The sequence below is a fragment of the Macaca mulatta genome, chromosome 9, assembly GCF_049350105.2.
Source record: "Macaca mulatta isolate MMU2019108-1 chromosome 9, T2T-MMU8v2.0, whole genome shotgun sequence".
Classification (NCBI taxonomy): domain Eukaryota; kingdom Metazoa; phylum Chordata; class Mammalia; order Primates; family Cercopithecidae; genus Macaca; species Macaca mulatta.
This window is the reverse complement of record NC_133414.1, coordinates 53,780,297-53,924,475: the sequence shown is the minus strand read 5'-3', so window position 1 is coordinate 53,924,475 and position 144,179 is coordinate 53,780,297. Positions and strand designations below refer to the sequence as shown.

At 41.5% G+C, this 144,179-nt stretch overlaps 3 protein-coding genes and 1 non-coding gene across 15 annotated transcripts; all 4 read left to right on the top strand.

Moving 5' to 3' along the window:
• The first annotated feature begins 45,849 nt into the window (after positions 1-45,849).
• On the top strand, positions 45,850-105,900 carry LOC106995911 (pleckstrin homology domain-containing family B member 2-like). 11 transcript variants are annotated; one of them, XM_077946284.1, is made up of 8 exons: positions 47,790-48,170; positions 50,530-50,595; positions 59,996-60,074; positions 76,572-76,722; positions 77,760-77,852; positions 86,850-86,958; positions 101,173-101,324; positions 102,173-105,900. In XM_077946284.1, the coding sequence occupies exons 5-8, from the start codon at positions 77,838-77,840 to the stop codon at positions 102,179-102,181; spliced, it is 285 nt and encodes a 94-aa protein (XP_077802410.1). In that variant the 5' UTR covers positions 47,790-48,170; positions 50,530-50,595; positions 59,996-60,074; positions 76,572-76,722; positions 77,760-77,837; the 3' UTR covers positions 102,182-105,900. The 11 variants fall into 11 exon arrangements, with proteins under 11 accessions (XP_077802411.1, XP_077802408.1, XP_077802416.1 ...); XM_077946285.1 differs by lacking the exons at positions 47,790-48,170; positions 76,572-76,722 and adding an exon at positions 45,850-45,944 and having other exon boundaries at positions 86,853-86,958; XM_077946282.1 differs by lacking the exons at positions 47,790-48,170; positions 76,572-76,722 and adding an exon at positions 45,850-45,944.
• Positions 105,901-108,533: 2,633 nt separating this feature from the next.
• On the top strand, positions 108,534-137,987 carry LOC700393 (POTE ankyrin domain family member G; the record flags this gene model as incomplete). Its single annotated transcript, XM_077947964.1, has 12 exons — positions 108,534-108,885; positions 108,949-109,117; positions 113,456-113,570; positions 113,730-113,903; positions 116,737-116,843; positions 118,176-118,313; positions 120,800-120,870; positions 125,603-125,673; positions 127,054-127,098; positions 128,137-128,303; positions 136,318-136,441; positions 137,790-137,987. Coding segments are annotated over exons 1-12 (1,731 nt in total), but the record flags the coding sequence as incomplete, so codon positions are not given.
• LOC144331455 (U6 spliceosomal RNA) lies at positions 119,580-119,686 on the top strand. The gene has a single exon (XR_013398519.1). It is a non-coding gene; the product is annotated as a U6 spliceosomal RNA (small nuclear RNA).
• A 3-nt stretch (positions 137,988-137,990) lies between the features above and the next one.
• Positions 137,991-139,165, top strand: LOC144331006 (actin, cytoplasmic 1-like). Of its 2 annotated transcripts, XM_077945543.1 has the most exons (2): positions 137,991-138,149; positions 138,207-139,165. In XM_077945543.1, exons 1-2 carry the CDS (start codon positions 137,991-137,993, stop codon positions 139,116-139,118), a joined length of 1,071 nt encoding a protein of 356 aa, XP_077801669.1. In that variant the 3' UTR covers positions 139,119-139,165. The 2 variants fall into 2 exon arrangements, with proteins under 2 accessions (XP_077801669.1, XP_077801668.1); XM_077945542.1 differs by having other exon boundaries at positions 137,991-139,165.
• Positions 139,166-144,179: the final 5,014 nt, after the last annotated feature.

The window sequence follows — 144,179 nt, the reverse complement described above, 5'->3', positions numbered from 1 at the left end:
GATGTGGAGAAATAGGAACACTTTTACACTGTTGGTGGGACTGTAAACTAGTTCAACCATTATGGAAAAAGGTATGGTGATCCCTCAACGATCTAGAACTAGAAGTACCATATGACCCAGCCATCCCATTACTGGGTATATACCCAAAGGATTACAAGTCATGCTGCTATTAAGACACATGCACACATATGTTTATTGTGGCACTATTCACAATAGCAAAGACTCGGAATCAACCCAAATGTCCATCAGTGACAGACTGAATTAAGAAAATGTGGCACATATACACCATGGAATACTATGCAGTCATAAAAAAGGATGAGTTTGTGTCCTTTGTAGGGACATGGATGCAGCTGGAAACCATTATTCTCAGCAAACTATCGCAAGAACAGAAAACCAAACACTGCATGTTCTCACTCATAGGTGGGAACTGAACAATGAAATCCCTTGGACTCAGGAAGGGGAACATCACACACCGGGGCCTATCATGGGGAGGGGGAGGGGGGAGGGATTGCATTGGAAGTTATACCTGATATAAATGATGAGTTGATGGGTGCTGATGAGTTGATGGGTGTAGGACACTAACATGGCACAGGTATACATATGTAACAAACCTGCACTTATGCACATGTACCCTAGAACTTAAAGTATAGTAATAATAATAAAAAAAAAAAAGAAAAAAGAAAAAAGAGAAGAAATGTGGATTACCTCAATCTAGGATTTGTTCTCTCTGGCATGACAAGAGCAATTTTGACGGAAGTACCTTGCATCATATTTCAGATGGTGGATACATGTGATACAATCCCACAGAATGCCACAAGCTTGGCAGAAGCTATTTTGAAATGTAAAGGGAAGAATGACCCAGAATTCTTTATCGTCAGGGGACAATATTCACTTCTGCAATCAGGCATATCTCCTTTGAAAGGATTTATGACAGCAAACCTCACAAAGGCAACTGGCACTCTGAGGTGTTCACTCTACACACCTCAGACACCTACAGCGTAGTAAAGGTGACAGCCAACATAGAAAGACACAAACTCACACTGCTTAGTGACCAATGTTTGGAAATTAAGACTGATTAAATATGCATTTACCCAAAAGATTATTTTTCTGTTACCACCGCTAGGTGTAATTTAGACAATACTTTGTATTGATCTATGACACAATTGGGAAACATAAGTTACTGGCATTAGACTTCAGCAGTACAGGAGCAGCTATGTGCACTGCCATTCAAGAGGTAAAGATGGGCCGGGTGCGGTGGCTGACGCCTGTAATCCCAGCACTTTGGAAGGCCGAGGCCGGCTGATCATGAGGTCAGGAGACCGAGACCATCCTGGCTAATACAGTGAAATCCCATCTCTACTAAAAATACAAAAAATGAGCTGGACATGGTGGCGGGCGCCTGTAGTCCCAACTACTCGGGAGACTGAGGCAGGAGAATGGCGGGAACCCGGGAGGCGGAGCTTGCAGGGAGCCGAGATTGCGCCACTGCTCCCCAGCCTGGGTGACAGAGCGAGACTCCGTCTCAAAAAAAAAAAAAAAAAAAGGGAGGTGAAGACTGGTGATCAGATTATCACATATTTTTCTGCATAGCATCATCAAAGATCTTCACTCTTGAGGTCATGTGCTTTCACAGCAAGATGTCTGTAGCATTTAGAAATGGCCCTTGTGCATCATATACTTCATAACAGCTTGGAAAACTCTCACCCAGGTATTACCAAATGCCAAATATCTCTCCATATTTGCCATGTTCTACCCACAGCGAAAATGTGTCCTAGGTGAGATGCTAGCCTTGGCTGCTAAGGAAGTGATCTGAGAATGCCAGGTGCCTTTTGTTCTCTGTCGGTCTATGACAAAAAGGTGGCACTGAAAGGCAATAAGTTTACTGCCACTTTTAGAAGAACTTGTCAAAGAAATGCTCCTTGACTCTCCTGAGTGTTATATGTGGCCAATACCAACTTGAGTTTTTATAGCAGTTATTATATAATGATCACAATCATATTCAAGTCCACATTCTAAATCTTATCCAGATTTTACAGGAACTCTGTTTGATAATGTCCTATAGGCCCTTCAGTGGCTACAATCAATGAATTTGAAAAATAATTTGAATTTGGTTTACTCACTTTTTCAACAGAATGCACTGGTGAATCCTGTTCTGTCATTATATCTCACGTGTGGCTATCCCTCTTGCTGTGTTGGAAGTCAATATTCCACAATGTCAGCTTCTACAAATACCTAGGTATAGAGTAAAGGGGAAACTCTTCAAAGCAAATAGAGGATATGCTATGTCGGGGGGCTCTCTAGCCTTGAATTTGAAACTATGATGTTTATTGTACAGAAAGAAGATGGTTCTTTTTTATATTTTATTTTTAATTTTTGTGGTTACATATTATTTATGGGTTACATGAGATGTTTTGATACAGGCACGCAATGTGAAATAAGCACATCACAGAGAATGAGATATCGATCCCCTCAATCCTTTTTTCTTTGAGTTACAAACAATCCAATTACACTATGTTATTTTCAAATATACGATTAAGTTATTATTGACACTAGTCACCCAGTTGTGCTATCAAATAGTAGGTTTTATTCATTTTTGCTATGTTCTGGTAGCCATTTTTCATTCCCACCTCACTCCACCCTCTCAACACACTTCCTAGACTCATAACCATCCTTCTACTCTCTATGTCCATGAGTTCAATTGTTTTGATTTTTAGATTCCAGAAATAAGTGAGAACATGTGATGTTTGACTCTCTGTGCCCGGCTTATTTCACTTACCATAATGATGTTCCTGTCCATCCATGTTGTTGCAAATTACAGGCTCTCATTTTTTAAGGCTGAAGAGTACTTCATTGTATATATGTACATTTTCTTAATCCATTCACCTGTTTATGGACACTTAGGTTGCTTCCAAATTTTAGCTGTTGTAAACAGTGCTGCAACACACATAAGAGTACAGATATCGCTTGGATAAACTGATTTCCTTTCTTTTGGATCCATGTTGGATCACATGGTTGATCAATGTTTAGTTTTTTGAAGAATCTTCAAACCTTTCAAGGAGAAGGATCTGTTGTGATTATCTCGTTGAGCTATCCGACCTATGAGCAATTGAAAGGAATACAAGTTGCTGGAAAATCATAATGAAGAATGCAAAATTATCAGTCTACATTGGAATGTCGTTTTTCATTCTAAGGTGAAAAAGGCAGTGCATTTAATAGAAAATACCTTTCCAGAGTAAAATCTTAGGTATATTTCTTTAGTGCCAGTGTCTTGGATGATGGGCCCCTGGAAGTTGTCAACATCTCTTCTTGATTGGAGAAAGTGTTAAGCCCCAAAGTAGCTGGAGCAGTATATTTTCACCTTTTGTCAAGAAGGCAGGAACTTGATTACTTTGAGTGCTATTCAACAGTTTCTGATTCAATTAAAAATGCAACACAAGCCAACTATATTGCTGCTAACTCCTCGCTAGATATCTTCTGCTACTGTCAAAGGAATTGTGGTCTCACTGGACAATCAATTAACTGGGGAGTCTTGAATCTTGGATGACAGCTGAAAAAACATTATCCACCAGAGGAATACCAATTCTTCAAATACCCCATATCCATCAGTACCTTGAATCATGCTTGATTCTGAAGAATTCTCAACAAGTCATGTCAATGGGGCTCTCTGGCCTTGGATTTGAAATGTTGATGTTCATTTTATAGAAAGGAGACTGTTCTGTTGTAATTATTTTATTGAGAAACACAACTTTTGAGCCGTTGGAAAAAAAATACAAGTTGCTGGAAAATCAGAATGAAGAATACAGAATTATCAGACTACAATGTAATATCAAATTTGATTTCAAGAAATTACAGAAAACCTTTCCTCAAGTTTAATCTCACAGAATTTATTTCTACAAAGAATTCCAAGATAAATTCAGTTTTCTGGAAGATTTTTACATGGCTTTTACTCATTCTTCATATCGACTATCAACAGATGAGTACATCAGTTATTTGGCTAGTGAATTCATGAGTGCAAAACTCAGAGACATTCCAATATTACACTGCTTACATCGTTAGGCATACGCTCAATGCCAGCTCTGGCAATTGAAAATAAGCTCTTTTGTGATCTAAAGGCTTAAATTCCTCCAACCAAACTGCTTGATTCAGATGCAGCTCTGCAAATTTTAAAATTGTTTCTGGAAGAACATGTAAATGAGACTTAAGAGAGAAAAGGGCTTGAAACTGGGAGGCAGAGGTTGCGGTGAGCCCAGATTGCACCATTGCACTATAGCCTGGGGGACAAAAGCGAAACTCTGTCTTAAAAAAAAAAAAAAAAAGAGAGAGAGAGAGAGAGACAGAGATAGAGGAAAGGAATGGTCACAAACCACCTGAAATTAAAAAAAAAAAAAATCAATTACGCAGCATGCCAAATTAGAATGAAAACAGAGGTACAAGATTATAAACAGAATGCAATCAAACTTGTCTTGAGCTCACCTAAAGTTTTCTTTCCTGATAATTTTAGGCAACTTTGATTAACATTAAATTAACATTCTAAACTACCAAGTCATTTGAGTTTATATATGTTAGTAAACACTCCCTATATTAATTTTATTGTCCAAGGCTAAATCTAAAGAGTTTAAGTATAATTTAAAAATTAGTTTTCATTGATCGAAAAATAAAGTTTGTTAATTTTAGTACTTTCCCAATTAAATTGATCATTGTTAGTTCTTTATTTGAGAAATCTGCAAAATTCCACTGAAAATAAATTAGTAGTAGAAATTATTCCTAAATATCAAAAAATGAATAGGTTAGTCAATTGGTTTCAAAAAGAAATAAAGGAAATTTGCTGAATTAGCAGAATATCATTCCTACTATTTTTATTGTACTTGGATTAGTGTTCTGAGACAGATACAGTGGCAAGTAATTACGTAATTAAAGTAAATATGTACATTTTTTAATTAAATGACAATAAAAATAGGTTATGCAATGCCCTTAAAAACATTGTGGCCTAATTATAATGTTATTTACTACTATGCTACACCACACCCAACATCACTTAAATGCTCAGTCTGGGATAGGTGCTACATTAAATTTTAGCAAACTTCACAAGACCCTTATGGGATGATATGCTTCAGTGTTGTAAGTTTGTGTGCCTGTACTAGCCTTGAATTTTCTGGGGGTATACTGACCCAGTATTACTCCAGACACCCAAGAATCTGTTTAGACTTCACAGTAGAACTGATATTAATCTTGACCATAGGTGACAGTGTTGTGGCATTTATTTGGAAATTATTTTTCTTTGATTTTTCTTTGCCTTTTAATTGTTTCATGCATTTTTTAATGTACAGAACATTTTAAAATTCTTATCTAGATAAACTGTTTAGTCTTCATTTTAAACTCCTGCCTCTGAGATGTTACTTAGGTTTCTCCTACCCATAATATCATACACATATTTGCAATATTTTTCTTGTACTGTTTTTTGACTCACTTTGTTTTTCAACTTTTTTAGAATAACAAAAGTGATATCAATTAATTGTGAAAATACTGAAGTGGCATATAAGCTTCTGAAGTGCATATACGTTTTTATTTATTTATTTTTTAACCGATAGATGGGGGAATGCTGTGTCCTATTTTAATGTACATTTTGGCCATTAACATCTCCTTTGTTAATACATGATGCATACTATTTTTACTGTGCATTTCCTCTTTACATTCTTTGCCTATTTTCCCACTGGGGTGTGCAAGTTCCTAGTTATTTGAATGACCTCTACATATTCTGAATATTCCCTTTTCATTATAAACACCTTGTAAATATTTTCTTCTAGTCTATTATTTGTCTTTTAACATTATTTATCAATAGTTTGCAAAAATGGATCTTTTTAGATAGTAAAATTTGGCTTTTACTTCATGATATTTGTACTTCATGTCATAAGTAAAATATATGACTATTTTAAAATTTTCATTTCTTGTAGTACTGATTTTTTTGTTGTTGTTGAGATGGAGTCTTGCTCTGTCGCCCAGGCTGGAGTGCAGTGGCGCCATCTCTGCTCACTGCAAGCTCCACATCCCAGGTTCAGGCCATTCTCTGTTCTCTGCCTCCTGAGTAGCTAGGACTACAGTCAACTGCCACCACACCCGGCTAATTTTTTTTTGTATTTTTAGTAGAGATGAGGTTTCACCATATTAGCCAGGAGGATCTCGATCTCCTGACCTCGTGATCCACCGACCTCGGCCTCCCAAAGTGCTGGGATTATAGGCGTGAGCCACCACGCCCGGCCCTGATTTTTTTTTTTTATCAGTCTTTATGTTATTTGAAATTCACTATTTTTTTTTTTCAAATTCCAAATATTAACCAACTTTCTCAAAGAAATTCTTTTCTTTACTGATTACAAATGCTACATTTGTCATCTCAGGAATTCTCGTATATTTCCTGCCTGGCTGTCACTCTCCTGCTGTGGATGTGTTTTGTACCAGCACAGTACTGTGGAGTTGCCATATGCTCTGACATCCGGTAAAAGCAGACCTCCGCTCACTGGTGCGTGCTCGCTCGCCTTCTTGCTTTCTTGCTGTCTTTCTTTCTTTCTTTCTTTCTTTCTTTCTTTCTTTCTTTCTTTCTTTCTTTCTTTCTTTCTTTCTTTCTTTCTTTCTTTCTTTCTTTTCTTTTCTTTCTTTCTTTCCTTCTTTCTTTCTTTCTTTCTTTCTTTCTTTCTTTCTCTTTCTTTCTTTCTTTCTTTTCTTTTCTTTCTTTTTCTCTCTCTCTTTCCTTCCTTCCTTCCTTCCTTCCTTCCTTCCTTCCTTCCTTCCTTCCTTCCTTCCTTCCTTCCTTCCTTCTTTCCTTCTTTCCCTCCTTCTTTCTTTCTCTCTCTCTCTCTTTGTTTCTTTCTTTCCTTCCTTCCTTCTTCCTTCTTTCTTTCTTGTTTCTCTTTCCTTTCTTTTTATATAGGTTCTCATTTTTGTACAAACTTTGGAGTAGTTCATCAAATCGCATACCAATTACCATCTGATTGAAATTTCAATGTTTTTAGATATAAACTTTGGGACTAAAGCCATCTCACTTTTTTGGCACTGCTGATTTTATTGACTTTCAGTTCAAAATGTATTCTACTTTGTATTTTGATTGTTGTTTGTTTATGAATTATTTAGAAGATTATTGTTTGATTTCCAAACCCTTTTGAGTTTACTAAGTATCTTCTTGATATTGCCTTCCTTTTTCTTTTTCAATTTATATTTTAGGTTCAGGGGTACATGTGCAGCTTTGTTATGTAGGTAAATTACATGTTGCTAGGGTTTGGTGACAAAATGATTTAGTTACTGAATTGGTGAGCATAGTGCCTGATGTACTAGGTATAGGTAGTTTTCCAATCTTCACCCCCTTTCCAGCCTCCCTCCTCAAATAGGACCCCCTGTGTGGCATCTATTGGTCCCCTTTTTTTGCTCATGTGTCATCAAAGTTTACTTCCCACTTATACATGACAATGAGGGTTTTTTTTGTTTGTTTCTGTTCCCATGTTAATTTCCTTTGTTGATTTGTTGGATGTAGCCTCCAGCTACATACATTTTGCTGCAAAAGACATAATTTCATTCTTTTTCTGTTGTTGTTGCTGCATAGTATTTCATGGAGTATGTACTACATTGTCTTTATCAGCCTCTAGGCTGAGTCCCTGTCTTTACTCTTGAGAAGAGTACTGTGATAAACATGTAAGTACATATATAAATTTAGTAGACTGATTCATGTTCCTTTGTGTATCTACCCTGTAATGAGATTGCTGGGTCGAATGGTAGTTTGTTTTTTTTTTTTTTTAAGTTATTTTAGAAATCTTCAAACTTCTTTCTACATAGCTGAATTAATTTACATTCCCACCAGCCATGTATAAATTTTCCCTTTTCTCTGCAACGTTGCCAACGTCTGTTATTTTCTGACTTTTTATTTATAGCCATTCTGATTGGTGTGAAATGGTGTCTCATTGAGGTTTTAATTTGCATTTCTGTAATAATTAGTGATTAAAGAGGTTGAGCATTTATTCATATGCCTGTTGACTGTATGTATGTCTTTGAGAAGTGCCTGTTCTGTCCTCTGCCCATTTTTGAAGGGGGTTCTTTGGTTTTTGCTTAAAAATTTGTTTAAGTTCTTTGTAGATTCTGGATATGAGACCTTTGTCAGATGCACAATTTGAAAATATTTTTTCTCATTTTGTAGGTTGTCTGTTTCTTCTGTTGATAGTTTCTTTTGCTGAGGATAGTCTCTTAGGTACCATGTGTCTATATATGTTTTTGTTGCAATTGCCTTTAGAGACTTGGTCTTGAAATTTTTGCTATGGCCTAGGTCTAGAATAGTATGTCTTATGTTTTTGTCTAGGGTTTGTGTAGTTTTAGGTCTTATATATAGGCCTTTAATCCATCTTAAATTGATTTTTGTATATGGTAAAAGGAGTGGTGCAGTTTTAATCTTCTGCGTATAGCTAGCCAGTTATCCTAGTACCGTTTAATGAATAGAAAGTCTGCTCCTCATTGCTTGTTGTTGTAGACATTGTCAAAGATCAGAGGGTTATAGGGATGCCTTTATTTCTAGATTCTCTAACCTGTTCCATTTGTCTATGTTTTTCTACCAGACCCATGAAGGTTTGGTTAATGAAGTCTTGGAATATAATTTGAAAAGTTAGGTTAATGTGATGCCTCCAACTGTGTTCTTTTAGCTTAGGATTTCTTTGGCTATTCCAACTCTTTCTTGATTTCATATAAATGTTAGGATAGTTATTTTTTTCTAATTTCTGTGCAAAATAACTTTAGTTGTTTGATCAGAATAGCATTGAACTATCAATTGCTTTGGGCAGTAATGCCATTGTAACAATATTGATTCTTCCTATTCATGAGCATAGAATGTTTTTCCACTGGTTTGTATCATGTCTAATTTCTTTTCAACAGTGTTCTATAATCTAATTGTAGAGCTCTTGCACATCCTTAGTTAGCTGTATTTCTAGGTACTTTATTTTTCTTATGGCTATTGTGAATGGGATTGCAGTCTTCATATGGCCCTCAGATTGGATGTTGTTGGTGTATAGAAATGTTATGCATTTTTTTGTCCATTGCTTTTGTATCCTAAGACTTGGTAAATAACTGAAGTTCTTTATCATTTCTAGGAGCCTTTGAGCAGGAACTAAATGGATTTCTGGGTATAGAATCATACTATTATAATGTTTGTGAAGAGAGTTATTTCAAATCCTCTCTCCTTCTCGGATGCCTTTTCTTTCTCTTGCTTGCTTGCTCTGGCCAGGACTTACAGCACTATGTTGAATAGGATGATGAGAGTGGACATTCTTATCTTGTTCTGGTTCTCAGGGGGAATGGTTTAAGTTTTGTCTATTCAGTACAATGGTAGTTATGGGTTTGTTACAGATGGATCTTATTTTGTGATATGTTCTTTCAATGCCTAGTATGTTGAGGATTTTTAACATGATAGATGTTGAATTAAATGAAAAGCATTTTGTGCATCTTTTGAGATAGCATGTGGTTTTTGTTTTTAGTTCTGTTTATGTGCTTAATCACATTTATTGATTTGCATATGCTAAACCAACCTTGAAGGAATAAAGCCTACTTGATCATGGTAGATGAACTTTTCCATGTGCTGCTGGATTTGGTTTGTTGGTATTTTGTTGAGATTTTTGCATCTATGTTCATCAGGATATTGGCCTGAAGTTTTCTTTCTTTGTTGAAACTATCAACAGAGCAAATAAACAACCTACAAAATGGGAGAAACATTTTGCAAAATATTTACCTGGCAAAAGTCTAATATCCTGTATCTATAAGGAACTTACACAAATTTATAAGAAAAAACAAACAAACAAACAATCCCATTAAGAAGTGGACAGAGAATATGAACAGACACTTTTTATTATTATTATACTTTAAGTTCTGGGATATATGTGCACAATGTGCAGGTTTGTTGCATAGGTATACATAGGTGGTTTGCTGCATCCATCAACCCGTCATCTACATTAGGTATTTCTCCTAATGCTATCCCTCCCCGTATCTGCGGCTACATGCTGGGAATACAGGTATGTGACAGCATTCCCATCCTGATCTACTGCAGATTCTCTTGATTTCTAGGTAAAGGGACTGACTGCACCATCCTATTCTGTGAAACCTCTCACACAAATACTTCTACTTTAAGAGTTCTTCCACTTGATCCAGAACCATAATCCATCAATTCCATTATTTTGTCTCTTAAGAGAATACACAAATGACAAGCTGACCCATCAAAACACACACCTCTTTGCCCCAGATAACAAACACTAAAAACCCCAGCTGGTCTTCTTTCACTTCATCCACTTGAGATAGTCACTTTCTCATGAGTGCCTTAAACTCCTTGATTTACTGCTCTCCCTTTCTCTGGCACAATCCTCCACCTGGATGAATCCTGTATTATCTTTGTTCAATGACATCACTCAGCTGAGCCAGAGAGAATGTAGAAAAGTGGCCAGGTGGTGTCAGCACAAATTCAAAACTACCCACACACCAAATTGGCCATAAACATTGTCCAGAAATCATTAAGTTTATGTTTCTCTGAGAAAATCCTTTCTTCAGAATCCCAACGTCTCTGATAATCTTCTCCACGTCCTTGTAACATTCACTCACCTGGCATCTTGCCCAGTAATTCATACAAAAATTAGATCCCATGAGGCAAGAACCATCTAATCTTCCCACCACTTCCCAAAGTAATATGCCCAAGTCTGTACCTTTCTTATCCTTCTTTATTTCATAATGTCAGTAAAAAGGCATACCATAGATAAGAGACTGAGATGACATCCAGTCTCATTTGTAAGGTAATCTTGTAAGGATACTGGTAGGCTGAAGTGGAGAATCCCTTGAGGCCAGGAGTTTAAGGCTTTAGTGTGCAGGGATTGTGCCTGTGAATAGCAGCTGCACTCCAACCTGGTCAACATGGTGAAAACCTGACTCTAGAAATATGCATACCTAGTAGCTCAGACTCAGGCCCCTAAAAACAGATGGAAAAAGGAAGTCCTCACAGCAATTGGTACCTTAGTGGTAACAGAATTTTCTTAGTATAGTGAGTCATCTGTCTTTAGCCCCAGTCAGTGACTATTGTTAGTGGCTATTGCCTGTCCTGGCATGGTCCCTGCCCCAGCCCAACCCTATACTCCCACCCAAATCTTTTCTGCCCTCAGCCAGAGTCACAGTGGAAAGGCCCATGAGGAGAGGTATATATTAGTGCAGTCCCAGAATAAGTCTTATCTCATCCTAAAATATATTGCTACTGTGTCCACTTTCCCCAAGACATCACTTCAGTGTTACTTATGCATGATTTCCTGGGGACAAGGGACCTAGCTCAGTTCTTAAGATGAAACCCCTTGCCTTTCTCCCCAAATCCACTGGCAAGCTTGATGCATTCAAATATACTTGATTCAACTGTTTATTCGAATGCAAAAGCTTTGGGGAAGTTGCAACTTTTGATATGGCCTTGAGGTTCTCTTCATTAGATGGTTTTCTTCAATGCCCCCACTCTTAGACTGTGGCTTCCAAACTGAAGAAGCTTGTCTTAAACACCTGCCCATCTGTAGCACAAATACTTCTCTATTTTTTTTAACCAAGAAAACCCCACTAAACCATCTGTCAGTCATCGGCTTGGAGGCTGATGTCTCATTTTATGTCTTCCGTAGGGATGACCGAGTGAAAGGGGGATGCTACACAGGTTATCTTGGTCTCTTTGAGCACATTTTTCAAAATATGGACTGGAGTAAGAGGATCAAGGTCTAGCAGTAGGTGGCTCTGACCCACCTAAGCCCATCCCATCATGCAGGTTTTTATCATTAATCTTTAAGGTCCATTTTCCACCTGTTTTCCAGGGGAAATCTTCAGTCTAATTCCACACATCCATGGCTGCAGCCTGTTGGAGTTGAAACCACCTTTGCAGAATTATAAAGAATGAGATCAATTTAACATAACAGACTCCATCTTACTTTTAATTTCACAAGTTACATTGGTTTTTGCTTAATCTGTCATGGAGGTCAAGGTAACTATGAAAGGAATTTGGTTTATTGTTAAACTTTGAGGCAGAGAAACCTGACCCCCCTCCTTGTTTGGAGATTGAAGCTGCATTCATAAGACAAGATGTGAATTATAGTAGTGGTGTAAACTTTGTTAAGGACAGGGATAGTTACACCATGCCTGCTATTGCTTGGCTTGAGTTCTGTTTTTTTATATATATACTTTATGTTCTAGGGTACATGTGAACAACATGCAGGTTTGTTACATATGTATACATGTGCCATGTTGGTGTGCTGCACCCATTAACTCATCATTTACATTAGGCATATCCCCTAATGCTATCCCTCCCCACTCCCCCAACCCCACCACAGGCCCCAGTGTGTGATGTTCCCCTTCCTGTGCCCAAGTGTTCTCATTGTTCAATTCCCACCTGTGAGTGAGAACATGCAGTGTTTGCTTTTCTATTCTTGTGATAGTTTGCTGAGAGTGATGGTTTCCAGCTGCATCCATGTCCCAACAAAGGACATGAACTCATCCTTTCTTATGGCTGCATGGTATTCCATGGTGTATATGTGCCACATTTACTTAATCCAATCTGTTATTGATGGACACTTGGGTTGGTTCCAAGTCTTTGCTATTGTGAATAGTGCCGCAATAAACGTACATTTGCATGTGTCTTTATAGCTGCATGATTTATAATCCTTTGGGTATATACCCAGTAATGGGATGGCTGGGTCAGATGGTATTTCTAGTTCTAGATCCTTGAGGAATCGCCATCTGTCTTCCACAATGGTTGAACTAGTTTACAGTCCCACCAACAGTGTAAAAGTGTTCCTATTTCTCCACATCCTCTCCAGCACCTGTTGTTTCCTGACTTTTTAATGATCACCATTCTAACTGGTGTGAGATGGTAACTTATTGTGGTTTTGATTTGCATTTCTTTGATGGCAAGTGATGATGAACATTTTTTCATGTGTCTGTTGGCTGCAAAAATGTCTTCTTTTGAGAAGTGTCTGTTCATATCTTTCACCCACTTTTTGATGGGGTTGTTTGTTTTTTTCTTGTAAATTGTTTGAGTTCTTTGTATAAATTTCTATCTAAGCATACCAGTTAACTCTATCCCCCTCAAAAAAGCTATTATTTTCTTTTATTCTGGAATGTATACGTACTTAAGCAAAAAATGTTGCTTTAAATTATGATGTAACTATTGGAAATGTAACTGTAGAAAAAATATTGCTATAGAGTACTAAAAGTCTCTACTGATAAAGTGCATATATTTTCAAAGTGTAATATAATAAGTATATAGAGAATAAAATATGTTATTCACTTATAAAATTAGTATATAAATAATATTTACAGAGAATTGTTTTGAGAAATGTGTTTTGATATTGTTTCAGTTAGAGGAAAAGATTAATCTCTCAAGTATATCAGTTCTTCTATTGTGAAAAAGAATACAAACTTTCTGTGAAGAGAAAGGAATGTAGCCAAGTCCAACCTCATCCTGCTCCCCACACACCAGTCAATATGTCAGGAGACAAGGATTTGGAGCAAGGAAAGGTGACTTTAGTTTGGAGAGCCAGGAAGCCAAGAAGATGGTGGACTAATGTCCCAAAGAAGTATGTGAATCAGTATAAATTTCATGCTCTTTTTATGGAAAGGGCAGAGGAAGGGGAGGTGGGTGGGTAGGATCCAGAGGTGACTGAGGAAGGCAGACACCTGGGAGCCAGTGAGAGTCTGAGGAGGATGGGAACTACTTTGTCATTGGTCAGGTCACAAAGCTCCTACAAATCTCTAACAAAGCATAGTTGTTTACATACTTTCCCTTTAATCTCAGAGTTAGTTTCAAAAACTATATGATTGCTGTTTTTCATTTTATCTCAGTGTTGTAAAATTATCCTAGCCTATGTGCAGGAATGGATGAAGGCCCCTTAAACAGAAGTGGAGTTACTTATGTTCGTTCTTTTGCTGTTTCACTGTTACATTCATTCCAATATTTCTTGGTGTGTTTCAGGATCTCCAATATTTTTTATATTTATAAGAATCAACCATGAAGGAGATGACTGCTGTGTTCAGCATGTGAAGGTGAAGGAATTCCAACCCAGAAAGTGACTCCCCTAGATCCACTGACCTCAGTTACTCTCAGATGCAGTTGAGGTTGGTGAACACAGCCTGGCAGATTAGGAGGCCTTCGTGGAGAGGAGGGAACAGTGCTGCCTTAAGGCCCAGGCCCAACTGCTGGTGAAGGAACCAACAGGGCTCAGCTCATGCTATTTCTCCACTGTGGTGTAAACACAGTGGCCAAAAACAGAGTAGTGCTTTGCCTTGCCTTTGTCAGTGACTTTTCTCATGGGCAGCCTCAGGCATACTCTTTACCTGCACAGTACGTTAAAAACGTCTCCCTTGGAACATCTTTCTATTTTGAAAACTGATCTATCAAAATTAAATTTGTTTTCCTGTTGATTTTATCATAAAGTTGGAATCTCAGAAAATATGCAAAAAGTGCATACATGAATGAGGAGAAGCCTCTGTAAATCCCCACAAACACAGGTCACCCTGTGGAAGTACTGGTGTCCAGCCCTTAGCCCTTGTCTTTTCACCTATACTTGTGGTCCTGGGGGAGAGTCTCAGGCCTGGCATTGCTATGTGCTGCTTTTCTGTATTTTAAATGTTAATATATACTGTCTGGTTGCCAACCCCTAAATGTGAAACACTTTATAATCCTGATATGCAATGTAGGAGAATTCTGTCCTTCATTCATCATCATGTGAAACATTTATTCACTTAAATTTTTATCAGTCTAAATAGTTTAAATGAGGTGTGTTTTCCCTGTTCACCATTGTTGAAATGTCTTCCCTTTTCATGCTATAAGAAAAGTTGATATTCCTCTATATCTATGCCTATATATCTATGTATGTCTATAGAGATATGTCTAACTGTTTAAACACTTCTCCGAGATTAATGTAATTGTGCTATACCTGTTTTTGAAAGGTTTTATTAAGATTTTAAAATAAATTTTTCAAAAGAATTCCCTTATAAAATATTTGACCCATATAACATACTAAGAAGTGAAAATTATGGGTCAATTTTTTTTTCTTATGAATCACCAGATATTGCTGCATTCTTTTCTTTTTTCTTTCTTTCTTTCTTTTTTTTTTTTTTTTTTAAGACAGGGTCTTGTTCTGCAGTGGCAAGATCAAAGCTCACTGCAGCCTTGACCTGCTAGGCTCAAGTGATCCTCCCACCTCAGCCTCTTGAGTAGCTGTGACCAAGCCTCTCTGAGCTTTTAGTTGATTTACCAATCAAGACCACAGGCAATGATGATCCCAAATACCTGCTTTTTCTGTGGCTCCATCTGACACAGCACATACTAGGACACTGACCCTTGAATAAAGTCACAGATATCCCAATGACTTTCAAACACCTCTGGCAATTCTAGAATATCTATTTAAAGAATAGTTATCCAAATGCATATGAGGACCGCTTCCTTATACAAAGATGAATTAGATAAATTGATGAATAGGTGTGTTTGTGTATATCTATTTGCATTTGTCTGATGTGTGTTTTAGTGTTTGGAGAGATGTTGGGTTTTATATACACTTAGATATGAGGATACTGTGTCTGTCTTCTCTGTGAGTGGAGGATTTGGAGTCACAAACTTTTGTACTTGTAGAGAGTACAGAAAAATTTATTTGAAGAATGGAGGTTTGGGATCCTCTGTAATTGATGGAGTATTTTATAAAGACTTGTACACTCTTCCAGAAGAAATTTATTCTTTTGTTTTTGGCTGCAGAATATTTATAACTTAAAGTTTCCCTGGATTGTAGCATCTATTAATGACAAGTAGTCACTATTTCTTTAAAAAAAAAAAAAAAAAAAAAAGTAGAGGTCTCTGCACAAAACAAACAGAAACTCATATAATTTCAAATGATATTACAAAAAGCAGAGTATAACCAATAAAAGGGAAACTAAATATGTGCAACAATTAACAATATGTTAAATACTGTGTTTTCTGGCCTTCATCCAATGGAATAAGAAGTTTCATGAATAATTGTTTTAAAAGTCAATTAACTACCTCATTTACACACCCATGTTTATAGCAGCATTTTTCACAATAGCTAAAATATGGAAACAATCCAAGCATCCATGAAGAGGGTAATGGATAATCCAAATGTGATCTATCCATGCGATGAAATAGTATTCAGCCTTCAAAGGAAGGAACACCGGCACATATTGCAGACCGGATGAGCCTTGAGGGCCGGATGCTCAGTGAAATCAGCCAGACACGAAAAGGTCATCATTGTATAATTCCACTTCTCTAATGTAGTTAGAGTAGTGACCCTTATAGAGAGAGGAAGCCTCTGTGATGGTTGTCAGGGACCGTGGGAGTTATTGTTTAGTGGGTTCAGAGATTCCGTTTTACAAGATGAAAAGAATTATGGAGATGCATGGTGGTGATGGTTTAACAACATTATGAATGCATTTCATACCACTGAATTGTACACTTGAAAATGTTCAAGATGGTCAATTTTATGTGTATTTTTCAACACTAAAAATAATAAATGAGAAAAAACAATTAACAAATAACGTTTTGTATATGAAAAGGTGTTGCTGTTGGAAGCTCAGAAACATTTAGATCTGAAAAATCACAATGTCATCACATTTCAAATTTTCTGTATTCTAACAAAAGAGTTTCCCAGAGAGACACTTATACAGTATATATATATATATATATATGCTAGGGAAAGGGGAATATTTGAAATAATCGTCCAGCCTTCAACTCAGAATTTCAAAAATATCAAACATAAATAACAAAAAAGCAAAAACTAAAACTACAGTAAAATTCATATATGTATATAAAACAAGAAAAAAAAAATAAGAAAGTGAATTTTTTAAATACTTATAACCTGAAACACATGGGCACATCCATGGAAAAGAGAAATGGAACAAATCACAGGATTAAAACGGGTCACTAAAGATGGACAAGAGACTGGATATAATATTTAGTCATATGACTAATTATAAGCTCAAAATAAAACACAACTCAGAGCCAGAGAGAGATTTCAGTGTGTGTGTGTTGGGGGCGGGAGGGGGGTGGCAGGGCGTTGCAGGGAGGATTTAATTTCAGTGAGAAGAGAATTTTTTATTTCAGAAATGAGGTTGGGGCCTGGCAGGTGCAGTGGCTCACGCCTGTAATTCCAGCACTTTGGGAGGCTGAGGAGGGTGGATCACCTGAGGTCAGGAGTTCAAGACCACCCTGGCCAACATGGTGAAACCCTGTCTCTACTAAAAATACAAAAATTAGCCGGGCGTGGTGGCACGCTCCTATAGTCCCAGCTACTTCGGAGGCTGAGGCCCGAGAATCGCTTGAACCTGGAAGGCGGAGGTTGCAGTGAGTTGAGATCGCCCAATGCACTCCAGCCTGGGCGACAAGGCGAGACTCCATCTCAAAAAAGAAAAAAAAAAGAAAAAAAAAAAAGGAAATGAGACTGGGCGCGGAGACTCACACCAGGAACCTCCGCACTTTGAAAGGCCAAGACGAGAGGATCGCTTAAGCTAAGAGTTTCAGACAAGCCTGGGTAACATTGGGAGACCCCGTCCCACAAAAAATAAAATTAAAAAAAATTAGCTGGGTGTGGTGGTGTGCACCTGTGCTCCCAGCTACTCAGGAGGCTGAGGTGGGAGGATCGCTTGAGCCTGGGAAGCTGAGGCTTCAGGAAGCCCAGATCGCCCACTGCACCCTAGCCTGGGTCACTCTAGCCTGGGTAACAGAGACAGACCCAGTCTCAAAACAAACGAATAATATAAAAAACAACCCACAGACTGGGGAAAGAGAAAGAAAGAAAGAAAGAAAGAAAGAAAAGAAAGAAAGAAAGAAAGAAAGAAAGAAAGAAAGAAAGAAAGAAAGAAAGAAAGAAAGAAAGAAAGAAAGAAAGAAAGAAAGAAAGAAAGAAAGAGAAAAAAAAAGCTTATAAGTTTAAAGCTGAAAGTGTGGAGTAAACAAAGTCGGGCAAGGGTGGACAGGCACAGCTGACAGGAAGGTCCCTCGCGGGCGGCATCTGGGGGCTGCCAGCCAGGTCTGGCCACGCCTGGTGACGCTGGGCCTGGGGAGGCGTGGGCGGACAAGCTGCTCCCAAGGCCGCTCTGGGTCCGAGTCCGCGCCCTGAGTGAAGCCGGGAGCCTCCAGCGTCCCAGCGCCTCCGCACTCAGTGGCGCCACCGGCGTCTGAGAACCCAGCAGAGGCTCGGGCGGAGGCCACACCCGGACTCGCTAGAAGGACTAAGCCTGGAGCCCGCCCACAGCCAGGACGCCGAAGGAACCGAGAAGAACGCCGGAGGAGCCAGGAAGAACCTTGCGGCCCCGGAGCTAGAGCGCCGAGGTTCCCGGAACAGCGGCCGCCTCGCCATCGGCCCCGGCGCCCAGGTCTCAGTGGCTCGCCAGCTGCAAGGGTCCCGGGACTGGGGTGGCCTCCAGGCAGCACGGATCTGCCCGCACTACCGCAGCGCCGCCTCCAGGACCAGGTCTCTCAGAACCGGACGCGGCCACCCTGCAGCCACCTGCAGGACAAGAGTGAAGGCCCGCCTGTCCTCAGCGCGGTCCTCAGCGTCGCGTCCGCCCCGCAGCGTCTCTGTCCTTTAAATCCTGTCGCGGCTGGGCCCCTGCCCTGCTCCCGCTGCTTCTGTCAACGGAACCTTTCCCTGCCGCCTCCGCGTTCCTTCCCCGGCAGGTTTCCCCTTGACTACGTCTGGGTTTCCTCTCCTGATGGAAGGGCCTGGGCGTCGGGCTGGAGTGGGAGACCTGCCTCTGGCTCGCTGACTCCGTCCTCCCTTCACAGCCTCCCGCCCAGCTCCTCACACACCCGCACATCATGGGGCTGGGGGAGCCTGAGACTCCAGGACCCTCAGGCAGGGGTTCCACCCAGTCCCCACAGTGGGAACCACTCCTTGTCCCTGGGTTGGGGACCTGGCTCCGCCATTGTAGGGACCGGTGCCAGAGGCTCTGTATCTCTTTCTCAGAGAGGAGGCTGCTGCCTGCCCCCGCCCTGCCCCCAGGGTTCTCCCTCCTCTAGGGCAACAACAGGAGCGTGATGTTCACGCTGCAGAGCCAACGCCTACCTCCTCTCCCCACGCGTTCCTGGCACACTGCGATTCTGCCTCCTGCCCAGCAGACCTGCAGTGGACAAAAGGAGCACCAAGAAGCACCTTTCTTAATTGTGGGACAGCCGCAGGAAGGAGGGGAACATGGAGTTCTCCCCTGCAGCCCCTTTTCCCAACGCCCACCTCCAGTCTCTAGGGACAAGTCCAGCCTAGGAGGAAGTCGTGGTCCGAGGGGAGGGCAAAGATGCCTCCCAGCCTGTGGATCTGCAGCTCCCCCAACTCCCAGGATCTGTGTCAGGTGGACCGCCCCTCTCTGCTCCTCCTGGGAAAATAACTCGGGCCGTCCATGGCCTCCCCTGCCCAACCCAATGCCAAGTGGACTTTGAGCTCCACAAAGCTGGCAGAGACCACTGTATCTCCAACAGGGGGTGTGCAGAGCAGGAGTATGTGTGTCTGCAGGTATCTAAGAGATGGGGCAGGGACAATCTTTGGGCCTGTGTGCAGTGAGGTTATGTGAGAGTGTGCAGAGTGGTCTTCCCCCCATAGTTTCCCCAAAACCCACAGCAAGAGTGGAGGGCCCCTGGGGGAGAGAAGGGCCTTGTCTCCTTCCCCTTCACAAGGAGCTATTCCTCCTCCTGAGGAAGAAGTTCTTCCTTCCCCCATCTCTAAGTGGAGGAAGCCCAGCTATCTGCCTTTGCAGTGTGCAGGGTAGAAGGTAAAGAGTTGGTGTGGGTAGGTCCGGGAGTCTTTGGGTCTACAGCTTGCTGGGATAAGGGCTGGGGGAAGGCTCTGTCCCTCCAGACATATTTTCTTCCCCCATCTCTGTCTGGGGCTGCAGAATGGGGTGCCAGAAAGACCCTGTGTCCCCCACACTGTGGGTGTCTTACTCTGGGGGCTCTTCCCCCTCATATAAAGCACCCTTGAAACAAGAAAGAGGGTCCCAGGGCTGCAAAACGTGGAAGCACAGCTTCTGCAATGTGTTGGGGAAAGATGGCACTGTATCTCTCTGCTGGTTGGTGGCTATGACAACCCTGGCCAACTTTATTTATCTCTGAGTTTTCTTGCCACCCCTCTGGGTGTCTCCCCAACCATCTTCACCCTGAATCCAACTGTTTCGGGGAGGGGAGGGTCCTTGCTCCCAGAACTCCCAAGATGGTGGTGGGCCACTTCCAAAATAGTGATAGGCCACTTCGAAGATGGTGGCAAGCCTGGTGTTCTCTGACCTCAGGTTCATGGCCTCATGGGTTCCAAGGAATGGAATCTTGGGCCATGCATGAGTGTTATAGCTCTATTAGAAGCCATGGGTCACGGATGAGAACCATAGAACCCAGTGACTAATGTTCAGCTCCCTTAGGACAAACCCAGGCACTTAGCTGTGCAGGAACAATGGCAAGCTTTTAGCCCCATGGGGAATAGCAATGGGCACCTGGCTGGATCAGGAGCACAGCGGATGGATCCAGAGGGATGCAAGTCAGCAGTGGGTCTGCAAAGGCGCAAACAGCAGTGGTGGACTGGAGCGAAAGCTCAGCTCAAGCCATAACAAATACGGACCAGAAGAGTGCAGTTGCAAGATTTAATAGAGTGAAATAGAGTGGAAACAGAGCTCCCAAACAAAGGGAGGGGACCCAAAGAGGGTAGCCATTGTCGGCTGGAATGCCTGGGTTTATATCCCTATTGTAATGTAATAGGGAGCCGAGTAAGAAGACACAAGGCAGATGAGAACTGAGGTAGCCTTTATTGGGCTCACGGGTGAGGTTCACCGGTCCCCTAGGAGGAGGGCTGAGGAAGTTGCACTCAGGGTGGGTATCCAGGGCCTTTTATAGGGTGAGGTAGGCGGGGTTTGTAGGTTTCAGTTTTCCTGAGTTAGGTTTCGATTTCTGAGGAATGACATGTCCAGGAGCTTGCGCAGAGCGGGGTTTTTGTGGTGGGTGCGGGCTTTTTTCGCACACTGAGAGTCTTAGCAGGAAGTGAAGGGTGGGAAGTCCTAACAAAGGGCCTGCGGGAAGACCTAACAAAGGGCCTGCCATGCCAGGTGATACTGCCATGTTGGGTCTAGATTCCTGCCTAACACCTATCATTGTCCCTTCTGCTGTGCTCTCAGGTAACAGATGATTGACTATTTCTTTACCTCCTGTATTTGCCTAATTAGCATTTTAGTGAGCTCTCCTTACTATCTGATTGGTTGGGTATGAGCTAAGTTGCAAGCCCCCTGTTTAAAGGTAGAAGCACTCACTTTCCTAGCTAGAGTTAGGGATTCTTAGTCGGCCTAGAACATCCAGCTAGTTCTGTCTCTCACAACCAAGCCCCACCATTGACCTCTTGTCCCTTTGCACACTTGTACTCCACAGGTGGGACAGGACCTGTTCAACCATCAGTTCATCATGGGTGTTTTTGTCAACTGCTTATTAATTGATTCAGGGATATTTGCCCCAAATCAGAGGTGAGGAAATGACTGTGGGTGAGGAGTCCTTACCTGACCAATCCCTTTTCCTTTTGAGCCCCAGCCTAGGTGGGGGTGGGTGGAATATCTTATATTGGACAATTTGGGGGCTAGAAAGGCAGAGAATCTCTTGGGGGCAGTGCTGGTGTATTCTGTTTCCTCTTGCACTCAAAGCCCAATGAGGATTTGAGGACCAAAAGTCATGGAATCATCCCCTTAGAGGACATGTGTTTGGGAAAGTAGTGAGTGGAGGGCGGGGAACAGCAGGAAGTGGCCTGTTATGACTCAGCTTAGTTTTCCTTCCCAGTCAAGGCAAGACAGCCATGGAATCTTGCCGCAGGCCCTCCCCCTACTCTTTCTGGCCTCAAAATTGGTGCCATTTTCTGACACACCCCCAGAGAGTATGGACCATCACTGGTGCTGGGGGCCCCAGGGCTGCTGGGCATCTGTTCTTACCAGAACTGTCCATCCCTAGAAGAGCACAGAGCCGTGAGTGCTGAGCTGAGGCCCTGGTCTTCTCTACAGTTCAGAGGTCTTTCAGCAAGTCTACTCCCAAGAAGGAAGATGTCAGAACTAAAATACAAAAGTAATTGTTGTGGACCAACAGTTAAATGCAAGAAGCCCGGGGGTGAGAAAAGTGAATTCTCCCAACACTGCTTCCTGTTTTCTCCCATTCATGTCCCTCCAGGGAAAACTACTTTGTTGCTTCATTTCTGCCTTTCCCCCCTGACATATGCACTTTGGGGCCTTTTCTTATAACTGGAAGAAAACAAAATCCCACCGCCACAAACCTGTATTTAAAAAGAAACAGGGCAGGGCATGGTGGCTCACGCCTATAATCTCAGCACTTTGGGAGGCTGAGTTGGATGGATAACCAGGTCAGGTGATCAAAACCTTCCTGGCCAAAACAATGAAAGCCCTTCTCTACTGAAACATAAATAAATAAATAAATAAATAAATAAATAAACAATTTAGTGGGTGTGGTGGCACACACCTGTAGTCAACTACTCCAGAGGCTGAGGCAGGATAATTGTTTGAACCCAGGAGGCAGAGGTTGCAGTGACTGCACTCCAGGCTGAGCGATAGAGTGAGACTCTTGTCTCAAAAATAAAGAGAGAAAGAAAAAAAGAGAGAGAGAGAGAAAGAAAGAAAGAAAGAGAGAGAGAGAGAGAGAAATGACCATGTGAAATTTGCCTCTGTCTAAATATTTCATCCTTGCACACATGCACGTGCCCCTGTGTGTGTGTGTGTGTGTGTGTGTTTGTAGCCACCCATTCATTTTTTATATGGAGTATTGTCTTATTTCTGTCTGTTTTGGTCCCCACCTCATGAGCTTGTGCTCAGGATCAATCTTTTATGTCCTGTTATGATTCTGAACATTTGATTTGACCCACAAGGGAATCTTTCTCCTGGTAACTCAAATAAAATTGTAATTTAAAAATAATAATAATAAATAGGCCGGGCATGGTGGCTCATGCCCGTAACCCCAGCCCTTTGAGAGGCTGAGGTGGGCAGATCACAAAGTCAAGAGATCAAGACCATCCTGACCAACATGGTGAAACCTAGTATCTACTAAAAATACAAAAATTAACTGGGCATGGTGGTGTGTGGCTGTAGTCCCAGGTACTCAGGAGACTGAGGCAGGAGAATGGCTTGAACCCGGGAGGTGGTGGTTGCACTGAGCCAATATCTTACCACTGCACTCCAGCCTGGCAACAAAGCAATACTCCCTCTCAAAATAAATAAATAAAGTTTAATACAATAAGTATATAGACAATAAAATAGAAATTGCTGATCACATTAATAGATAAATAATACGATGCATTGTCTTGAGAAATGTAGTTTAATAATCTTTCAATATTAATAAAAGATGAGATTGTGAAGTACAGCATCTCTGTCACTGGTAATAAAAGAAAATCCAAACTTTCTGTGAAGAGTAGTAAACCTCAAATTCTTGGCGTGTTCCAGGAAGCTAAGCGTTCTTTAGATTTGGAAAAATCCACCGTGAAAAAGCTGACTCTTTTTTGTTTGCAAAAACGTGACTCTTCACATATTTGCAGCATGTGAAGGTGGAGGAAGGGGCTTCCAACTTGGTCCAGTGACCTTCAGAGAAAGTCCATGTGGGTGAACAGAGGCTGGCAGCTCAGAAGGCCTGAGTGGAGGGGAGGGAACAGCACTGCTTTAAGACCCAGGCACATTTCTGGAGGAGGGCACAGTAGAGCTCAGCTCTTGGCCTCCAGGGCAGGTTTGGAACAGCTGCTTGTGAGGGGGTGAATCTCATGGCCTATTCCAGGGACTCAGCACTTTTAGCATCTCTGCAAAATTCACCTCTTGTTCTTTGGAGACTTTAAGTCTCTTGTCTTTCAGTGCTTGAACCAGGGCAGTTAATTCTCCCATAAGCATCAAAATTGTCTCTCTTCACATTTACATAAGCATTTATAACGCTGTGTGTAATCAATGACTCTCTCTAGCCTTGCATTCTCTAAAGGTGACTCAATCTCTTCCTGCTCATTTTTGGGAGTACTAAGCTAGTCAGTGAATGGGCATTCTTCTCCATTTGTGAATCGACTGTTTCCACAGTTTGTTTTTTATATCTTCCATAAAGTCAGCTCTTAACAGGTCTTTGCATTGTGGATGCCCTTCTTGGAATCCTGGCCCTAAACCCCAGATGGTGTTCTCCCTTCGCCCTTCAGGATTCTGCTTCAATGTTGCCTTGCCAAAGTCTTCTCACATTTCTTGTAGCAATTACCCAGTAGGAAAAGGGGTACCCTCTCCACCCCTCACCACCCAACCACCTTCCTGCCTCATCTCTCTTCCCAGCCTCCTCGCTCTCCATGCAAAGTACCATTGTTTGTGTATTGTCTCTCTTTTCTCATTGGATTTAAACTTCATTAAGGCAGAAATTTGTTCCAATTTTGTTCTTGCTGTATGTTTAATACCCATTATTGCCAGGTGCAGTGGCTCAGGCCTGTAATCCCAGCATTTTGGGAGGCCAAGGTGGGAGGACCACTTGAGTCTAGGAGTTTGACACCAGCCTGGGCAACATAGCAAAACTTCATCTCTACAAAAATACAAAAAACTAGCTGAGAGTGGTGATGCATGCCTGTGGTACCAGCTACTCGGGAGGCTGAGGTGGAAGGATTGCTTGAACCGAGGAGGCAGAGGCTGCAGTGACAGAGAGAGGCCCTGTCTCAAAACAAACAAAAAAGTACCTCATAATCACACACACAAAAATATGTGTTGAAAGAATTGCTGTTCCAAGGCTCCAAGGGGCTGCAGCGGGGAGCTGGAGTGGGGATGCCCAAGGGAGCACTGTGGCTCCGGAAAGTCAAGGGACTGAGGCAGCCTGGGTGCCCTTGGAGGCTGCAGTGCCCGCCCCCCCGCATCCTCTTGGCTGCCATGCTCTGGGAGTCCCAGACTTCGGTAGGGCGAGCCAATCCTCCACTGCCACCGCCCAGTTCGGCCGTGCCACCCGGCTGCCATCGCCAGCACCCTGTCCGTGGCTGCCTGCAGGACTTCGTGGCTGCCCAGGTTCTGGTTTCCATTTGGAGCCGCGCTGTGAGTCAGAACACCTGGGCGCCGAGAGTAGGCAACTACCTGAGGTGACCGACCGAGGAGGAGGGTAGTCTGGGACACCTGGAAGGGCCACAGCATGCCGATGACCCTCACCAGGACCTCATTTGACCCGAACAAGCACCGACCCATCGAGACCTCCTCGGTGCACAGCGACAGCCCGAAAGGTCCTGATGAGGCCATAGGACCAGCAGTCACTTACGTGGCCGCCCAACCTGGGTCGAGCCCTTCCTGCAGCCCCAAGCGAGGCAGGGTCCTCGCAGCACCCAGTCTGCTCTACCACCCCTCATAGTAATGAGGGGCAAGGATTTAAGATCAAATATGAGGCAAAGAGTTTAGGTAAGTATTTTCACTGAGAATTATATCTACTTTTCCTGCAATTGCTTGGTCATCTTTGATTAAATAGATTTGAGAAAAAACATATAAAGTTTTCTTTTCTGAACTAACAGTAATAGAATTAATAAGAATGCCTACTCTTAGGTACTTATTATGTTTGATACATTCAATATCTCATTGTGACTACTCTTCAAGTAAAGTATCATTATTTCCATTTTAAAGATAAGTAAAATGAGGCTTGGACTTTTTCAAGGCCACATATCTAATTAGTGACCAAAGTGAAATTTTCCATGAGTATAAGATAAACTATTCTTCGTGATCCCTGAAATTCCTTAGACCTTTCCATTATAAGATGTCTAATTGTAAGTTAAATCTAGTTATAGAAACATTATAAGAATTACATTTGCCTTATTTTGTAATAATGTGTATGTTGTTTTTAAAGGACTACATAATCTTTTGATTCTGTTATTACTGATTGAATTATATGTCATCTAAGATCTTTACTTAATTGATTGTACTTAATTACACTTGATTATAATTGCATTTAATTCTACTGTAATGATTTGATTTTGGTGACTTTACTTTTTAGTAATGTTTAATTGAATAAATAAATAAGTAAATAAAATATGATAAATTTTTGCTTTTGTCCCACCAGAAGTTAGATAATACAGATTTCAAAATGATCCTACTATTTGTATCCCAGGTTCCTAAAAATATATATATATCTCTCTCAATGAAATAATATGTTTTATTGCACATTGTATGAGATTTAAAGTCAATATCATTTCTTCATTTTGGTAAAATAAATGAGTAAGAGTGTTTACGAACTGACACACAGAAATAATCAAATAGCTGGAGTAAGGTCCAAAACACCAGGGAAGGGGCTTTGGTCACTTCCCAGTGCACAGAGCTCTGGCACAAGGAGGGAACTTTAATGCAACTCTCTAGGCACCTGCACTATGGGTTTCTAGGCTGGGACCTTCTCATCCCTCTCTCTCTCCATGCTGAGCTCTGCAGCTGAGTCACAAATGGGAAGGTTTTCACCTGGTACCAAAGCATTTTGAGAGTAGCAGTGTCTTGAGTCTAGTGAGTAGACATCAGACCGTCCTACAGAACTCTACTTTTCTATTTTTATTTATGATAGACTCAGTCTTTTTTTCTTTCTTGAGACAGGTCTTGCTCTGTCGCCCAGGCTAGAGTGCAGTGGTGGGATCTCAGCTCATTGCAACCTCCGCCTCCCAGGCTCAAGTGATTCTCCTTACTCAGCCTCCCTAGAAGCTGGGATTACAGGTATGTATCATCACACCCAGCTAATTTTTGTATTTTTGGTAGAGATGGGGTTTCACCATGTTGCCCGGGCTAGTCTTGAACTCCTGAGCTCAGGTGAGCCACCTGCCTCTGCCTCCCAAAGTGCTGGGATTACTGGAGTGAGCCACTGTGCCCAGCCAATAGACTCAGTCTTGATTTAAATTTTTTTTTTTTTTTTTTTGAGACGGAGTCTCGCTTTGTCGCCCAGGCTGGAGTGCAGTGGCCGGATCTCAGCTCACTGCAAGCTCCGCCTCCCGGGTTTACGCCATTCTCCTGCCTCAGCCTCCCGAGTACCTGGGACTACAGGCGCCCACCACCTCGCCCGGCTAGTTTTATGTATTTTTAGTAGAGACGGGGTTTCACCATATTAGCCAGGATGGTCTCGATCTCCTGACCTTGTGATCTGCCCGTCTCGGCCTCCCAAAGTGCTGGGATTACAGGCTTGAGCCACCGCGCCCGGCCCCGATTTAAATTTTTAAAGTCAACATTTAATGGTAATTCAGATACACTGAGAGATACACTAAGGGTATATTTGACATTGCACCTCTTCTATTTCTTTATGGACTCGCTGTTCATGCAAGTATGGTTATGGCCATTGCTTTCTCCCTGTCTTTCTTAAAGCTTATTATGACTGTAGTTGACATCAGACTTAAACAAAGTCTTTTGATTTCACAACCTATTGTTGGCAACCTGAAGCAATAGCATCACTCTTATTTCTCTCTACTTACCAACTCAACCATATTCCATAACTATAGCCAGCCTTCTACTTCCCACATCTATCTGGCTATCTTCCCACCATATCTACTCCCATGCCACTCCTATTTCTCAGCCTTTAACATAGGTCCTTTTGTGAACATCTTTCGATATTGAATCACCTAGTTTTGTACCATTTTTCTCCAGAGACACTCTTTTGCTGTGGTTGATTGAGATTTCTAGGATCCTGTGGTAGATGCCTTTTATTCTCACCTATTAATCTCGTCTATTAATTAATTAATCAAACATTTACAAAGTGTTTCACATCATGAAAACTACCAAGTTCTGGCAAGGAGTTCACAGCGTTGTGCAGGAGACAGACAAGCAAGAGTGCAATTAGAACAATGTAGGGCTGGGCACAGTGGTTCATGCCTATAATCCCAGCACTTTGGGAAGCCAAGGCAGGAGGATTACTTAAGCTTAGGAGTTTGAGACCAACCTGTGCAGCACAGAAAGACCTCCTCTCTACCAAAAAAATTTTAAAGTAGCTGGGCATGGTGGCACACTTCTGTGGTCCCAGCTACTCAGTAAGCTAAGTTGGGTAGGTTGGGAGGATCACTTGAGCCCAGGCAATTGAGGCGGCAGTGAGCCATGATCATACCATTGCACTCCAGCCTGGGTGACAGAGCAAGACCTTGTCTCAAAAAAAAAAAAAAAAAAAAAAAAAAAGAACATGGTATATGGTATAATCAGTGCTAGAAAGAGGAATGTATAGAACAGAAACACCTACTTCAGCCCAGGACATCAGAGAGGGCTCCAGAGGAAGTAGATGAAGAGATTTGCCAATCAGTGATAAAAAGATGTGAGTGCATAGAAAGTCTCAATGTTACAAGTCATATTCAATAATTTGAAAGAATTCACCACCGCTTTAGAATAGAGTCAAAAGAGGTAAACATAATAGTGATGAAGCAGGCAGGAATCACTGTGCTCAGGGCCATGGATGCCACCATAAGTTAGTTACGTGTTCATCAAAAGGTAATGGGAGGCATTGGAAGATTTTACTCCAAAGCCTGAACAGTGTGATCAGATTAAAAACACTAATGTGGCTGCAACACTGAAAACATTGGCGGCAGGGAAGACTAAAGAGAGAGAGACCAGATGAAAGAGTAATTTAGGAAGAATATTACTCCCTGAACTAAGGCAATGCCAGTAAGAAAGTAGGAGAGAGGGCATATCAAAGATATTATCAGTATGGGATGGAGTGAATTTGGAGGTCAGCTGGATGTGAGGCAGGAGGGAAGTGATGGGAGAAGCCTTAGAAGCAGTTGTTGGGTTTTGGCTGAGTGGATCCTTTCATCCCACAGACATTTATTAAGAACTTTCCATGGGACAGATACTGTATTAGGTCCCAGGGATATAGCAGTAAACAAACAAAATCCATGTCTTCATGGAGCCTAATTCTAGTGTTAAGACTCAGACAATAAATAAGTAAAATATGTAATATGTCATATGGTGAAAGGTATGAAGGAGAAAAATAAGGCAGTAAAGTGAATACAGAGTGTCCATAGGAAGAGGGGCTGACGCTGTCATCAGCAGACTCAGGTATGGAACTCTGGATGATGAGCAAATGAGAGTCCTCATTTGAGACATGTTCGGTTTGAAACCTCTGAATTACCTCCACTGGAGATGCCCACTAAGTGGTCGGAACAGGAATCTGTAGGGCAGAACAGAGGTCTAGACTGAATCTGTGAATATGGGAATTGTTAAGAGACTACTTATAGTTGAAGTAATCAGGATGTATAACAGCAATTGGGGAATTATTTAGAGTGAGATGAAAGGCCTACAGGAGGATTCCTGAGGCCCTTCAGCAATGTCAGGGAAGCCCTGGAGAGAGGCGCCTAATACAGTATTCATTCCAAGAGGAAGAATGATGTGAGGAGTAAAAGGAGAAGAGCTTGGTGTCACAGAAGTCAAGGGACAAAATGTAAAGAAGGACAATGTGATCATGTTAAAAGCTGTGAATATAAAATAAGAATTTAAAAAGTTATTTGGGCATATAACTGTGAGGTGACTTGGGAGAACATGAGTGCTTTCATAGGATTGAAGAAAGAAGGGTTAAAAGAGAGAAAGAGAGAGACAGACAGAGAGGGAGAGAGAGATTAAATAGGGCAAGATCCCAGAGGAGAAAATAGGATGGGAACTTGATCCAGAGATACAGGAAGATAATATACAGAGGGTAAAATAGAGCATAAAGATGTGGATGAATTTATTAAGGATAGTAACAAATGAAGGGTAACAAATGGAAGGGATTATCATGTAATTGTTTCACTTTCTTTGTAAAATGGAACCTAATGTAGTGTGCTGAGAACCAAGAGGAAATGGGGAAAGTCAAGGGTTCAGGGAATAAAGTTCCAAATGGCTGTTGTAGTTTATATGAAAAGAAATGGGTGAATTGCTTGGCGATGTTGAGATGGGAGAACATATATTTGCAGGGGCATCAATTTCCATGAATGAATGGCTTGAATCAAACACAACTATGGAGTTGGTATTTTGCAAGGGAAGTCTGAAGGAAAGACATGAAGCAAGGGAGTTGGAACTCATGAAAGGGATTTGCAATTTAGAGTTTCAGAGATGGGGGAGTTAGAGGTATTGACAGAATTCAGGATGTGACTATAAGTGGATGAGTGACAGTGGACATAAATGTTGCTAGAGTTGAGCAGATCAAGTATCTGTGTGGCTAAGTGATTGGACAGGTTAATTTCATTGGCATTGTAAGTACATTTACTCCTGTCTGGTTTGTTTGTTGAAAATGCCAAAGAATATTTATTGAAAATAGAAAAGTATTTTTTATAATACTTTGTTTTTCTAGAAAAGAAGTATTAAAAATCTCCTTTATCGTCTGGCAAAACATGGCTAATAAATTGTCTCATGCCATTGATCTTGTTTCTCAAATGCATCTAAATCCTGAAGAGATGTAATGAATGAATGCCTCCAGAGTTGTGCAAAGATACATCTGCTTAGTCTTTTGAATACACCACGATCATAGCTCTGCATCATTCTGATGCACTGAACACTCAGTGGGAAGCTGTAACTGCTAGCATACTTACATGCTTATTGAAGTGGTGGATATTTATTCATGCTTCTGTGATGTTCTGCCCCATGCACCATGCACCATAATCATTTGGTTGGCTTTAAGAAAGAATGAAATTTCCAATGAGAATAGTTAGATGGTCTGGCAAATTAAAAAGTGTCACACCTGGTAGCTCCCTCGATAGCAAATTGAGAATTCGTTTGCTGGTAAAGAAAATGAGGATCATAACAGATGAAAGGAAATTGAGACAAATTACAGAGAAGTTGACTTTAAAAGATGATTTTTGTCCTTTGAATGCATCTCCTTCACCAGAGCATAGATTGATTTTAACTGTGTTTGCTGACAGCCTGTGGGGCCAATGTCTACATCCATGAAGCTGAGTCTGCTGGGAATGTGACCTCTCCCAACCACTCTGATAATTACCCCACCCCCCCGCACGCTGATTGCATTTGGATCTCAGTGGCTCCACTGTAAACATGCATACAGCGGCAATTTGAAGATCAATTTGATATTGAAGTGACACCCAAGTATGTCACTTACATTTTCATTTTTTTTCCTACCCAAAGTTAGTATTTTTTAACTGTCATGTCTCAGGGCAATTCATTTCTTTCAGTAGCACATACTGCAAGGAAATCTAGGGGAAAAGGGAAATGCTTAATAACTCAGGCCTGAAAACACAGTGTACCAGTCATTCTGCCATCAGCAGAGTGGGTTATGTACATGGATACTGTCCCTTGCTAGAAATAAGTAAGGAGTGTAAATGTTTAAAACCACAGTCATCAACTTTAATTTCTCTTTTAATTTTTATTTTAAAATGTAATCTTAGTAAACTTGAATATTTTATATTTTTTCTAACTTATTTGTGAAGAAATACGTGTAGTTGAATCAAACTCCTGTTTCTTCTGTGTACTATGAAATTCAGTAGTTCTCTCTTATCCATGGTTTCATGTTCCATGGTTTCAATGCCCTTGGTAAACAGAGGCCCCCAAAAATAGGTGAGTACAGTACACCAAGATATTTTGAGAGACCACATTTTCATAACTTTTCTTACAGTATACTGTTATGATTGTTCTATTTTATTATTAGTTATTGTTGTTAATCTCTTACTATGTTTAATACATAAAGTAAACTTTATCATAGATACATATATATAGAAAAAAATTGTCTATATGTCTTTATAGGGTTTGGTACTATCCGAGGTTTTAGGAACTCACTGTGGGGACTTGGAATGTATCCACTAAGGCAAAGGAAGAACTACAGTATGTTTATTACTTTAAGTAATAAAACTGTTTAAGAACCAGATAACTATACTTAGAACAATGTCTTTAAATTGCTCATCATATATAAAATAATTAAGCTTTTTTTTTTTCTCTGAGTCTCTAGTGCCAAATCAGTCACTGGATAAAAAGCAAATATGTCTCTTCAGGATTTTGATTTCCTTATTTAAAAATTGAACAGTAATTTTGCTTGTTGAAGATTCACTATAGTATGGTCATGATAGCATATAACTTAGTATCTAATAGGTCTAGACACAAACCAGGCAAATATTTAATATAGCAAAAGTTCAGAAAGCCTAGTTGTAACAATATTTAATCATGTTATATCCCGAGTCAAGCTGCATGTAATTCAATTAGCTATCACATCCAGCTAATAAGACATAATTGAACAGTAATTTTCAAGGCCCTGAGATATCAGTTACTGTAGTGAACAGTTTAGTTGATAGTAAAACTAGAAATGGCAGGCATCCCCACAGTACTTCTTCCAGCTGAGCTTGGGTTCAGTCTTTAGAATCAACACAGGGTTCTAGGCAGGTCAGATGAGTCTACCAGTTTGTTCTTGAGATAAAACTTGCTTGCGACTAATAGCTCTAATGCAGTGTACCAAAAGAATTAATGTGACATTACAGAATATGCCATTTAGTGGTCATCTTGTTTCCCATTATTGGATTGGACTTGTGGTATCACTTCTGTTTACATCAACCCTAGAATTCAAATAATGAGGAAAGCACTAACCATTTTCAGAATTTTTAAAACTTCAATTCATAGTCACTTGGCACCTAAAAGTTTTCACATGTGCTGGCGAAATGAAAAAAACAAAATTTGACATAGAATCTTTCAAATCTTTCCTTCCTTCCTTCCTTCCTTCCTTCCTTCCTTCCTTCCTTCCTTCCTTCCTTCCTTCCTTCTTTCTTTCTTTCTTTCTTTCTTTCTTTCTTTCTTTCTTTCTTTCTTTCTTTCTTTCACTCAATGTGGGGGAAGAGTAGCAGGGCAAAATTGTATTGTTGAAAGCATTGGCCATCTAATGCTTCCATATAGAGACAACTTATTCTGTGAGTGGCATCTCCAGGGGCTCTCCAGACACTATCTCACCATCTCTTTTGAAGATTTTAACCTTCAGAATTCCTCTAGCTGTGAAAAAGACTTCATGGAGATCTGGGACTATCATACTTCCGGTGAGTGAAATGTATCTGCTCTCTTTGGGGTGTTTATTTTCGCATGTACTTATTCAGCCTCTGAAGTTTCTTCACTTCCAAGAAAGGCACAAGCATGTCTATACTCTGCAAAGAAGTGCAGATTAATGAGCTTTGGGCAGTACCAGCGATTCTCTCCCTCAATTCTACCATTAACAATGGATGCCCAGAGCCCAGGTGTCATATAGCCTATCCTGGAGGTCACTTGGGGAAAGCAATGGTAGTGTGAAGGCAACCTGTTGCTGCTGAGACATCCCATTGCCACATGCTATTATTTGAGGGGTGTTCTATAGTTTGAGGCAGAGAGAAGGTCATGCATGTCTCCTGGCAGCAGCATAAGGCAGATATTTGTCACTCTGTTGTCTCAGAGCACTTTTTCAACCAAATAAGCAAGCCTTCCTCATTGTCCCGAGATATCCTTCCCCTAACTGGTTGCATTTTTTTTCACTTCTTCATATATTTGAATATGTTAATTTTCACTCATGTTTTCCTGTTTTCTTGACAGAGATTAACGTTTCTTCATGGACAAGGTCTTGTTTTTTATTATTTTCTTTGTACACGCAGGACACTTCGAATAGACACTAAAAGAAATCAATCACCTGGACGTATATTATTTGTCTCTCACGGGAGGCATCTTGGGCAGATGCTGTGCAAACACCATTCCTGACAGCATAGACACTTGTAGCAATACTGCCGTGGTCAGGTTTGTCACAGATGACTCTCTGTCTCAGGATTCAGACTGTGATTTGAATCCAGCATGGAAGGAGATTTCATTGATTCATTCAAAACAACATTGAGCACCTGCATTGGACAGACACTGTGCTAGGCACTGGTGTTACAACAGTTTGAAAAACAAAACAAAACATGACCCCTATCTTCTTGGACCTTAATCAAAAATCACAGTGATAAACGAAAAATTACAGCTGTGATCAATGCTATAAGGGAAAATAACTAGTATCACGAGAGATATAATAAGAGGATGAGAGTTATACTGCAGTGCCTGCCTTAAGAAAGTCCTGTAGTTACTCAGAATTTGCATTACTGCAAATCCAACAAACTCAGATGAAATAAAGATCTTGTTTGGAAGAACTGGATACTTACATTAACCTTCTGATTTTCCTGATTTTTTTTGTAAAGATGGGGTCTTGCCTTGGCCTCCCAAAGTGTTGGGATTACAGGCGTGAGCCACCACTCCTAGCTTATTTCTCTGATTCTTTTTTCTTGAGATGGAGTCTCGTTCTGTCACCCAGGCTGGAGTGCGATGGTGCGATGTTGGCTCACTGCAACCTCTTCCTCCCGGGTTCAAGCGATTCTCCTGCCTCAGCCTCCTGAGTAGCTGGGTTACAGGTGTCCACTACCACACCCGGCTAATTTTTGTATTTTTAGTAGAGACGGGGTTTAACCATGTTGGTAAGGCTGGTCTCGAACTCCTGACCTCGTGATCTGCCCACTTTGGGCTCCCAAAATGCTGGGATTACAGGCATGAGCTACCGCACCTGACCCACTTTTCCTGATTCTTAAGTTCATTGTATTCATTGGTCTCTCATATTTCTTGGGCCATGATGATAATTAAATTGCTGTCTGTGGACTATCATCCATGGAAGCCAGGGTTAAATATTAATAGAGATAGGAAATAAGTGTATATATTCACTAAAATCGTCACCCACATAAATACAGAGAATAATTTTGTCTAGAAGGATAATTTTTAAATACCTGAATTTTGAGAGCTTCCCTGATGGAAAGAGACACTTCGATTTGATGGGAAGTTTTCTTAGCTTTTTTCCCCTCACATCAGAGTGTGGTGGGGGTCTTCAGGGCTCTGCTGGAACATCTACTTCTCCCAACTAACAGAACCCAAATCCTCATGGCCGGATCTACGAGTGGAGAATCACCATCCCAGAGGGAAGGCGGATCACCCTAACGTTTAACAACCTGAGGCCGGCCACGCATCCATCCTGCAACAACGAGCATGTGATAGTAAGTGTTCCCTGCGGCCTGAGATGTTATATTCCATCATTTAAGGAGTTTACTGACCCACAAATCATAGTCAGAAAACTAGGTCAGGAAAATTGCCATCTATGCAACTATAACTCAGACAAATTCTAAGTATCGTTGGGAGATCAAAACACAGTAAACTGTCAAAATAATTGTAAAAGTTGTTTTAAGAGGCTAACGGCTATCACTCCATGCATCGGGGTCATAGAATAAATTTTAAGAGTGAATGATAATGACAAATGGCAAAACTGGGGAGGCTGTGGGAAGCTAAGCCTACAGCAGCACATAGGTGAATGGGACCAGAGTCACAGCACAAGCCACCACCGAAAGTTCTGAGCAGATGGCTCGTCCTGCATAATGGTTGCTCTCTCCGGGGGTGCAGAGGGACTCCTGGTGGGAGAGCACTGCTACCTGACCTCTATGTCGCCAACCTCCAGTGGTTTCAGATGTGCCTGAAGCACTCTCAGCTTCCTGCAGTGAAAGAAAGCAAATGAGATCCCTGAGTTTGAATAACAAATAGATTGTTAATTGTGAAGTGCTATACATACATATGTGTCTGTAGATAGGTAGACTGGGTTAATATTAGTACATTTCTCCACCCAACTTGCCCCTTCTGCAGTATATACTATCTCAGGAAATAATTCCAAACTTCTGGTTGCTAAGGTCAAAAATCTTGATGTCTATTTTGGAATACTTCCTCTCACACCCTATATGGCATCTCTAAGTAAGTCCCATTGGGTGTATCTTTAAAAATATCCACAATCAAACTACTTATTATCCCTACTACTACTACCCCCACTGTTCACTTGGATTATTTTAGCAAGTTCCACCTGGTCCCCCTGCCTCCATTCTCATCTGCCAACATTCTCAACATAGCAGCGTGTGATGGTTTTAAACCTCAATTACATCATATTGCTCCCTTTGAAAATCCTCTAATGGCTTCTCATCTCACTCAGAGGAAAATCCCAAATTGCACCTGTGGCCCACCTGGCTGATATTACCTGCTGCCCCTCCCTCTTCTACCTGTCTGCCTTATCTCAAACTCCCCTCTTCTCTGCTTGCTGGGGTCCAGCCACCTGGCCTCCGTTCCGTTCCTTGAATGTGCTGAGATTCTCCCTGTCCAGCTGTTGCCTTCATCTGGAATGCCCCTGCTCACATGGTGGCCTGCTCCACACCCTCACTTCGTTCAGGTCTCTGCTTGAATGCCTTTTAATCCATGTGGTATAAGTATCTTATATTACAGACCCCACCCTGGCCTGACCCTCCTCTGCCATGTTGTTTTACAGCATTTCACACCTGCTGCCATATATCATTTTGATTTGTTCATCAGTTTATTGTCTGCTTCCCCCACTAGAATGTAAGCTCCTTGAGGTCAAGCTATAGTTTCATTCACTGCTGGGAATTCACTGAATCCCCAATGCCTGTACATAATAGAGATAAATACTTGTTGAATGAATGGATAGTAGAGGTACTATCATTATCCCTTTAATAAGAAGCCACTTTTGCTTTCAGTTTAATTGTCTTCTGTTGGGTAGTGAATTTCAAAAATATGAAATATATTTGTATCTTATGACCACTTTGTATTGCCCTAAAATGATCTCATTCAACCTTCAGATTTTATTTCCAAGTTCTAATATCTGAAGGACTGAACTGTTGTCTTTCAGATCTTGAAAATAAGAAACCAAGTGTGTTTTCTTTTGTTTGAGAGCCAGGAAATTTTGGACTAAGGTTGTTTATTATAAAGAAACTTTGTTTCCTATTATTGATTGAATATATATAAACAAAGATGAAGTAGAAAAAAATACTAACCACTCCCACTATACCATATTTTGATGCGTTTTCTCATCTCTTCTTGGCAAAGCATATTTTATATACTTGTAATCATGTGATATAAATCCACTTGAATTCTAATTTTAGTCTGTTTTTCTGGTTATAAATATAATGGATGCTTATTGAGTAATATTTGGAGAGTTCAAAAAATAAATAACAGTTGTTTTTTACTTTTGAAATTATTTTCGTAGTTTAAATCATACGAATATAATGGTTATTAGGAATTTTACAGGTGGAGTATTCACATGTCCTTTGGGAAAGAGAATATGAACACTCATAGTTTTAGAACTCAAATAAAGATAACAGTTGTAGCCACAACCACAAATTCCAAAGCAGATCTTACTTGTTATCTCCTTATCCCTTAATTATCAACTTATAACTCTTGCAACTACTGCTGGTGGATTTTATGTCATTATTTCTAAATAATATTCCTATTCTACTACTCTTTGCTTCTTTTGGACATTATCTATCCACATCCTACTCTGGAAGATGAGCATTAGCCCTCTGCCACCACAAATGCACATGAAGTATGTACAGTTTATATACTCTCCCAAATGTCTCCCAAAATACATATGTCACAGCTTTTGCTTAAATTGTCATTCAGTTGACATTACCATGATCATGTAAATACCATTCATGACTGAGCCAAGTAGTGTACTATGGCAACACTTGCTTTTGTTTTCCCAAGGAGTAATAATAATTGTGTCCTCTTTACATTTTCTTGGGTTTTACGCATTGATCACTAATTCTTCCACACCCTTTCCACCCTGGGTGTGCATCTTCACCTTCTGTAGTAAAACGTATCAGTTCCATTTCTTTTCCTCAGTAATATCCTTCCTTCAGCCTTTGTCCATCAGCTCCAAACCTGATGCTGGCTGTCATTTCAGAATTTCCCTTTGTCTTCAGATTTGCAAGTTCCTTCATTCTGCTCCTGGGCTAGAAAGCTGGCTTTGTGATGCTATGCAAGTCCCTTTCTTGATTAATTTCCTCTTTTGGTGAGGCATACCCTCTTGTAGCTCCCCAAGGACAAGGGCAAGGGCAATACATTTTTTCAGAAATGATATACCTGAAATTATCTTTATTTTACCATCATTCTTTGAAAAATATATATTTAAATATTTTATATATTCACTATATTAATATGTACATGAATATATTAATAGTAACTTTGAAGTTTTGTGTTGCTTATGTGGGGTCAGTTTTCTTCATGTTCCTATCTCCTGTTTACTCATATTGGTCTCTACCTTTTACAATAGTCAATTCCCTAAATGTCTGCTGATCCTTGGCTGTTCATTCATATTTAAGAATGAATTACCAACAGGATGACTGGCATCTCTGTATGCATGAGGATGCCCTGACTCTTTAAGCAGGGAAACCTACAAATGTCATATCCACAGGTCTTTTCTCTTGGGGAGGTTAGAACTCCAGCAAGGAATCACTTTCAGAATTAATTTTTTTTCTGAATCTTTAGTATAATGTCCACATTCCTTTTTCTATAATATATTTTATCTGTTCAATGTTTATTTTGGTTCCTCTTTACTCTGCTCCAAACAAGGGCATGTGGGTTGGCCTTTGCCCCCACTCTATTTGATTGAGAACTTGCCAAAAAGAGGGAGAAGAAAGATGAAAGGGAGAGAAGAAGGAGGAGGAGGATGAGAAGGAGGGGGAGAAGGGGGAGAAGAACAAGAGGGAGAAGGAGAGGGAGAAGGAGACAGAGGGAGAAGGGGAAGGAGAAAAAAAGAAGAAGGAGAAGGAGAAAAGCAAGAAAAGGAGAAGAAGAAGGAGAAAGAGAAGGAGGAGGAGATTGAGAAGGAGAGGGAGAAAGAGAAAAGAAGAAGGAGAAGAAAAAAAAAAGAGAAAAGAGTGAAGAAGAAAGAAGATCTGCCGGTGCAGAGGAGGCAGTTTTAACTTTTATTGCACTGCTTCCTGGCTAACGCCTTATCCAGCTGGTCTGAGACTAAAATTTCTCCAAACCCACCCGCCTATCTGACTCTTACAGACAGAGAAAATGAAAAGCTATGCCACCTGGTGCATCCTACAATACTACCTATATCTGATTTTGTCCCTGCTTATAGCAAATTTTATAGCCTGTCCTAAATCTCACATGCCTACTTCCTATCCATTTGTATTCTGAGAATTGTAGTTTCTGAGTACAAAAGGAATTAGAGGAGAATGATGAGAATTGCATTCTGGTTGCTTCTAACAGCAGAACTCTGTGATAAATGGATGACGATAACATGTTCAGTCATTGTGATTCTATGCCAAAGGCAGACTCAGAGGCAGGAGAACGCTATTGATCATGGTTTCCAACATGTCCCGTTAACCTTATAGTTGGTTCTAATCTCTTTTGATTTTAGCAATGTGATGCCCATTCCTGTATTCAGCATTATAGAAATATTTGTCCTCATCTGTTTCTTTATACACTACTTCATGGTTTGGAATCAGAAGGATGGTTTGAATCCCAGTTCTATTATTGCTAGTTATTTGAACTTCAGCAAATTACATCATCTTTCTGAATTCTGGTATCTTAATCTGGAAAACAGGGATACTGTTATCTGCCCGGGAGGGTATTGTGCTGATTGGATAAGACAGGCTGAGTAGATGATGAGCAAAGACTGGTATTTTTGTCTGCTCAGTAAATGATAGCAAACTCTTCTTCTGGTCTAGTGAGCCAGAAGACACTTTAGACCAGAAGCCCCAGAGAGCTAAATTTAATTAATTATAGTAAAATTTAAAAGCTGACATCTTTTGTTGTGGAGTGCATTCTCCTACTGCATAACTTTTAGTGCCATAGTCTGAGTCATTATTTCTAATCTCGAGTCATTCAAATCCTTTTAAACACTGGAATATTAATCACTTAATGAATTATTGTTTAGTTATTTCATGTAATTTTTTTTTATTTTGTATAGCATTGGAACAATAGTTTGCCAATTATTGTAACTATGTGAATGACTACAGTTATTATTTAATATTTTGGAGTCAATAATAATTCATTCTTAAAAATTCAAATAAGAAAATTGAAGCTTTGAATCCATAACTAACAAGGAAAGAACTATTATGTTTAATTGCATATGGAGATTGATTTTTCAAATTACTTTTCAAGGTATTAAAAAATATCTGCTTGCCAGGCATGGTGGCTCACACCTGTAATCCAAGCACTTTGGGAGGCCGAAGCAGGTGGATCACCTGAGGTCAGGAGTTCGAGACCAGCCTGACCAACATGGTGAAACCCCGTCTCTACTAAAAATACAAAATTAGCTGGGCACAGTGGTGCATGCCTGTAATCCCAGGTACTTGGGAGGGTGAGGCAGGAGAATCGCTGGAACCTGGGAGGCAGAGGTTGCAGCGAGCTGAGCCGAGCCGAGATCATGCCATTGCACTCCAGCCTGGGCAACAAGAGCAAAACCGCATCTCAAAAAATAAACAAAAATTAAAATATATAAAAATATCTGCTTCATTATATACATCGAATCATCAGAAACTAACATCTAAGCTTCCTTTCCAAATAACAAAAGTCCTGATGCATTGTTAAGAAAAACTGCCCATCAGTGAGCTCTGCACACCACATTGTAAGCATGATGGCTTATCTTCCTTTACATTGGGAGCTCGGCTTCTAGTTCCAAAGTGTACAGCAGCTTTTAATCTATCACCCCATGGCAGGAAGGCATTACTGCAATACTTTCACTCTAGTGAAATCATCCTGAGGTCACAAAATGTGTTCAGGGTAACATAGTGGCTTGTGGCACTGGGATAGAAACCTGCATTGTTAGATCATTCATTTTAGGGCAGGGTTCCCATAGAAGGAAGTGGGTCTGGGCTGGGAATATCACCTCCTAGGAAATATGCAGTAAGATGGATTGTGTGTCTAAAGGTTAAACTCTTTCCCAAAGGTATTCAATGGCATTAGAAGTAACTCACCCCAGCTAGAGAAACTGTGTAGTAGTGTGAATGTAAGCAGTGAGATTAAATCTTCAGGAAACACAATGAAAGTCATTTTTTTTTCACATGGATGGATCCAGGCCATATGGAGGCTTCACTGCTTCTTATACCTCCAGTGAAGATGCAGATAATGTGGGATGTTGTAAATGTACCTCATTTTGATCAGGTGCATTGCAGATGCCCCCCAGCTACTGCCAATGGCAGCAGAGCCATCCATTTTCCCTTTAGTGATCAAAGTTCACTTGAAATATTTGACATAAGACAAACACATATAAGCAGATCAAAAACTTACTGCAGACAGAAAAAAGCTTTCTGATTTCAGGAAGAAACTGCTGTGGTGAATTTAAAACTTTAATGCCATTAGATGAACTTCTAGCACAGTTTCAGTCGTGTTACCATGAGGATTGGTGACCTGTCCCATAGTCCTTGGTCAATTATTTGGTGCGGAAAGAGAGCATCTACCTCCTAGAAGGTAGCTTAGTCTCGGAGAGTAATTAATTTTGCTGGGGACAGAACAGGCTTTATTGTTTCTAGTCATCTATTCACACACGTATTTCCAGTGAAAATAAATGGGAGGTTTGATTTGATATAGAATATTTCAGAATTAAGCAAGATATGGTCTCTAATTATAAATATCCTCCTATTTCCTGGATTGGTGCTATTACCTAAGGGTTTTAAAATTTAGAAGTGGAAGTGAATATTAAAAAAAAAACCACTAAATTATTTCATTGGTACAAGAAGCATCTATTACTTTATTAAAAGGGGGCAAATTCATTGGTAGGTCAATGTCCTATTATCTGTTTGATTTAAATTAAATTATTAGATCAAGTGGAGAATTGCTAATCAAGCCATTAGGACCTGCCACCATTATATTTGGGTATTCCTCTAAATTAAATATTAATGAACAGTAGGCCTCAATATTTTAACTTATTGATACAGAGCCAAACCCCAGCCACCTAATCTACACCAACAGGAAGATAGAGAACTGATTTTTGCACATTTTTCCTTTATAAACTTGCAGAAACTTCCATAATTTGCATGCCTTTTACCCATAATCATAATCCTGACTGCATCTAGAAAAACAAATCAAAGCAGTAATGTTGATGTTTTAGTTACTATTCCTGTATCGTTTATCTCTTCTGTTGTGGCCTGAATCTTACTACTACTTTCTCTGTTGCCTTCTGTTTTCTTAGTGTGTGGTGGGTCTCTTCCAAACACTTCTGAAGGAAACTTTACTTCTCCTGGCTATGATGGAGTCAGGAATTACTCGACAAACCTAAACTGTGAATGAACTCTCAGCAATCCAAATCAGGAAAAATCATCTATTTATAATCATTTTGAAGATTTTTTTACCTAGAAAGTCACCAAGACTGTCAATTTGATGTCCTCGAGTTTCGAGTGGGTGAGTTCTAAGAACACATTCTCCCATTTATATATTCTTTTTACGTTTTTGTTGTTGTGGCTGTTGTTGTTTTGAGATAGGAGCTCACTGTCTTGCCCAGACTGGAGTGCAGTGGTGTGATCATAGCTCATTGCAGCCTCAACCTCCCAGGCTCAGGTGATCCTCCTGCCTCGGTCTCCCAAGTAGCTTGGACTACATGCATGCACCACCATGTACAACTAATTTTTAAAAATTTTTGTAGAGATGGGGTCTCTCTGTGTTGTCCAGGCTGGTCTCGAACTCGTGGCCTCAGGTGATCCTTCCTCCTTGGCCTCCCAAAGAGCTGGGGTTGCAGACATGAGCCACCATGCCTGACCTATAATATTCTTCTTATGCTTGGAGACCACCAACAATGAAGGGAGTCAAATGGCTCTAACATAGGTACGTATGATACAAAAGAACTCTGTTCAAAGAAAGCCATAATTCTGTGTGTGCCCAGCTGAGGAAAAAGAAACCCAGGGACAGTGAGCGAGGCAGATCACTGCACAACCTGACCCTGTGTTACAGTCGCTTGGTTTTCTGCCATGTGAGACTTCCTCAAGGGAGAGTCCACTACTATCAAGACTCCTTTCCAAGGAGACTGGGACTTAGCATGGTCAGCATGTGTTGGCAGTTTCCTGAACTTCCAGGATTTACAAAGCGGCTGTGAAATTCTCCTGAGGGCTTAGGTGTTAAAAGAAGTTTTGCAATGTACCAGATGGAGAAACCCATGGAAGCTATTTGGGGAAATAACCCCAAAGCAGTCATTTGTCTTTGTTTTTGTAACAGAAAAGTATTGTGATGTACTCAATAAGCCATAGTTCACTTAAGAATTTTTAAAACTCTGTATTCAAGAAGGATGAATCAATTTTCATTCTTTCTTATAATCAAGGTGTAGTTTATTCATTAGGTTGCTTCTGTGATTACGCTGACATTTTTTTCTCAGTAAATAAACAAGTAGATAGAGAAGACAATAATATTGTAAATAGTATTTACTGTCAAAGTTTTGCTGAGTTCTGTGTTATGCCAAAATTGAAAGAAAAGGAGGCTGGGCTTGGCACGGTGGCTCACGCCTGTAATCCCAGCACTTTGGGAGGCTGAGGCGGGTGGATCACAAGGTCAGGAGATCGAGACCATCCTGGCTAACACAGTGAAACCCTTCTCTACTAAAAATACAAAAAATTAGCCGAGCAAGGTGGCGGGCACATGTGGTCCCAGCTACTCAGGAGGCTGAGGCAGGAGAATGGCATGAACCCGGGAGGTGGAGCTTGCAGTGAGCCTAGATCACACCACTGCACTCCAGTCTGGGTGACAGAGCAAGACTCTGTCTCAAAAAAAAAACCAAAATACAAAATGTGCTCTTAAGATAGATAACTTGATTTTCTCTAACCTCTATAGTCTGGAATATTGTCTCTTTGGCCTTTCTGTAAATGCTATATAGACCAATAATATTCTTAACTTTAATTTTGAATTTCTTCATTCAGGAATTCTAATTCCATGTACCCAACCTAGCTAGTCCTCTCGCCTGATACCCCAGATGATAAATTTAATTAATTAATTAATTAATTAATTTATGCGATGGGAGTCTCCCTCTGTCTCCCAGGCTGGAGTGCAGTGGCTCATTCTCAGGTTACTGCAATCTCCACCTACCGGGTTCAAGTGATTCTCCTGCCTCAGCCTCCTGACTAGCTGGGAATACAAACACGAGCCACCACTCCTGGCTAATTTTTTTTTTGTATTTTTAGTAGAGATGGGGTTTCAGCGTGTTGGTAAGGCTGGTCTCGAGCTCCTGACCTCATGATCTGCCTGCCTTGGCTTCCCAAAGTGCTGGGATTACAGGCATGAGCCACTGCACCTGGCCTCCCAGATGATAAATCTTATTGCTTGGTGTATAAAGAAAATGTGGCACATATACACCATGGACTACTATGCAGCCATAAAAAAGAATGAGTTCATGTCCTTTGCAGAGACATGGATGAAGCTGGAAATCATCCAGATCCTACTGCTCCTGCCATGCTGCATCACTGCCACTCACTGCAGTGAGCCCAGCTGTGCAGCTGTAGGCTACAGCCTCCAGCATGCAGCAGGTGGCTCTTTCTTTCCCCCTTCCTTTTTTTTTTTTTTTTTTCCTCCAAGATGGATTCTTGCTCTGTTACCTGGGCTAGACTGCAGTGGCGCGATCTTGGCTCACTACAACCTCCGCCTCCTGGGTTTAAGCGATTCTCCTGCTTCAGCCTCCCAAGTAGCTGGGACTACAGGAGCACCACTCCTGGCTAATTTTTGTATGTTTAGCAGAGACGGGGGTTTCACCATCTTGGCCAGGCTGGTCTTAAACTTGACCTCGTGATCCACCAGCCTCGGCCTCCCAAAGTGCTGGGATTACAGGAATGAGTCACCATGCCCAGCCCCTTCCCCACTTCTAAGCTGGGCACACACCAGCAGAACACACAGAAGCAAAAGAGCCTGGAACGGGCTGACTCCCGCTTAGCAGGCTTTATATACCAAGGTTCCTGGACTACATGTTCTGATTGGATGAGAGCAAGCCTTAGGCTAACCAATCAGAACATGATAGGAAAACCCAATCAGAATAAGCCTAGAGGTTTTCTTTCATCCAATCAGAACATTGGTGGCGACAACAGAGACTGAAGTGCAGCCGGAGCAGTAAGATGGCGGACTAGCGGCTGGCTCGGTACGGTGCTATAGCGGGAGGAGAAGGTGGTTTCCGCGGACGCAAGCTGGAGGCCGGAGCCTGTGGCACAGCGGCTCGCCTCGCTGGGGCTGGTGGCTGCAACAGAGACGGCACAGCTGCCGGAGTGGTAGAAAGGCGGCCACGGTAGGTGCGTATCCTCAACTGCACTGCCCACTGCGTGGGGGCGCTATTCCGGGCATCACTGCCTGCAGCTGGGAGGGGGTTGGGGTGCTATCCAGGGCTGTGGTGCTCGGGGACGGAGGGCGGGTTGGGGCGCTGTTCTAGGCGTCATTTCTTCCGGTATGGGGGCGGTTTGGGGTCGCTATTGGGTGCTCGAGGTGAGGACGGGTTGGGGGCGCTATAGGTGGTTACACTTCCTGGGAGTGTGGGGGTGTTCGAGACACTATCGAGGGCTACACTGCTGGTGGTGGCAAAGGTGGCTGCCACAGCGGTGGCCTCCAAGGAAGGAGCCAGGCTCCAGAATCTAGAGGGAGACCTCCTACTGCTCGTGATTTAGCCCGGTGGGGGCACAGCGTTTCCATGGGAATCATGAGCATGGCAGGGCCCCGACACCCGTCATGGTTCCCGGGTCTGCGTCCTCTTGCTCTGTGTTGACACAACCTGGGATCCCTGGACACGGAGTAGCAGGCGTCATGGGGGGACAGGGCCCTGTGGGTGGAGGCGTTAGGAAAGGAAACTGGCACTCGGATTGGGCGGGGGTTGCGGGGAGGGGGGGCAGGGCAGGCGGGGTGGTGGTGGCTGGGTGTGAGTTTTGCTGTTCTTGCTCGCCGAGGAGCCGCAGCCCCGGTGGGCCCAACGGCTCCTGTGGATGGGGAGCAGGCCACTGTGGAGTCTCCAGTTAACTGAAACCTGTCACTGCCACCCAGTGGCCACTATGACGAGGTTAGGCTTTAACGTTACCACTCCCTGCATCATGTTCTAGGCTTTTCTGACTTTGTTGGCTCAGCTGCTCCGTGCCAGAAGGAGGAACAACCTGCCACACGCTGGAAAGTGAAGGCTGGAGCCTGGAGCCTGGGACGTTGCGGCTGGCTTCGCTGCAGTGGCTGGTGCTTTGGAGGAGTAGGTAGGAGGGCCGCCGTCTGTGGCCAGGTTGGGGGACAGGGCTGTGGCTGTGGCCAGGTGGTAAGAGCCTTGTAGGGAGCACCAGTACATCGAGGGCGACAGCAGCGGTGGTTGTATTGGCATTGGCCCTAGTGGTGGCAGCAGCCGCAAGTCTGGGGTCCTGGGAAGTGGGAGTAGGAGCGCTGCGGAGCCACCTGGCCTGGCATGGGTAGGAAGCTGTGGGTGCTGTGCCGTGGGCCTCGGTGGTAGCAGTGGAGGTGCCGTCAGGGCAAGGAGGAGTCCTCCCCCTTCTTCTGTAGAATCTGGAGGGTCCCTTCCTTCTGCTGGCACCTGAGCCAGACGTGAATGGAGCATTATCTCAGTCTTAACAAAATTCAGGGGGTGACTGTGTATCTTTTTGCTTGTTTTTTTTTTGTTGTTGTTGTTGTTGTAAAAAAGTCTTGAACTTTTTCAGTTTTCATGAATCAAGGAGGGGAAAAAAGGTATCATAATAGGCCTTCTGGTTCCCTCACCTGTTCTTTTTCCTTTCTTCCAGTCTGTTTTATTCTCATCATCATCATCATCTCGTTCCTCTTTACTTGCTTATGCTGCTGGTTCTAGTTCTTGTTTCTATTCTTGTTTCTCCTTCACCTCCTCCTGCTTTTGTTTGCTTTTTCCCAAGCAATGGCATTAACAACAAACCAAAACTGAGTTAAAAATAAACTACTTGTCAGTGTGTTGTACTTTAAAAATAATTGGTTCATTACTATGTCTTAGAGATTTATATAATTATTTAGTTACTTGAATAGCTATGCTTTCCTGTTCCTGTTAACGCATTGTAGGTAGTTATACAAGTAATTAAAAAAAAATGAAGCATCAAATAAAATACTGGTAGGAAACAGCCATTTCATACCTCTTTTATATTAGTCTGGAGATATGCAAGAGGCATGGGGTAATAAGTTCCAATTTAGGAGGTCATTAAGTAAACTATATTCCCTTCATGTTATTTCTCTGCCACTGTTTTCAAGATTATTATCTGCATGAGCAGACCTGGTTTGTCACCACATCTTTACAATAGGAAAACGAAGGGGAGATCATGTGAATAATGTTTTAAGGCCAGGATTCACAACCAAAAGTAAGGCTTTATTAACTTTTGCCTTTAAGAACCTGCAGTACTGAGCCCTCTTTCCTAGTATTACAACCTTTAGTATGAACCCTTTTTTCAGTGATTGCTCTAGAAGTTTATGCATTTTATTGAATACTTTAAAGAAACAAATGTATATTGTATCATTTTTCAAGGCCACAGAGATGGATTAAGGCTTATAATTTTGACACTTTTAAAATTATTTTTAAGGTTATGGCATGTAAAATACTGTTGCTATATGTAAGAATATGCATAAGTACCACCAGATAGCTTATTTTGAAGAGACAGTGTCTAAATTTTTGTCCAGAGTAGATTGGTTGCAGTTTCTTAGGTGTGTTTCTCAGTACATTGCCTCAGTGTTTTAAAGCATGTAGAAATTTGGATTGTTTACTCTCATATGGTCGTTTGTTTATAGGTTGTTTAATATTTCTAGGGACTAAAGACATCACAGCCTCCTTTAAGATTCAGTACTATTAATAAGATTTGGTATATATAGGGTTAGAATCCAACAAACTCAAGAGGAAAATTGTTAAATTATATAGCTGTAGAGCAGGACATAAAACCTAGGTTCTAAGCTCTAAGGGAGCTACCAAACAAGTGCGTCAGTGACTGAGCATAGCATAGAGTGGGCAGAATTACAGGATGGTTAAGAGAGTGAGCTGTGCAGCCTAACTCTATGTAAACACGACTTTTTTTTTTTTTTTTTTTTTTTTTTTTAAACAGATTCTCACTCTGTCGCCCAAGCTGGAGTGCAGTGGTGCAATCTGGGCTTACTGCAACCTCCGCCTTTCAGGTCGAAGGGATTCTTTTGCCTCAGCCTTCCGAGTAGCTGAGACTACATAAGTGCATGCCACTACACCTAGCTAATTTTTGTATTTTTTGGTAGAGATGGGGTATCACTCTGTTGGCCAGGTCTGTCTCGAACTCCAGACCTCAAGTGATCTGCCTGTCTTGGCCTCCCAAAGTGCTGGAATTGCAGGCATAAGTCACTGCCTCTAGCCTGGGGAGGGAGGGTTACTGTTGAAGTATTATCTTTGTATCCTAAAACATGCCCTTTTGAAAGCGATGACGTTGATAAAAATCTTCTACTGAAGTCTTTGCAAGGTATCATCTTTTTACCTCCATTTTCCTACATAGTGTTTGTATTTAATGTTTTCTTGTATTCCACAGACTGTGTTTTAGTATTTATAACTATAGTATTATGTATTACTTTTCTACATTGAAAAGGAAAAATTGTATTGACCTTTTCTTAACATGTAAATGAACTTGACAAGCAAACATTTTTCAAATCAGTTTTCCCTTTCACGAATCTCAAAGTGGGTACAAGACACACTTTCCCATTTAAGGTAAAGGTACACATTTATACCTTATCTCAGAATAGTCAGAAGTCGGGTTCTTATTGTGTGGTTAGTAATGCAAATATTAGTAAGTTCATGTACTTAGTATTTAGAAGAATTCTGAAATAGCACTTGTTAATTTGTAACTTTTATGCATTTATTACTTTTTTGTAATTTTTTATAGTGTTCCCAAACTTGACACTCATAGGCTATTAGTAGTAGGTTTTACTTCTCTCTCTCCTGGCCTTGAGTACATAAGATGTATTTTCCTTATGTTTAGCATATAGTATAAATTTAATTGTTCAGATTTTAAACAAAAAGGACCTATAGAATTATTGCTTACATTGACACCGGCCCAGTTGTCCCATGGATAGGGTTTTGTTTGGATCAACGTAAGAGTTGACCCTGCTGTTAAACCTTGAAACTTGTATCTGTTTTATCTGAGTTCTCTCCTCAAAAAAAGACCTTCGGTAAGTATCAAATAACTGAAAAATATCAGATCTCAGCACCAGCTGCCTCCTGCCCCTCTCTAATTTCTGTTCTCTTACACATTATTACATTTCTTTCCTGACCCTAGTTTTAGTCAGTCAGGGAGATAAATTTGAGACTGAGCCCCTATCTCCTGGGCTGCAGCACCAGATTAAAGCTTTCTTGCTTGGTAATACTTGTCACCTCAATGACTAGTTACTGTCTGGTGAGCAGCAGGACCTGGACCAAACCCTTGGTGTTCAGGTAGTAACATGAACAACGGTCTTAACTGTCATTCTTTACTGAAATTTTACTTTTTAATTACCGGCCTCTTCTTTATTATCTATCATTCCTTTGACCTCATATCTCTTTTTTCTTTGACTTTACAGTCAAAGAACTTAATGCTTCCTAAATCCAAATATTAAAGTTAAAAAAAGAGAAAGGAAATGTGTGTAGAGAAAGTGTGTTTTAGAAGTTAATTAAAGATGGATTCACAGATGTTTGTAGATTTACCTAGAGTTTTGAATTCAGGTGAGTTTTCACAATATGCAGTAAGTTGAAAAGAATCCCAAGATAATTGTGACATAATAAAGCTAGGTATTGAAAACCAAAAAGATTTCACCTCAGTATGGCACTTTTAATTCAAGAACAGTAACCACCAAATGAGTTTTTCAGACTAATCATTACTCTTTAAAAATTAAGAGAAAATGTATGTATAACTTTTATTTTAGTTTTAGTACAGCTTCTGACTTTATTTATCAATAGATAGGACAAAATAGATGAGCATCTGCTTCCCTTCCCCCTAAGCAATGTATTCTTCCGAAATGTAATACATTTTTATTTATACTTGAAGGCAGTGTTTTTCAATCTTTTCCATGTTAGTAGCTCAGATCTTTAAGGACAGTGGATGTATACTAGGGGCAACTTGTGGTCTTAATCCTTACTGGAGCTCTGATAATCTTAGATTCTTTCTTTCCTATTTGTGAATAAACTTCTGCTCCAGTAGGATAAACCTGTTTACCATGTGACTGCCTAACTGATCTATTGCTTTATGTCCCAGTTTTTAGAAGCAAGCAGATTATATTACCCGGATTAAAATGTTTTCTTGATACTGAAGATAGGATCTTAAATTTTTACTTATGAGTTACTTTAAGTACAACTTTGATTAAATTATGGGGATCGAGTTTCCATAGCTTTCACCATAGTGAAAATGGAAAGCAGGAAGCATTCTACAGCAAACCCTGAACTTATTTATAGAAAGTTAATTAAGTGTCTGAGCAAAGCAAGCATTCACACTTCGGGGTGTGTGTGTGTGTGTGTGTGTATGTGTGAGTGAGACAGATGAGCATGGTACTTGAAGCATAATTGTGCTTCTTCAGGTTGCAATATCCAGTAATTTTATCATACAGTTACAGTAACTAATGTTAAATCCACAAACCTACTTTGGTCTACTCTGTATTTGTATTCTAAAATATTTTTTAGCTTCCAAATAGAAGTGTTATAATTTTTTCTGAATTAGAAAGTATTTTTTCCATTGAGTTAAAAAATCATTTTTCATGTTTATTATATCTTAAAAATGATTGCATTGTTATCTAGATTCTCTTTTGTCTTTCACTGTGAGATTTTATTGGTTTATTATATGTTTATTTTCTTTTTAGGAAGCCATCATTCTTCAGAAGGCAATGACGGAACAGTACCAGCAGCAACTGAAGGACCAGCAGAAGGTTAAAAGAAAAAGAGATTTTATGTGTTACTGTATTTGTTGTATTTTTATTTTTTATTTTTTTCCTCGAAATGGAGTCTTGTTCCATCACCAGGCTGGAGTGCAGTGGCATGATCTCAGCTCACTGCAACCTCCGACTCCCTGGTTCAAGGGATTCTTCTGCCTCAGCCTCCTGAGTGGCTGGGATTACAGGCACGCACCACCACACCCAGCTAATTTTTGTATTTTTAGTAGAGACAGGGTTTCACCATGTTGGCCAGGATGGTCTCGATCTCCTGACCTTGTGATTTCGCCTGCCTTGGCCTCACAAAGTGCTGGGATTACAGGCGTGAGCCACCATGCCTGGCCTGTTGTATGTCTATTCTCTTTTACAGATTATATTATTCTTAAAACACCTGTCTTGGAAATAAAAGATGATTCTTTTTGGTATGCTTTCCTAGGCAACAAGTTGTTTTAAGTTATAAGAGTTAATATACCTCTTTACTATATTGATCAATAAAGCCTATGAGGATGAAAACTAAGTGGTAACTGAAGGTCTTCATGATGCAAATACTATTTTTCTGATCATAGTTTTTATTATAAATTGTAACTTCCTAAGTATGTATGCTTCATTACTTGTTGATGTCTAAATCTGGCCTAGTAGTCAGTGCACATGGTAACAGATGGTAACGCTAGGTGACAACCTTTAATAATAGAAAAATAGAACATTCTCTTTAATGCAGATTTATTGACATTTTTAGGTATAACAGTTTCCTGCTGACAGCTTTTCAAGTGCTTGTCCATCTTCTCTGTAATACTGGGGCTTTAGTTAAGGGATACTCGAGTGTTGTCAGTAAATTAGTTTATGTACGTAGATGTGTTTTTACAGTTCCTCTTCCTGCATTCAGTGTTTAGCTTTTCAGTTATGCTTCCAATTAAGTGTATTTAATTATTTAATCTCTGAAAGTAGAATTAATTCAACTAAATTAAAGGGGCAAATTTTTAATAAGCATTTAATTCGTATGCTGTTTACAGAAAAACTATCTGGGTTTTAAAAAGTTGCTTTAGATTTTGCCATCTTAGTACGTCCTTATGTGGTGTACTGTTTTGGTGTTTTATTTTTATTTTTTGATAAAATACACATAATACAAAATAACACTTAACCATTTTTAAGGGCACACAGGTCCCTGGTGTTTTAAGCACATCCGCATTGTTAGCCATCACCACTCTCCATCTCCAGAGCTTTGTCATCATTCTAAACTGCAGCTCTGTACCCCATAAGCAATAGCTCCCCATTGAACCCTCCTCCTGGCCGCTGGCAATTACTATTCTATTTTCTGTTTATGAATTTGTTTATTCTAAATACCTTATATAAGTGGACTTGTACAATATTTGTCCTTTTGTGTCTGGCTTATTTCACTTAGCATAATGCTGTCAAGGCTCATAACACTATCAGAGTTTCCTTTTTTTAAAAAAAAATTTTATTTGTAGAAGTGAGGTCTTGCCGTGTTGCCCAGGCTGGTCTCAAAATTCTGTGCTTAAGCGACCAGCCCGCCTTGACCTCCCAAAGTGCTAGGATTACAGGTGTAAGCTGCTGAACCTGGTGAGTTTTTTTTTTTTTTAAATGCCTGAATAATATTCTGCGTATGTGTATATTACATTTTCTTTATCTATTCACCTATCGATGGGCATAGGGCTGGTTCTACCTTTTGGCCACTGTGAATAATGCTGCTGTTAAACGGGTGTACAAATACCTGTTTGAGTCCCTGCTCTTAGTTCTTTTGGCTTAAAGGGTGTTGTTGGATCATGTAATTCTATGCTTAATATGTTAACTACCAAACCGTTTTCCACAGTGGGCTGTAACATTTTACATTCCAAAAAGCAATCCATAAAGGTTCCAATTTATCTCTATTATTGTTAACAGTTAATATTTTCTGTTTATGTATTGCATTTTTATAGTGTTTGAAATTCATCTGAGGGTTTTCCTGATACCAAAATATTAGAAAATGTTTTTTTAAAAAATGCCTTGTTATGAAGACTTTTACATGTTACTTGATGCCCTGTGATCTATTTTCTCAGTAAGAAGAGGAACTTCTCTTCACCCAGCCTCATTCCACTGCACCCACTCTTTTCTGTGTTGGGTTATGCGGGGGAGAAAGGGAGCTTTGTACCACTGTCCTGTGTTGTGGTAACCCATCACTGAGTTGTAAAGCACCTTGCCTCCTCTTTTACTTGGGAGAAATGCATTGATGCTAGGTGCCATATGGATTTATTTTTGGAGTGATATTTTTCTAACTTTATGGAATTAATACTAGATAGAAAGTTAGCAGATGGATTCTGTATCTGATGAGAGTTTTGGGTAACTTGAATACCTAGTTTCTGAGCCTTATTTTTCCTCTGATGCAAGACCACTGTAAATTAGCCAGCCGGTGAAAAACTCTTACCGCTCTGGATATGGGTTTAGGACCCTGGATTTCCACTACTCATTTTTTTACTACTTGTGCAGGGATCATGGCCCAAGTTGCAGTGTCCCCCCTGCCTGTTGAAGATGAGTTCTCAGAGAGCAGGATGGCTGTGACATTCCTGATGTCAGCTCTCGAGTCCATGATGAGACTTTTTGTTCTAACATTCCATATTTGAGTAGGACTGGGCTGTAGATAAGGTTGATTTGTTTTTTGTAGAACATAATTTTATGGTTTTTTTTTTTTTTTTTAAATAATGAGTAGTTCTTTCTCTTGAATAGTAGCTGTGGTCAAACACTTCCAACCAAATGTGCATGTGGAGATTCTACACCAGTTTTCGGACAATCTGGATACCAACTGGGTATCCCCCAATTGCATTCTGACACTACCTGGAGTTAGTGCCGACCCTTCAGGATAGAGGCTCAGTCCCACAAGACTACCTTCACTTCACATGCCAATTGCAAGTCCTAGGTTGTTAGATGTACTTTTGACCAATCAGTTAGAAACCAGGATCTCATGACCCCCTTCTTCGGTTGAATCATTTGCTAGAACAGCTTGCAGAACTCAGAAAAACAGGTTATTTTCTTTTTTTTCTGAGATACAGGGTCTTACTGTGTTGCCAGGCTGCAATTCAGCCGTGTGATCAAAGCTCATTGTAGTCTTGAACTCCTGGACTCGTGATCCTCCTGCCCCAGCCTCCCAATGAGAGTACAGGCCTGCACCACCATATCTGGCTATGTTCTTTTATGTTTTGTAGAGATGGCGTCTTGTTATGTTGCCCAGGCTGGTCCCAAATTTCTGGGCTCACATGATCCTCCCATCTCAACCTCCCAAAGTGCTAGGATTATGGGCGTGAGCCACTGGATCTCACCAATTTACTTTCTATTACTGGTTCATTGTAAAGGATATATTTCAGAAACAGCCAATGAAAGAGATGTACACATGCTGGGCTTCTGCCTGTATTCTCAGCACTTTGGGAGACCGAAGCAGGAGCATCACTTAAGCTCAAGAGTTTAAGACCAGGCTGGGCAACACTGTGAAACCTCATCTCTACAAATTTTTTTTTTTTCTAAAATAGCCTGGTGCGGTGACATGTGCCTACACTTGTAGTTACTCAGGAGGTTGAGGTGAAAGGATGGCTTGAACTAGGGAGGCATACTGGTTGCAGTGATCCACGATTGTGCCACTCTAACCTGGGAGACAGAGCCAGACCCTGTCTCAAAAAAAAAAAAAAAAAAGGGAAATAGATGCACAGGGCAGGGTATGTGGGAAGGGGCACAGAGCTTCCATGCCCTCTATTGGGCATGTTACCTCTTAGTATCCCCTTTGTGTTCAGCAACCCAGACATTCTCCAAACCCTGTTGTTTAGGGTGTTTATGAAGGCTTCATTATGCAGGCATGATTGATGAAATCAGTTGACTGTTGGTGATTAAGTCAATCTTCAGCCACTGTTTCTTTCTGGAGCTCAATAGGTGAGGCTGACAGTTCCAAGCCTCTAATCACATGGTTTGCTCTTCTGGCAACCAGCCCTCCTCCTGAAGCTGTCTAGGAGCTTTCAGTCACCCAGTCATCTCAGTAACATCATCAAATGCATTCTTACTATGGTGGAGATCCCAAAGGTCTTAGAGGTTCTTGTGTTAGAAACCTGGGACTAAGACCAAATATTGAAACAGAAGATGCTCCTATCACCTTTATCACCAAGAAGTTTATGAGAACTTTAGAAGCTCTGTGCCGGGATAAGGGCAGAAACCAAATGTGTATTTCTTTTCTTTTTCTTTTTGGACAGAGTGTCTCTCTTTCACCCATACTGGAGTGTAATGATGCAGTCATATCTATCTGCAGCCTCAACCACCTGGGCTCAAACAATTCTTCCGCCTCAGCCTTTTAAGTATTTGGGACTACAGGTGCACACCATCCTTGCTCAGCTAATTTTTGTATTTTTTTGTAGAGATGGGATCTTGTTACGTTGCCAAGGCTGGTCTCGACCTCCTGGGCTAAAGCGACCCTTTCACCTCAGCCTCTCAAGTAGCTGAAAATACAGATGCATACCACCATGCCCAGCTAATTTTTTCTTTTCTTATTTCTTTTTGGTTTTGTTGTTTAGTTGGGGATCTTGCTATGTTTCCCAGGTTGGTCTTGAACTCCTGGCCTCAAGCCTTTCCCCGCTTTGACCTCCTAAACTGTTGGAATTATGGGTGTGAGCCACGACTACTGTGTCTAGCAGTCACAAGGGTTTTTATAAGAGAAAGAGGGAGGTAAGAGAGTCAGAATTGGAGGAGATGTGATGATGGAAGCAGAGGTCAGAGAAGGAGATTTGAATATGCTTCGCTTCTGGCTTTGAAGATGCAGTTAGGGGCCATGAGCCAATTGAATGGGGGTGGCTTTTAGAAGCTGGGAAAGGCAAGGGAACACATCCTCTCTGGAGCCTCCAGAAGGAATGCAGTCCTGCTGACACCTTGGCTTTAGCCTTAATTGACCTATTTTGGACTTCTGGCTCCCAGAACTGTTAGGTGGTAGATTTGTGGTGTATTAAGTCACTCAATGTAGGGCAGTTTGTAACAGCTGCAAGAAGAAATGAACATGAACCCAGGGGTGGTGGCCCACACCTATAATTCCAGGTATTTAGGAAGCTGAGGCAGGAGGATTGCTTTGGCCCAGGAGTTCAAGACAAGCCTGGGTAGCATAGTGATGCCATATATATATTTTTTAAAAATTAGCAGGTGTGGTGGCATGCACCTGTAGTCTTAGCTATTAGAGAGGCTGAGGCAGGACGATTGCTTCACCTATGAGTTCGAGGTCTCAGTTGTGATCATGCCATGGCACACCAGCCTGAGTGACACAGGGAGATTTTGTGGGAAAAAAAAAAAGGAGTGAGCATGGCAGGAATGGGTACAGATGGCAATATTAAATAGAGTGGCCAGGGTCGCCCTAAGTGAAAATTGAGCAAAGACTTGAAGTAGGGGAAGCAGCTGGCCAAGGTGCTGAGGTAGGAACATTGTAGGCAGAAACAACAGGATAAAGTTGCTAGAAGGGAACTCCGTGATGTGTCTGAAGCTCAGGAAAGAGACCAGTGGGGCCGGGTGGGGGGAGTGGAAGGGGAAGAGAAGTAGGGGAGGAGGCCAGGGAGTTGTTGGGCTGAGATCAGTAAAGATTGTGTAAGCCCTGGGAGGCTATTGCTGGGGCTTTGACTTTTACTCTGACTGGGATGGGAACTGCGGGAGGTTCTGAGCAGAGAGGCAACGTGATCTTTCTTCTGATTTAAAAACATCCCTTGGCTGCTGAGTTGAGAAAGATTGTGGGGAGATTTGGGTAGAAACAGGAGTCCTGAATGTGGCAACATCCAGGCAGGAGATAATGTGTTTCTGACCAGGGTCATGGCAATGGTGAGAGATGGTTGAATTTTTTTTTTTTTTTTTTTTTTTGAGACAGAGTCTCTTTCTGTTGCCCAGGCTGGAGTACAGTGGCGTGATCTCAGCTTACTGCAACCTATGCCTCCCAGGTTCAAGCGATTCTCCCGCCTCAGCCTCCCAAGTAGCTGGGAGTACAGACGCCTGCTAGCCCACCTGGCTAATTTTTGCATTTTTAGTAGAGATGGGGTTTCACCATATTGATCAGGCTGGTCTTGAATTCCTGACCTTGTGATCCGCCCGCCTCAGCCTCTGAAAGTGCTGGGATTATAGGTGTGAGCCACTGAGCCCGGTCCTGAGAGATGGTTGATTCTTGTTGAAATACTAAGTAATAATAATAAGAATAATAAAAAACAGTACTGGCTTTCGCAGTTATATGAAGTAAGGGATGATAGATTAAAGAAACCTCAAGTCAGGCCGGTGCAGTGGCTTATGCCTGTAGTGTCAGCACTTTGGGAGGCAGAGATAGGAGAATTGTTTTAAGTCCGGGAGTTTGAGACCACCCTTGGCAACATAGCAAGATTTCTCTACACAAATAAAAATTAATAACATGTAATTATCCAGGCATGGTGGTGTGTGTCTGTAGAATCAGTTACTCCAGTTGTCGAGGTGGGCAGATCTCTTGAGGGTGGGAGTTTTGAAACCAGTTTGGGCAACATAGCAAGGTCTCTCTCTCCACCAAAAAAAAAAAAAAAAAAAAAATAGCTGGGAGTTGTGATGCTCACTTGTAGTCCTAGCTATGGTGAGACTGAGGCAGGAGGATCCCCTGAGACTAGGTGATCAAGGCTGCAGTTAGCTATGAGTGCAGGACTGCATTCCAGCCAGAGTGACAGAGTGAAACTCTGTCTCAAAATGCAAAGTAAAAAATCTCAAGTCGGACCAGTTCCTTTTTGACCATGCAGCCTTTTCAACCCCATAGCTGCGTGACTGGGTTTGTGTTGCTGGAGATGAGGAGACCTGTGCCCAGTTGTTGCCTGTCTAATCAGTTTATTTTTAAATATATTAGTGAAATTTATTTCATACTTTATGTCCTCATATTGTGTGGTTTTTTGAATTCTCCTTTGAATAGCTTGTAACTAACTATTCAAACATCTTATTGATTCCATAATTCTTTTCTAACTCACTTCTTAAAAATCAGAATTGATACTAGACTACCTACTCAGTTTTTATTAATGAGGAGATGGAGTTGTTTGCACGCTTTACCTAAGATTAGTGTCATATTAGCCAAATCAAATCAATACTTGAGCAAATGCAAAATTAGAGCTTCTTCAGCATGGAACTCTCTCATGATTCTTGAAGATGCCATTTCCTTTTTTAGTCTTTAGCAAAGAGCTGCTATCATTTCAGACCCCTTACTATTTAGGCACTTAGGAATTTTTCACTGGAATTCATGTAAAGAAAGACCATGGGCGTTTCTAATGAATTTAACATTCATCATTTAACTTCATGACTCATCCCTAGGGCTGTAGTTTTACTAATGAATTTTTCAGATACTACTCAGCTAGCAACTGAGCCTAACCAGGAACATACCCTCAACCATTTAGTGGTCTTTTTTTTTTTTCTTTCTTTATTCCTCCTGAAAGTCGATTACTCTCAGAAGGTGGTGAAAACTTGCATGTCTTTTGTTTTTTTTCCTAGAGACAAGCTCTTGCTCTCTCACTCAGGCTGCAGTGCAGTGGCTTGATCATGCCTCACTGCAGCTGGAAACCCCTGGGCTCAAACAATCCCCCAACCTCAGCCTCCCAAATAGCTGGGACTACAGACGTTTGCCCCTATGCCCAGCTAATTTCTTTGTTTTTTATTGTTGAGATGGGATCTTGCTATGCTGCCGAGGATGGTGTCAAACTCCTGGCCTCAAGTGATCTCTCTGCCTCAGCTTCCCAAAGTGCTGGAACTGTATACAGGCCTGAGCCACCTGTGTTCAACCCCCATTTTCTTTTTTGTTTTTTTTTTTTTGAGATGGAGTCTAGCTCAGTTGCCCAGGCTGGTGTGCAGTGGTGCCATCTCGGCTCACTGCAACCTCCACCTCCCTGTTTTAAGCAATTCCCCTGCCTGTTAATATGAAGGCCGCCATGGCTGATGCCAACCAGTTCTGTCCCTGTATGTCCAAGCACCAGACTTCCTTACTGACCCTTTGCAATTTCAGACCCTCCATCAGCCTCCTGTATCCTGCTGGAGATTTTGGAGCGTCTCAGCATCACTGGGGCTGCTCGCATGCATCAGGGAGGGAAAGGCAACAAAGCCCACAGAGACCCTTGCAAGCATCTCAGGATCTCCCAGTGGGATCCTCTTTTCCCCAGCTCATTCCTTAAAATTCTGCTGACTCCCCTACTTCTTCCTCCAGCTCAGCACTTACCTGGAGTTGCCCCAAAGGTGACCACAGGGGAATTTTCACAAGGGACTTCCCCAGACTGTTCTGAGATAAAGGGGGTTAGGATTACAAAGAAGTAAACACTAAACCCTGGTATCATGATCCCAAAGCATTTCTTAAGGGATGTACCCACAGTGGGCGCTGCAGCTCATCTTATTGGGAGAAAAGGAGACCAAGGATGCTTTTTCTAGATATGTCTGCAGTGAGGGGTCTGGTTATGCAGTTTATAGTAGAGCTTAAGGAACCTGTTCCAGGACCAGGGATACTTTCTTTTAAGTGTTTCGAATTACAACCTAAACACAACACCTTTACTGATGTCTGTGAATGGTCAGGGCCCTGGCTTGGGTTCAGGTCTGCAGGGGAAAGCATGCAGGTGTCCAGGCCACGGAATAACAGAGCAGTCAAGTGTCTGTGTATTCTTGGTCAGAACATACGGAAAATGTGAAGAAACTGCGGAATCCTACTCTATCCTTTCTAGTAAGAATTGATATTGGGAAGTACAAGTCATTTGATTATGTTTTTCTTTTTAAAAAATTGTTTTGTGCAATTTGATTTTCTGTACATATATATTGATTTAAAGGAGTGAGAGACTTTCTAATTTCTAAAAAAATACGCTTGGAAATTTGAGGGGATTACATTGAATCTGTAAATCAATTTATAGGGTATTGTTATCCGAAGAATATTAAGTATTTTTAAAATTATTGTAGGTATACATAAGTATGGGTTACATGGGATGTTTTGATACAGGCATACAGTGCATCATAATCACTCACATCCTGGAAGGTAGGGTATCCATCCCCTCAAACATGTGTCCTTTGTCTTAGAAACAGACCATCCTTGAACATAAGATGGCTTCCAGTTATTTTTCAGTTTATCTTTGATTTCTTTCAGCATTACAAATTGTGTAAAATTCCTGTACCTCTCTTAAATTTTTTCTCTTAATGTTTTTTATTGATACCATTATAAATGGAATTGTTTATTTTATTTTTAATTGTTGGTTGCTTTTATATAAACCATAATCTACTTTGGCATGCCAGTTTTCTGTCTTGTAACATGGATAAATTTGTGTATTAATTCTACTCATATTTTAGTGAATCCCTTTTTTTACAGAAAATTATTTCATTTGCAATAATGACAGTTCTATTTTTATTTTAAATCTGGACAATTTTTTTTCTGTTGTAGAATTTCCCTGGCTAATACCTCCAGTACACTGCTGAGTAGAGTGGTTAAAGTGGAAATTCTTGCCTTCTCAAACTTTCAGGTAAAGAAGCACAAGTCTGTCACCGTTAAGTATGACATTAGTTATAGGTTTTTCATAGATACCTCTTAGTGGGTCTCAAAATCTTATTCTATCAGTAGTTTGCTGGGGGTTTTGTCAGGAATGGATGCTTGATTTTTGTAACTTTCTCTGTGCCTATTTACAGAATCATTTTTTGTTCTTTACTAGTATTGGGCATTATCTTGATTGAATTTTAGATATTAAGTCACAACTGCATTTGCAAAACAAGCACATTTGGTCTTGGTGTATATTCACATTTTATGTGCCTGGATTTAGCTTGCCTATGTTTTCTGAGGATGTATGTGTCTATATGAATATGGCATATTTGCCCACAGTCCTTCTATTATACTTGTGTCTGGCCTTAGTATTACAGTAATACTGGGCTCTAGAATTAATTGGAAAGTGTTTCCTCTTCTTCATTTTTTGGAAGTATTTTCTGCTGAAGAATTAGCATGAATTATTTATTGAATATTGGTAGAATGTTTTACATAGGTTATTTTGCCCTGGACTTTTCTTTGTGAAAGTATTTTAAATTAATATTTCTGCTTTACTTGAGTGACAATTCATAATACATAAATGTATATTTTATATTATACTTTTCAGTTTACTTTTATAATTTGTACATCCAAGATACTGATTTCTCGACTGGGTGCAGTGGCTCACACCTGTAATCCCAGCACTTTGGGAGGCTGAGGCGGGTGGATCACAAGGTCAGGAGATCGAGACCATCTTGGCTAACACGGTGAAACCCTGCCTCTACTAAAAATACAAAACATTAGCCAGGTGCAGTGGCAGGCACCTGTAGTCCCAGCTACAGGTGAGGCTGGGAGGCTGAGGCTGGAGAATGGCCTGAACCTGGAATGTGGAGCTTGCAGTGAGCCCAGATCACGCCACTGCACTCCAGCCTGTGTGACAGAGCGAGACTGTCTCAAAAAAAAAAAAAAAAAAAAAAAAATTATTTTCTAATTCGTAATATTCTATGAGTAATAGATTTTCTAGGCTGTTAACATGAAAAAATCAGAAATAATATAGAGTGAGGCTTCAGCCCAATCAATGAATGACCCAAAGTCTATTGTAGAATGGATCATTGAAATACAATTTTATCCTTAATGTTTACATTTATTGTGGAGGAAAATAAGGTAGTGATTCTAAAGGAAATTAGTAAAAATACCATTTAACTTTGGATTTTCTCAAGAGGGCAGACAAAGTAGACTTTCTAATTTTTATTGATAATTATATAAGACATAAACACAGTTTTTAATTAGAACAAACAATATGCCATTTGAAGAATAATATGAAGATGATAGTTTGATTAATAATTTTGATTAGTATTTGCTTACTATATACAAATATGTTGGGCAAGATTGTAAGCCATTAAACACACACATATATATATAGACATATATAATTGTTTGAAATAAGGAAACCACAGACTCATGACCATTGAAAAACTGACATATTTTCAACCTTAGTAACTTTAAAACTATCATAAAAATTTACCATTTTCATTTATATTAACTAAATATACATAAAACTATGAAAGAACTTTATTAGAAAGTTTGACTAGTCATGGAGATCAATATGTTTCACAATTAAAAAGTAACCAAAGACACACATTATTATCAAATACCAAACCAAAGCATTTAAGAAAAGATTAAACTAAAAGATGCTATGGAATTTGTCACAGCAGAAATACAACAGAGCACACTTCTAGGCACTGTGATACCTTAATAGATACTATCAATTAATGTGTAAACACAGGCCAGTGTGCTCATCATTACATGAAAAAAATTTAGAACTGGTAAGCTAGGGAAGTTTGCAGGATACTGTATCAATGTAAAGAAAATCAGTTGCATTTTTATCCTCCAACAACAAATACCTGGGAAAAATCAAGAAGACAGTTACATTTACCATAATATCAAAAAGAATGAAGTATTAGGTTGGTAATGGCAAAAACCACAATTACATTTGCACCAACCTAATACTTAGGAATAAATATAATAAAGAATGTAAAAGATTTGTGCAACACAAACTGTAAAATATTAATGGAGGCAATTATCGAAAAGACACATTTAAAAATACTTAGTGTTCATGGATCAGAAAAATTAATACTAAAACATTCATACTACTCAAATTGGTGTATTATTTAAAGCAGTCTCTATCCGAATTCCAATAACATTTTCAACAAAAATCTAAAAAAATCTACAGTTTGTGTGGAATTATAAAAGACTCCAAACAATTTTAAGCAAGAGGGACAAAGCTAGAAGCATTACACTGCCTGATTTCAAGCTATATAGCAAAGCTGTAGTCATCAAAACTGCAAAATATTGGCATAAACACAAACAAATAGACCACTGGAACAGAATAGGGAGCTCAGCTATATGTATCCATCTGTATACAGTCAATGAATTTTCAACAAAGGCATACAGATACACAATGGAAAAAGAATAAACTCTTCAATAAAAGGTGTCGGGAAAATGAGATATCCACATACAAAAACAAATTGCACCCAACCTTTACAGCATACATAAAATTAATTTAAAATATATTAAAGATGTAGACATTGGACTTGAAACCAAAAATCTTCTAGAAGACAACACTGAGGAAAATTCTTTGGCATTGGTCCTAGCAGTAAATTTTTGTATTTGACGCCAAAAGCACAGGAAAAAAGTGGGACTACATCAAACTAAAAAGTCTATTGCATGGTGAAAGACAGTCAGTGTCATTAAAAGGCTATTTACAGAATTGGAGAAAAATACTTGTACGCCAAATATCAGATAAAGGATTAGTATTCAAAATCTGCAAGAAACTCATGAAACTTAACCCCCCAAAATAAAAGTAACAATAAAAAGTGACACTTTTTTAAAAAAGCAGCCAAAAACTAAATGTTATTCTTTTAAAGAAGCCATTAGTAATTATGAGAAAAATGCAAATCAAAACCACAATGAGATCTCATTCAAACAAATATTAAGGTGATATTTATCAAAAATTCAAAAGAAAGCAAATGTTGTCAAGAATGTAGAGAAAAGGGACCTTTGTACACTATCACTGGGAATGTAAATGGTAAAGCCATTATAGAAAACAGCATGGAGGTTCATCAAATAATAAAAAATAAAACCGTCATATGATTCATCAATCTCACATCTAAGTAAATATCCAAGGAACGTAAAATTGCTATATTGAAGAGATATCTTCACTCCTATGTTTATTGAAGCGTTGTTAACAATAGATAAGATATGAAGACAACCTAAATGTCCATTAACACAGAAGTTAAACAGAATATTACATAGTTGAGCATGGTGGCTCAAACCTGTAATCTCAGTGCTTTGGGATGCTGAGGGAGTAGGATTACTTGAGGCCAGAAGTTCAAGATCAACTTGGGTAACATAGCAAGACCATGTCCTTACAAATTAGCTAGGCATGGTGGTGTACCCCTGTGGTCCTTGCTACTTCGGAGGCTGAGATGGGAGAATAATTTGAACCCAGAATTCAGAGGTTACTGTGAGCTATAATGACGCCACTGCACTCCAGCCTGTTGTTGTATCTTAACAACAACCAAAAGGAAATTTAACATATATGTATGTGCATGTGTGCACATGTGTGTATGTGTGTGTCACAGTTCAGTCCTTGAAAAAAAAACTTGCCATTTGCAACCACATGGATCATCTTGAGGTCATTAGGCTAAGTGAAATAAGTCAGACACAGAAAGAAGAACACTGCATTATCTCAATTATATGTGGAGTCTGAAAAAGGGTTTGAATTATAGTTACAGACACTAGAATGCTAGTGACCAAGGGCTGTGTCTTGGGGGAATCAGATACTGGTCAAATGGTACAAACCTGTTTTATAATATGAATAAGGACTGAGGACCTTATTCATGGAGGCTATAGTTAATGTATAAGTAAATTTCATTAATAAAGAAGATCTCAAGTATTTACATGTAAATTTTATTTTAAACCCATTAAAATAAGTTATAGATTAAATGTAAACTCCAAATTGACATATTATTTCCAGTCAGGGATGTTCTAATGAACAAGCATAGTATAAAAGCTAAAATTGGATATTTAGCTAAAGTGTCTTTCATAAATAAGAGTAAATTAAATTTTTTCAGAAGTAAAAACTTTGAGAGATTTGATTGCCAATAGAAAATTGTTAAGAGTATACTTCGAGAGAAACATTTTCTGCTACCAAGATAAAATGAAAATAAAAGTGTAATAGACTTGACATGGAAATGTCGACCCATGGTAGACATTGAACTAAAGAAATTACGTGGTTTTTGGATGCATCTGTTTTGAAATCAGATAAATATTAATAAAAGTGTGATTCCATGCATTTTATTAAGTAAGGTAAAAAGAATTCCAAGGCTACTTGAACAATTTATAGGATAAGACTAGTATTTAGAAATGTTTTCCATTGCTAACTTGTTAAAACTTTATAGCACTTTGCATATTTTGGAGAATGTCAGCTATCCTTTTATCAGCTAATTTGTACCAGTGGAGCAACAGTGGCATAGACATTGCCCACCAGGTTCCACACACTCAGGATGACTGGGTTATATGTCCACAGTAGGGTTGAAGAGGATGATATGATGAGGTCCTCTCAGAACACAAAGTAGCTCACTAACAGCAGGATGGTCTGAATGGCCCTTTTCTTTGGGAAGGCTCTTGGAGAGATGCTGGTGCTGTGAAGGTGCTGGGATTGCCTCGGATGCTGGGACAAAAGGATCACCATGTGTGCGATTGAATGCAGTGTAATTTCTATAATGAAGACATCCCCGGATAATGTCAGAGTGAAAAAAGGACTTCATTAGAGAAAGTGAACAGTATTTGCTGACCTTAAGTAGACTGGTATGCATCACGTTAGAAGAAGCCACAATGAAGAATATTACGTTACTACCGAAGGACAAATTGACCAAAAAAAAAAAAAGAAAAGACAGTGATAATGTTATTTGTGAATTTCTTTACAAAATAACATTTGTTTAAGCCTTGCCAACCAGCAGTTGCTGGGGCTGATGATTCTGGCTTGGTGTACACTCGGGAGACAGGTGTTAGAGATACATAGGCCCATCCTCACTCTGCTAATGTAGAACAAGGACTTAGATTTGAACTCATTCCCTAAGTGCAGTGATTCAAGCATATCTGGAGACCAAGCATCCACTACAGTGAGGAACATGAATGAAGGCCAAGTGATAGCTGATCAGGTCATGGTACTTAGATTTGTGATCCTGAAGGAATGTGAAGATGTTGAAGAAAAGAAGGTGTTGGGTGAAAGTTCAATGGAAGCTTGGGGGAAAAACAAGGCATTTTTAAGCATAACAGAAGCAGAAAGTATGTTAGTCTTAATAACAAAGAAAACGTATTTCGTATATCTGGGAAAAACTGTAGATCTCTCATTATCAATGTTCTTTAGTGTTCCAAATGATGACCATCCTTATTTTAATTTTACCCACTTCGTGGTTAACTCTGATTATCTCATATACATTCTGGATAATGCAGCCTCCTCACTCGTTTCCACATCAAATAATATACATATAAAACATCAACACATCCACAGTCATGCTGCATAGAGTGTACAATTCTGAAACTTTTGTTGTACCATCTGGGTTTCAAACATTTTAATGTCAAAGCTCATTTTTCTGTGTGGCTTCTGCCTAGTGGATTGTATATTCTCAGAACTTGTCAACAAAATATAACTCCCAATAATCCAGCCTTCAAAATTACTACAACACAATGTCACATTTCCTAATGTGTCCCTGTGGGCTCCGTATGGGTGATTTGTGGTGTTCTTTGTATATGTTCCTTAGTGGATTTTAGTTTTCAGAATTGAACTAGATCAAAATTACTTTGGGAGTCAGAAAAATCTTACTACTTTTAGAGAAACATAGGAGAACTGCTCTGTCCTCCAGAGGATACATCTGTGACACAGAACATGAGATACAGGGAGGAAAATGTAGGTTGCTTATTACCTCTGCTCCCATCAATTTGTCCAGGTACATTTATTGAGAACAGAAGGATATGTTCATTCCAACCACTGTGAGTGTTGTTGTGTCTTTTAGTGAGTCTGTGCCTCTGTGTTCTTAGAAGATGCCTCACATTTCCCACGCCCTTAGGTTTGACAGGAAGGCTAGAGAGAATGGGAGTTGCCTATGTCCCTTCACTCACATGAAGGGCTCAAGTGGTCTGAAATTGAATATTTCTCTTCTTCCCAACTGAATACTACAGCAGTTTGGTGATGGGTATTTCCCTTACCTCAGGTCATATAAACTCTGACAAAACCCCAGTAGGTTAGGCTTTGCTAAAACAGTTTAATGATGGCAGAGCTTGGTAAGAACAGAATGCTCTGAGTGGCTTTTAGTAGGGTACATTTCCCTTCCCTATGCCAGAAAGATAAGATTTTTCTGTTTCTCCTGTGAGAATCTGGTAAGGCTTCTGAAAATAAAACTCTCAAAAGTGAGGAGGAACTAAGACTGGCCTCCATGGAGATTTTCACTCTCAAACTTGTCCACTCTCAGCTTCAGCAATTCCTCAATTACAGTGTAGGTTTTCTACCATAGTACTAATCGCTACTGAAGTTTTTTCTTATGGGTTTCTCTTCTGGTGAGTTGTCATTATCTTTATTTGTATGTCTTTCTATACAATTTGGGGGCAGATGGTTAGTTTATGACCTCATTTTTTCCTTCTATAATTTTTTTTTGAGACGGAGTCTCACTCTATCACCCAGGCTGGCGTGCAGTGGCATGATCATGGCTCACTGCAACCTCCGCCTCCCAGCATGAGAAGCAATTCTCATGCTTCAGCCTCCCGAGTAGCTGGGATTACAGGTGCCTACCACCATGCCCGGCTAATTTTTGAATTTTTAGTAGAGACAGGGTTTCACCATGTTGGCCAGACAAGTGTCAAACACCCGGCCACAGGTGATCTGCCCACCTCAGTCTCCCAAATTGCTGGGATTACAGGCATGAGCCGCTGCGCCTGGCCTTTAATTTTGTTTTTAATGGACACAATACTTTTACGTATCGTTGGAGCATAATGTGAGCATTAGATACATGTTTACATATGTAATAAATTATGGGATTTATCATGTCTGATATCTCATTTTATTATTTCTTTGTGGTGAGAACATTCAAAATTCTCTTTTCTAGCCATTTGAAATATTTAATACAAAATTGTTCACCATAGTCACTCTACTGTGCACTTGAATATATTCCTCCTACTTAACTGTAGCTTATTGCCCATTGACCATTTTCTCCTCGTTTTGCACTCTTACACACCCTAATTTCTAGTAACCACCATTCTACTCTCTACTTCGATGATACCAACTTTATTAGATTCTGTATATTAGTGACAATGTGAAGTATTTATTTTTTTATGCCTGGTGTGTTTCACTTAATGTTCTCCAGGTTCATCGTGTTGCTGCAAAGGACAGGAGTTTATCTTTTTTAATGACTGAATACTATTTCATTGTGTGTGTGTGTGCACGTGTATATATATATGTGTGTATATATACACGTGTGTGTGTGTATATATATATGTATATATCACATTTGTAAAATCCTTGTATCTATTGAAGAACATCAGATTATTCCATGTCTTTGCTATGGTAAATAGTACTGCAATGGACATAAGTATGCATGTGTCTTTACAGTCGAATGATTTCTATTTTTGGGGTGTATACCAAAAAATTGGATTGCTGGGTCAAATGGAAGTTTGGTTTTAAATTCTTTGAGAAATCTTCAGACTGCTTTCAGCAGTGGTTGGAAAAATTTACATTCCCACTGGCAGTGTATAAGGTTTTTCTATTCACCACCCACCACCATCTATTATTCTTTGCCTTTTTAATATGGCTGTTGTGACTGATGTGAGATGGTCTCTCGTGACTTCGATTTGCATTTTTTTAATAACTGATATTGAGTATTTTTATATGCTTGTTGGATGCATGTGTGTCTTTTGGGAAGTGTATGTTAATGTTCTTTTTTCATTTTTAAGCAAGGTTGTTTTTTGCTTGTTGAGTTACGTTCCTTTATTGATTGTAGCTATTAAACCTTTGCTGGATAAGTAAGTTTTTTCTCTCATTCTGTAGGTTGTGTGTTTACTGTTTGTAGTTTTTCTTGCTGTACAGAAGCTCTTTAGCTTAATTAGGTCTCACTTGTCAATTTTGTGATGGTTGGGTTTCAATTGCTTTTAGAGTCTTTGTCATGAATTCTTTGCCAGGGCCAATGTACAGCATGATATTTCCTAGATTTTCTTGCAGAGTTTTTTACACTTTTAAATATTACATTTAAGTCTTTAATCCATCTTGAGTTAATTTTTGTATATGGTATAATGAAGTGGTCCAGCTTCAATCATTTGCATATGACTAGCCAGTTATCCCAGCACTATTTATTGAATAAGGAGTCCTTTCCTTATTGTTTGTTATTGCTGGCTTTGTGAAAGATCAGATGGTTTTAGTTGTGTGGCTTTATTTCTGGGTTCTCTAGCCTGTTCCATTGGTCTGTATGTCTATTTTTGTACCAGTATCCGTGCTCTTTTAGGTATTGTAGCCTTATAGTATAGTTTGAAATCGAGTAATGTGATCACTCCAGCTTTGTTCTTTTGCATAGAAAGCTTTGAATATTCAGCCTCTTTTTTGTTTGTTTCAAATAAGATTTTTCATTTTTAAAAAATTCTGTTAAAAGTGTCGTTGGTAGTTTGATAGGAATAACATTGAATTGGAAAGTAAGTTTCTTTCGGTAGTATGTCCATTTTAGCAATATTGATCCTTCATATCCATGAGTGTGGAATGTTTTTCTGTTTGCCTTTGTCATCTCTAATTTTTTTTTAGCAGTGGTTTGTAATTCTCATTGTAGAGATCTTTCAACTCCCTGGTTAGCTGTGTTTCCAGATATTTTATTCTTTTTGTGACTCTTGTGAATATAATTGTATTTTTGATTGGATGTTGTTAGTGTATAGAAATGTTACTGATTTTCATACATCTATTTTGTGTGCTGAAACTTTGCTAAAGTTCTTTATCAGATCTAGGAACCTTTGGGTAGAGACTGTGGGCTTTTCTAAGTATAGAATTATATCATTTGTGAAGTGAAATTATTTGACTTCCTCTCTTCCTGTTTTGGATGCCTTTTATTTCTTTCCCCTGCCTGATTGCTCTGGCTAGGACTTTCATTATTATATTTAATAGGAGTCGTGAGAGTAGATATTCTTGTTTTGTTCTGGTTCTCAAAAGGAATGTTTCAAGCTTTTGCCCTTTCATTGTGATGTTGACAGTGAGTTTGTTATTGATGGCTGTTATTATCTTGAGGTACATATCTTTGATGCCTAGTTTTTGAGGGTGTTTAACATAAAGGGATGTTAAATTTTATTGAAAGCCTTTACTGCATTAATCTTAATAAATCTTCTGAGAGATCATGTGGTTGTTTCTTAGCTCTGTTCATGTGATGAATAACATTTAATTTTATATGTTGAAATAACCATGCATCCCAGGAATAAAGCCTATCTGATCATGGTGGATTAGCTTTTCTGGTGGGCTACTGGATTCAGTTGGCTAATTTTTTTGAGGATTTTTGCATCTATATTCATCAGGGATATTGGCCTGATAATTCCTTTTTTATTCTGTTTCTGGTAGTTTTTGGTGTCAGGATGATACTGGCCTCATAGAATGAGTTAGGAAGAAGTCCCTCCTCCTACTTTTTTTGGAATAGTTTCAGTACAGCTAGTACCAGCTCTTCTTTATATGTCTGGTAGAATTTGGCTGTGAATCCATCTGGTCCAGGATTTTTTCTGGTAAGCTTTTTTATTATTGATTTAATTTCAGAATTCAGTATTGCTCTGTTTGTGGTTTTAATATCTTCCTGATTCAATCTTGGGAGGTTGTATGTTTCCAGGAATTTCTCCATTTCTTCTGTGTTTTCTAATTTGTGTGCATAGAAATGTTTATATTAGTTATCTAATTGTTTCATGTATTCCTGTGGCATCAGTGATAATATTTCTTTAGTCATTTTGTATTGTATTTATGAAAATCTTTTTTTCTTTAGTTAGCAGTCTATCAATTTTCTTTCAAAAGTCATTTTAATTGGATTTTTGTACAGTTTTAAAAAAAATCTCCATTTAGTTCAGTTTTAATATTTCTTGGCTTCTATCTTTGGGGTTGATTTGCTCTTACGTTTCTGGTTCCTCTATATATCACCAGGTGCAATGGCTCATGCCTATAATCCCAGCACTTTGGGAGGCCAAGGCGGGTGGATCACCTGAGGTCAGGAGTTTGAGACCAGCCTGACCAATATGATGAAACCTTGTGTGTCTCTCCTAAAAATACAAACATTAACTGGGCATGGTGGCACAAGCCTGTAGTCTCAGCTACTCAGGAGGCTGCGACAGGAGAATTGCTTAAACTTGGGAGACAGAGGTTGCAGTGAGCTGAGATTGCACTACTGCACTCCAGTCTGGGTAGCAGAGACTCTGTCACAAAAATAAATATATAAATAACAATAAAATAAAAATATATAATGTTAGCTTGTTAATTTTATATCTTTCTAACTTTTTAATGTGGATGTTTAGTGCTATAAACATTCTCTTTGACACTTTTTTTTTTAGCAGTTTCCCAGTGATTTAGGTATGTTGTATATTTGTCTGTATTAGTTTCACTTAATTTCTTGATTTTAGCCTTAATTTTATTCTTTACCCAAAAGTCATCCAGAAGCAGCTTATTTAGTTTTGATTAAATTTTTATGGTTTTGAGAGATCTTCTTGGTATTGATTTCTATTTTTATTGCACCATATTCTGATAGTGTAGTTGGTATGATTTTGATTCTTTAGACTATGTTGAGAATTACCTTATGGCCAAGTATGTGGTGGTCAGTTGTAGAGTTTGTGTGATGTGCAGATAGTGTATTCTGTTTTTGCTGGATGGAGTGTTCTGTGGATGAGTGTTAGGTCCATTTGGTTAAGTGTCAAGTTTAAATCCTAAATATTTTTGTGAGTATTCTGCCTTGGTGAACTGTCTGGTACTTTCAGTGGGATTTTAAAGTCTCACAGTATTATTGTGTGGTTATCTAAGTCTCTTCATAAGTCTCTAGGAACTTGTTTTATGAATCTGGATGTTGCAGTATTGGGTGCAGATGCATATATATATATATATATATATATATATACACACACACACACATATATATATGCGTGTGTGTGTGTATGTGTATATATACAAATTTATGCATATATATATTTAGGATAGCTAAGTCTTCTCATTGAATCAAACCCCTTATTATTATGAAATGCCCTTCTTTGTCTTTTTTGATCATTGTTAGTTTAAAGTCTGTTTTGTCTGAAATAAGAGTAGTAACTCCTCCTCTTTTTTTTTTTTTTTCTATTTGCGTGGTAGATCTTTCTCCATCTCTTTTCTTTGAGCCTATGCATTTCCTTGCATGTGAGATGGGTCTCTGGAAGACAGCATGCAGTTGGGTCTTGGTTCTTCATTTAACTTGTTGCTCTGTGCCTTTTCAATGGGGCATTTGCCCATTCTTTTTCAAGGTTAATACTGATATGTGCAGATTTGATCTTGACATTGTGTTGTTAGCTGTTTGTAATGTAAAATTAATTGTGTATTTACATTATAGTGTAAATAGCCCATGTACTTAAGTGTGTGTGTTTTTTTGTTTTTGTTTTTTTGTTTTTTGATACGGAGTTTCACTCTTGTTGTACACGTTGGAGTGCAGTGGCGTGATCTCGGCTCACTATAACCTCCACCTCCTGGGTTCAAGTGATTCTCCTGCCTCAGCCTCCTGAGTAGCTGGGATTACAGGTGTGCACCACCACACCCTGCTAATTTTTGTATGTTTTTAGTAGAGACGGGGTTTCACCATGTTGCCCAGGCCCTTAGTTGTGGTGTTTTTTTTTTTTTTTTTTTTTTTTTTTTTGTGGTGGCCAGTAGTAGTTCTTCATTTCCATGTTTAATACACTCTTAAGAATCTCTGTTATTTATTTATTTATTTATTTATTTTTGAGATGGAGTCTCTCTCTGTTGCTAGGCTGGAGTGCACTGGCACCGTCTCAGCTAATAACTGCAACCTTCGCCTCCCAGGTTCAAGTGATTCTCCTGCCACAGCCTTCTGAGTAACTGGGACTATAGGTGCATGCCATCACGCCCAGCTATTTTTTTTTTTTTTTTTTGTATTTTTAATATAGATGGGGTTTCACCATGTTGGCCAGGATGGTCTTGATCTCTTGACCTCATGATCTGCCTGCCTCAGCATCCTAAAGTGCTGAGAATACAGGGGCGAGCCACCATACCTGACAAATAATCTCTTTTAAGGCAGGATAATGTAATGAATTCCTTTAGCATTTGCTTGAAAGGATCTTTTCTCCTTTGTTTATGAAGCTTAGTTTGGTGTGATTAGATTCTTGGTTGGAGTTTATTTTCTTTGAGAATGCTGAATATAGGCCCCCAAATTGTTTTTGTCTTGCATGGTTTTTTTTTGTTTTTTTTTTTTTGTTTTTTTTTTTTTTTTGAGATGAAGCCTTGCTCTGTCGCCTGGCAACGTTGGAGTTCAGTGGTGCGATCTCGGCTCACTGCAAGCTCTGCTTCCCAGTTTCACGCCATTCTCCTGCCTCAGCCTCCTGAGTAGCTGGGACTACAGGTGCCTGCTATCATGCCCGGCTAATTTTTTGCATTTTTAGTAGAGACAGGGTTTCACCGTGTTAACTAGGATGGTCTCGATCTCCTGGACCTTGTGATCTGCCCACCTTGGCCTCCCAAAGTGCTGGGATTATAGGCATGAGCCACCGTGCCTGCCCTTGTGTTGCATGTATTTTTTCTGGAAGGTCTGTTGCTAGCCTGATGGCGTTTCCTTTATAAGTGACCTGCCCCTTCTCTCTAGTTGCCTTTAATATTTTTTTCTTTCACATTGACCTTGGAGAATCTAACGACTGCATGTCTTGGGGATGGTTATCTTGTATGCTATATCCTGGGGGTTCCCTGAATTCTCTGAATTTGAATTTTAACCTCTCATGGAAGGTTAAGAAAATTCTCATGGACAATATCCTCAAAAATGTTTTCTAAGTTTCTTGTTCTCTCTCCCTTTCTTTTAGAGATGCCAGTGAGTTGTAGATTTTGTGTCTTCACATATTCCCATATTTATTAAAGGTTTTGTTCATTTAAAAAAATACGTTTTTCAGTTTTTTTTGTCTGAATTAATTCAAAGAATTGGTGTTTGAGCTCTGAAATTCTTCCCTCAGCTTGATGTAGTCAGTTGTTAATATTAATGATTGTACTACAAAATATTCTTGTGAGTTTTTCAGCTTTATCTGATCAGTTTTGTTCCTTCTTAAGGCGATTTTATCTCTCATCTCTTGAATAATTTCACTGAATTTTTTAGATTCCTTGAAATGGGTTTCAGCTTTCTCCTGATTCTTGATGATCTTCATTGGCATCCAGATTCCGAATTCTCTGTCATTTCAGCGATTTTATTCTGATTAAGAACTATTGTTTAGGAGCTAGTGTGGTCATTTGGAGACACTCTGACTTTTAGCATTGCCAGAGTTGCATTGTGCCGGTTTCTTTTCATTCGTGTAGGCTGGTGTTTCTTTAACTGTGTTGTAATTTCAGTACAGTCAGCTTATTTTACTCCTTGATGTTTTCAGAGGGCCCAAGACTTTGCAAAGTGTCTTTGAGGCTGAATTCTTGTCTTTCATTTCACAGGGGGACATATAGCAAAGTATTATTGGTGTTAATGTTTGAGCTGCAACTGAGTAGATGGCACATAAGTGTAATGGCCAGCGGATAGGCTCTTGGCAACACTGGTCCTCTGTATTTTCTTGTGTTTGCAGCCATTCCCCCTTTCAGTGCTGTGAGAGTGGGGGCTCCTCCTCCACTTGAGTACTAGCCACAGGTCTTGGCTTGGCACTCCCAGGCTGGCATCATAGCCCTGGGGTTAACTCAAGTTTTTTATTCCCTCCCCAGCTTGGGAGCAGCAGAGACGGGGACCTTGGCCTTGGCAATGGCAGAAGGCCTTTCACTTGTTTCTTGGGGTACCACCTCAGAGATATGCAGACCTGCTGCCAATCAGATTGATCAGTCAGGTATGGAGCAGCTACGTTGTGGGCCCACGCTGGGACCCCTGCCTGGTAAAGAGCAGGGGATTTGGGGCCAATAGGGAAGAGAGACTGGGCTCTCCTCCATCTGTTGGCTGTGGCCTGCTAGAGGCATGAGCAAAACACTCAGGCTGTTTGTTTCTTCCCCAGCCTGAGGGCAGCAAGGGCAGGATCACTGCAGCAGTAATGGCAGAAGGGTTGTCAGTTGCCTCCGGGAACTCCACCCTAGAGAGGCACAGAGCCTCTGTCAGTGAGAATGTTCAGCCAAGGGTGAGGTGGCTGCACTGTGTGCTTAAGCGCAGGGTTCCACCTGGTGAAGAGAAGGGAGCCAGAAGCCCGCAGAGAAGAGAGACTGGGCTTCTCTCCATCTTGTGGTTGTGGCATGCTGGAAGTGCTAGCAAAGCAATCAGGGTCTTCATTCTTTTCCCAGACCAAGGCCAACAATGGTGGTACTGCTACAGTGGCAATGGCGGGGAGCCTATGGGTTGCCTCTGAAAGCTCCATTGCGGAGAGATGCAGAGATGGTCACTGACTGAAGTAACCCATGGGAGTAGTCGGGGGCAGAATGGCTGTGCTGGGGGCCCACGTCAGGAGACTCTATACAGTGAAGAGTAGCAGGGAAGGGGACCCACGTGGAAAACAGTTCGTCTACTTTTTCTGTAAGGCAACCGTGGTATGCTGGAAGCCTATAGTAGTTCTTGGGCTCTTTAGTTCTTCCCTAGCCTATGAGAGGTAGAGCCTGGGGCCATGGCAATTGCAGAAACAGCAGGCTTGTCAGTTACCTCTGGGAGCTCTGTCTGCAGAGTTGCAACCAGCCTGAGTGCTTAAGTAGGGGTTAAGTGGCTGCGCTGGGACCCAGGCCAGAGGGCATTTCTAGGCGAGGTGTAGTGGAAGTGGGGCCTCTATAGGAGATAGAGTAGAGACAGGAGGTGAGTCTGCTCCTCAGCATTGTAGGTATGGCCCCTATCCTGGGGGCATGTGAGAGAGCCTGTCCTCCCCTAGTGGCAGAGCTTTAGCAACTGGCACTGTTGTGGGTCAGGAGTCCAAGGCCCTTAGGATTCCATGTGGCCCTGACTGGAGGGTCTGCCCAGACTCCATGCAGCTCTCTGTGTCAGTTGAGGAGCCCTGTGGGGAAGGTGTTGGGGGATTTTCTGGGCCCAGGATTTCAAAGATCAATGGCAGAAGGGTGAGTCACCAGCAGCTCTTGCTTACTCACCATTTTCCTACAGTGGAGAGCCTCTCTTAGCTCAACACCAATTCTGGCTGGGTGGCTTTCCTGTTTCACTCCTCTCTGCTCTTTGTGGGTCACATTTCTTCCTTGATAAATTCTCCATTTTAAAACTTTACATACATTTATGGAATCCAATTGCAATTTTGTTACATGCATGGATTGCATAGTGCTATCAAGGTTCATCTATAGCATTATCAGAATTTTATTTTTTAAAAAAGATTTATAGAGATGAAGTTTTGCTATGTTGCCTAGGCTGGTCTCGAACTCGTGGGCTCAAGCTATCTGCCTGCCTTGGCCTCCCAAGGTGCTAGGATTAAAGGTGTAAGCCACCAAACCTGGCCAGAATTGTTTTTCCTTTATACAGCTGAATAATATTCTGTGTACGTGTATATCACGTTTTGCTTATCCATTCCCCTATTTATGGGCATTAGGGTTGGTTGTACCTTTTTCACCATTGTGAATAATGTTGCTGTGAACACAAGTGTACGAATACCTGTTTGAGTCCTTGCTCTCAGTTCTTTTGAGTATATACACTGAAAGGGAGTTGTTGGATCATATGATAATTCTATGCTTAATATTTCAAGGAACTGCCAAACCATTTTCCACAGGGGCTGCACCATTTTACATTCCAAAAAGCAGTGCATAAAGGTTCCAGGTTTTTGATATCCTTGCTGACAGTTAGTATTTCCTGTTGATGTGTTATATATTTATAGTGTTTGAAATTCATTTGAGGGTCTTTGCTGTTAACAAAATGTTACAGGTTTTTTTCAAAGAGAACAATATGCTGTGTTATAAAGAATCTCACATGTTACTTGATGCCTGTGATCTATTTTTTTTTAGTAAAAAGAGGAACTTATCTCCACCCAGCCTCAGTCCACTGCACCCACTCTTTGCTGTGTCAGGATATGCGGGGGAGAAAAGGAGCTTGGCAGCTCTGTCCTGTGTTGAGCTGTGGTAGCCCATCACTGGGTTGTAAAGCACCTCTCCTCCTCCTCCTCCTTGGGAGAAATTTCACTGATTGACTCAGCCATCTGGATTTATTTTGGGTGTAATGTTGATGTAATTTTATTGAAATAACACTAGATAGAAAGTTAGGGGATGGATTCTCTAGCTGATGAGAGTTTTGGGCAAATCAAATACATAATTTCTAAGCCTTTTTTTTTCTCTTAGGCAAGAAAACTATAAATTAGGCAGCCCATGGGAGACCCTCGAAGCCCTGAATGTGGGTGTAGGACACCAGATTTCTACCACTCACTTTCTGATTACTTCCCTTGCACAAAGATCATGGCCCAAGTAGCAATGTCCACTCTGCCTGTTGAAGGTGAGAAGTCTTCAAAGAGCAGGATGGTGGTGACATTCCTCATGTCAGCTCTTGAGTCCATGGTGAGACCTTCTATTCTGACATTCCATAGTTGGGTAGGACTGGGCCGTAGATGAAGTTGATTTGTTTTTGTAGAATATATAATTTTATGTTTTTTTAGTTTTAAGGAATAGTTTTTTTCTTGAATAGTAGTTATAGATTTAAGTCTTTCAAATCACATTTTATGACCATACTTCAAAATGTTTATTTTTTATTTTATTCATTTATTTAGAGATGGAGTCACGCTCTGTTGCCAGGCTGGAGTGCAGTGACGCGATCTTGGCTCACGGCAACCTCCGACTCCCTGGTTCAAGCAATTCCCCTGCCTCAGCCTCCCAAGTAGCTGGGATTACAGGCACATACCACCACGCCCAGCTAATTTTTGTATTTTTAGTAGAGACAGGGGCTTCACCATGTTGGCCAGGAGGATCTCCATCTCCTGACCTAGTGATCCACCCACCTCAGCCTCTCAAAAGTGCTGGGATTACAGGTGTGAGCCACCACAGCTGGCCCAGGTTATTTAATTTTTACATTTAGTCTCAAATATTTTTCTATGACGATTTTAGGCAATCATTTGTTTTGCAACTGTTAACTTTGAAATTATGTATAATATTTTTGGTTACTCGGAATGAGTTTGTATACTAGAGAATGATGCTGAAGTTTTATTGTATCTATATGTAAAAGATTCCCAGAATTTGAGGCCATCAGGGCATCTTTACTCTTGTATATCTGTGTTTTCTTCTGCTTACACATTCACTATTGCATTAACCACCTGTTTCCAAATTGTTTAGTGTTAGCTGTTTACTTTTTTTTGTTTGTTTGTTTAAGACGGAGTCTCACTGTGTCACCCAGGCTAGAGTGCAGTGGTGCCATCTCAGCTCACTGCAACCTCCACCTCCCAGGCTCAAGTGATTCTTCTGACTCAGCCTTCCTAGTAGCTGGAACTGCAGACATGTGCCACCACACCTAGCTAATTTTTTTTTTTTTTTTTTTGGTAGAAATGGGGTTTTACAATGTTGGCCAGGCTGGTCTCGAACTCCTGAGCTCAAGTGATCTGTCTACCTTGGCCTCCTAAAATGCTGCGATTACAGGTGAGAGCCACCACACCTTGTCAATCTTACCTTCAAAAAAAAAAAAAAAAAAAGCCCATCATATGCATAATTACAACAGAATATTGAGTGCTGATTATATAGTTTTTATTTTTGTGTTACTATCATAGTAATTAACAATTTATCGTATTTTTATAGGTAGGTAGCTGGAAATAGTATTTATTTTAAAAAGTATCAGGCTAAGGTATTTTCTATTTTTCTTTTACTTTTTTTTATTTGAGTTGGGGTCTTACTCTGTTGTCAAGATGGGAATGCAGTGGTGTAATCATGACTCACTGTAGCCTGGACATCCTGGATTCAAGTGTTCTTCCCACCTCAACTTCTGAGTAGCTGGGACTACAGGCATGTGCTACCACATCTGGCTACTTCTTTTGAGTTTTGGTAGAGATGAGCTCTTACTGTGTTGCCCAGGCTGGTCTCTAACTCTTGAGTTCAAGTGATTCTGCCTCAGCCTTTCAAAATCCTGAGATTACAGACATGAGCCACTGTTCCTGGCCTAGCTAATTTTTAAGCTTTTTTGTATAGATGGGGTTTCCTTATGTTGCCCAGGCTTGTTTCAAACTCCTGGGCTCAAGCGATCTTTCTGCCTTGGCTTCCCAAAGGGATTACAGATATGAGCCACCATGCATGGCCTTAGGTATTTTCTGACACGTTAAATGTAAATATTTTAAGTAGGAGGAGCTATACATTTTCTTCCTCTTAAGTGGTTGGAAGGTAATAGATAGTGCTTAACCTCACAAAGCTCTGTGTGACATAGTTTGTGGATGCTTTTTTTTTTTATTTTTTGAGACACGATCTGACTCTTTTAGAATGGAGGGCAGTGGCATGGTCGTACCTCAGTGCAGCCTTGACCTCTCGGGTTCACACGATCTTCCTGCTTCAGCCTCCCAAAGTGCTGGGATTATAGGCTTGAGCCACTGTGCTTGGCCACCTATTTTGTTTTCTTAAATGGAAATTATTTTTGCATGATTAAAATTTGCATTAAAATTGTTTTAAAAACTTGATAAAATTATCTCCTTAAAGATATTTGAGAATGGTTAGTGGTTATATGCTGTTATTTTATTAATGTGACTTGTTTCTGCCTTGTGATCGTAAAACCAGCTGAAATTTGTGACTGTTAATGTTAAATAAAAATTTAGAGATGAAATGCTGTTCTGTTGTTGATAATAAAATAATTTTTTAAAATACAAATTTCTGCATAGAGTACCATAGGGTCATTTGCGTCCTTACAATTTCTTTATAGTCCCTTTATCTTCAGCATAGGCATTTCACTATTCTCAGGCTTTATCTCTTCCTCCCCAGCATTAGTAAGACCATTTCTCCTCCTATTCCTATTTGTATATTACACAGTATAATTAAAGGTGTAGAAACTGTTGAGTTCTTGACTGGCTTGTCAGAATACTAAACAGACCTAGGCTGACTTCATCTCTTCCTTGGCTGGTAGACTTCTTTTGTCTTATCCGTGGATAGTACATGAATCTTGATTTGCTCTTTCATAAACTGCCTTTGCTGACAGGATTAAGTGTGGATAGTGAAGCGAGAATGCACCCTCACTTACCACAAGGTAAGTAAATAATAGTTCCTTACAGGAGAGCAGCCACAGCACATTTCATGTAAGTGCAATGGAAGGAAATTACCGTGCCCTCTCATTCTTCACGCTGGGGCGCTGTTGGCTCACTTCTAGGCCAGAAGTTCTCTAGCATAGCTTTATTGTAGTTCAAAAGATTTCTGATCACCTTGCTAGCTGCTAAATTAGTTATTGAAGATAACATTTTAAAACAATATTATGCAAAAATAATTTCCATTTAAGAAATTAGAGGGTGATTATTGCACAAATCAAAAACAAATAGTGGGAAGCTTATAGTTTTCAACAAATGATACTGAGAAAATAAGGTATTTGGTAGAAAATAAAAAAACTTCAATATATAGTCCTCATCATGTGATGAGTTAAATTCTAGATGAGCAAAATAGTTATACTAAGACACATTTTAAAACTAAATCAAAATATATATAATTATTATGTAATTATTTAATTCCATAAATGGCTTTTCTATGCCTAAAATAAGTGATGTACTTGTATGGATCAGTAGGAAAATACACTAACACATTTGAAAAATAGGCAAAGGATATGATAATTTTCAGAAAATTATGCTACAATGCTCTTTAATTTTAACACCAATCAGTGGAGTATGTTTATGATAGTAAGATACCCCTTTTCAAGGTTTCTGGAAAAGTTCCATGGTAGCATTTGCTAGGATATTATGAACCTTATTAGGAAGCAAATTTTAGTAAATTTTGAGTATATGGAGTATTTACTCTCAATGTTTTTTTTTTTTCTTTTGGACTCTCATGTCTCTGATTCTTTTGAGAAAGTCATTCAAGATGTACATATTTTGTTCCCATTTATTACAGTAGTGTTCTTTTTAAGAGGGAAAATTGGAATCACTGACCTTTGAAATAATGTTAGCACTAAATGAATTATGGTATATACATAAAATGGAATACTATATACTCGATAACATTTTTAAAGAATATTTAATCCTAGAAATATACTTAGTAAAAGTCAGTGAGTACTCACCTAAATGTGATTCTGGCTATGTGTAGATGTGGGAATACTTCTGGAGGAAGGAATTACGTAGTGAATGCCTAACGTGAGTTCCAAACCCCTCTTTGAATACTGATGGCACTAATTTCCCCAGCTGCTGTAAGTGTTTGGGTCACCTTGCCCACCCTTGCCCCGAGGAGGGCCACATTGGCTTCTGAGCTCATAGTGCAGCTGCATCCCTGTTCATTCCTGCGTGCCTCCCACCTCCGGGGTGCTGTTACTGACAGTGCTCCCCAGCAAGCGTGTGTAAAATCTGTGTCTATTTCTTGGAGAATCTGACCTATAATAGATTAAAAGGGATTTCTGTATTTTTTTTCTTTTAAATTCTGTGTTGTCTTTTGTTTAAAATCAGACAAAAATTTAGGAAGAATAGTACCTTTAAAAATGCTGTTAGATTTGTGTTAGATTTTTTAATTCATCTAGCAGAAATGGTGTTTTTAAATGTCTGCCTTTAACATGTTTGCTGTTTGTATTGTTTAAAGCACTGATCAAGTTTAAGGCCGAAGTGACCTGCATCACAGTTTACAAAACAGATGTGTTTGCCTTCAGAACTGAAGGATGGAGGACATAGTTTTTTCAGTACCAGAAAGAACATTTAAATAGATTTCATAAAATATTGTAAGCATTTTTTTTTTTTGACAGTGTCTTGCTCTGTCGCCAGGCTGGAGTGCAGTGGCGTGATCTTGGCTCATTGCAGCCTCCACCTCCTGAGTTTGAGAGATTCCCCTGCCTCAGCCTCCTGAGTAGCTGGGACTACAGGCACACGCCACACACCCGGCTAATTTTTTTAATTTACTAGAGTTAGGGTTTCACCATGTTGGCCAGGATGGTCTCAATCTCTTGACCTTCTGATTTGCCCCCCTCAGCCTCCCAGAGTGCTGGGATTACAGGCATGAGTCACTGTGCTAGGCCAGCATTGTATTTTTATCATTTTTTATTTTATTAATTCTAAACCTAAACATTTATATATATGTCATTTTCTTCTAAAGCAGAATGAGGTTTAAACTATAAAAGATTCCCTCCCTCCCTCCCTCCTTCCCTCCCTCCCTTCCTTCCTTCCTTTTTTTTTGAGACAGAGTCTCACTCTGTTGCCTAGGCTGGAGTGCAGTAGCATGGTCTTGGCTCACTACAACCTCTGCTTCCTGAGTTCAAGCGATTCTCCTGCCTCAGCCTCCTGAATAGCTGGGATTATAGGTGTGTACCACCACACCCAGCTAATTTTTTTCTATTATTACTAGGGACGGGGTTTTACTATGTTGATCAGGCTGGTCTCGGACCTCCAGCCACCTTGCACTCCCAAAGTGCTGGGATTATGGGTGTGAGCCACCGTGCCAGACTGAACTGTAAAGGATTTTCTGAAATGTTCATGGAGACATTTCAAAATGCTCAAAAGGAATCACAGTAGTGGTAATATGTCAGGGTAAATACTGAAGAGTTAAGAAAAATGGAAAGTGTTAATAGTATGGGGTTTCTTTCTTGGTTTTACTCTGAATTAATAAGACACATTAGAGAGAAGGAATGAAGGTAGAGAAATTTTGAATAGATTAAAAGTTCTTACTCAGATAATGAGTTCTTTTCTAAGTAAATATTTGGTGTATTGAAAACAAGAAATTCACTTTGCAAATGAGTTTGTTTAAGGAAGATGCAAAATTAAACAGTTCTCCTCAACTCACTCAGTGGAATCACCTTATCAGAATCTTCAGTGGGTTTTGTAATCCTCATTTAGAGAAGTGTTGAGCTTATTTGACATTGGAACACGGTCTTAACATTTACTATAGGATGTTAGTACTTATGACCTTTCACAGTATGACAATTTTCCTATCTTTGTGTAACTGAACACTATCGATAAAGTTTCATGTTAACTGAGTGGTAGAGCATTTTCTTAAAAACATAGAAAGGAAACAAAAAGGTAGGGTGTCTATAGGCACAGAATACATACAGGCATACCTCATTTTTTGAGCCCAGCAGATACTGCAGTTTTTACAAATTGAAGATTTGTGGCAACGTTGTGTCAGTTAAGTCTATTGTGCCATTTTTCCAACAGTGTGTGCTCGCTTTGGTTCTCTGTGTCACATTTGGTAACTCTTTACAATATTTCAAACTTTTTCATGATTGTTGTATGTACTGTGGTGACCTGAGATCAGTGAGCCTTGATGTTACTGTTGTAATTGTTTTGGGACTCCATGAACGCACCCAGATGAGATGGCAAACCTAATTGTTGAATGTTGTATGTTCCCATCATTTTCTCTCCTAAGGCCTCCCTAGTCCCTGAGGCACAATATTGAAATGAGGCCAGTTAGTAGCCCTCCAGTGGCCTCTGAGTGTTCAAGTAAATAATAGTTGCAGGCTGCTTACTTTAAATCAAAAGCTAAAAATGATGAAGCTTAGTGAGGAAGACATGGTGGCAGCTGAGAAAGGTTGAAAGCTAGGCCAGTTTGCCAGGTGGTGGGTGCACAGGAAAAGTTATCAAAAGAGATGAGAAGTGCTGCTCCAGTGAACACACAAATGATAAAAAAGCGAAACAGCCTTATTGCTGATAACCTACTTGGTCATGGTGTATGATTCTTTTTATTTATTGCTGAATTCAATTTGCTAATATTAGTTAAGAATTTTTGCATCTATATTTATGAAGGATATTGGTCTATAGTTTTCTGTCTTTGTGCTTTGTCTTATTTTATCAAGGCAATACTGACCTTATAGAATAAATCGGAAAGTGTTTTCTGCTCTTTTCTTTTCTGGGAGAAATTGTGTAGAATTGGAGTTAATTCTTTAAAATTTGATAGAAATCTCCAGTGAAACTGTCAGGTCCTAGAGGTTTCTTTTTTGGGAGATTTTAAATGACAACATCTGTTTTCTTTTTCCCTTTTTTTTTTTTTTTTTGAAACGGAGTCTCACTCTGTTGCCCACGCTGGAGTGCAGTGGTGCAATCTTGGCTCACTGTAAGCTCCACCTCCTGGGTTCACACCATCCTCCTGCCTCAGCCTCCCGAGTAGCTGGGACTACAGGTGCCGCCACCACACCTGGTGAATTTTTTGTATTTTTTAGTAGAGACGGGGTTTCACCATGTTAGCCAGGATGGTCTCGATATCCTGACCTCATGATCCACCTGCCTCAGCCTCCCAAAGTGCTGGGATTACAGGCGTGAGCTACCGCGCCCGGCCTCTTTTTCCTTTGTTTGGCTTAACCAACACATGTCTATTTGTCACAGTTCTGGAGGTTGAAGGCCCAAGATCAAGGTGCTGGCAGTGTTGGTTCTCCCGAGGCCCCTCCTGAGCTTGCACATGGCCTTCTCCTCCCTGTATCCTCATATGACCTTTCCCTCCAGGCCTACTGCAGATGCAGCTTTCTTAATAGTGACTGGTCTACTCAGATTCTCTAGTTTGCATGGAGTAGGTTTTGATAGTTTGTAGTGTTTGTGGAATTGTTCCTTTTCTTATAAGTTGTCTGATTTATGTGTGTAGAGTTCTTTATAGTGTTTTCTTATTATCCTTGTGATGTCTGCAGAGTCTATAGTAAAAATCCTCCAGTTCATTCTTTCCTGATACTGGTAATTTGTCTTTGCTCTTTTTGACAGTTTAGTAAAGGTTTTATTAATTCTATAAATAGCTTCAAAGAAATAGCTTTTTGTTTTATTCACTTTTTCTGTTTCTCAATTTCATTGATTGTACTCTTTTATTTCCTTCCTTCTGCTTGCCCTGTGGACTTTGGTTTTCAAAAGTTTGACTGTAATGTGTATTTGTATGGATTTCTTTGGGATTATCCTGTTTGGTATTCATTCAGCTTCTTGAATATATGGGCTTGGGTTTTTGCTAAATTGGGGAAATTTTAAACCATTATTCCTTTTTTTTTTTTTTTTTTTGAGACGGAGTCTCGCTCTGTGGCCCAGGCTGGAGTGCAGTGGCGTGATCTCGGCTCACTGCGAGCTCCGCCTCCTGGGTTTAGGCCATTCTCCTGCCTCAGCCTCCAAAGTAGCTGGGACTACAGGCGCCCGCCACCTCGCCCGGCTAATTTTTTTTGTATTTTAGTAGAGACGGGGTTTCACCGTGTTAGCCAGGATGGTCTGGATCTCCTGACCTCGTGATCCGCCCGTCTTGGCCTCCCAAAGTGCTGGGATTACAGGCGTGAGCCGCCGTGCCTGGCCTTAAACCATTATTCTTGAGTGCTTTTCCAACCTCAGCCTCCTTCTACTCCCTCTGGCACTCTGATGACATCCCTGTTAGTCTGATGTGTCCCAGAGATGCTCTTTTTTTTTTTTTTTTTACTTCAATCTATTTCTTCTCTGTTGTGTTCTGATTGGGTAATTTCTACCCTATATATTCATGTTTATGGATTCCTTCCTTTTGTCATCTCCATTATGTTGTTGGGCTCATTCATTGAACTATTTAAATTGGTTATTGTATTAGTTCTGAAATTTTTATTTGGTTATTCTTTATATCTTGATATATAAAAAATTGAATGTATGTATCTATATACTTTTTACTGAGATTTTTCTGTTTTATGGTAGATACTTTATATTTTTTATTTATTTCAAGTATGTTCATAATTGCTTGTTGAAAAGTTTTTATGATAGCTGCTTTAAAAATCTTTCCGGATAATTCTAACATCTTTGCCATCTTTGTGTTTGTGTTTTTTGTTGTCTTTTCTCATTTAGTTGAGATCTTCCTGGTTCTTGGTGTGATGAATGGCTTTTGATCAAAAGCTGTACATTTTAAGTACTGTAAGACTGAATCTTATTTAAATCTCATGTTTTAGCAGACCTGCTTCTCGGGGGCTGCTTTATTGCTGCCAGGTAGAGGTGGAAGTCCAGGCTCGCCTTGAGCCTCAGTTGACACCCATGGTCCAGGTTTCTTTTCGCTGTGGAGGGAGTTGTGAATTTAGGTTCTCACTAGATCTCCACTGAAATCACCCTGTCTGAGAAGAGGAAAGGCTCTTACTGCTTCCCCCAGAGCCTCCCCTGATACTATGGTTGCCACTGAGACGTCCTGAAAGACTCACTCTCGGCTTGGTCTCAGTGGAATAGGGAGGGCACCGTATTTTCTGCTGGGTGGGAGTGGGGTTCTGGCTCCCCACACGGTCTCCATGGACACCACCCAGCGGGATGCGGGTGTTTTGTTTCCATCTGGCAGGGAAGAAATTCCCAGCCCCCTACTCAGTCTTACTCAACGGTGTTCTGAGGACCCGGCGGTGCCTGCTGAGCATGGAAATTCAGGCTCTTCACACTTGGCCTTTGCTGGTGTGAGGCTGAAGGTTTTTCTGTGGTGGTTCTCTGGAGTAGAGAGGTTATTGTCTAAAAATGATCTGTCTTGCTAGGTTGCTCCTTTCTTTCTTAGATTCTTTGTTAAAGCGAGCAGCTCTTCTCAGGGTCTTTTTGGTCTGCACTGATTGGCGCTTCCAGCTTGCCACCTTCCCCATTACCCAGTGTGGGATGTGTGAAGCAAAAAGGAAACCCAGGTCCTCCCTCAGGTGCTAAAGTTCCGTGCCTGTCTGTCTTCTCCTCACTCTTCAGTCTTCTTGTGTTTGCTTTGTATATAATGTCCAGAGATTGTAGTTGTACTTAGCAGGAGGAATACAGGAAAGAATGTCTACTCCATCTTCGAGAAGTGGGAGTCTTGTCTCCTGCTTTTGTAAGATAACAGGTTTAGATCTACACACACATTTGCCTGGCTACACCTCTGTTCTCCCTGTATCAGAGCACTTGTCACAGAATGACAGTGATTGTGCAAGTATGTCTGATCTCCTCTCGCCTGTGAGTATGCCAGGAAGGCCGGTCTTGATTTCAGTATTTCTCAGCACATAGTGGTCATTCACTGCCGGTTGAGGTGCGTCTGCTGCCCATTTCTAGCCATGTCTTTTCATAGGTGTGTGCAGCCCGAAAACCATCAGTCACCTGCCCAGGTACCTCAGGACACCCTCATCTTCCATATTGTGCCTGGAATTGCTGAACTTGGGCCACAGAGGGTTCTGCTTCCAGGCTGGCTTCGCCTGGAGGATAGTGGTTTCGGTGAATCTCCTTATCATCTGGTCCAACCGTATCATTTTACAGATGGGCAAAGGAAGGCCTAGGTAGGTGACTTACTGAAGGTCAGGTTAACAGCACAACTGAATTGAAATCCAAATCTCATGCAAGTCCAGTTCTCTTCTTATGTTGTGTTTTTCTGCCTTCTTCATTCTGTAGCCTGAAAGTGGGGTCCAATTGTAGCTTTTGTTTGTTTTTTAGTAATTTTAAAACAGGGGGCATAACCACACTGTTTCATGTTTTGTTTTGTCTTTTTAATTGACTGTTAAATTTTATTGATTGCAACCTGGAGACCACAATTTTAATACATTACTAGAAGTTTCACAATTGTATTTCTAATGGGCCTGTTTCTTTTCAGCAGGCGTACGGCTATGGGCCATATAGTGGTGCGTACCCGCCAGGAACTCAAGTTGTCTATTCTGCGAATGGGCAGGCCTATGCTGTGCCCTACCAGTACCCATATGCAGGTAACTCAAGCCAGCCTTTCATTCCTCATTCTGTCCATTTGCTGAGTAGACCAGAGAGACCTGTAAACATTTTTATTTTTCAGTTTAAGGTTAAGTGAGCTGTATTTTCTGGTTGTAGACCACATATCACTGTGTTACTGTGCTTTAAAAAAGCCTTTGGTAGTTTCATATTGCTCTGCAAAGCTAGAGTAGGCTTGATTTTTAGAACTTTGCTAATTGTGTCTGGATTAGTTCTCAGAGAATTTCGTACTTACTGGGATTCACTTACATTGAGAAGCAGCCAGAGTAAGAGGCCCATTTTAAGGGATGAGAGGGACCTTTCAGCTGTTCTTCTGGTGAGGTCCTTGGAAAGTTATCACTTCTGAGGTGATGTTCTGTTTCACAGTGGAGTAGAGGCCTGGAAAGGGCTTGTATTTATTCTGGGCTTGGAGTCTGTTCTTTCTGTTCTTCACCTTACATGAAACACATGGCAGGCGTGAGTAGCTGGTGTAGGGGTATCATGTCTGGGTCTCCTGGGCAAGGTGGTTGGCAGGGTGGAGGTGTGGGACAATGCTGGCCACTGCTGGGGCTGCAGTGAGGGTGGGGAGGGCAGAACTGTGGTCGATGGCCCCTGTGAAGTGAGGCTGGCCAGGCACAGTGGGCACAGCACCATAGCATAGGATGCACAGGTGGGTGGGCTGGAGCCAGAGGCTGAGCTCAGGAGAGACAGGAATGTGGGGGTTTGCAGGAGGAGGAGGAATCCCGGGCTGTGAGCAAAACTGGCATGGTGTCTCAGTGCAGAGGCAGAGGGAGGTGAGCTGGTACCAGAAGGGTGGGCCACTGATCGTGGTGCCCAGAGAAGTCAAGGAGGCCTCTGGTTACAATCTCAGATGGTGTCCTTGTAGTTGTTGGTGGTTGCTTTGGCTTTGGATGCATTTAGCACTTAAAACGGGTTCTGGAGTCTGGAGTAGAAATAGAGAAATTCCACAATGCTCTCTTCTGGGAATCTGAGGCACAGTCACTCAACTAGCAGGGACTTGGGAGGATCCTGCTTTGCTTGACTCTTTTTCATGTCAAGTTGAAAAACCATTAAAAGAATAAAGAATTATGACAGATTAAATATTTGTCCATTGTCTTGTGAGTCTAGCACACATACTTTTGTTTGAATTACAGTAAGTCCTCACTTAACATCAACAGTAGATTCTTGGAAACTCTGAGTTTCTGTGAAACAACATGTAATGAAACTGATGTTACCGCAGATTAATTGGTATAAACAAGAGTTAAGTTTCTGTGGCTTATTTCTGGTCACAAAAACATCACCACTTCTAATATTAACCATTGAAATTAATGTGAGCTATACATACATGTAAGATTAATAAAGACAAGTAAGATAATTATTTACCCAGTTATTTCAGTTCATGGCCATGGGTGGCTGGACCCTCTCCCAGCAGCTCAGGGCTCAACGTGGGAATGCACCATGGATAGGATCCTATCTCATTGCAGGGCACACTCACCCACACCCCCTCACTCCGATTGGGACAGTTTAGACACGCTGATTCACCTCAGGGACACATCTTTGGGATGGGAAGGAACTGACCTATCCCAAGAAAACCCACGCAAACGTGGAAAGAACCTTCTCGCTCTGCACAGGCGGTGCCCCGAGGGGAATCGGTTCTTTTCTTCTTATTAATGTTATAATGAAACTACGTTAAATGAAACTATTATTTGAGGACCTCCCGTACTTCCTCCATATAAAATATTTTCTCCTTATAATCATGCATTTGTGTTTCTAGTCTTGTTTTTAAATTATATGTATTGAATCCCAAGTGCTACGTAATACTCATAAGTATTTTTAGTAATTGCCTATTATCATATTGGGTGACGTGTTACTAAACCTTCCAGTATTGGCTGTGTTTTTCCTCTCTCTTTTTTTTTCTTTTTTTGCTATTGTAGATATTTCTTTGAACATCTTTAGTCATTTTCCTTTTTGTTCCTGTTGAATATGCATTAGAATATATTTCTTTTTTTTTTTGAGATGGAGTTTCATTCTTGTTGCCCAGACTGCAGTGCAATGGCATGATCTCGGCTCACTACAACCTCTGCCTCCTGGTTTCAAGTGATTCTCCTGCCTCAGCCCCTCAAGTAGCTGGAATCACAGGCATGTGCCACCATACCCGGCTAATTTTGTATTTTTAGTAGAGATGGTTTCACCATGTTGACCAGTCTGGTCTCAAGCTCATGACCTCAGGTGATCCATCCGCCTTGGCCTCCCAAAGTGCTGGTATTACAGGTGTGAGCCACCTTGCCCGGCCTAGAATATAGTTCTTTTTTTTTTTCCTCCCCCAACTAGAATATATCTGTATATGCAGACAGGCCCTAACTCAGGATGGTTTGACTTAATGATTTTTTGACTTTACGATGGTGCAAAAACAATGTACATTTAGTAGAAACCGTACTTCAGGTACTCCTACCCCCATTCTGTTTTTCACTCTCAGTGTAGTACTCATTCAATTACATGAGATCTTCGACACTTGATTGTAGTAGACTTTGTGTTAGCTGATTTTCCCAGCTACAGACTGATGTTAGTGCTCTGAGCAGTTGAAGGTGGGCTGTGTTAAGGTATGATGTTCAGTAGGTTAGGCATATTAAATGCATTTTGACTATGATGTTTCAACTTACGATGAGTTTATTGGGAGGTAACCCCATTGTAAGTTGAGAAGCATCTCTATTAATACGTCAGAAAGCATAGACATTTTTGAGGGTTCTTTTGGATATGATTTAAAAATATAAATGCTTTCAAACATAAAAAATAGGGATGATGGTATAATGAACTATCATGTGTCCATCACTGGCTTCAGTAGTTACCACATCATGTCTAATCTTTTATCTCTACCTCAGCCTCCTTTCTCTACCTCTGGATTAGTTTAAGGGACATCCCAGATTTGTAATCATTTCAACTCTTAATATTACATTAAATCTGGATAGCATTTTACCAAGTTGATCCCAGAATGATTTACCAACTGATAATATCACTAGCAGTTACTGATGCTGTGGTTTATCTGTAATTCCATAAAGATTGCTTGTTGTGCTCTGAAAGTTTTGATAGCTTCAGTAAGTCTGAAGTGGAATCATCGAGTTGCTTTAGTTTATATCCCCTTTTATGAATCATTTTCCTTTTGCACATTTTTCTGTTGGAATCCCATGGGGTGGTGAGTTTTAAGCCTTAGCCTTGCCACATGAGAGCCAGCCTCTTTCTCAGCTTCTTAGGGCAGTTGCCGCTGTTTTCTTACTGTACAGAGAGCACAGATACTGCGGACGTGGTTGTTTAGGGCGCTTCCAGAAATGAGTCCATCCTTGCCCTTAGCTCTTGTCAGTAGAGTAGAAGTAGCACTCTCACAGGCAGTACTCGGAATGCTTGCCACGTAAGGGGCTGGATCAGTGGGCATTATGCAGCCTGCCTCAGGGTGGTGACCAGGCAGCCCCCAGACCTGCTTGCTGTGGAAGGGTCAGCTGGGTTTGTGGTTGATACACAGCAGCTTGTGCTGACAACCAGATGGGTGCTTTGCCACCTCCATGCCATCCTGTCTGCCAGGGTCTCAGAGCCTAGAGCTAGTCCACAAGAACCCTCCTAGTCACGCACAGAGCTGGTTAAGGCTTTCTGTTGAGTGATTGGGACCAGTGGTTGGTCAGCCAATTGAGAAAGTACAGAGTACTGTAGATGTTCTGTAAACATTGTGCTGTGATTTCACCCACTAGTGGGTGCTCGTTCGGCTCTCTCATCATGTGGGGTTAGGGTGTTTGCTTTGAGTTGGCTCCTTTGGTTGGAGTCTTCTATTTCTGTCTTGTAGAGACCATCCTCATGACACGTCATTGCACTGCAGTTTCCAGGGGTAAGTCCAAGAGCAGACTTCTAGATTTTGAGACTATAGTGCTCCCATCCTTCCATCTTTTATAGTTTTCTCCATTCCCTGATTTGATGATAATTTGTAAAAGTACCTTCCTTTATTTAGTTTTCCTGTAGTATCTTAGTTGCCATAGAAACTGTGTCTGCCTTTTTCTCATTCACATTTTGACCATTTATGTAGTATTAGTTAAACTAGGCAATTAAAATAGTGTGACCTGGAAGCATCCACAGCTGATTCTGGCAAGGACTGAGTTCAGTGCAGGAGCAGAGCTGAGCAGGAGCCACAGGAGAGTGGCCTGGTCCTGCAGCCAGCGGACCTCAGCATGACCTGCAAGGGCAGGAGAATGCAGATTTTCCAGGAGAGCTTCTCATTAGGTCAGCTCACAGGTTTCATCGTGTTACATTTGGCTAGTTGGAGTTAACATTACTGAATGTTTTAAAATGTCAGGGCTGTGAAAGTAAATGCCATAATTCCCTAGTTTTGAAATTTAAACATTGCAAAAATAATCACTTGCTTCCAATACTGTTACCTGTACGAGATCAGCCCTTGTATTTACAATGGTTTCATTGTACTACTCTGTGCCTTTTGATTTTTGTCATTCATCATCTTCTGTTGGATTTGAGGCATTAGTGGGTATAAATGCATACTGTAGCCAGAATGCCTGGGTTTGTGTGGCCTTAGTGTCCTTAACCATTGTGTGCCTCAGTTTGCCCATCTGCAGAATAGGGATAAGAGCGCACTCAGTTGAGTAAGAGCATTTCAGTGTATGTAGTGCTGCAAGTGGTTGGAAATGTTCACCTTTGTTATCACTGAGGGTTTCACTTCTGCTCTTCATCCACATGTGCACATCACTAGTGAGTAGTTTGTTTTTTTTCTTTTCTTTTTCTTTTTTTTTTGGGGGGGGGACAGAGTCTCACTCTGTTGCCCAGACCCTGGATTGCAGTGGCAGGATCTCAGCTCACTGCAGCCCCCGCCTCCCAGGTTCGAGCAATTCTCATGCCTCAGCGTGGGATTACAGGCATGCGCCACTACCCCTGGCTAATTTTTTTTTTTTTTTGGTAAATTTTGAAGAGACAGGGTTTCACTATGTTGGCCAGGCTGGTCTAAAATTTCTGGCCTCAAGTGATCCACCCGCCTGTCTCCCAGAGTGCTGGTATTACAGGTGCCAGCCATCTAGCCTGGCCAGCCAGCCTTTGAACCATTAAAGGAATAGAGGATCAAGGAGGAAAGCTAACCCTATTAATACCTGAGCAGTTTGAAAGCTACTTAGCTACTAGGCATTGTAGCTGTGAAGCATGGAAGAGAGCAAACAGTACATTTCCAGTTGTAAATTTTAGTCTTGCAAATTAAATATTAAATTTGTCTGTGGTTTGTTTTTTTGAAGTTTTCACCTCTTAACATAAATATTTTTTCTCCATAAAGACATGTAGTAAAAAAGAGTAGGCTGGGCCGGGCGTGGTGGCTCACGCCTGTAATCTCAGCTCTTTGGGAGGCCGAGGCAGGTGGATTACGAGGTCAGGAGATGGAGACCATCCTGGCTAACACGGTGAAACCCCGTCTCTACTAAAAATACAAAACATTAGCCAGGCGTGGTGGCGGGCGCCTGTAATCCCAGCTACTCAGGAGGCTGAGGCAGGAGAATGGCGTAAACCTGGGAGGCGGAGCTTGCAGTGGCCCGAGATCGAGCCACTGCGCTCTAGCCTGGGCGACAGAGTGAGACTCTGTCTCAAAAAAGAAGAAGAGTAGACCGGGCGCTGTGGCTCACGCCTGTAATCTCAGCACTTGGGGAGGCCGAGGTGGGTGGCTCACTTGAGATCAGGAGTTTGAGACCATCCTGGCCAACATGGTGAAACCCTGTCTTTACTAAAAATACAAAAATTAGCCGGGCGTGGTGGCAGGCACCTGTAGTCCCAGTTACTCAGGAAGCTGAGGTGGGAGAATAGCTTGAACCCGGGAAGTGGAGGTTGCAGTTAGCTGAGATCATGCCACTGCATTCCAGCCTGGGCACAGAGCAAGACTCCATCTCAAAAAAAAAAAAAAAAAAAAAGAAAAAAGAAAAAAAATCAAGTTATATGTGCAGATTTAAGGTTTAATTTAAAAATTGGTTTGCATGCATACTAAGAAGCTAATTTGCTTTAAGTGAGCATTTCCTTTTTGGGCTTTTGTTGGGCACTGTGTCTCTCCCATGTTCCCCATTTGTCTGCCACCCAGTAAGCATGGTGTGGAGGGCTGAAGTAGAAATCAAAGGCTGGAGTCTGAAAGCTTCTTTAGGGTTCTGCTCTTTGCAGATTAGGGACCTTGGCCCTTAGTGAGCTGAGGATCTTTGTTTCCTCCCAGTGCGATTTCAGGGATGTGGGCCACACGATGTGCCTGCTGTGGAGGAGGGCTGGGGTGCCAGTGTGACAGGAGACAGCAGATCCCTTTTGTGAAAGGAGAACTGGCACTTCGCGTGATGTTAAACTTCACAAACTGCTGCTTAGGGATCTGCTACTTTCCTTCTGTTTTAGGACTTTATGGACAGCAGCCTGCTAACCAAGTCATCATTCGAGAGCAGTATCGAGACAACGACAGTGACCTGGCACTGGGCATGCTGGCAGGAGCAGCCACGGGCATGGCCTTAGGGTCTCTATTTTGGGTCTTCTAGGGGCCTCAAGGTCTTGATGTGCATAGCTTCTGATAACCCTGTGTGCAATAATATGATTTGCAGGGCATTTCTGTGTGTGACAAATGTTTTTAATAATAGTTTTAATGGTTCCTTTGAAAGTAGTGATGTCATAATTGTAACTAATCCACATAAGTACCACAGAGAAAGGTTTGAACTGTGCTGTTGTGTTCAAACGCTGGCTCTCCAGGGCACTGGCTCATTCCAAGACTGTCCTTGTGCAACTCTCGGAACACCTTATTTGAGCACACCTGTTTTGAAAGGCATTTTCTTTTTAGAGTTAGGTGTAGTGCTTAAGGGTTAATTTATTTTCATGTTATGCTGGTAATATAGTGTTGTATGCCTAATGAGTGATTGTGGCAAGAAAAGCTATAGCTTTCCATTTAACTTTTTCAAACCACAGACCAGAACTGGTTGCTTGTTACTTTAGGAGTTGTGGGTTGGTAAGCTCCCAGGTACTTCCCGGGGCCATGGTGTGAGAGCCCCTGTCCTGCCCTCTGGGGCTCCACAGGTCCCCGGCAAGGCCTACGGCTCAGGATGACAGGGCACAGCCCGCCTTTGAAAAATGATGCTTCAGAAGTCTGCCTGACTCTAGCTGCTGCTTCTCACCTTATTCTGGTATGGTTTTGGTAGCCATACTTGGAGAACGTTTCCCGCATTGGGAATTGATTTGAGCCTGCAAGTTTGAGGGCTTTATCCTTTAAAACTTGGAGAAGCCGGAACAATAACAAGTGTGTGGAGGCAGATTTGCTTTATTCCAAGAGAGCTGTTTGAGTGTGTGTCTGCCTAAGCCTCCCGATAGCCTAGTTTTCTACTTGCTGAGGATGTAATGATAAAGGAACAGCGAGGGAGCGGAAGGAGAGCCTTAGTTAGGGCGTTCCCATTTCAGGCCTTCACGGGGTTGCGCTGTGCGGGAGATGCTCTCATCTCTCTGAAGGCCCATCCTGTGCAGAAGTGGGGCCTGTGACTGTTCACGGAGCACCAGGGCAGACCGTAGCTGAGCAGACTTGGGTTATGGGTGGGAAATGGGGCCCAGGGACCCTCAGGACACAGGGACTGGCTCAAGGTACCACTCAGCCCGGCCAGGATCCCCAGCCTTGCTTTTGTTCTTGATCTCTTTGTGATAGAGAAGCTTAGAACATTGAATTTTGAGCCCCAAAATGTGTGAGTCTTTGGAAAAACCATTCCAGCCTTTCTGTCAAATGCTCTTATTTTCAATATTCTGGTGTATGTATTTGAAATATTCACATTTCTGTTATTTCTTGTTTTTAAGCTCTGAATTATTCCAGTTTTCTGTCCTGCATGCTTTCAACAGTGTGCTTTTACAGAGGCAGTTTAGCACAGTGAATGTCCCTGCCCCACACTCCATATGGTCCTGTTGTCCTGAAAATACACTCCAGGTAGCACAGACTTGTTATTTTGCCTGGCTGGTTACACACATGCTGTCTTGCTTTGCTGCTCAGCCACCTCCCTCTGAGGCCAACTTAGGCCAACCTACCTGGGACTCCATCTGAAGTCAGACGCCAGAGAAACTGAGTGGTGACCACGGGTCTGCTTTTCTCTCTGATCCTAGGGGACGTGTTGACATGGGAGTATCTGTTCCCACATGGAAGGATGTGTGTTTATCTCTCATCTCTGAATAGATGTAATATATGACAAGTCTAGTGTCCATGGTTTAAAATGTTGCTTTGAGGATTCTCCATCCTGTATAAGAAGAATGACTTTCTTCAGATTATAATCATTATTAAAGCTGTATGTACCCTTTACTTAAAAACTATTAACAGTTTTTCATGTTGTACTGGTAATTTTGAACTTGGAATTGCTGGGTGAGAATTCCAGGAACCACAGAGTATTGATTTTTGCTGCCAAAATGCTATTGAGGCAGATGTTCCTGTGCTCCCTTGGCTGCTTCTGGCTGAAGGGGAGAGGTGTGGACTGAAGCTTGGGCACTCATGTGTGTCCCCTCCCCAGTCCCCATCCCAGTGGGGCCAGCCTCATTAGGCAGCCATAGATGAGCCTGGAACTTGACTGTCACTAGGGACTTGATCCTGGTGTAAAACGCATACTCGGGATAAGGTCACTCAGGTATTTTATTTCTTGGCCACAACTCCCATAGATGCCAATGTTTTGATAGCCTCGGTTTCTCAACGATGTCCTTTGTTTACAGTGCTACACTTCATACAAGTCAAGAAGTACTTGAGTTAGAAGAAACTTCTTATTCAGGTTTGAGTAAGCATTTTACTTCCATGTGTACTTTTAAATAATCCATACCTTGAAGAAGTTGGCCAGTGACATTATATACATGCTGATCCGGTTGTTCTTTTCATTCCTTGAGTCAGCTTCAGGGTCTTGGATATTAAAGAGGAGAGGGAGAACTGTTAATATTTCGGGTCATCATTTGTGAACAAGGCCAGACTTTGCCCATTTTAGGTTATCCAGTACTCAAGGTAGCCATCTGGATCATAAGAAGGTCCTGCAGTTGAGACAAAATAACCCAAGTGTATTTTCCACAAGTTTTGATCCTCTGTAATATTTCTTTTTCCTTCCCTAGTGTGTGTAGATGAAGGCATGGAATGCAGTTCCACTTTCTCCCCAGAGTTGATCTTTTTGTGATTGCTTTCCCGTCTCTAGTATTCTGTTGTGTCTAGAGAACTGATTTTTTCCTACATATGCAGATTGTACATTTGTAAGTGAAAATGTCAATACATTAAAGCATTAACCTTAAAGCATGTTTCATTGTGACTTCTGTGTCTTTAAAAAATTACTTTGTAGTAACATACTCTCAGCTTTTTCTGCTGTCATGGATCATAAGAATGCCATTTATTGAGAACCTACCAAATGCTAGACTATATCGTCACATCAGAGACAACTCACTGAATTCTTAGTGACTCTGTAAGGGAGGTATTCCACTGGAGGGACCAAGGCCCAGAAGTTAAATAATTTACTCAGGAGCATGCAGGTAGTAGGTCTCCACATCTGAGGTTAAAATGCCTTCTTGTTCCCTGTGCCATGTGAATATATGATTTCCACAAACAGGAGTGGCCTGTGTAGTCACACTCGGGATGGCTGTGAGAAAATGGACACTATTTTTCCCACCCAGACTCCCCGGCAGTGTGTGTCCAATAACTTCTCCAGCATCTTTGGATACATGACTTCTTTTTTTGTTATTTTTATTTTTTAACTTTTATTGTTTTTTTTTGAGACGGAGTCCTGCTCTGTCGCCCAGGCTGGAGTGCAGTGGCCTGATCTCAGCTCACTACAAACTCCGCCTCCCGGGTTCACACCATTCTCCTGCCTCAGCATCCCGAGTAGCTGGGACTACAGGCGCCGCCACCACGCCCGGCTAATTTTTTGTATTTTTAGTAGAAACGAGGTTTTACCGTGTTAGCTAGGATGGTCTTGATCTCCTGACCTCGAGATCCGCCCGCCTCAGCCTCCCACAGTGCTGGCGTGAGCCACCACGCTGGCCAGTTATTTTTGTTTTAAAAAATCATTTTAGTTCCTGAATTGCCTCCCTCTCCTCTGGGCTAGCTTTTCTGGCTGCCTCCCATGTTGCAGACCCTGGCTGTGTGGTGATCGTGTTTGCCGGTTACAGTTATTTCTGGCTGCCTCCCATGTTGCAGACCTTGGCTGTGTGGTGATGGTGTTTGCCGGTTACAGTTATTTCTGGCTGCCTCCCATGTTGCAGACCCTGGCTGTGTGGTGATCGTGTTTGCCGGTTACAGTTATTTCTGGCTGCCTCCCATGTTGCAGACCCTGGGTGTGTGGTGATGGTGTTTGCCGGTTACAGTTAAGTTGGGGGAGCCACACCCTGGAAGCTCTGTCTCTTGCTTTTGTTTGTTTAGAGAAGAATCCTTTGATGTTTTGCCTGGAGACCATGTTTCTGGAGGGGTTGGGCTGAGGTGGTGTCATCCACACACAGACTTTCTGGCCTATTCCATCTTCTCTGGGGCTGGCCTTCCTGCTTCCTCTGGCCCCTAGGGGTTTTGTTTTGTTTTGTTTTGTTCTTTTGAGAGGAGTCTCGCTCTGTTGCCAGGCTGGAGTGCAATGGCACGATCTCAGCTCACTGCAACCTCTGACTCCAGGGTTCAAGCGATTCTCCTGCCTCAGTTTCCTGAGTAGCTGGGATTACAGGCGCACGTCGTCATGCACAGCTAATTTTTGTATTGTTAGTAGAGACAGGGTTTCACCATGTTGGCCAGGATGGTCTCAGTCCCTTGACCTTGTGATCCGCCTGCCTGGGCCTCCCAAAGTGCTGGGATTACAGGTGTGAGCCACCGCACCCGGCCCCCTAGGGTTTGTTTTTTTAACTTACTTTCGTGAATAGATTATACATAGCTCGAAAATTAACAACAAAAAGATACATTCAGTAAAAGGTCTTTCATCTGCCCAGTACCACTGATAGTGGTTTATCCTTAATGGGTTTCTTTATGCATTGTAAGCTAGTACAAGATGATTTTTCTTTCTTTTTTACACGAAAGTAGTATACTATATACAACAGTGGTGCTTGAATCAATCTCAGTATGATTTTACACTACTAAGTTTTTGAGCCCCCAAAGAGCTTTTAAAATGTGAATCAGCTGGGCGTGGTGGCTCACACCTGTAATCCCAGCACTTTGGGAGACCAATGCGGGCAGATCACGAGGTCTGGAGATTGAGACCATCCTGGCTAACATGGTGAAACCCCATCTCTACTAAAAATACAAAAAATTAGCCAGGCATAGTGGTGGGCGCCTGTAGTCCCAGCTACTCGGGAGGCTGAGGCAGGAGAATGGCGGGAACCCGGGAGGCGGAACTTGCAATGAGCCGAGATTACACCACTGCACTCCAGCCTGGGCGACAGAGCGAGACTCCGTCTCAAAAAAAAAAAAAAAATTGATTTATATCAATATTATATTAGAAAATAAAATTGAGATTTACAAAGTAATAAACCCATTGTATAGTGATATTTATTTTTATTTAATTTTTTTGTGTGTGTGTGAGAAAGAGTCTCTATCTGTCACCCAGGGTGAAGTGCAGTGGTGTGATCTTGGCTTACTGTATCCTCTGCCCCCCAGGTTCAAGCAATTCTCCTGCCTCAGCCTCCTGAGTAGCGGGGATTACAAGCACCTGCCACCACGCCTGGCTAATTTTGTATTTTTTTTTATTAGAGACAGGGATTCATCATGTTGGCCAGGCTGGTCTCAAACTTCTGACCTCAGGTGATCTGCCCGCCTTGGTCTCCCAAAGTGCTGGGATTATAGGTGTGAGCCACCCAGAGTGACTTTTTTTTTGAGGCAGTTTCACTCTTGTTGCCCAGGCTGGAGTGCAATGGCGTGATCTGGGCTCACTGCAACCTCCACCTCCCAGGCTCAAGCGATTCTCCTGCCTCAGCCTCCCGAGTAGCTGGGATTACAGGCACCTGCCCCCATGCCCGGCTAATTTTTTTTTGTATGTTTAGAAGAGATGGCATTTCATCATGTTGGCCAGGCTGGTCTTGAACTCCTGACCTCAGGTGATCTGCCCGCCTCGGCCTCCCAAATCACTGGGATCACAGGCGTGAGCCACTGCACCCGGCCTATAGCGACATTTTAAAAGAACGTAGAAAACTTATTCTTCAAAACAGAATCAGTGAAGCATGACATTGTTTTCACATCACAATTTTCTTTAGTGCCATGCTTAGTAGAAGACAGCTGGATTTTCATCTTTGCATTCCAACTGTCGTGACGCTTTTTGGTTGGGATATATGAAGGATGTACATCCTTATACTGTTGTGTAGTTGGAAAGGGAGCACCTAGCGGACCCCGTAAAAGGATCCTGGGCAGTCTCAGGGTCCTTGGGTCAGACCTTAAAAACTTCTCTGTATGTTGTTCTCTGCCTTAATTGTTCACTTAACATACCTGATATTTCCATATCAGCACTTAAAGAACCTGTTTATTCGTTTTATTTGTCCCATAATTTATCCAATACCATTTTGACTTTTTCTATAGCTAACAATGCTAGGATGTACCAGTTACTCCTGGTTGGGGGCTCCTCAGTGTGGTGTGGAACTAGTCGGTGACTAAAGGTTCCTGCAGTGCAGCTCACAGCTCACCTCCAGGATCACCAGGACGTAGAAGCGGAAGTCAGCGCTGTACACACAAGGTTAACACGAGGTCAGCTGCTGTAGTAAGCCACCCCAAATCAGCAGCTGAATGCAGAAAAAGCTCTATTTCTTGTCTCGTCTTTTTCTTTTTTTGAGACAGCGTTTCTCTCTTGTTGCCCAGGCTGGAGTGCAATGGTGGGATCTCGGCTCACCGCAACCTCCACCTCACAGGTTCAAGTGATTCTCCTGCCTCAGCCTCGTGAGTAGCTGGGATTACAGGCATGCACCACCACGCCCAATACAAGCTAACTTTGTATTTTAAGTTGAGACAGGATTTCACCATGTTGGTCAGGCTGGTCTTAAACTCCCAACCTCAGGTGATCCGCCCGCCTCGGCCTCCTAAAGTGCTGGGATTACAGGCTTGAGCCACCGCACCTGACCGAAAAGCTCTATTTCTTGTTCAAGTCGCAGTCCATTGTGGGTTCAAAAGGGATGAGAGTCCTCTGCTCCAGGCTGTTGTTCAGGTACCAAAGCTGCTTTTCTCTCTTTGCCTTGGAATCCGCTGTGGGAACTTACACAACCTGCTGGAAGAAAAGGCAGTGAAGGCGGGACGCGGTGGCTCACGCCTGTAATCCCAGAACTTTGGGAGGCTGAGGCGGGTGGATCATGAGGTCAGGAGATTGAGACCATCCTGGCTAACACAGTGAAACCCCGTCTCTACTAAAAATGCAAAAAATTAGCCTGGTGTGGTGACAGACACCTGTAGTCCCAGCTACTCGGGAGGCTGAGGCGGGAGAATAGCATGAACCCGGGAGGCAGAGCTGGCAGTGAGCCGAGATAGCACCACTGCACTCCAGCCTGGGCAACAGAGCGAGAGTCTGTCTCAAAAAAAAAAAAAAAAAAAGACAGTGAAGACACACCATCCTCAGCTCTGGAGTGGCGCTCCCCTTCCAGTGGTGAGAGCTAATCATGTGGCCTGGGCTCAGTGCTTGAAGTCTGGGAGGTGTTGTCTGAGCTCAGGAAGAAATGGCCCTCACCTCAGCTGCTGATAAACGCAACAGGCCATAGTTAATGACAGATCATGATTGTCAAGTATCGTCAATGCTCGGTGGAAGCTGGGTTTATACTAACTTTCCTTTGCAGAGTTTTTACTGATTCATAAAGCCAGTGGTTGCATATTACAAGCAGATCGTTAGTTCACACAACACAAATGTCATTTGGTCACGGATATTTTTGTTGCTGTTCGATCGTTTCTTTCCCTACTTATCAACTGGTGTGGATGGACCTAGAGAAGATGTTCACCCTTTCCAGCAAGGAATATAGTTCCTTCATCCGTTTGTCCTTTATTAAATTAAAGTCATGCTGAGGACGACGCGTTATTGCCCTTGGTTGTCCTGCTGCCCCTTCCTGTGAGCAGCCTGTAAGTTCCTGCCCGATGCCGAGTGCCTGTCCGTGTCATCTTGCCCACCAGAGGAACAGAGTCCAAGCCTCACGGGTGGTGTGCCGTGCCTGGGGGAAGGGGGCGTGAGTGTGTCATGTTTGAGCAGGTGCTTTAGGAAGCAGAGGGGGCTTCTGCAGCCTTCTCATCCTTTTCCCCACTGCAGGAGCTGCTCCCTCCCCTGTGGTCCCAGATAGGACTCATGCGGCAGAGCCTTCACAGCTGCTCCTCGGGCTCCGTGTCACGGAAGGCAGGGGGAGCATTGTTTGCCGTACAGCAAAGCTGACCGGGATGAGCTGCCACCGGGTGCTGTGCCAGGTGAGGGGGCACAGCAGTCAGCGAGACCATACTTGGAGAGGGGGCAGTGGGAGCACTGCCCAGGCCTCACCAGAGTGACGGGTCCGGATAACAGCCCACTATGTGGGGTCCAGCTTACACCACACCACGTGGGGTCCAGATTACACCCCACCATGTGGGGGTCCAGATTACACCCCACTATGTGAGGTCCAGATTACACCACACCACATGAGTGACGGGTCCGGATTACACCCCACTATGTGGGGTCCAGATTACACCACGTGGGGCCCCAGATTCAGAGCTTGCCCTTCTGAGCCTTTTCATCTCTGTGAATGACGGGAGGGGAGGGATGACGCCAAGCCCACAGGGCTGGTAGAGGACTAAGTGGCCTGAGTGTGTGGGAAGGCCGAGCGCGGTGCTGGGCACACTTGAGTCCTCTGTAGGTTTGACCCTTCCTCTGCTCCTTTTTTCCTGAGCTTCTCTTCTGTTATTTGTAAAACTGGGTGACAGTTGGTGTCTCCATAGCCCTCGAAGATGAGACCATTCCCTTCTTGTTCTCATGGCCAAGGAAGGCCCTGCCACGCCTGAGCTTTGCAGGTGGGAAAGGCTTCCTCTGCCCCTCCAGGGAGTGTAAACATGGAGTCTTGGCATTTCTGTATTCCCAGGACGCTTTATTGGTCTTTGCATAATGCCCCACTTTTACGCTTCTTGCAGAACTTTCTCCCTTCAACCACTAACCTAAGCTGGTGGATGCGGGGGTAACGAGGCACGGTGGCAGTGATGTCTGGCCTGAGCCATCACTGGGCATCTACCAGCTGTGTGCTGTGGGGGGCAGCTCACCTCTGCGTTTCCCCTTTTGTTTACGACAGGTGCAGTAGGAGCACACCCTGAAAGACTGTGATGGGCATTCGCTGAGTCAGCACAGACGGGAGGCACGGAGAGTGGTGCTGGGAACCTTTGTAACTACTGACAATACGTGTTTCTCATGATGCAGGCTTACAGATGAGGCGACAGACGTGGTGTGCCAGCCCTGAGGCACCTGGACAGGTCTGAGGTCCTGCTTGGCTTGGTGGTTGGCTCTGGGACCTGTGGGACCCCAGCAGGCAGGGAGCAGGCAGTGTGGGCTGGGCTGGGGCAGAGGCTACCCTGGCACCTTGCTCTCATTTTATCTGGTATTGGGGGCACAAGTTGGCCACCTTGCCAAGGTCTTGGGAATCCTGAGGACTAAACTCCAGTGGCCAGGAGCAGGTTAGAAATGCATTTTCCTGGGACTTAAAGCCACAACGTCCTGAGGGAGTCTGGGGTGGCCCGAGTCTGCATTTCCGCCTGCCCTCAGGTGATTCTGTAAAGCCTTGACTCCCCTGGTCCTGGCCTCCAAGCCCCGCCCTTTCTGAGACCTCTGCCTTCCTCTCTCCTCTCCCTCCCTGCTCACCTAACTGACCTCCGCTGAGCTGCTGGACAGGTGTCCCCTCCTCTAGGAGGCCTCCTAGCCTTCCCTCCAGCTCAGCACAATGCTGAGAGAAGCGACACTGGACAGTATGGCCTCCTCCCCTCCTGTGGTGCGACTGAGCCCAGGGACAGTCACTGGCCAGTGGGAGGAAGGAAGGGGCCCAGCACTGGCTTTGCATGGCTCTCTGGGCATGCCCCTGCCTGGGAACTGGGAAATAGGTCAGAGGCAACTCCTCCTGGGCCCCAGGGGAGCTGGCAGCTCCACCAGACCCTCCACTGCTGTGTCATCAGAATGGCAGTTCTCAAACAGGGTCATCTCCAAAGGGCAGTGAGCTAGGTGCTCCTGTGCAGCACCCCAGGCAGGCCCTGCCCCGTTCTTTCACTAACCTGTCAGAGGCCAGGTGAGCAGCTTGTGTGTTCCTGGCTCAGTGCCTGGGCAGGTGTGCCGGGCAGGGCCCATTCTCAGGAGCTGTCTTGCCTGCCTGGTGCAGACAAACCCAGGCTGTGACCTGCTCAACAGATGTGCAGCAGGGACCCTTAGGGAGGTCTCTGGGGCTGCACTGATCTCAAAAGGTTATCACTTCTGTGGGCACGGACGTGGATAGTGTGGGAACATGGCCTTTCCAGCCTCGGTGGCCTCCTCTATAAGGAAGGTATAGTAATATACAGTACCACCTGGTAGGCACCCAGTAGGAGCGCAGACATCCCTTCATTCCCTTCTCAGACCCATGGCTTGGTCCCGGACCAGCAGCACAGCAGCCTCCGGGAACCTCTTGGAAATGCAGATTCTCCAGCAATTCCGAGTTTTCCAGCAGTTTCCCGAGTCAGGGACAGCACTCAGGGTGATGCCACTGCAGGTTCAAGTTTGAGGACCACTGGTCTAGAATGGACTTGCTCTCTCCCCTTCCTCCTTCCTCTCTCCCACTTCCTGCACTCCTGCTGGCTGGCACTTCCTCCATGCAGCTGCTGGTTTCTGAGGGCCGCCACCAGGTGTCAGGGCAGCCCCAGGAATGTTCCGGCTGTCCCACCTTCCCTGCCAGCCTGGCCTCTGCTGCCTCAGGAGGTGTCCTGAGAAGGGAAGTGGCTTCCCGAGCTTCTCACAGGATGAATGTTTCCCTGTGCTTTTCTAACTGCTCAGGGTGAGTCATCTGGGCCTGAAGGCGGTGAAGGTGGCAGATATGTCAGCATCCTGTGTGGTGGGGACAAGGACAACCCCACAGCACCTAGTGGTATGTTATGAGATTTAGGGGGCACACCCAACTCCTCCTCTACTACTCCCCTAAGTCCTAAGTCCTCACTATCTTATTCTGCCCTAGGAGGCTTCTCCAACCACCCTGCTCTGTGCCCCATTGTGACTCTGGCCAGGGCCTCAGACCCTCCACCCAGTCCAGTCCTCGCAGTGGGCCTCCCAGGCCTGTCCTGCTGTGCCAATGCTGAGGCCGACTTTGGGCTACTGGTCCAGGCCCTGCCCAGTCCTGTGACTACACGTCCCTAACCGCCACCACAGGCTTGGTGGGCCACAAACCTCCTCCTGAACACAGCCCATAGCCCATGGCTTTGCCCACGGTCCCCTCCCAGCTTGCCCGCTCCAGCTCCCCTGAGTTCAAAGCCAGCCCACACCTTCCCATGCGCTGGACACCCTCCCCGGCGCTGGTGCAGGAGGCTGAGTAGGGCAGGCAAGGTCTCCGCCTGCAGCCACACCAACCCAGCGGCTACCCTCCCAGCAGGGCTGGGCAGAGCATCGGGAGGACTGCCCGGGTCCGGAAGGGCATATGCTGGATTCCAGGCGAGGAGCTGCTGTGCTAGGCCCCCAGGCGTGCTCAGGTGGGAGTAGCTATGGGCCATGGGCTGCGGGGGCAGCTAACAATACCATTAAAAATGGGCAAAGGACAGAAATAGAGACATACAAATGGCTAAGATGTATATGAGAAAATGTTCAACATCATTGATCAGGGAAATGCAAATCAAAACCACAGCGAGATATTATCTCACCTCACTTAGAATGGGTATTATTAATAAAACAAAAAATAACAGATGCTGATGAGAATGCAGAGAAATGGAAACTCTGCTACACTGTCAGTAGGAATGCAAATCAGTACAAGCATGATGGAAACAAGTATAGAGAATTCTAAAAACACCGAGAGCTATTGTATGGTCCAGCAATCTCACTGGGCGGGGGGTGGGGGTGTGTGGGGGAGGGATATTCTTCCAAAGGAAAAAGTTCAGTGTAACAAAGGGTAACTTGCATGCTTGTGTTTATCACAGCATTATTCACAATAGCAAAGATACTGAGTCAATGCAAGTATTCAACTGATGAATGGGTAAGTAAGATGTACTAAATATACACAGTAGAATACTATTTGGCATAACAAATAATGAAATCATGTCATTTTCAGAAATAAGGGTAGATCTGGAAGTCATTGAGTAAAATAAGCCAGGCACAGAAGGACAAATACCGCAGGTTCTCACTCACATGTAGGAGCCAAAAAAAGCTTGATCTCATGGACCCAGAGAATGCGATGTTAGTACCAGAGGCCGGGAAGACGGGGTGTGGAAGGGAGAATGAAGAGAAGTTGGCTATTGGGTACAGACCTGCAGTTAGAAGAAATAAGCTGTAATGTTTGACAGCAGACTATGGTGACTAAATAACAATATTATGTGTAAATATTCGAAGTAACCAGAATACACATTTTATGCATGTAACAAGCATTTGTATTAAGGAAGGAGACCACTACTACTCCTGCTGCCCTCCTCCCCTCACCTTGCCTAGTTCAAAGACAGGAGAAAAGAGAGAGAGAAACAAAAGTAAGATAAATAGCCAGACAACCTTGGCACCACCACCCAGTCCTAGGAGTTAAACAAAGTAATAATAATAACATCAACCCCTGGCCTAAACTACTTGTGTTATCTGTAAATTCCAGACACTGTATGAAAAAAGCATTGTAAAACTTTTTGTTCTGTTAGCTGATGCATGTAGCCCCCAGTCACATTTCCCATGCTTGCTCGATTTATCACGACCCTTTCACGTGGACCCCTTAGAGTTGTAAGCCCTAAAAAGGGCTAGGAATTTCTTTTTTGGGGAGCTCGGCTCTTAAGACGCGAGTCTGCCGATGCTCCTGGCCGAATAAAAAACCTCTTCCTTCTTTAATCCGGTGTCTGAGGAATTTTGTCTGCGGCTCGTCCTGCTACAGTATGTACCCTACAAAGAGGTAAAATATTATGCGTCAATAAGATGGAGAGGTTATGCCCCAGCCTCGAGAGAGGGGCTCCTTGGATCCGCACAGCACATCCTGCCCACCTGCATCCTCTGCCCCACTGTGCTGGTCATATCTGGGCCTTCATGCTCCGGTCCCCAAGGCAGGTGGTGCTGACTCAGGTAACCACACTGTGGATCTGGCTGTTGGTGGCCCAGAGGGTGGGTGCTAGAAGCTTCCTGCTCTTCTTGTTCCACTGGGACCAGGTGGAGCCAGGCAGTGACAGGGTACCACCCTCTTGACCAGATCCTGGAACACAGGAGTGTCACCTGGCCCCTCCTCATCCCAACTTAGTGCCCAAAGTACCCCTGGGCCCGGCATGGCTGGGCTGGAACTCGGGAATGCAGCTCAAGCCTTGTGGCATCTCTGGGTTCTCTGTCCACTGAGGGTGCCCTGGGACCCAAAGCTGCCCGGAAGAGATTGGCTTATCCTCATGCCTGGCACCCCAGACTGTCCTTCCTGGTCCATCGCCCTGGTCACATTCCCCAGGGCAGCTTAGGGCTTTGTTTAGGGATTTACCATAGTCAGGTGCCTAATAAGTGCTGAGACCTGCAAGGCCATGTGGGCAGATGGGAGGTGCTCTTTGGTGAGCACCCCCAGCAGCCAGCAGGGCAGTCCCCCACCCAGGCGTCTCGTGCTCCGCTTGTTTGACTGTTACAGCACTTCATGTCAGGGACAGCACCTCCCGTCCCTCCTGTCAGGAAGGACACAGACAGCAGGTGCCTGGGGGCAAGGCATTTGCCAGGTAACTCAGGCTGCGAGTGCTGGAGCCGGGATTTGAACCCGGATCATGGCACTCTGTATGGGGCAATGGAAGATATGGGGATGTCTATGCAGGAAGGAAGGGCAGCCCGGTCCCACTGAGCCCAACTGGAGGAAACTGCTCAGCCTGCAGCTGCGGGGAGAGACCAGGAGGTCAGGCTTCCCCTTGCTTCCTGGTTCGGGATCACAGAGGGACAAGGAAATTTAGTGTGTGTGTCTTTTTTCTTTTTGTTTCATTCAAAATTTAGTTTATTATCAAGCAAGAGGAGCTTATGCAGCAGGAGGGTTGAGGTGCCACTGCCCTGGTCCAGCTCAGACGCCAGCACCAGGGAGGCGGGAACAGTGTCGTGTTCCCAGGATCTGCACAGGGGGGTGACTTTCTGCATCTCCCCATCCGTGGGAGGTGCTCCTCCAAGCCTCCTCTTGCCAGCCTGGACACAGCAGCCTGCACCTTGACCCTATTGCATGCCAGTGGAGCAGAGCCCCCCAGGCCAGAAGCCCCACAGCTGTTGGCTCTGGCTTGGACACCAGGCAGGGGGCACCGGGGCAGGAGGTGGCCGCGATCCTGTGACCGCAAGTGCCCCCTCGCTGATGGCCTCGTGTTCTGTGTGCCGACCAAAGAGGAGCAAGTGTGGAAGGCACCTCAGGCAGGCACTGGGCTCGGTGGGCGTCTTGTGCTCCGCGATTTTGAGGCCATTTGCAGCCAGCTCCCTCAGCCCGAGTTCCGAGCTGCAGCCGCTGCCACGCACAACAGCACCGCCAGGAGTGTCTTGGGGGCTTTCTTCATAGGAGGCTGTCAGCATCCTCAGGTTCCAGGCGCTCAGGCCCAGTCCTGCTTCAAGAGGCTTTTTTCCCCCACCAGAGGCTTCTCAATGGCCTGAAAGCTCCGCTGACTCCGGCGAAGTTTGCTGGGAACACAAGGCTGTCAGTGACATTCGTGGCGCCAAGACTTAACCATGCGGGTTGCACGGATCCGCCACTGTCTGTGCCACGTGCACTGGCGCCACCTGAGATGCACGCGCACGCCGCACGCGCACGCCGCACGCGCACGCCGCACGCGCACGCCGCACGCGCACGCCGCACGCGCACGCCGCACGCGCACGCCGCACGCGCACGCCGCACGCGCGAAACGGTTTGGCTGGCCTGTAACGGTTTGGCTGGCCTGTAACGGCTTGCACGCGCACGCCACACGCGCTTAACAGCTTGGCTGGTTTGTAACGGCTTGCACACGCACGCCGCACGCACGTAACTGGCTGACCTGTAGCGGTTTGCACGCGCACGCCATACGCCTAACGGCTTGGCTGGTTTGTAACGGCTTGTACACGCACGCCACACGCGCGTAACTGGTAACTGGCTGGCCTGTAACGGCTTGCACGCGCACGGCACACGCGCGTAGCGGCTTGGCTTGGCTTTGCGTTCTTTGCTTGGCTTGGCGTCGGTCGCTTGGCCTTCTGTTCCTCCTGGGACCTCCTTGGATTGACGTTTTCTCCTTTGGGTTGACCTTTCCTCTCTAGTTCCTTTGCTGGGCTTGACCTTTTCTCTGCTGGGTTTGGCATTCCCTTGGGTGGGCTGGGTGTTTTATTGGGGGGGGTGGCCCTTCCTGGGGTGGGCGTGGGTTTTCCCTGGGTGGGGTGGGCTGGGCTCCCCTGCTGGGGTTGGCAGGTTTTGGCTGGGATTGATCTTTCTCTTCAAACAGATCGGAAACCCGGAGTTACCTGCTAGTTGGTGAAACTGGTTGGTAGACGGGATCTGCTGTTAAAAGCAGATGGTGGCTGAAGTCGGTTCCATGCCGGTTGCGTCCTCTGTGAAGAAGCCATTTGGTTTCAGGAGGAAGATGGGCAAGTGGGGCTGCCACTGCCTCCCCTGCTGCAGGGGGAGCGGAAAGAGCAACCTGGGCGCTTCTGCAGACCAGGACGACTCCGCTAGGAAGACACGCAGGAGCAAGATGGCCAAGTGGTGCTGCCACTGCCTCCCCTGCTGCAGGGGGAGCAGGAAGAGCAACGTGGGCGCTTCTGGAGACCAGGATGACTCTGCTATGAAGACACTCAGGAGCAAGATGGCCAAGTGGTGCTGCCACTGCCTCCCCTGCCGCAGGGGGAGCGGCAAGAGCAACCTGGGCGCTTCTGGAGACCAGGATGACTCCGCTGTGAAGACAGTCAGGAGCAGCAAGAGCAACGTAGGCGCTTGGGAAGAATACGACGATAGCGCCTTCGTGGAGCCGAGGTACCACGTCCGTCGAGAAGATCTGGACAAGCTCCACAGAGCTGCCTGGTGGGGTAAAGTCCCCAGAAAGGATCTCATCGTCATGCTCAGGGACACTGACGTGAACAAGACGGACAAGCAAAAGAGGTAACCGGGCCTGGGCTGGGAGGAGGAGGGACGTGGGGGGATGATGGGGACATACCCTCCTGGTGGGGGAGGAGGGGGACCTGGCTTTCTTGTCTCCGCAGGCCCCATACCACCCTGGGTGTGGAAACCTCAGCGAGGTCAGAGGTCAGGGCACAGGTCCCTTCGTGAGCCGCAACACAAAACAAAACTTGAGCTGATTTCCAATCCAATTATAATTTCCCTCACAGAACACTAATAAATGGTTTTAAAGTGATTTAACTCGAAAAATTAAGTTGATGCAGCGGATTATTTTTAATGTACACATTTTAAAGCAATGTTCTATGTATTATAGAAAAGTGTATATTGAGAACTAAGAACGAAGCCCCATAACATATCAACTTCAAGGCTAAATATTCTTCAAATAAAATCCAGTATGGATTTTTTATCGATGTACCCTATGTAAATATGTTCTTTACTGAGGAACCTTAGAAGGAAACTGAAATGGCAAGAAGGTTTGTGTGCTTGAAAAGGAAGATTGAATTTTCTGAAGATGTGAGCTTTTTCTGTTTATCACTTTTACCTAAGCCAAATAAAAATAGGAAAGTTTTAGAGTTTTTACACATGCTGTCTTTTATTATTGTGATAAATTATTTTTTTTTGTAACAGAATGGAAAAAGACTTGCTTTTCCAGATATCAAAATGTGCATGTGCTATTTCCACAAATTGTTTACTAACAGCCGAAAAGATCAATGAGTAGAACAGAATAGGAAATCCAGAAATACCCAAATATATGTAAGAATTTAGCACTTGATAATGGTGATATTTTGTATTATTTTAAAAAGGTGGATTGTTCATAATTCATTTTTGGAGAAAACCAGCTAGATTTTTATGTCACAAAAATAAGAGTATAGATTAAAAATTTTAAATATACAAAAGGAGAAACATACCAGAAGAAAACACAAATGCCTATTTATATATGCAGATATATATATATTTTTTTTTTTTGACAGAGTCTCACTCTGTTGGCCAGGCTGGAGTGTAGTGGTGTGATCTTGGCTCACTGCAATCTCTGCCTGTTAGGTTCAAGCAATTCTCTGCTTCAGCCTACTAAGTAGCTGGGATTAAAGGCGCCTGCCACCATGCCTGGCTAATTTTTTTTTTTATTTTTAGTAGAGATGGGGTTTCACCATCTTGGCCAGGCTGGTCTTGAATTTCTGTCCTTGTGATCCATGCACCTTGGCCTCCCAAAGTGCTGGGATTACAGGCGTGAGTCACTGTGCCTGGCCTATATATGCAGATGTAATAATAAAATAAGCATTCTAAAATTGGGCATAGTACTTTTTAGCGTATCTACCAGTGACCTACGTACGTAGGAAAACAGTGTTCCTGGTAGGAGAAGGAATTTAAGTTAGAGGAATGAAATACTGTTTTCTACTTAAGTTAGAAGAGAAGTGAAAGGCAGGGTGCAGTGGTTCACGCCTGTTATCCCAGCACTTTAGGAGGCTGAGGCAGGCGGATCACAAAGTCAGGAGTTTGAGACCAGCTTGGCCGGTGTGGTGAAACCCCATCTCTACTAAAAATACAGAAAATTAGCTGGGCATGGTGGCATGCACCTGTAATCCCAGCTACTCAGGAGGCTGAGGCAAGAGAATTGCTTGAACCAAGGAGGTGGAGGTTGCAGTGAGTCGAGATCACGCCACTATACTCCAGCCTGGGCGATGGAGTGAGAGTCCATCTCAAAAAAAAAAAAAAAAAAAGGAATGAAATACTGTTTTTTATTCACAAAGTTTGTGAGGATGAAGAACAGTGGTACATATATAGTTGTTCAAAGTTTAAGTTGCTGCAGCTTTTCAAACACACACTTTAGTGGTAAGAACCACATTTTTTAAATGTATATGCTTTTTACTGATCAATTCCATTATACTGAATTATCTTTACGAAACAGATACATCTGTTTTTCTTAGTATTGCTTAAAACAGCAGTGTATTTAGAAGAATTCATAGATTTTATGAACAAATTTCGGTGCATCCATAGGATGGAATAATAAGTAACTATTGAGGGCGTCAGTAGATACAGAGATATGTTGACATGCAAAGATGTACTTTGCTATATCAAGTGAGAAAAAAATCAGTTTGTTACACATATACACAAATATAATCTGCTCTTGTGTTAGCTGAAAATATGTAGAAAATATAATCAAACTTATTTCTGGGGATTTGTAAGTGAATTTTTTTCCTTTCTCTTATCTGTGATTTCTGCAATGAACATCTGAAGTTTAGTTAAGATTCATTAGTAATGAAATAATCCTTGGGAAGAGAAGGAATATGCTGCTTGCATAGATACAACTAATTTCTCACATTCTATTATTTATTTTTATTTCTGTGGATGGCTGTCTTCTGTGAACTTTTATCCTCTTCAGAAGTAGAGAGATTCTGTTTACCTGTTCCTGTAGATTTTATTGTATATACATTTTATTATATAATTATCTTTTCATTATATATAGGTTAACATGTGTAAAAAGTGTGATTCATTTTAGTTGAGTTATGTACTTATGAAAATTAAAATAGCAAATATAAATGATTATTACTGTTGCAGATGTATTCTCCTACTCTACAGCAGTTTCCTTTAAAAATATTGAACTCCCAAGCTGCGTTTATCCATTCTTTCAGTCCATTTAGTCATCAGACATAAGCCAGACACCTATTATGTGGCAGGCGTATTCTACTATCTCTCAGGATCCTTCCATCTTTGAAAACTTCATGTTTACCTGCTGGGCATGAGCAAGCTGAGAGATTTAAAGTTGGAGCATTAGGACTTAATCTCAATTGAAGCTTTTCCTCCCTCCTTTCAAACAAAAACATTTCTGAAGGTAGAAAATAGTAAAAGATAACCTTTAATTGCCTTTTTGAACATTTATAAGTCTTGGATAAAGACTGTTTTAGTTGTTTTAAGAACTAAAATGTGGTAGATAAACAGCAGGGACTACTATGCAGCCATAAAAGAAAGAACGAGAGCATGTCCTTTGCAGGGACATGATGGTGTTGAAAGCCATTATTCTCAGCAAACTAACATAGGAAGAGAAAACCAAATACTGCGTGTTCTTACTTATAGGTGGGAGCTAAATGATAACACACAGATACCTAGAGGGAAGGAACACGCACTGGGGCCTATCGGAGGTGGAGGGTGGGAGGAGGGAAAGAAGCAGGAAATAGAGTGAACGGGTACTGGGCTTAACGCCTGGGTAATGAAATCATCTGTCCAACCAACCCCCTTGGCGCACGTTTACCTGTGTAACAAACCGGCACATCTGCACCTGTACCCCTGAATGTAAACGTTGAAAAAAGCTCCACAAATAGTTTCATAAATCCATTTTAAAAAGAGGAAATTTATAACAGTCTTAAATCCTAATAGGAAAGATTGGAAATATCTGATGTACATACATTGTATAAATCTAAGTATTGAAACAAATGAGCCCATGGTGTTTATTTGAATTTCCAGGTTTTCTTTGGCTTAAAGTTTTTTGAAAACCAAAGTAAGAATTAGTTTATTTTAGAAATTTGTTTTTGTTTTCACCTCAGCCCTCTTATTCCATAGTTTTTTTAAGAACTAAAATTTATCTAAATGCTGGTCATCTGACTGGAACTGCCCCAGGCCTGTTATAACATATTCTACTTAATGTAAGGCACCAGGGGTTATATGATGCCCCATTATTTTATGTCTCAATAAGAGAATTATTTAAATGCCGCCAATTATAGTAAATCATGAATTATAAGTGGTATTTCAGTGGAGACAACATGGAGACGATGATCATCTTAGAATCACTGAAATACAACGTTACCTGTAGTCTTTAAAACATACCTGAAAATGTAGGTATAATTGTATCATCTCACTTAATTCAAATGTCTTTAGGGTATTAGTAAAAATTATAATATCTAACAATTATTGAGCTGTTCTTTGTGTTAGGAACTATTCTATATCTTTTGCGTAGAGTCTCATTTAAGCATTACAGTGGTTTCCTGTGAGAAAGCTACTATTTTCATTCCCATTTTATTGATGAGGAAACTGAGACACCAAAAGGCTAAGCAACAGCTGGGAAGCGACAGAGCTTCAAGTAGGGTTCCAGTCCCAGCTGAATGTCATCCAAGGGCTGTGCTGTTTCTATTCAAATAGGCTGCTCTTTCATTAATACAGCGAGTAATGAGAGGTAATAAATAGTGTGCTTTCTTCATGGGAAAAGTAAATGTTTGTTTTGAAGGCAGAGTAACAGCAGGCTATTCAGTGTTTGTAATTACACGAATCATTGATGTGCCTGTAGCTAGTGCACTAACAATTTCCTAAAAAGTCTTCTCACTCTCCTAGGACTGCTCTACATCTGGCCTCTGCCAATGGGAATTCAGAAGTAGTAAAACTCCTGCTGGACAGACAATGTCAACTTAATGTCCTTGACAACAAAAACAGGACAGCTCTGACAAAGGTATGCAGTAGCCGACTATATCAGTGTGAGATGGGTTTGATTTCAATACATAGCACAAAAATGAGTTTTCTCCTTTAAATGTAACTAGTTGGTGAAAGCTGTGGAATGTTACTTTGAATTCCTAGCATTTATAATTTGTTTTTGGTCTAACACTGACAGGCCGTACAATGCCAAGAAGATGAATGTGCATTAATGTTGCTAGAACATGGCACTGATCCAAATATTCCAGATGAGTATGGAAATACTGCTCTACACTATGCTATCTACAATGAAGATAAATTAATGGCCAAAGCACTGCTTTTACATGGTGCTGCTATTGAATCAAAAAACAAGGTATTAGATCTACCAGTTTTCTTTTCAAAATACTGAAATGCATTCATTTTAACAGTGACCTGTGTAAGGGCCAGTTTTCCATATTTGGAAGCTCAAGCATAACCTGAATGAAAATATTTTGAAATGACTTAATTATCTAAGATTTTATTTTAAATATTGTTACTTTCAAAGAAGCATTTGAGGGTACAGTTTTTTTTAATGCACTTGTGGTAAATACTTTTTTGAAAACACTGAATTGGTAAAAGGTAATACTTATTATTTTTCATTTTTTCCCTCCTAGGTTTTTTTTTTTCCCTAATGAATGTAAAATTGCAAAATTTGCCCTGAAATAGGTTTTACATGAAAACTCCAAGAACACTTAAACATGTTTCAGTGAATAGAAATCCTGCTGCTTTGGCAAGTTCCTAAAAAACAGTAATAGATATGAGGTGATGCACCTCTCAGTGGCAAGGCTTAAGATATTTCTGATTGCTCATGAGGCAGAAGTGGAAAGGGAAAAAGAGCAATCAGAAATATCAAGGCCAGTCTGGAAATTAGGTAATAGAGGGAAAAGACCATGAAGAGGTTGTGTGCATATGCGTGTGTGTGTCTGTGTGTGTGTGTGTGTGTGTCTGTGTATTGTTCATTTATTTGTTTCCTTTGTATGGTGAGACAAGGTTCAATTTTAGAGAATGACAGTTTTCATTTTGGGAGAGGGAGTTAGTGAGTTGTGAACTGCCTAGAGATCAATTTTAGGAGGCCTCTGAAGAACCAGATTGGCAGTAAATAGGTGGTCATGTAATGAGAAACCCTTGAGCAGAGGGAATAACAAGTAATTAACTGACTTAGTACCCTATTCTGGTAGAAATGGCCAGTTAGAGTCTCAACTCTGCTTTCAAATCTAGCATGTCTGGATGGGAAGGTGGGAGATAAGGAGCTTTAAGTAACAAGATCAAGTTGGATTTTGAGTTTACTAGACCTTGTTCTTCTCTTACCGGGGAAAATTATGTGGTGTTTTCAGCAAATGAGTCTGTCTCCTACTCTTTCCTCTTTTTGGCCAAATCTTCAAATAAGAAAGAGAATTGGTCACGTGGGTGAGAAATGAGACTGAATTAACTGTCTGTTGTACTAGCTTCCAGCTAGAAATTTGCATCCCAGTAACCTCAGGAAAATTTTTAAATAATCAATAAGTCTAGGCTTTTTCCTGAAGATTTTGATAGAGTAAGTCCAGTAAAGCCTAGATATGTATGTTTAAAAATGTTTCCTTGAAGCCAGGCATGGTGGTGCATGGCTGTAGTCCCAGCTGCTAGGGAGGCTGAGGGGGGAGGATTGCTTGAGCTCAGGAGTTCGAGTCTAGCCTGGTTGACATAATGAGACCCTGTCTCTAACATCAACAATAACAACAACAACAATTTTCTCAAAATCTGGATACACACCTGTTTAAGAACCACTGAATACATAAATGTAATATGTAAATTCTTATATCTCAGAAACTTAAGATATCTGTAGAAGAGTTGGAGTTGGATATGTGCTGATTTCTTTAAATCTTTCCTATCCAATTACATTAATCTGCCTTTTTTTTTTTTTTTTTTTTTTTTTGGAGATGTGGTCTCACTCTGTTTCCCAGTCTGGAGTGCAGTGGTGCAATCACAGCTCACTGCAGCCCTGACCTTCCTAAGCTCAGATGGTCCTCCAACCTCAGTTTTTGTATTTCTCTTCTTTTTTTAGTAGAGATGAGGTTTTTGCCATGTTTCTCAGGCTGGTCTTAAACTCCTGGGTTCAAGTGATTCACCTGCCTCAGCCTCCCAAAATGCTAGGATTACAGGTGTGAGCCACCATTCCTGGCCTAGTCTGACTTTTATCTCTGTGGTGAGACATTAAAATGAATATTATTGGCTTAATATTCATCAGCTTACAGAGTAATACCCTTTCCTTCCTACCGTCAGTTATTCGCTGCCATTCAGAAGGTCTTTAGAAATGTGCAGTGAGTAGTCTTTGAGTCAGTAGAGGATGATCCTCTCGGGATTTTGTGTCTCTTTGTTGTCATTCAAGTACTTAGGTCAGTAAGTCGTTGTTAAGAGCAGAGTTTTCTCAATTAGAATTGTAGCAAATTGTAAACTTTTTTTTTGTCAATTGAAGCTGTATTATGGACTATCCAGTGTGTCTCATAAGTATGTAGAGCTTTGGCATAATCAACATGGCAGTTTTAAACACTAGAAACCATGGAGTTATTAAGAATACAGATAGGAATTCTGTTAATTTAGTTTCAGTAGTCCTATGAACTGATTATCTATTAACAATCTGGAAAAATTAAATACAGATAGATTTTAAATAAATAAATGTTGGGAAATTTTTTCAAATGGGCAGTATGAGTATTAATAGCAATTTTTATTGCATGTTGGAGCTTGAACTTTTGGTAAAACATGTGAAACGAAAGAAATATTTTACATGCAAATTATTGCTTTATACACAACAATTTTTCTTAGGGTGGAGGATATAGAGATAAAAGATACAGCCCCTGCCCTCAAGAAGCTCTCTTTGTTTAGATGGGAAAAATATTAACATCCAATAATGGCTTGCCAAATGCTGGGTTAGAAGCAAAGAGTCTTGGAAGCAGTGAATGTTGAAAGTGAGTTTTTGAGATGATCAGAGTTAATGTGGTGAGGCAGAGAGGGGTGTTCCCAAAGGAGGGAGCAGCACGTGGGAAAGCACAGAAGATTGAGAAGGAAGCAGCTATATTTTACTTACTTTGTATGCGTGTAAGTCCGTAGGATCTTATATAAAGTTTCTGCTTCAGTTGAGGAATGTGTACTTTTTTGAATTACATTCTTTTTTGCTTTATATTGTTTTACAGCATGACCTCACACCGCTGTTACTTGGCGTACATGAACAAAAACAGCAAGTGGTGAAATTTTTAATCAAGAAAAAAGCTAATTTAAATGCATTTGATAGATATGGAAGGTATAGTTATTTCTTTCAATCTGTGTGTTGTTAACTAGATGGATAGCAGTCACTCAAGTCATAAATGTTAAATTAATAAGATTAATGTATACTTATTGGGACAGTGATCAGTATCAACACAAATCAGTCAGGTAGAAAAACAATTATTTGGACTGGGCAACATAAAGAACAGTTTTTGTAGGATTCATCTTCTCTTATTGTATTGACTGATGTTCTTTGTTGTATGATGTTTTGGTTACATGATCTTATGTTAGCTAGAGGGATTTCGTATTAATTTTATGAAGTGTGAACTTTAACTTTCAGTTTACTTTATGACTCAGTATTGAACTTCTTAACTCTTTCTACCAGTTTTTAACCTCTGTGTCTTACATGCTTTTCCACTAAATATGCTATATTAAACATAAGTAGGGGTTGAAAATTCTTTTGTCTTTTCAATGACTCTGCTTTAAGTTGCTTTCTTTGAAGAATATTAATGTTAGCTTATCCCTACATGACAATTAATTGCTATTCCCACATACTGTGGGTTCAACAGCTTTCTTCCTTTTTTATTTCCAGTGTATTTTGATGTTTTTATTTTTAATTGGTATGGAAAGAGGGAGTGAAGATAGTTTTAAGTGGATACACTTTTCCTTTCATGAAGGCAAGCTGTAGGTGGGTGATAAAGAGAAAAGAGCTAGGCTTTGGATTCACACAAGACGGAATTTAATTCCTAGCTTTCTTACCTGCTAGGTGTGTGACCTTGGGAATGTTACTTACCACCAAATGTATTGTCATATATGAAAAGCAGGAGAATATATGCTTCAAAGTTGACTGTGCATAAGTAAGAGAGATATATATGGCACTTAATTCAGTGCCTAGTACATGCTTATTGGCATCATTAACTGACACTCCTGTGACTACTATTCTTACTATTATTATTATTACTGCTTTCAGCATGCAGAGAGCTCTTGTTTATGTTACCCTCTAGCTAATTTTCTATTACAGCGTATCAGTCTAGGGAAGCTGTGATGAAATCTTCACTTAAATCTTTGTCCACTTCAGATAAGTGGCCCTAACATTGTTTCTTGCCCATCAAAGGACTTTAGATTAGTAGCTTCTACTATGCAATGCCCCAGTGAGATAAGAGGTTTCCTTTTTGTACCTTTCTTTTAACCTTGGTGTTATTTTACAAAGATGAACACTTGAGCACCCAAGATGCTATGTCTTTTGGTGCATGTAAATGTTTGATTCTGCACGGAGAGACAAGATGTTAAATTGGTAAAATATATCAAATTAGCTTTAAAAATAACTTTATTGCAGTTCCTAAGGGAGAAATTATCTCTGTCATTTTAGAACCGCTCTCATACTTGCTGTATGTTGTGGATCAGCAAGTCTAGTCAGCCTTCTACTTGAGCAAAATATTGATGTATCTTCTCAAGATCTATCTGGACAGACGGCCAGAGAGTATGCTGTTTCTAGTCATCATAATGTGTAAGTGTTTACATTAAAAGGGGAGTTAATGCTAAATTGAGGTTTAAAATAATTATAACAATTGCGTCTTACGTATCAGGTGAGATGTCATAGTTCGGTTCAGGTAGTTTTAGAATGGCAGTGAGTTAGTACCCTGCATCAGCCAGAAATCAGAAAAAAAGCAAGACAAGTTAGAAGTACCAGTGGGTGGAGGATTCTTTATCTCAGGACTTTTAAGACCTTTATCCTTAGAGATCCCAACATTGTTCATTTCATCCAAGTATAACACCTATGCATGGGATAAAAAATGGTGTCACATCTTTGATTTTTCTGATTAGTTATTTGGGTCTTGAAATGTCCAGTTTAGCAGAAAGTCTTGTACTGTCCTCTGGGGACTATCTCCTACATACTCCATGAATTTTTCAGGAACCGAAGGGGTTCACTAAATCCAAGGAAGACAGTCCCTTTTATCAAGTCAGAAGGAGGAGGCAAAAAAGGACATTCCAGTCATTCTGTTGTTTCCATTGTTTCTGTGGCTGCATTGTTGCCACTCAAACTGGTCCTGCTGCCTGGTAATGGTTGACCTTTGACACCAAGATGCCCTTACTGATTCAGATCCCTCAAGCCTTCCTGACAATTCATGCGGTGACTTTGAAGTTACAGCGTATTTTAGTTCCCATACCTATGCTTATATTCTCAGCCATTGTTCCCAAAGCACCAGCACCCTGCTCTGGCTGCTGGGCATCCTGACTTTATCCGCAGACAAAGTGAGCAGATTGACCCTTCCCCCCATATTCAGAACCTAATGTGGAACTCACATCTTAGCCAAGAATTAGCTGAGACCTTCATGGTCAGAGATCCTTTGAGGCAGTTGTTGGTCTTTTCTCTAGCAGATATCAGGTGGGCTTGTTCTGAAGGGTCAGAGGGGTTCAAATAACGTGGCAGAAAGAGATCAGTGTTTGTTTCTTCTTCTTTGCTACCACATCTGTGCTGTGAGGCACCTTTATATCCTGTATAGAACCTTAGGCAGGAGAAAGTCCTATATGAACCTTCCCCTAGCAGGGACTCCCAGTTGTGGTTGGCCCCTTGAGTGATCTGTTTTATATGATAATGAAAATCGTCCAAGCTACTCCTATCTCTAGCTCAAGATTTTAAAATGTTTTGAAATTCTACCTCACAGGAAGCCATTGAAGAGAATTCTCAGAATCTCTTCAATGGTTAGTTGGACTTAACAGAGCCAAGCCTCGTCCATGACTCATCACTAATCATGTGTAAAAGTAGGGCTTTGTGCTTGCTTCGGCGGCACATATCCTAAAATTAGAACAATACAGAGAAAATTAGCGTGGCTTCTGCATAAGGAGGCAGCACAAATTTTTGAAGCATTCCATATTCTGTGCAGTCACTGGAAGGTCATTTGACTATTTGCTGACTAGCTGTAAGGAAACACTGTGAAGCAAAGCAAAAGATGGGTGCCACCAAAATACTGAAATTGTGATTTGCGCTGCAAAAATAGTCATGTAAGATGGTCTATGAGATGACTTAGAGCTGAATAACATGTTCGGTGCAAAATTATATTGTTAGCATGTATGTCGAAAACTAGAAAATGTCAACTTGCAACTTCTTCATGGAAACTAAAAAAAATAAAAGAGTTTTGGTCTCCCCTGCCAGCTGGCATTGAACATCAATATAAAGCGTTATCCTAACAAACATCTGGCTCAGAGTTGGAGTCTGTAGAGAAGGATCATTGGTCCAAGCCAAGTCTTAACATCCATTAGTTTTTCTGCCCTTGGTGTGATTGGCCAACTCCATAATAGTGGACAATCACATTAGCTACTTTAATGAGATATTTATGAATAAATTTAGTTGCAAACTATGACATAGTTGAGATGCCCTGAATTATAAGCCATAAGGAGTAGGACAACTGAAAAGCAAAATTAGGACTTAATAACATTTTCTGAAAACTACATTTGCGTATTAGAACCTACGAACAAAATACACGTTGGGTTTTATTTGGGATTCCAAGATAATTTTAGTCATAAAGTTTAGGAACAGATTATTCCATAGCTTTACTATTTCTCTGAGCATTTAAAAAATATCTTGTTAAATCTTTATAACAACCTAGTGAAATATGAAATAAGGCAGCAAAGTCCTCACTTTGTTGAAGAAGGCATTGAGCCTAAGAGAAGCAAATTGTCCAAGAACAAATAGCTGTTCATTATGGAGCTAGGACTTACGCAGAGCTGAGATGCTTTCTATTATGTCATGATAATGTAAGCTAATTACTGGGTCACAATGCCCTTGATTTCTGAGCATTTCACCTTACATTGTTTTCTTCTTTAATTAGAAGCTTAAAGAGAAGTTTGTAGAATGTACTCACAAGTGAATGGGATAATACTGTTAAGTTCTGATATTATGATATTAGAAATACTCTAAGAATTTTACATTTGGTAAGTATTTTTTATATCAGTATTAAAATAGTAATTTGGTTTATTGCATTTTATACATAGAATTTGCCAGTTATTTTCTGACTACAAAGAAAAACGGATGCTAAAAATCTCTTCTGAAAATAGCAATCCTGGTAAGACTTGTGATAGTGAATTACTTTAGGTCAGTTGTCCCCAACCTTTTTGGCACCAGGGATTGGTTTTGTGGAAGACAATCTTTCCATGGGCTGAGGGAAGGTGGGAGTGGTTTCAGGATTATTCAATCATGTGACTTTATTGTGCTACTTTATATTATTATTACATTGTAATATACAATGAAATAATTATACAACTTAGCATCATGTAGAATCCGTGGAAGCTCTGAGCTTATTTTTCTGCAACTAGACGGTCTCATCTGGGGGCAAAGTGAGACAGTGACAGATCATCAGGCATTAGATTTTCATACGAAGCACACAGCGTAGATCCCTCATACGGGCAGTTCACAACAGGGTTCATGCTCCAATGAGTATCTAATTCTCTGACTGGTCTGACTGGAGGCAGAGTTCAGGCGGTAATATGAGCCTTGGGATGTGGCTGTAAACACAGGCGAAGCTTCCCTTGGCTTGCCTGCTGCTCACCTCCTCCTGTGTGGTGTGGCTCATAATAGTCCATGGACTGGTCCCAGTCTGTGGCCTGGGAGTTGTGGACTCCTGCTCTGGGTGGTCCTACCATAGATAAAGTAAAGTAAGGAATTTTTGATCACAAGAATGCTAAGCACAAGTCGTGTTACACATGCTTGTCCCAACAAGGTTTCACTATTACTGACTTCATTCCTCCTCATTTGAAGTTGGAAAGAGATACATTTACTTTGTTGGAACAAGATGTGTTCTACCTGCTAGTTAATTGTCATGGTAACAGTAATTTTGTTAGAACAAGATGCTCTGCTATCATTTGCCAAAAGATTGCCATAATAAATATACAAATTGCCCCACTCTAGGCTCAGTAGATTATAATAAAAGTAGAAAAATGTTTCACAATAACAAAAATGCTAGTATGCTACTGGGTTGTGGACACCTGATACATTGTATAATCCAAACTGTAGGAGGACACCTTTAGCTATCTATTTATCACAGAGCTTCTGTAAGGTAGGTTTCATAAGTTGCGGGAGACAAAGGTGGAACAGATGTAGTTTTGATCTTTAAGGTGCTCATGATAGAGCTGTCTCCATTTCTGTGCTTTTTCAACAGAATTTTCAAAGAACACATTTCTATCTATGTTTTCACTTGTCCACTTAACAAATAACTATCAAATATCTTTTAGATACTAACCATTTTTGTAATGCTACAGAACACAAACAAAAATACAGACAGGAGCTTGTTATTATCATTGTCGTTTTTATTATTTTACTACTTTGTTCGGTGCTTGCTGTGTGCTAGATGCCCACTGGAAGCTTATAATTATGATTTATTATATATTGATTATGTGCCAGACATATGTGATGAGGAATAAAAGTTTTGGAAAAAAAACAGGTGTGATTTAAGGTAAACATACAGAGTGAGAAGAATTTTTCTAGGTAAAGAAGCAGAAGAATAATGTTTGGCAGAAGGAACATGGAACGAGTTGGTGTGTTTGCCAGAAGGAACGTCTAATGAGATTGCCTGTTTGGCAGAAAGAGCAGCAAGTGCAAAAGACAAGATGCTTGAGTGAACTTTTCAGGGTTTCTGAGCAGTTCACTTTTGCTAGTATCAAAAGTGTGAGATACCAGAGGTTGGGAATGAGGTGAATACTTAGCTAAGGCAAATTTATGGTAGACGTTTTAATACTGTAGAAATGAGTAGGTCTTATCCTGTGGGCCATAGGAAATTTACCAGATAGAATGGTTTGGACTGCAAATACTGATGAGCAGTGGCTAAAACAGTAGGAACCAGAGTTGTTTTGGTTGTTCGGTGATATCTTAGGTATCCCACTTGTTCCTCTTTCAGCTGTGCTGTTGGCAGTGTTTCATTCATGTCTCCTTTCAGGGTTGTCTAATCGCAGCAGCTCCAAACATCTTGTTCTCACAGCACAACATCACAAGAGCTGCTTTTCTTCACATGTGTCTTTTAAACAGGGAGAAAACTTAGAAGCATGCAAGGGGCTTCCTGTAACATTTCATTGGCTGGGTCACATCACATGCTCATTCCCAAACCAGGCACTGGGAAGGCAAATATGTGATTAGCTTAGAATAAACATTTCTGTTTCTGAGGCTGAGGAGGGGGATTGAGATAATAAATATCCCAATAGACTTGTGTTTCTTCTGCAAGAAAGAATAAGGCATGGCTATTGCAAGGGAGACCACAGTGTTTGCTGCAGAGGCTCATTGGAGACATTTGAGCAGGGGAATTAAATTAAATTAAATTAATTTAATTTAGTTTAATATTAAATTTTAAATATTAAATTTTAGTACTAAGGCCTTCTGGTCATGGTGTAAAACGAGTTAGCAAGCTTTTTCTGTAAAGGACCAGGTGGGTAATATTTGAGGTTATGTGGTCTCTATCATATCTACTTACCCTGCTGTTGTTTGCTGTTGTAGTGTGAAAGCCACGATGATTCTATGTAAGCAAAGAGGCATGACTGAGCTCCTATAAAACTTTATTTACAAAGCCATAGGCAGATTAGATTTGGCCTGTGGCCTATAATTTGCTGGAATTGATGGAAGGGAACCAGGTAAAGAAACCAGGAGACAAAGGAAGCTTTTGCAGTAGTGAACTATAGTTTCCTTGTCACACATCCTTGGACTAGTATCAGTGTATTAGAAGGTTTTCACCCATCCATGGTGAAATAAATAAAGTTCAGAATCTCAGTTACTCATTTTAATATGTTGGCCTTTTTTTGGTGTTATGCTTTTTTCATTTGTTTTGCTTAATTTTTTTCATGTAAAAAACGCATTAATAGTTGGCATTTTCTTTTAAATAAAAACCATTTTGTAAATGTTTATGTTCCCAGTGGTAGTGGGAGTATAAAGCAGAGGCAGAAAAGAGGTATAGTCAATATGATTTAGTGATAATTGAGTGAGAAAGGTTTGGGGCACAGAGAGAAATGTCAGATAATTTCCAGCTTTCCAGGTTGTACACTAGTATTTAACCTGGATGTGAGGCTTTCATAATCTGCCTTCTGCCCCACTCTCCATCTTTAGCCCTTTTCCCTGTGTGCCCTTTCTCTGGCATTGATGACCTGCTGGTAATGCTCTGCTCACTCATCCTTCTATTGCAGGCAAATCCTTTCCCTCTTTTAGGCCTCGCTCCTGCCCTTGCTGCTGCATGGCATGCTGTCATCTTTTCCTGCCTCTACCCTTTTAATCTGGCTAGCCTCAATATTTCAGTCTCTGCTTAGGCATGTGTTCTAGAAAAGCCATCCCTGACATGCCTTATTTTCATTCTTTTTAAGCCCTAATGCCTAGCATGTATGTAGCAGGACTCAGTAAGAAATTTCTGAGTAAAATGTGAGTAAGACGATGTGCAGGATTGTCCTCTGCAGTCTTGGAGCAGAGGGGACAGACACGTGGAGGAATAATGCACAGTTCAGGTGGTAAAGATGCAGTAGAAAAATCATTGAAGTACTAAGGCAGCCTCAGGGAGGGAGATACCTGTTTATTTGGGGAAAGACATGCAGAATCAAGGAAGACTTCACACAGCATTGTTTTAAGAGATGAAAAGAAGGCTGAGTGTGGTGGCTCATGCCTGTAATCCCAGCATTTTGGGGGGCTGGAGCGGGTAGATCACAAGGTCAGAAGATCAGGACCATCCTGGCCAATGGTGAAACCCCATCTCTACTACAAATACGAAAATTAGCTGGGTATGGTGGTGCATGCCTGTAATCCTGGCTTGACAGGAGAATCACTTGTACCAGGGAGTCGGAGGTTGCAGTGAGCTGAGAATGCACCGTTGCACTCCAGCCTGGTGACAGAGTAAGACCCCAGCTAAAAAAAAAAAAAAAAAAGAAAGAAAAAAATAAATTTGTCAGAATCCTGGAGGGAAACATTTTAGATGTTAGGAAGACATTGTACACTAATAAAGGTGTCAGTCAGTAGTAATTTTGGAAATCATTTATTATAAGGTACTATTGTTGCAAAAAACAGGAGGCAGGAGAGACCCTGTGGGTGAAACAGGAGGATTTCATTTAGGTACACATCAGCTCAGCAGATTTGCATCCAAAAGCTGAGCCCTGAGCAAAGGGAGGGCTTGGCTTATATAGGCAAGCTTCCAGAAGCAGAATAAAGGCAATTAATCATATAGTGACAGTTTTGCAACTTCAGCATAGCCTGTGACCTTGCAGCTGCTTTGAAGGAAAACAGAAAGTTGCAAAATATATGCATTTATAAAAATAGCTATGAGTAAATCCTAAGGGGAAGGGGAGACGGGAAAGGAATTTGTTTTCTTAACCTTGCTCTGGGATGTCTGGAGCCCATACCTGTGGGCTCTGGCTTCTCAGACAGGGTCACCCCGACCTTTCCTGGGTCCTGCCTGTTGCTATCCTTAGAGTCAGAGTAGCTAAGTGCAGGAAAACTAAATTTTCTTTTCATTACATTTACTGCTTCACTGTTAGGAAGTGGAGAACAACATACCATGTCACCTTATACGTTTCTACTGTATTTTAAAGTTGTGTTTCTGGTGGTTTTGTTCATTTCTGTTGGGTGGATGAATTTGTGAGTGAATCACATCAGGTGTCTCCCCAAGTGGTTTGTTGAAGTTTTGGATAATTATTTCCTAAGTAACTATTTCATGAAAGACTAAACCCTGAATTTATGAAATAAAATAAAATGTTGTCTTCAATCTATTTTTATAAAGACAATAGTTTTTAACTGTTCTAAGTGGTTCATTTTAACTGAATACATGGATTTCTCAACAGAACAAGACTTAAAGCTGACATCAGAGGAAGAGTCACAAAGGCTTAAAGGCAGTGAAAATAGCCAGCCAGAGGCATGGAAACTTTTAAATTTAAATTTTTGATTTAATGTTGTTTTCTTTGCTTTAATAATATTAGATAGTCCAAATGAAATTACCTTTCGGGCTAGGTTTTGAGAATCAATAGATTCTTTTTTTAAGAATTTAAAAATAGATTCTTAAAATTTATTTTAATAAATTCAGCAATCTCATTAACAGAAGAATCAATGGATTCTAATTGACATTTGATATTTAACTTCAAAAACATAACCACTGTGAAATTTAAAATACTCTAATTTTGCAGTATTCTTATTTAAAATATTTTTATCTGCCTTTTTGATTAGCTTATAGCTAATCTTTCCTTTTGGAATAGAGGCAAAAACAAATTCCAGAACTTTGTTCTTTTATTTTTAAAACACCCTAACATGATAAAGTAACATCAATTATTGGATTATATTATTAAGCAGTAGAATTATGAACAATGTAATCCTGATGGTCCCTGAGCTGGATTCATGGTTAAGGAGCAATCATGGCCAGTGATTGAAAATCTGCAGTTTTCTATTGTCAGTCACTGATACCAAGGTTAAAGATATATTCTGCCTTGTGGTCTCTCATTGACCTCAGCGTTTCTGTTCAGGGAGGGAATCAGGTTCATAAAAGCAACCCAACTGCCTATTCCAAGAATCACATCTTGCAGAATGGGAGCTTTGGTGTTGATGCACAAACACAGTAACATTCGAACTTACTTCAGTTGCAGAAAATCAGTACAGATTATCAAACAATTTTATCCACTGTCATTAGTACACATTATAGAACTGGACTTAAGCACATAATCTATATTCATAACACTCTCATATTACAGCATATAATTTCAATTAAAATTTAAGAATTTGCATTTCTTTCTGTTTGGTGTTTATTTCAACTCCTAATAATTTAAAGCGTGCGTACAGTTCAGTTAGGAATCTTTTAAAAAAAGGACTTCAGTGCAATGTAGGGGCTCACTAGTTAGGGTTTCGTGAGGTAAACCCTTTTCAAGTGAGGAAGCCTTTGAAACACTACAAATCATCTGCTAATTCATTTTTGGTAGATCTAACACGTAACAAATTAAGTTTAGTCCAAACAAATGGTGAAAAGTTAAGTTTGCTGGTTCATGTTTTTCTTCTCCCTTTATCTAAGGTGAATTATTTTTCACATGTTAGAAGCCAGTGATGTGGCAGTAGCTACATGTAGATTAAAAAGTTAATTCTTAATTTTAATTATTTAATTATTTTAACAGTTAAATTTTAAGTTTAATTATTTTCTTATTTTTCATTGTCCATACTGAAGAATAAAATTACTTTAAAAACATAAATTCCGAAAGAGGAGACATCACGGAAATACAGCAAGCAGATTAACCTTCTGTTTTTGCATTTGCAGAAAATGTCTGAAGAACCAGAAATAAATAAGGATTGTGATAGAGAGGTATACCTTTATATTCAGATGTTTCTGTTGAATTAGATTTTTATGTTACATTGTTTAACAAAGTGTAGTAAGTTTAGGCATACATGATCCTATCGTGTAAGTAGCATAAATCACCAGTGAAAAATTTAATATTTAACTCAGAAAGAATTCTGTATACTGAGTTTTAAAGAGATGCAAACCCTAGAGATGTTCTTTCATTATTATGGAATAATCCTGAATGGTGCCTTAAAATGCTAAGTAATGCCACTTTAGGAGCTTTGGATCAGTCATTTTATCTTTCTTGGTTTTAGTCTGATTATCAATAGATAATGTGGCTAAAGAGGACAGTTTCTTATTCTGTGTATTTTCCAGCTGGAAAATTGTATGGCTATTGAATGTGAAATCTGGGGGGGAGCATCTCATTTTCTGGAATTCCACGCTTGTGCCTCAGCAGCTTCACTCTGCTCCTTGTGTTGTGGTGAACTTTGGTTCCCATGTTTCAGTGAGCACCATCATGTTTTCGATATCCCAGGAACCAAATGAAAAAGGAATGATCAAAGGCAGTGGGAGAAGAATATCTTAGTGCAGAAAAGAGCAATCTTCCTTTCTACTCCTGAAGCCCCACAGTGTTTCATCCTCTAAATCTGACCGTTGAATGTAAAATCTAGGTGGTAAAGACAGGAGACACAATTTGCGTCTTTGTCTTTTTATGTGTGTGTTCCCACGAGTCAAATGGGGTAAATACATATATAAGATTCTGAAGAGTGGTTGGGAATAAAAGCATAAAATGAAGGAGGGCCCTTTTTGAATTTTGGAAAATTCTGTTTTATTCAGTAAAACAGAAATCAATCAAACGTTTCAAAAATTTTACTGAGATACTAATGATAATTACATCATAAAATTATATGCTACTAGTTCTGTATATATGATTAAATTTAAATGTGAAATATTTTTAATGACTAAAATAATGATAAACTGTTCAAGTGATAAAATCAATTGAAAAGATCCTTTCTATTCAATAAAGCGATAACCATCCTTAATATCAAACTTCCACTCAAGGTTGAAGAAGAAGTGAAGAAGCACAGAAGTAATCATGTGGGATTACCAGAAAACCTGACTGATGGTGCTGCTGCTGGCAATGGTGATGATGGATTAATTCCACAAAGAAAGAGCAGAACACCTGAAAGTCAGCAATTTCCTGACACTGAGAATGAAGAGTGTCACAGGTAAGCCTCTGGCAACATTTAACAGGAGACAACCATGTGCTGTCAAACTAATCCTAATTTGGGCTAATATTCATGATGAACACATTTTATACTTCTACTATGATATTCAGCCTTGCCTGGTAATCAGAAAACTGAAAATCAGCAAACAATGAGTTACCATTTTTTCCGGTCATTAATTTATTTGAAAAATAACCAGTATTGGCAAATGTGAGGGAAAAGGCATTTTCTTTTTAGTGAACTTTTATTTTAGCTTCTTGGGTACATGTGCAGGTTCGTTATATGGGTAAACTGTATCATGGAGGTTTCAGCTACATAAGAAGCAAAATACCCAAAAGGTAGTTTTTTGGTCCTCTCCCTCCTGCCATGCTCCATCCTCAAGTAGGCCCCAGTGTCTGTTATTCTCCTGTTTGTGTCCATGAGTTCTCATTGTTTAGTTCTCACTAATGAGTAAGAATATATGGCATTTGATTTTGTGTTCCTACATTAGTTTGCTTAGGATAGTGGCCTCCAGCTCCATCCGTGTTGCTGCAAAGGAAATGGTTTTGTTGAAAAAGACATTTCATACACTGTTAGTATACATTTTGAGCATTAATTTAGTGGCATATTCACACACACATATATAACATAGTAAGGATATATAATACATGTAAAGGATGTTTGTATAGATATGTTACATATATACTTACCTATATATTTATTACAGCATTATTATATCAAAAAGTTGGAGCTAGTCTAATTCCTTATCAATAGGAAATAGCTCAGTTTCCATACCCCCAAAATAAGGTAATATAAACCATTTTTTTTAAGATGAGGTTAGATCTAGAGAGTACTGATTATTTCACAATTAAAATGTATTTAAAGCATTTAGTTTGATGACACATCTTAATTCTTGTTAGAATTCTTGTAATATCTGCTGTGTTGCAAATGGAAGCTACATGCTACATTGACACTGTACTTTGTTAGCCACAAGATTGCTAGTGACTAAATTTGTGTTGTCAGTGGGCTGAGTGCTGAAATATTGGACCCTCAATCTGAATATTGCTGAGGGATTATACGTGGGGATCTAGATTTAATATAAACATTTCAGTGTATTGGGTAAAAATTTTATTAAAATACATCAAAGGATCTTTTATCTACTGAACCAGGAGTTGTCCAGCTTTTTCTGCAAAGAGCCAGTTAGTAAATATTTTAGGCTTTGTGGACTATATATATTTATTTTCTTGAGACAGGGTCTTGCTCTGTTGCCCAGGCTGGAGTGCAGTTGTGTGATCACGGCTCACTGCAGCCTTGACTTTCTGGGCTCTAGCGATCTTCCCCTCTCAGCCTCTCTACTAGCTGGGGCCACGGGTGTGCAACGTCACACCCAGCTAATTGACTCCATGGACTGTAGAGTCAGTAAGCCTGGCTGCGTTGCAAGATACTTGACTTATAAAAACTGGCAGTGGGCTGGATTTGGCCCGCAGGTGCTTATTTTCCAACCCTTGTGCTAAAAGGAAGGTGCTGCTAATGCAGTGACTCTTATTTGTAAAAGTCCCCTGCGTGTGACATTATCCTCCCTTTGAGAAAAGGATATATTTCAGTATTCACCTCACCGTATTTTTCAACAGTGGCTTCATAAAATTTTTAAAATAAAAATAAGATTATTTTCTGCATTTCTCCCACTTTATTCCTGTTAGTAGAACTCAGTATTTTACTGTGATCAATGACTTTGTATATTTGATGAGTATCAACTCTCCTAGAATTGGCTGATTTTTATCAAGCAAGAAATACTCTCCCTGAAACCTTCAGTATTTCTTGGTCTTTATGTATCAGCATGAACAAAATGATAATCAGCTTATGTAATCTAGAAACGTTCAAGGGACCTTTAATATCTCAGTCTGGCATTTTTTAATGCCATATGTATATAATTTTTATAAACTTTAAAATACATAATTGTTATATAAAATTTGAAAACTCCACCTGCTATATACAATTTGAAAACTGCTATTGCTTGTCTATCACTTTTCCATGACTGTGGAAGAAAATTACATCATTCTCAGTCATGACTGTGTTAAGTATGATGTCCTTAAAAGAACTGTCTACACTCACGAACTCAGGTTTTCTTTCTGTTCACTCTTGATCTCAATGCCAGTAAGTCTTCGGTGTCAGCACTCCTTCAAAGTTGTTTTTCTCAAGGTTATCACTACTTTTTTCTGTAACTAAATCTAGGCATTTTTTCTTACACCTCATTTAATCTGTCAGCAATATTTGAGCCAGTGAAGGACATCTCCTCCCTAACGGCGTCTTCACTAGGCTTTCAGGACCTCACCCCCTCAGGTTTTTCCTCCTGCCTTTCTAGTCCATTCATCGTGGTCTGTTTTGCTTGCTCTTCCTCATCTTTCTCCTTTTGGACGTTGTTGTTTCCCAGAGCTCAGTCCTCAATCTTCTTTCTCATAACTTTTTTATTTTTTTAAGACAGAGTTTTGCTCTGTCACCCAGGCTGGAGTTCAGTGGCATGATCTTGGCTCACTGCAACCTTTGCCTCCTGGGTTCCAGTGCTTCTCCTGCCTCAGCCTCCTGAGTAGCTGGGATTACAAGTGCACGCCACCATGCCCGGCTAATTTTTGTATTTTTAGTAGAGACAGGGTTTCCCCATGTTGGCCAGGCTGGTCTTAAACTCCTGACCTCAGGTGATCTGTCTGTCTGTGTTGGGATTACAGGTGTGAGCCACCATGCCTTGCCCCTCATGACTTTTTCTACTGTGTATATGCTAGTGATTCCAAATGTATGTCTCCAGCTCAGGTCTCTCTCCTTAATTCCAGATCTCTATATCAGCCCGCCTACTTGACATCTCTATTTGATTAGCTGTTGGGTATCATACACTTGTGAGATGCAAAACTGGGCTCCTGATGCCTTCCAGAAATCTACAGCTCATGTAGTCTTTCCTCCTCTGGTTAAGGGCAACTCTTCCAGTCGCTCTGCCAAAAACCTTGGTGTCATTCTTGACTCATCTTTCTCTCTCTCTGACACCTCACATCTAATCTCTCAGTAAATGCCAGGCCTACCTGAAGAATGTATCCCGAAGCCAGTCATATCTTGCACATCTGAGCCACCATCATCTGCAGTCTAGATGAGTGTCGTAGACTGGGAATTGATAGTCCTGGTTTTTAAAAACTTCCCCTTTCATCAATTCTTAACTTAGTGGATGGATGTAAAACATAAGTCAAATTGTGTCATTCCTCTGCCCCAGCCCTTCTGATTGCCTCCCATTTCACTCTTCGAGTATGTGACAGAGTTCCTCCTAATAACCAAAAGGCAGTAAACCATCTGGCATGTTACCTCTCCTGCTTGAACTTCTGTTCCTTACCTCTTTGCTCTGCTTCAGCCACACTGAGCTTCTTGCTATTCCTTACCTATCCCTAGTGCTTAGACTCTAGGCACACCTCTGTCTGCCCTTAGAAGTTCCCTGTGTCTGGATATTCGTCTAGCTTTCCATCTCTTCACTTCTTTACTTAAAATCCCCTTTCTAAGAAGAAAAGGGGTAAAAGAAACACATTAAGGAATAACCACTTTCTGAGGAAGAACCGTGTACCAGCACAATTCCTAGTCCAGAGAAAAATGAAGGAAAAGGAAAAAAAGAGAGAGAACGATGACTAGCAGAAAGGAATTACAATTGTATCACCAGGACACATCATGCTTAAGATTCAGCTGGGAGCCTACCAGGGATGCTGTCTAACATAATCAAGGGAAGGTTCAGTGCAACAGTGGTTTATCATCTCTAACTTTAAACCTGTTTGTATCTTGACATCAACTCTGTTAACATCATCACTTCCTAGAGTCTTTGATATACAAATACAATATTCTTTGTATTAAAGAAAAATCCTCTTTCTCAGCAGGGGCTTTTCTGGCCTCCCAACTTTCCCACCACCCTCCTCGTCAAACACATAAACATTTCATTTTCCTGCTTTAGTTTTTCTCCTCTAACGTACTGTGTATTTTGCCTTACCTGTCTGTTGTATTGTGTGTTTATCTCACTCTCATGAATAGGGGTTTTATTGTTCATTACCATATCCTCACTTCCTAGAAAAAGGCCTAACATATGAGACGTAGCTACCTAATAAATAGTTATTGGACAAACGAGTGGAGTTTATCCTGGATATGTTGCTTGAGTCTCACTTAAAAAGTGTTCGACAAGGTTCATTTTAACAATTTTGCCAGGTGATTATATGCATTTTTAAAATTCTTATGGCACTTTATAATACGCTACATTGTTTATATTAATATTTTTTCACTTAGGGAGAAAAGCCCAATATTGTGGTTATTCACTATTCTTTTACTGTTAATCATGATAATTGCAATTATGGTAAAATGAGTGAGAGGAATTGCAAACTTTACTGGTATTTTATTTATTTAGAGACAGAGTCTTGCTCTGTCACCCAGGCTGCAGTGCAGTGGCGTGACCTCGGCTCGCTGCAACCTCCGCCTCCTGGGCGCAAGCAATTCTCCTGCCTCAGCCAGCTGAGGAGCTGGGATTACAGGTGTGCGCAACTACGCCCGACTAATTTTCGTATTTTTAGTGGAGAGGGAGTTTCACCCTGTTTGTCAGGCTGGTCTTGAACTCCTGACCTCAGGCAATCCACCCGCCTCGGCCTCCCAAGGTGCTGGGATTACAGGCGTGAGCCACCACGCCCGACCACTAGTATTTTATATTAAAAACTATTAGAGTGGTAAATTTAATGGACCACAAATTCTTTCCAAGGGATTATGGACCTTTGGTATTTGAAATAAAAAGTCAGAGTTGGAATTTTTTGCTTCCTCTAGTAAGACGTATACTGGTCAGGCACTGTCTATTCTGATGGAGCAGCTCTTGCTGCTGGGCTGTCTTTCAGAAGCAAGCTGCTCACATGGATATGGGTTGGTGAGCAAGGCCAGTGGTCATTGGTGGATTGACTAGATTTTGAACTGGCTCTGGGTGGCTTCTTGTTACCATGGCTACAGGTCAATTCTTTCCTAAGTTGAGTCAACTTTAACCAGAAATTTTCTGTTCAAAAGTTGCCTTCCATTAACTATGTTCAAAATGAAACTTTTTAATATTCCAGAATTGTAGACTTAGAGTTTTGGTTATGATGGATTGGTTAATAGTAGCTCTCAGGATGATTTCTTTTGATACATCATCTTAACCAGAAGAATTCTGTGTATAATTTATTTCTTGAAAATAATTGTTTTGTTTTTGTTTTTGGTATTTTTAGAAGCTTTTGCTCAAGTCCTAACATAATCTCTAGTAGGAGATTTTAGTCTCCTTGTCAGTTCATGTATGTATATGGTAGTGATATTCTCTCTTTTTAAATTCCTTTTCTTTTCTTGTTCACTTTCTTCTCTGTACAGTAATCATGATATTGTTATACATTTTTATCTCATTAAAAAGTAGTTACAATTTTCTGCTGGCAAATCCAGCTTTTTATATATTTTGACTGAATAAGTTAAAAGTGAAGAAAATTTACCAGATCATTTTATTTTCAAATAAAATCATAACTAATAAAAATTACCATTTTTGAATTATAAATAATGACATTTAGATATTTTAAAAGTAAGGATACACCCCCCAGTAGTTTAGCTTTGTGTTTCCATGCAAATCTTATGTCAAATTGTAATTCCCAGGTGTTGAGAGAAAAGAGCAGGTGGGAGGTGATTGGATCATGGGGTCAGTTGCTTCCATGCTGTTCTTGTGATAGTGAGTGAGTTCTCAGAAGAGCTGATGGTTTCTTAAGGGGCTCTTTCCCCTTCACTTCTCTCTCTCCTGCGGCCTTATGAAGAAGGTGCCTGCTTCCCCTTCATCTTCTGCTATGGTTAAGTTTCCTGAGGCCCCCCCAGCCATGCCTAACGGTGAATCAATTAAACCTATTTCCTTTATGAATGACCCTGTCTCAGGTATGTATGTGTATGAATTACCCAGTCTTGGGTATGTATGTATGTATACGGTGTGTGTATATACACACAGACATATATATGATATATATATGTGATGTGAGATATATATATATCTATTTTCTTTATTCCACTTATCAGTTGACAGACACTGGTTGATTCCGTATCTTTGCATATTGTGGATTGTGCTGCAGTAAACATATGTATGCGGGTATCTTTTTGAGAGTACGATTTCTTTTGTGTAGATATCCAGAAATGAGAATTCTGGATAAAATGGTAGGATCTACTTTTAGTTCTTTGAGAACTCTCCATACTGTTTTCCATAGATTTGTACGAATTTGTATTCCCACCAGCAGTGTATAACTGTTCTCTTTTCACCACATCCACACCAACATCTGTTGTTTTATGATTTCTAAAAGTGGCCATTGTGGCTGCAGTGAGGTGATATCTCACTGTTGTTTTATTGTACATTTCCCTGATGATTAGAGATATTTAGCATGTTTTTATATGCTTGTTTACCATTTGTACATCTTCTTTTGAGAAATGTCTATTCATGTAATTTGGCCACTTTTTAATGGAATTCTTTGTATTTTTCCTGTTGATTTGTTTGAGTTTCTTGTAGGTTGTAGATATTAGTCCTTTGTTAGATTCATAATTTTCAAATATTTTTTCCCATTGTATAGGTTGTTGGTTTACTCTGATGATTATTTCTTTTGCTGTGATGAAGCTTTTTAGTTTAATTAGGTCTTATTTATTTTCATTTTTGTTGCTTTTGCTTTTTGGGTCTTCATCATAAATTCTTTGCCTAGGCCAATATTTTCGGGTCTTAGGTTTAGGCCCTTAATCCATCTTGAATTTATTCTTGTACATGGTGAGAGATAGAGATCCAGTTTCATTCTTCAACATGTGGCTATCTTTTTTCCCCAGCTCCATTTGTTGAATAACGTGTACTTTCTCCAGTGTATGTTTTTGTATCCTTGCTCAGAGATCATTTGGTTGTAGTGACTTTATTTCTGAGTTGTCTATTCTGTTCCATTGATCTAGGTATCTACTTTTATACCAGTGCCAAGCTGTTTTTGTTACTGTGGCCTTAGAGTATAATTTGAAGTCAGGTCATGTGATGCCAACATATTTGTTCCTTTTGCTTGGTATGTCTGTTGCTATTCAGGCTCTTTTGTGGTCCTTCATAAATGTCAGCATTTTAAAATAACTTTGTGAAGAATGACATTGGTACTTTGCTAGAAATTGTATGGAATGTGTAGACGGCTTTGGGCACTATGGTCATTTTCACGATATCAGTTCTTTGAGTCCATTAACATAGGATGGATCTTCATTTGTTTGCATCATCTATTATTTTCTTCAGTGGTGTTTTCCCATTATCTTTATAGAGATCACTCACCTTTTTCATTAAGTATATTCCTAGGTATTTCACACTTTTTTGCAGCCTTTGTAAAAGGGATTGGATTCTTGATAAGGACTCTCAGCTTGGTCGTAGTTGGTGTATAGTGGTGCTACTGATTGGTATTCATTTAATTTGTAACTTCTGAGACTTTACTGATTCATTTATCAAATCTCCCATTACCGCCCAAGCTCCTACTCCTGTTGGATCAGCGGTGGCATTAGATTGTCATAGGAGTGTGACTCGAACCCTGTTGTAAGCTGCTCATGCAGGGGATTCAGGTTGTTCACTTCTTATGAGAATCTAATGTCTTATGATCTGTCACCGTCTCCTGTCACCCCCAGATGGGACCATGTAGTTGCAGGAAAACAAGCTGAGGCTCCCACTCATTCTGCATTTTGTTGAGTTATATAATTATTTCATTATGTATGAATAATAATAGAAATAAAGTGCACAATGAATGTAATGTGCTTGAATCATCCTGGAACCATCCCCCACCTCAGGTTCCTGGAAACATTATCTTCCACAAAACCAGTCCCTGGTGCCAACATGGTTGGGGCAGCTGGGTTAACAGATGTGAGACCCCTTTGCCTTGTCTAGGATTCATGTGCAGATATACATCGTGTGAATGACGTCTGATGGCGCCATCGTGCCCTGTAGATCATTTTAGGGACACCTCCAGTATTTCATGAAAATTAAAATTTCTTCTAGTGATGAACAAAATGATACTCAGAAGCAAGTTTCTGAAGAATGGAACACTGGAATATCACAAGATGAGATTCTGACTAATAAACAAGAGCAGATAGAAGTGACTGAAAAGAAAATGAATTCTGAGGTATTTTCTTTAGTTATTTTCAAATTTTTCATATGTGTATATATTTAAAACATGATATATTTTGGAAATATAAAGGATTTTTAAGTCATATATATGTGTGTATATATTCTATATATCCTTTGTCATATATCTACATATGTACATATAGGATAAAGCTATGTTCTGAATTCAACTCCATTTGCCTGCAGCAGTCGAGCAATGGCCTCAATCCAAAGGAGAAGCTTTTGATATTTTTCATCAGAATTGATGATCTTTCCAATATCAAAAATAAGTTTCGCTAGTAAAAAGAAATTGTCTAGTTTTTGGACATTGGTTTATTTTTTGAAAATATTAATAGAGAAGTGAATTGATTATTTTCACTGATAGGAAAGTCGGAAATGTATAGCTGGGTCAGAGGCCACATTGTGGATGTCATTATCCTTGCTTTTGCAGAGAGGAACAGTTTGCTCCAAGAAGTTTCTCATTTCAATGCAAAGAGCTTTGAAAACAATGACATGCCATGATACACATTTAGTGATAATTTATTGATAAGTATTTTGTTCCTAGAGAAATAGTTCAATGTATTTCCCCTATTTCACACTTACTACTGTTTCAAACATTGTAAAGAGGAAAGAAAAGTTATTGCAATGGCAAATAATCTCGTGATTTCTAAGAAAATCTCTCTAAGTTCTATCTTATTTACCATTCGTATTTTGAAATAAAAGGCTTCTTTTGTATTTATGTATTTACACCATAGAAGTAACTGTGATTTTGTGGAGGATCACTAGAAGTAGCATCAGGAGACCTGGGGAAAATCCTGCATCTTGTATATATTTTTTGACCTCTCCTTTTAAGAATCGTGATCTTAAATGAGTTCAGTGTTGCATGTAGAAGTCCAATGCTTAGATGCAGACGTGTACAGGGTAGAAGGGTACAGTGCTTAGATGCAGATGTGTACATTGTGGAAGGGTACAATGCTTAGATTTAACCGTTATGAATAAATGTCACTCTTATAACTGAGTATAAAAATATTAGAAATGTAGAATATCAGTAAAATGTTCTTCAGTAAAAGGAACTTAAAGAATTTAACCTCTGGGTTTTTTTGTAACTCAGAGAAAGGCTTTATAAATTCTGAGATTCTTTAAAATCCTCTAGTGATTTATTTTTCATGGTCTTTAAATAAATACTTAAACTTTTGGGAATTTACACTCTATCAGGTTTGAAATTTTGTCCAATTTTTTTTTCCAGTTAAATGTCCACTATGGGGATTCTTTCATTATACAAATACACATGTTATTTTTTAATTTCAGAAGAAATCATGATATGTCATTCTATTGATGCTAATTAAAAGTTCCCTTTGTTTATTTAGCTTTCTCCTTGTCCTAAGAAAGAAAAAGATCTCTTGCATGAAAATAGTACGTTGCAGGAAGAAATTGCCATGCTAAGACTGGAGCTAGACATGATGAAACATCAGAGCCAGCTAAGAGAAGAGAAATATTTGGAGGAAATTGAAAGCGTGAAAAAAGAGAATGATGATCTTTTAAAGGCTATGCAGTTGAATGAGCTCACCATGGATGATGATACCACCGTGCTTGTCATTGACAACGGTTCCGGCATGTGCAAGGCTGGATTTGCGGGCAACGATGCCCCCCGGGCTGTCTTCCCTTCCATCGTCGGGCGCCCCAGGCACCAGGGCATAATGGGGGGCATGGGTCAGAAGGAGTCCTATGTGGGCAACGAAGCCCAGAGCAAGAGAGGCATCCTGACCCTGAAGTACCCCATGGAGCACGGCATCATCACCAACTGGGGCGACATGGAGAAGGTCTGGCACCACACCTTCTACAACGAGCTGCGTGTGGCTCCCGAGGAGCACCCCATCCTGCTGACCGAGGCCCCCCTCAACCCCAAGGCCAACCGCGAGAAGATGACCCAGATCATGTTTGAGACCTTCAACACCCCAGCCATGTACGTGGCCATCCAGGCAGCGCTGTCCCTGTACACCTCTGGCCGTACCACTGGCATCGTGATGGACTCCGGTGACGGGGTCACCCACAGTGTTCCCATCTATGAGGGGAATGCCCTCCCCCATGCCACCCTGCGCGTAGACCTGGCTGGCCGGAACCTGACTGACCACCTCATGAAGATCCTCACCGAGCGTGGCTACAGCTTCACCACCACCGCTGAGCGGGAAATCGTGCGTGACATCAAGGAGAAGCTGTGCTATGTCGCCCTGGACTTTGAGCAGGAGATGGCCACAGCGGCCTCCAGCTCCTCCCTAGAGAAGAGCTACGAGCTGCCCGATGGCCAGGTCATCACCATCGGCAATGAGCGGTTCCGCTGCCCCGAGGCGCTCTTCCAGCCTTCCTTCCTGGGCATGGAATCCTATGGCATCCACGAAACTACCTTCAACTCCATCATGAAGTCTGACGTGGACATCCGCAAAGACCTGTACAGCAACACAGTGCTGTCTGGCGGCACCACCATGTACCCTGGCATGGCCGACCGGATGCAGAAGGAGATCACCGCCCTGGCGCCCAGCACAATAAAGATCAAGATCATTGCTCCACCAGAGCGCAAGTACTCCGTGTGGGTCGGTGGCTCCATCCTGGCCTCGCTGTCCACCTTCCGGCAGATGTGGATCACCAAGCAGGAGTATGATGAGTCAGGCCCCTCCATTGTCCACCGCAAATGCTTCTAGGTGGACTGTGACTTAGTTGCGTTACACCCTTTCTTGACAAAACCAAACTTCGCAGAAAACAAGATGAGATTGGCATGACTTTATTTGTTTTATTGTTTCATTTTTTTTTTTTTTTAATTGACTTGACTTAGGATTTAAAAACTGGAATGCTGAAGGTGACAGCAGTTGGTTGGAGTGAGCATCCCCCAAAGTTCTACAATGTGGCTGAGGACTCTGATTGTACATTGTTCTTCTTTTCAATAATCATTCCAAATTTTGTGAGATGCGTTGTTTCAGGAAGCCCCTTGCCCTCCTAAAAGCCACCCCACTTCTCTCTAAGGAGAATGCCCCAGTCCTCTCCCGAGTTCACACAGGGGAGATGATAGCATTGCTTTCATGTAAATTATGTAATGCAAAATTTTTAAAATCTTCGCCTGAGTACTTTTTGATTTTGTTTCATTTTGAACAGTTTTCATGGCCCCCTTTTTTGTACCCCAACTCGGGGTGTATGAAGGCTTTTGGTCTCCCTGAGAGTGGCTGGAGGCAGCCAGGGCTTACCTGTACTCTGACTTGAGAAGAATTGGATGAAAGTGCACACCTTAAAAAAATTGAATGAGGAAGCACAGTATTTCAATACAGTGAACAGCTTAGCATTTTGACAACTGAGAATAAAATGCTCAGTTCTGGACAATGTAAGACACACCAAGGAAACACTGGAAATGGAAATTCAGTTATGTCATTGTGGACTGGCTACTGCTCTACATGACTGTGACCAAAGTCAGATAGCTAAAAGAGACTTCTTTCCAGAGAACAAGACATGAACAGGTTTATTTACAGAAAACAGTGAATTCTCATATATCTAACCTAAAATATAACAGATTCTTTCTGAACAAGTCTAATGTAGAAAGTAAAATCAACAGGCTGAAAATTAAGCTCCATCAAACAAGATAAACTCTGAGAGAAAAGATAGAGCAGGCCACCATCTTTCCTGTTCGGCAACTTAGTCGTTCCAGCCTGCCCCGACCAGGGACAGAAGAGATCCCGCAGCACAGAGCAGCTGCTTTACCAGACCACGGCCAGACTGATTCTGTAAGCAGGGCCCTGATCCTGTTCCACCTCACTGGACAGGACCTCCCACCTGGGGCCTCCAGCTACCCCCGCCAGCATTCCTTGGCCAGTGGAAATTTGAAATGTTCCTGGGACAGAGCTCCCAGAGAGAGGGACAGGCCACCTCCTTTGCTTTTTGGATGACTAGCTGTTCTGGCCTGCAGGCTTTGGAGAGCCCAAGCTGACAAGGGATGGAAGAGGTACCACAGCACAGCCATGCTACGAAAATGTGGCCAGCCTCTTGTTTACGTCAGTCACTGACCCCATTTCTGGTCAGCGGGTGAAGTCTTTCAACCAGGGTCTCCAGCTACCTTGACTGCTGTTCTCTGGCCGACAGAGGTCTCAGGCCTCCCTGAGTCAGAGCTCCCAGGGGGAGAACCAGACTGTTTACTGTTTGGGCGACTCAGCCATTTTAGCCTTAGGGCTTCAGAGTGTCTGAGGCAACCAGGGGCTGAAGTGAACCCCCAGCACAGCACAGCTGCTCTACAAAAATGTGGCCAGATGTTTTTTTAAAGCAAGTCCCTGTTCTTCTTTCTCCTGACTAGGTAAGACTTCTCCACTTGCCTCCAGACATGTCTCACAGGTGTGTTCAGATTGGCAACAAGTTCGCACCTCAGTGGTACAGAGCTCCCAGAGGAAGGGGCAGGCTATCATCTTCCCTGGAAAATACGAGGCAATTAGGGATGGGAGAGGACCCCCAGCACACCACAGCAGCCCTACAGAAAAGTGGCCAGACTGTCTGCTTGATGGGCAGGTCCTCCTGGCCTGGGTCTCTAGCCAGCCCACACCAGAGCTGTCAAGCGAGCAGCAACTGCCAGTTCCCTGGACAGAGCTTCCAGGAGCCAATGAAATCCTTTCTGCCATGGTCTCTGCAGTGGAACTGCCCTTGCTACCCTCAGAATATCAAGGGAGCAAAGACCCTAAGTGCCTTGACAACACCTCCAATAAGCTGCAGTTTATTGGAGCAAGCCAGTCCATCTCCCATGTGCATGACATGCCCTCCACTGCTCATCACCAGACAAGCAACCCTGGCTTGGGCCCACAGCACAGACCCTCCATCCTGGGCTGATTACACTAGTGATTGCTAACTCACATGTCTCTGGGATGGAGCACCCAGGAGAGGAGCAAAGTGGTGGAGCAGCAAGTCAGGTGATGTGGAGCCCAGAAGGCAGGGACAGCTCTCTCTCTAGGGTCCACTTGCTCTCGTGAGACACTTTATCCCAGCACTTTAGGAATGCTGAGGTTAGACCAGCCACATCTCATGTACAAGATTGCCCAGCAGAGATCAGGTCTGAGAGTTCCCCTCTTTAAAAAGGGGACTTGCTTAAAAAAGAAGTCTGGCCACGTTTGTGTAGAGCAGCTGTGCTGTGGTAGGGGTTCACTTTTGAAAGAGTTCTCCTCTGAGACCTGATTTTGCTGTACTTGCCCTGACAGCACAGGGGAGTGCAGCACCCACCCCAGCCTATACCAACTGCTATTGACGAAAAGAATTTTCAGCCTAGAATTTCATGTTCAGCAAAATTAAGCATCATAAGTGAAGGAGAAATGAGATCCTTTTCATACAAGCAAATGCTGAGGGAATTCAGTATCACCAGATCTACCTTATGAGAGCTCCTGAAGGAAGCACTAAATAGGGAAAGAAAAGACCACCACCAGCCACTACAAAAACTCACTGAAGTACACAGACCAGTGATGCTAAAAGCCAACCACATACACAAGTCTGCAAAATAACCATCTGACAGCATAATGATAGGATCAAATCCACATGTACCATTACTAACCTTAAATGTAAATGGGCTAAACGCTCCAATTGAAAGACATGGGGGCAAGCTGGATAAAGAACCGTACCCATTGGAGTACGCCATCTTCAAAGAACCCATCTCACATGCAGTGCCATACATAGGCTCAAAATAAAGGAATGGAAAAAAATCTTTCAAGCAAATGGAAAACAGAGAAAAACAGGTGTTGCACTCCTAGTTTCTGACAAAACAGACTACCATTAAAGATAAAAAGAGGACATTACAAAGGTGGTTCTGACCTTTGAGAACTCTCATTATTGCTTGATACCAACCTGGGCTATCTTTATTGCCCAAACCAAGACGATAATTTGCTGAGGTTGGGGAGCTTAACAGAGAGCCTCTGATCTCCCAAAATTTGGTTGAGATCTATGGTTGATTTTGTTGTATATCTCTTTTCTGAAGTTTTACTCATTTCCAACAAGGATGGCAAGTTTTCCTGCTTCCATGATGATGGAGAGCAGGCACCTCCTTTCCTGAGTTTCAGCTTCTTAAGGGAAGGTGAGTGTAAGTTTTTTCCAGCTTCTAAGAGGGCAGAGAACGATGACTAGCCTGAACCTTATGTCCAGGTAAGTAGCTGAATTAGAGTTTTGTCTTTTAATTTCTCCTTACCATTAGAACACTCAGTAATCATATGGATTGTGCATTTGTTAGTTTTGCTGAACTCTGTTTGTGTTTGGGGTTTTATTGTTGTTGTTTCATTTTTCTCCCATCTCTTCCTGACTTGGTCAAATCCAAAGGAATGTTCCAAATTGTGGGTAGCAAGGCATCTAAATTCGCTGAATCTCCTGTGGCTGCAAAAACAACAACAATGCAAAACAAAACAAAAACAAAAAAACCCCAAGAAAACAAAAAACAAAACAAAACAAAAAAACAAGTCGGGATGGTCAAGTTCCCGCAGCCCGAGTGGGTGCCACCTGACGGCTGATGGAGGTGAGACCTGAGGAAAAGCAAATGGCACTGGGACCGTACCGCTAGGGTTGAAAAACTGAGGTACCCTGAATGACAGCGAATGAGGTTGGCATCTGTTCCACCTGCTCCTGGCACACCCTTGCAGAGGTGGCTGATTGCTCTTCGAGCCAACTTGCCCTTGCCTGGCATGCACAAGCCTCAGTGCAACTACCGTGCTACAAATGGAACCATATAGAGGAAATGAGCAGCAGGCTCAGGAGCAGGGTGTGCACTGCTTTTGGGGCCCATGTCTCAGGTCTGCTATGGAACTGCAGGGTTGTTGGTTACCAAGAGGTAGACCACAGACCGTCTTGAGAAGGACTTTATGTTCAAGTGCAGAAAGCAGGCAGGATTACCACCCAGGGGACTTGGCCTTCTGAGGCCCTGGCCAGACTTAGAATTTGGGACAAGCTGACTCGGAGTATCTGTGTGTAGGTAGCTGGAGCCTATGAATGCCAGGCAAGGCCAAGCTGGCTCAAAGAGCAACCAGCCACGTTTGCAAGGGTACGCCTGGAGCAGGTGGGCCATCAAGCAACCTCACCCAGTCAAGGAATCAGGGATGGCCAGGTTCCTACAGCCTGAGGTGCTGCCTCCTGATGGCTGATGGAGCAGAGTCCTCAGGAAAAGCAGATAGCACTGGGGCCCTACCTGTAGGGTAGAAGAGCTGATGTACCCTGACCGACAGCGAGTGAGGTTGGTGACTCATCCAGCGACTCTTGGGGCACCCTTGTAGAAGTGGCTGGTTGCTTTTTGAGCCAACTTAGCCTTTCCCGGCATGCAGAAGCCTCAGTGCAACATCTGTGCTGCAAATGGAGCCATGTAGAGGAAACGAGCAGCAGGCTCAGGAGGAGGTTATGTGCTGCCTTTGGGGCTCCAGTCAGTGCCTCAGGGGTTGTGAGGTACTGCATGCTTGTTGGTTGCCAAGAGGCGGACCACAGGCCTTCTTGAGGAGGACTTCATGTTCAAGTGTAAAAAGCAGGCAGGATTACCACCCCAGGGACTCGGTCTTCTGTGGCCATGGTCAGACTTAGAATTTAGCACCAAGACAGGACAAGCTGATTTGGAGGAGCGAGTGGGTAGCTGGTATCTGTGGATACTAGGCAAGACCAAGCTGGCTCAAAGATGAACCAGCCATCTCTGGAAGGGTGCGCATGGAGCAGGTGGAGCAGCCAGCAACCTCAGCGACTCAAGGAAGCCAGGATGGCAGGTTCCCACAGCCTGAGTGGCT

Excerpts from the sequence above, each read along its gene's own strand:
- LOC106995911 (XM_077946282.1), top strand. Across the intron at positions 86,959-101,172 it reads CTACCAGTACCCATATGCAG|GAGCTGCTCCCTCCCCTGTG; the intron begins GTAACTCAAGCC and ends TCCCCACTGCAG.
- LOC144331006 (XM_077945542.1), top strand. The coding sequence starts at position 137,991 with ATGGATGATGATACCACCGTGCTTGTCATTGACAACGGTTCCGGCATG.